Source organism: Chiloscyllium punctatum, chromosome 18 (assembly GCF_047496795.1).
Source record: "Chiloscyllium punctatum isolate Juve2018m chromosome 18, sChiPun1.3, whole genome shotgun sequence".
Taxonomy (NCBI): Eukaryota; Metazoa; Chordata; class Chondrichthyes; order Orectolobiformes; family Hemiscylliidae; genus Chiloscyllium; species Chiloscyllium punctatum.
In genome coordinates, this window is record NC_092756.1 from 65620117 (window position 1) to 65763288 (window position 143172).

The window sequence follows — 143172 nt, forward strand, 5'->3', positions numbered from 1 at the left end:
CAGCTTCCTTTCTTTCAGTATTTAAATTATGAGGACAGTAAGTTAGTTCAACAAAGTTTATTGAATTCATAGTCAGATAGAAAGACTTACCAGGAATAACAGTGAGGAGAGGATAGAAATCAGCTTGAATCAGCCAAAGCACTCTTAAGGTCCACCCAATCTTGAGGAAGATTGTGAAGACCCAAATGTAAACCACTGGTCAGTTTTGGAACATTCCAGTCTATTGTTCCCATATTCTGGTCCATTGTTGGAACACTCCAGTGCATTGTTCTCAGACTCTGATCTCTTCTCTCCCTCACTCTTGAACTGTTGATCCAGGTTAGTGCTACAAGTGAAGTTCCTACTGATACTATGTGATAATATTGTAAGACCCCCTTATTAATAGGAAGTAAACCTTTTAGTGAAATAATTTGATGCATGGAGACTGACATTAACTACAATCACTGAACGGCAAGGTTCACTTAACCCCATTCAAACCAATTTGTTTTATAACATGGTAAATTAATACATTTGCTCAGTCTGGATGGGATGTCTGAGTGTTTCTGAGGAATGGACACAACAGCAAAGTGATTGATCTTAACTATTTAATGCTCCATAGATATGGAAGTGTGGTCAGAGGACTGAAGAGTTTTCAATTACCATCTCTTTTCATAAAAGAAGAGACAAACCCTGTAATAAAGAATAGCCAATATAATATAATGAAAATATTGAGGAGACTTCTAGAGTCTACCATTTGGGGAGAATAATTTGTTCCTCAGATACATTGGATTTACAAGAATCAACTAGAATAGAGACACAAATGGAAAACACATGTATCGACAAGAAAGGTCAGTTTATTAAGGTGGTATCAGAGCAGATCAATGAAGATGGTGCTGTAGATTTTTTCAACTAAAATACAATCAAGAGTCATTGTCGTGGAAATTAAATCTACTCAACTATTAGCAGGAGCAAAGAAAGGATCTTTATTTTGAATCCTGCAGGATTGACTCACTACGCTACGCCAGATGCCTTAATGCAAAGAGCACTGAAACATTGTACAGATGCTTGCCATATAGTGTTCCTTATCACCCTCTCAAGGGCAACTCCCTGGTCTTTCAGACATAATGGTTCTTCAGCCTTCACTGAGTTCGACTATCGCAAGGTCAAGTAGAAGGTTTACAGAATTCACACAGAGTTAAGCTGACGGCAACTCTTCATCAAAGCATCGTTTACAAAGATCAGTACAGCATTGAATTAAAGAAAAGCATTCTCTTTAAATTTCACAGCAAATGGATAATTAATTTCACAGTAAATTGATAATTTCCCATTTCATTTTCCCCCTTTTTGTCATTTTATGACATCAAGCCCCCAACAGCAACAACTACAAAGAAGTACAGAGCCGTAATAGCTATACATCAAAAAAAGTTTAGGAAAAACCAGGCCTTTCCTCAGATACCACCTACCCGAAACACAGCTTTGTAGTGGTACCTTCCCTTGCTCTGGTGTGACCTGTACATAGCCCATGTGTGAGCTGCGGCAGCCCCATAACCGTATGAGACTTCTAATCACTACTTGCACTTAATTGGTTCCGGTGCTGTCCGATATCTCCTCGGGCTCAGCTACACGCTTGTAAAGGCTGGTGTGTATCCACGTGGCTCTTTCTGTGATCTTAACTGCTGTCTGTGTTGTGAGGAGCACTTGAAATGCTCCAAGCCACCTCTTCACCTTCCAGTTGTTCCTCCTGAAGTCTCTCACCACTATCCAGTCTCCAAGTTCTAAATCATGCAGCTTCCCTCCTGCTGGTTGGGGTAGTTCTGCTTTCACTTGAATCTGTATTTGAAACAAAAGAGCAGTAACACAGTAACACAACATCTCATCCTCACAGCGGCCTGTTATCTGTCTTACCTTAGGTCTTGGGCCCATTCCTGTGTTGGGCGGTCTACCAAACAAAATCTCAAACGGGCGAGGATTAACTCTTCCTCTCCTCCTCGATCTCATATACACTAACACAATCGGAAGTGCCTTTGTCCATGTCACCCCTAATTCCTCACAACATTTTGTCCATTTATTTTTTAGGTTAGCATTTTCATTTTCCACTGCCCCACTACTCACTGGGTGGTAGGCACAGGGTTGTCTCATATATTTTACCAAATAATCACTGATCTGCTGTGGGGCATTATTGGCAAATGGTGTCCCATTGTCACTATTGATCCTTTCAGGGATGCCCCATCTCGGAATTATCTCAGTTAGCAAAGCCTTGGCTACTGCACTGGCATCCTGGTTAGACATGGGGAACGCTTCCACCCATTTGGAAAACATATCAACTATTACCAGACAATACCTTTTCCCTTCGCTGGGCATTAGCTCAATGAAATTCATCTGTAAATGTACAAAACGTTTTTGGGGTTGGGGGTGTGCTGCATGACTTATCGGTATTCCCCTTCCCATATTATTAGTGACACAGATAAAACAATATTTCTGGGATTAATGAGTAAATCCCTTAGTGTACCAGTGTGCCAAAATACTGTCGTACGCCCACCCTTTGGACACATGGTCCTTACCGTGTGTCAGTTTGGCATAGAATGGAAATAATGATAGTGGTAGACAGGGTTTCCCATTGGGACCACACCATACTCCTTCCCTCACACTGCATCCTGCTTTCGTCCACTTACGATTTTCCTCTGGTGTGGCCTGTGACTGTAACTCCCGTACATCTGCTGTTGGAGTACAAACTTTTATCATAAACATGTCAATCTGCTCAGTTGGTGACTGCTGGGCTGCCGTTCTTGCTGCTGAGTCTGCCCTTGCATTGCCTTGGGAAATAAGATCATTATTTTTTGTGTGAGCTTCACACTTACACACAGCGAATGATTTAGGCAACAGGACCGCTTCCAGGAGGTCGGAAATCAGGTTGCGGTGTGTGATGGGCCTTCCGGTGGAGGTCAAGAAGCCCCTATGTTTCCATAGGGTTCCAAAATCATGTACAACCCCAAAGACATATCTGCTGTCGGTGTAAATATTCACTGTCCTTCCCTCAGCCAACTTACAGGCCTCAGTCAAGGCAATCAGCTCCACTGCTGGCCCTGACAGATGAGAAGAGAGTGATCCCACTTTGACTACCTCGTAGATAGTCACTGCATCACACCCAACACAATTCTGGCCTGTCCCCTTGCTCCTGAATGCTGACCCATCCACAAAAATCTCCATATCTGGATTCTGACATGGTCAATCCTGCAAATCTGGTCTGGGGCTGCAAATTTCATTAGTTATAGCAATACAGTTGTGTGGGTCACTGTCTCATTCTGTGGGGAGAAGGCTAGCCGGGTTAAGGGCATTACTTCTCTTTATTGTAACGTTAGGCGTCTCCAATAACACAATATTGTATCGAAGCCAACGTGCTGCTGACATGTGTGCGGTCGTTTGCTCGGAAAGCAGTCAGGATACTGCATGTGGGACCAGAAGGGTTAATTCACCACAGCTGACTATATCCCTGGATGCTACAACAGCCTTTTCAGCTGCAGCCACAGCTCACAGGCATTGAGACAATCCTGCCGCTACGGGGTCAAGTTTAGCTGAAACATATGCTCCCAGCCTCAATCTTCCCCAATGATCCTGGAACAGCACAGATGTCATGCAGCCACGCTAATCATTTACCATTTGTACAAAAGGCTTTTTTGGGTTCGGAATTCCCAGTGTCGGTGTAGTTTGGAAAGCCCCTTTTTAATTCAACAAAGGCACTCTCGGCCTCTGGGGTCCACTGTAACGGACCCTGGTTCTGCAACCCTTTGCCATGAGCTATGTCACTTAGGGGCACCTCAAGGGTTGTGTAATGTGGGATAAACGTTCTACAGTAGGAGCACATGCCCAAAAAGGATAGCAATTGTTTCTTCGTGTGAGGCTTTGGAATTTGCTGGACTGCTTGAACTCTGTCTTGACCAATAGCCTTCCCTTGTTCAGACATTAGGTGACATAAGAACGTCACATGTTGTTGCACAAATTGTAGTTTTGTGAGACTGGCTTTGTGCCCTTCCCACGCTCGATGGCAGAGCAATGCAAGGGTATCCTTCTCACATTGTTCCTTTGTTGGTGCCGCAGTCAAGCAATCATCTACATACTGCAGCAGCACTGACCCCGGGGTTTGAACAAGAGTCTCCAGACTCCTGCGTAGAGCCACATTATATATGGTGGGGGACACACAGTAACCTCGCATGAAGGTATATGATTTCCTTTTGAATGAAAAAGCGAACCAGAATTGGGTGTACCAGTACACTAAAGAAAGCATTTGCTAAATCCACAACAGGGAACCATTTCCTGTCCGGTGGAATTTGAGCCAATATAGTATAGGGGTTGGGAACATTTGGGGCACGAGGAACAACAGCGTCATTGACAGCCTGCAGGTCTTGAACAAATCTCCATTCCTCCGGTTCACCGGGAATGTTTGTCTTTTTGAACGGATAAATGGGGGTTCTCAATGGTGAGTTTTCACAGGAGATTATCACTCCAGCCTTTAGGAGGGATTCAAAGACTGGAGTAATTCCTTCTATGGCTTTGGGTTTTAACAGGTATTGTGCTCTGCAAGGATGATAGTCAGACTTCGGGGTTATCCTTATGGGCTCACAGCCCCATATGAGCCCCATATCATGTTTGCCCTTTGTCCACAACTCAGTAGGGACCATTTTTAATCTTGGGTTTGAGACTTCTATCTTAGAGAAACGCCAGGCTATCCCTCTAGGCTTCTCAGGGCTAGCGGGCATTACCTGGACTGTCCTATCTGCCTGAGTTAGCCAAGTTAGTTCCTTCTTATATGTCCACATATCTGCATTTAATCAGATACCCACATCGTCCCTGAAGACCCAACCTTTCATTCTTTGTGCCTTTAGCACCCATGCTCCTAAATCCTACCATCTGTCACTAGACGCCTTCACCAGTGACACGTGAGAGCAGAACCTTCCACATCAACAAAATAGGGTCTACCTGCCGTCACTGATACTTTAGATAAGTTCACACTGACTGCACATCTGTGATCACTCCAATAAAATTCACACAATAACAACTGATCTGTTGGAACCAATCTCCTGAACCAATCCTTCTCAGTTGGTTCGTCAGGACCATCATGGTGTATGTGTGCTGTGCAGTGCAGCATGTCTCCAGCAAGAAAATTGGTGTTAGTAGGATTAACATAGTTACTTGCTTCCAGGGCGAGTGAATTGCTCACTGAACTTCTCGCTGTCTGGATTAATAGCCACTCATAGACATACATCAGGGGTCGTAGGTCATATTTTACAGCCTGCACTGGGTAAATTGTTTCTTTGAATTATCTGCAAGCTCGTCGGGGTACTGACCAAATCCAATCCCAGTCTCCGTATAAAGGAAAGAAGCTTACCTGGACCTTGTAGGCTGCCCACCCCCACCTCAGCCTTCCCCTGTTAGTCACCCTCATGTCCCACCTCTAGGGCCGAGTGAGGCTGTCTGTGTGGGGCACCGGCTCACCCAGTCGTCCATTGCTCTGCAAACAAAGCACCCACCAGATCTCCCTCTATCAGTGCCTCCTTTGCGACCTCTTCCTCTTCTGCAACCTCCCCCCTCTGCCTCTCTCTCTTCCTGCAGCACCTCCCTCCAACAGCTGGGTGACCATTTCCATCAGAGTAAGCTGAGCTTTATGTGTTTGCTGTTCCATCTTTAGTTTCCGCTTATCCTTCTCTTGGGTAAGCAATATTTCAGCATGTATGGCATGTTGTTCTGTCAAATTCAGCTTTCCCGTGTCCCAGGTAATACATGTGTCTTTTACCTTTTTCACTATTTCTTCCTTCATTCCATTGATGAAGCTGTTCCTCAGGTGTGCCTCATACTGTGTGATTTCTGCCGTCGTTATGTCCTCATGTCATCTCAGTGCACTATGTGCGTTATGGACTTCAGTGAGGTACTGGGACACTTTCTCACATTCCCATTGTTTTCACATTGCTGTTTTGGTCATGTCCATTCACACTGGGAATGCCTCCCTACAGGCGGTTCCCAGCGCTGCAAAAAAAGCATTAAAGTCTCCCTTCTCTTCCACTTGTGGGTTGGCTGCTCTGGAATGGACGTTTGCAGCTGGCCAGGTATCCTTGTGTTTGGTGACATTGGCACCTAGTTTTCATCCCAGGAGACGTCTCGTCTCTTGTGACGTGGGACGGAACTCAGTACAGAACTTTGTCACTTTTTATTAGCTCCAACCTCGTGTGGGTCAGCCAACTGCCCACAGGCACTTTCCCGATCCGTCATGGTCCATGGCTGGTGGGCCAACACTGGGCCCCCTTCTGGACCTGTAACTTCAACCATTGGGGCTTGCAGAATGACCTGGTTAGATGATCATACACCAGTACCCTCATGGACTCATCATCCATCGGGGGGTGATCACGGGCAGGCCTTGGATGCCTTTCCACCTTGGAGTGGTCGTCCTTCTTTTGACCTTCTTGCTTCGGTCTGTTGCGGGTATGGTGGGCTCTCGGTGATCTAGCAGGCCCTGGGGCGGTGGTCGCTGACGTGGAACTTTCACCAGGCAGATCTCGTGGTGGGGGGGCGGGGGCGTCAGGTCTCGGAGGGCAGTCATCAAGGTCACAGTCTGAAACAGATTTAAGACACTGTACAGCTTCGTTAGGTTGTTTCCCACATGGGCACTGGTGGTTGTACGTGTATTTGATCTATCCTTTACTTGAGATTTCCTTTCTCTGATATCAGCCTCAGACTTCCACATACAAGAAGCACTCCAATTCACAGGTTCGATCTTTCTGTCCCTTTTCTCCTTCTCTCTCTCTCCTCCTACCTCAACCTTCATATTTCCATCTGTCTTTTACTAAAACTTCCTCCCTCCGGAAAACCACATTCCCTAATCCACAATTCTAACTGCTTTACACATTCTGGGCGGTACTTATTTAGCATGTATTATATTTTTGGTTGGCCATTCCAAATTTTGTGTGGACTCTCCCTTTGTTCGCTCTTGCCAGAACCCATTTTTAGTTCAACATCAAAAGTGTTCAGCTCTCTCTCTCTCTCTCTCTCTCTCGCTCTCGTGGGACAGTTATCTTTTCCCTTTTGACTTGCTTTTACCTCCGGAGGTTCCCCTCTCACATTGGGCGCGTCCGCCTCAAGGCCTTGGTTTTCGTTAACCAAGAAACCACGTACCTGGTACGTCTTCGGCGAGTCCAACACAGCCAGTGGTGGTTCCAAGTCTAAAACCACCCTTTACCTTGCTGTTTCCTAAACACTCTTCAGACAGCAGTCCCCTTCCCCTGGAGTTTTACTCTAATACCACGTGAGAGTTCACTGAACCCTTTTCCTGCTGTAATTATTCTCTAAGAATGACTCTCTATGTAGGATTATATAAACCACAACTATTACCCAACCTTAATTGATTTGAAACCCCGGCGCTAGGGCAATCTACAGATTCCCAGTCCTCTCACCCAAAAGGGTCAATTCAGCGCTCGAGATGAAGTGAAAGACCTTCAAGGCGCTGGCACCTGCGCTTCCTGGGAATCTTCAGAATCTCATCCAGTCACGGGGTCCCGGGACGAGCCCCCAAGTTTACTGTCAAGGAAATTAAAGTGACTTGACTCAATAATTAGCAAGAGCAAAGCAAAGGTCTTTATTAAAAATTTTACAAGATTGACCCATTACACTAAGTCAGATGCCTCAATGCAATAAGTACTCAAACATTTACACAGACACCTGTCTTATAGCGTTCCTTACCACACTCTCAAGAGCAGAGACTGGGAAACTCAAGTTGTTATCCTCTCATCCCCTGGTTCTAGACATAACAGTTATTCAGCTTTCGCTGAGTTCGACTATCGCAAGGTCGAGTTGAATGCTTACAGAAATCAAACAGAGATAAGCTAACTGCAACCCTTCATCAAAGCATCGTTTACAAAGCTCAGCACATTATCGATTTAAACAAAGCATTCTCTTTAAACTTTACAGTAAATGGATAATTAATTTCACAGTAAATGGATAGTTTTCTATTACAGTCACAGTGTGTTCAGAGAGTCAGAGGGTGTTACAATGAGTCTCAGAGAGAGTCATAGTGAGTCAGAGTGTTATAGTGTGTCTCAGGGTGTGTCTTAGAGAGGGTCTCAGTGTGTCCCATTGTGTCTCAGAGAGTGTCACAGTGTATCAGAGAGAGGCAGGGAATGTCATAGTGTGTCAGAGAGTGTCACAGTGTGTCAGAGAATATCACAGTGTGTCTCAAAGACAGTCAGAGTGTATCAAAGTGCATCAGAGAGTGGCACAGTATGTCCCAGACAATGTCAAAAAGTGTCACAGTGGGAGTCAGAGAGTGTCAGAGAGAGTCAGACAGTGTAACAGTATGTCTCAGAGAGTGTCACAGTGTGTCTCAGGGAGTGTCAGAGAGAGTCAGGGAGTGTCACAGTGTGTCACAGTCTGTTAGAGAGTGTCACAGTATGTCTCAGAGAGCGTCAGAGATTATCACAGTGTCTTAGAGAGGGATACAATATGTCTCTGAGAGTATCAGAAAGTGCCACAGTGTCTTAGAGAGTGTCACAGTGTGTCAGATATTGTCATCGTGTGTCAGATAGATTCAGAGAGTGTCACAGTGTGTCAGAGAGTGACACAGTTTGTCTCACAGAGTGTCAGAAAGTGTCACAGCATCTCAGTGGGTGTCACAGTGTGTCAGGGATTGTCACAGTGTGTCAGAGAGAAAGAGAGAGTCAGAGAGTGTCACAGTATGTCAGCGAGTGTCATAGTGTGTCCCGGAGAGAGACGGAGAGTGCTGCATGCAGAGTCAAACAGTATCACAGTGTGTCACAATCTGTCAGAGAATGTCACAGTGTTTCTCAGAGAGTTACAGAGAGAGTCGGAGAGTGGCACAGTGTGTTTCAGAGAGTGGCAAAGACAGTCAAATACGTGTCACAGTGTGTCACAGTCTGTCAGAGAGTGTCACAGTATGTTTCAGAGAGTGTCAGAGAGAGCCACAGTGTGTTTCAGAGAGTGTCACGGTGTGTCTCAGAGAGTGTCACAGTGTATCAGAGATTGTCACAGTGTCTCACAGTCAGTCAGAGAGTGTCAGAGAGTAAGAGAGTGTCACAGTGTGTCTCAGACAGTGTCAGTGAGAATCAGATAGTGTCACAGTCTGCCAGAGAGTGTCACAGTGTGTCTCGGAGATTTTCAGAGAGTGTCTCAGTGTGTCACAGTTTGTCAGAGAGAGTCAGTGCGTCTCAGAGAGTGTCAGAGAGAGTCAGAGATGTCACAGTGTGTCACACTCTGTCTCAGAGAGTGACTGAGTGTCTTAGAGAGAGAGGCAGGGAGTGTCACAGTGTGTCTCAGAGAGTGTCACAGTGTGTTTCTGAGGGTCAGAGAGTGACAGAATATGTCACAGTGCGTCTCAGAGAGTGTCACAGCATCTGAGAGAACGTCACTGTGTGTCAGAGAGTGTCGCAGTGTGTTACATTGTGTTTCTGAGGGTCAGAGAGAGAGACAGAATGTGTCACAGTGCGTCTCAGAGAGTGTCACAGCATCTGAGAGAACGTCACTGTGTGTCAGAGAGTGCCACAGTGTGTTACAGAGAGTGCCAAAGAGGATCAGACAGTGTATCTCAGTCTGTCAGAGAATGTCACAGTGTTTCTCAGAGAGTGACAGAGAGAGTCGGAGAGTGCCACAGTGTGTTTCAGAGAATGTCAGAGAGAGTCAGAGACAGTCAAATACGTGTCACAGTGTGTCACAGTCTGTCAGAGAGTCTGTCAGAGAGTGTCACAGTATGTTTCAGAGAGGGTCAGCATTTGTCTAAGAGAGGGTCTGAGAGGGTCAGAGAGTGACACAGTGTCTCTGAGAATGTCACCGTGTGTCAGAGAGTGACACAATGTGTTTCAGATGTGTTAGAGAGAGTCTGAGAGTGTCACAGTGTGTCATACTAAATCTCAGAGAGTGTCCGAGAGAGCCAGAGAGTGTCTCAGTCTGTATCAGAATGTCAGAGAGAGTCAGAGAGTGTCACAGTGTGTCTCAGAGAATGTCACAGTGTGTCAGAAAGTGTCAGTGTGTCACAATCTGTCAGAGAGAGTCACAGTGTGTGTCAGAGAGTGTGAGAGAGAGTCAGAAGATGTCACAGTGTGTCACACTCTGTCTCAGAGAGTGACCGAGTGTCTTAGAGAGAGAGGCAGGGAGTGTCACAGTGTGTTACAGAGAGTGCCAAAGAGGGTCAGACAGTGTAACAGTGTGTCCCAGAGAGTGTCACAGTGTGTCTCAGGGAGTATCAGAAGAGTCAGGGAGTGTCAGTGTGTCACAGACTGTTAGAGAGTGTCACAGTATGTCCCAGAGAGCGTCAGAGATTATCACAGTGTCTTAGAGAGGGATACAGTATGTCTCTGAGAGTGTCACAGTGTCTTAGACAGTGTCACAGTGTGGCAGAGATTGTCATAGTGTGTCAGATAGATTCAGAGAGTGTCACAGTGTGTCAGAGAGTGCCACAGTTTGTCTCACTGAGTGTCGGAAAGTGTCACTGCGTCTCAGTCTGTGTCACAGTGTGTCAGGGATTGTCACAGTGTGTCAGAGAGAGAGAGAGAGAGAGTCAGAGAGTGTCACAGTATGTCAGTGAGTGTCATAGTGTGTCTCAGAGAGAGACGGAGAGAGTCGGAGAGTGGCACAGTGTGTCACACTCTGTCTCAGAGAGTGACCGAGTGTCTCAGAGAGAGAGGCAGGGAGTGTCACAGTGTGTCTCAGAGAGTGTCACAGTGTGTCTCAGAGAGTGTGAGAGAGAGTCAGACGATGTCACAGTGTGTCACACGCTGTCTCAGAGAGTGACCGTGTGTCTCAGAGAGAGAGGCAGGGAGTGTCACAGTGTGTCTCAGAGAGTGTCACAGTGTGTCTCTGAGGGTCAAAGAGAAAGACTGAATGTGTCACAGTGCATCTCAGAGAGTGTCACAGCATCTCAGAGAACGTCACCGTGTGTCAGAGAGTGTCACAGTGTGTTACAGAGAGTGTCACAGTGTGTTTCTGATGGTCAGAGAGAGAGAGACAGAATGTGTCACAGTGCGTCTCAGAGAGTGTCACAGCATCTGAGAGAACGTCACCGTGTGTCAGAGAGTGTCACAATGTGTTACAGAGAGTGCCAAAGAGGGTCAGACAGTGTAACAGTGTGTCCCAGAGAGTGTCACAGTGTGTCTCAGGGAGTATCAGAGAGAGTCAGGGAGTGTCACAGTGTGTCACAGTCTGTTAGAGAGTGTCACAGTATGTCTCAGAGAGCGTCAGAGATTATCACAGTGTCTTAGAGAGGGATACAGTATGTCTCTGAGAGTGTCAGAAAGTGTCACAGTGTCTTAGAGTGTGTCACAGTGTGTCAGAGATTGTCATAGTGTGTCAGATAGATTCAGAGAGTGTCACAGTGTGTCAGAGAGTGCCACAGTGTGTCTCACAGAGTGTCAGAAAGTGTCACAGCGTCTCAGTGGGAGTCACAGTGTGTCAGAGAGAGAGAGTCAGAGAGTGTCACGGTGTGTCAGCGAGTGTCATAGTGTGTCAGAGATTGTCACAGTGTGTCAGGGATTGTCACAGTGTGTCAGAGAGAGAGAGTCAGAGAGTGTCACAGTGTGTCAGCGAGTGTCATAGTGTGTCTCAGAGAGAGTCAGAGAGTGCTGCATGCAGAGTCAAACAGTATCACAGTGTGTCACAGTCTGTCAGAGAATGACACAGTGTTTCTCAGAGAGTTACGGAGAGAGTCGGAGAGTGGCACAGTGTGTTTCAGAGAGTGTCAGAGAGAGTCAAAACGTGTCACAGTGTGTCACAGTCTGTCAGAGAGTGTCACAGTACGTTTCAGAGAGTGTCAGAGAGAGCCACAGTGTGTTTCAGAGAGTGTCTCAGTATGTCTCACAGAGTGTCAGAAAGTGTCACAGCGTCTCAGTGGGAGTCACAGTGTGTCAGAGAGAGAGAGTCAGAGAGTGTCACGGTGTGTCACAGTCTGTCAGAGAGTGTCACAGTGTGTCTCAGAGAGTTTCACAGTGTCTCAGAGAATGTCACAGTGTGTCAGGGATTGTCACAGTGTGTCAGAGAGAGAGTCAGAGAGTGTCATAGTGTGTCAGCGAGTGTCATAGTGTGTCTCAGAGAGAGTCAGAGAGTGCTGCATGCAGAGTCAAACAGTATCACAGTGTGTCACAGTCTGTCAGAGAATGACACAGTGTTTCTCAGAGAGTGACAGAGACAGTCGGAGAGTGGCACAGTGTGTTTCAGAGAGTGTCAGAGAGAGTCAAAACGTGTCACAGTGTGTCACAGTCTGTCAGAGAGTGTCACAGTGTGTCTCAGAGAGTTTCACAGTGTCTCAGAGAATGTCACAGTGTGTCAGGGATTGTCACAGTGTGTCAGAGAGAGAGTCAGAGAGTGTCACAGTGTGTCAGCGAGTGTCATAGTGTGTCTCAGAGAGAGTCAGAGAGTGCTGCATGCAGAGTCAAACAGTATCACAGTGTGTCACAGTCTGTCAGAGAATGACACAGTGTTTCTCAGAGAGTGACAGAGACAGTCGGAGAGTGGCACAGTGTGTTTCAGAGAGTGTCAGAGAGAGTCAAAACGTGTCACAGTGTGTCACAGTCTGTCAGAGAGTGTCACAGTGTGTCTCAGAGAGTTTCGCAGTGTCTCAGAGAATGTCACAGTGTGTCAGAAAGTGTCACAGTGTGTCAGAAAGTGTCACAGTGTGTGTCAGAGAGTATGAGAGAGAGTTTGAAGATGTCACAGTGTGTCACACTCTGTCTCAGAGAGTGACCGAGTGTCTCAGAGCGAGAGTCAGGGAGTGTCACAGTGTGTCTCAGAGAGTGTCACAGTGTGTTTCTGAGGGTCAGAAAGAGAGACAGAATATGTCACAGTGCGTCTCAGAGAGTGTCACAGCATCTCAGAGAACGTCACCGTGTGTCAGAGAGTGTCGCAGTGTGTTACAGAGAGTGCCAAAGAGGGTCAGACAGTGTAACAGTGTGTCCCAGAGAGTGTCACAGTGTGTCTCAGGGAGTGTCAGAGAGAGTCAGGGAGTGTCACAGTGTGTCACAGTATGTCTCAGAGAGCGTCAGAGATTATCACAGTGTCTTAGAGAGGGATACAGTATGTCTCTGAGAGTGTCAGAAAGTGTCACAGTGTCTTAGAGTGTGTCACAGTGTGTCAGAGATTGTCATAGTGTGTCAGATAGATTTAGAGTGTCACTGTGTGTCTGAGAGTGCCACAGTTTGTCTCACAGTTTGTCAGAGAGTGCCACAGTTTGTCTCACAGAGTGTCAGAAAGTGTCACAGCGTCTCAGTGGGAGTCACAGTGTGTCAGAGAGAGAGAGTCAGAGAGTGTCACAGTGTGTCAGAGATTGTCACAGTGTGTCAGAGAGAGAGAGTCAGAGAGTGTCACATTGTGTCAGAGAGAAAGTCAGAGAGTGTAACAGTGTGTCAGCGAGTGTAATTGTGTGTCTCATAGAGTGTCAGAGTGTACTGCATGCAGAGTCAAACAGTATCACAGTGTGTCACAGTCTGTCAGAGAATGTCACAATGTTGCTCAGAGAGTGACAGAGAGAGTCGGAGAGTGGCACAGTGTGTTTCAGAGAGTGTCAGAGAGAGTCAAAACGTGTCACAGTGTGTCACAGTCTGTCAGAGAGTGTCACAGTACGTTTCAGAGAGTGTCAGAGAGAGTCACAGACAGTCAAATACGTGTCAGTGTGTCATGTCTGTCAGAGAACATCACAGTACATTTCAGAGAGTGTCAGAGAGATTCAGAGCGTGTTAGAGAGAGTCAAAACGTGTCACAGTCTGTCACAGTCTGTCCGAGAGTGTCACAGTACGTTTCAGAGATTGTTAGAGAGAGCCACAGTCAGTTTCAGAGAGTGTCACAGTGTGTCTCAGAGAGTGTCTCAGTGTATCAGAGATTGTCCCAATGTCTCACAGTCTGTGAGAGAGTGTCAGAGAGAGTCAGAGAGCGCCACAGTGTGTCTCAGACAGTGTCAGTGAGAATCAGATAGTGTCCCAGTCTGCCAGACAGTGTCACAGTGTGTCTTGGAGATTTTCAGAGAGTGTCTCAGTGTGTCACAGTCTGTCAGAGAGAGTCAGTTTGTCTCAGAGAGTGTCAGATAGAGTTGGAAAGTGTCACCGTGTGTCTCAGACTGTGTCACAGTCTGTCAGAAATTGTCACAGTGTGTTTCAGAGAGTGTCACAGTCAGTCTCAGAGAGGGTCAGAGTGTGACACAGTGTGTCACAACCTGTCCACGAGTGTCATAGTATGTCTCAGAGTGTGTCAGAGAGTGTTACAGTGTGTCTCCGAGAGTGTCACAGTGTATTTCAGAGAATCAGAGAAAGTCAGAAAGTGTCACAGTGTGTCTCAGAGAGTTTCACAGTGTATCACTGTCTTTCAGAGAAGGTTACAGTGTATTTCAGAGTGTGTCAGAGTGAGTCAGAGAGTGTCACAGTGTGTCATACTGTGTCTCAGAGAGTGTCAGTGTTTGTCTCAAAGAATGTCACAGTCTGTCAGAGAGTGTTACATTGTGTCTCAGAGAGTGTCAGAGAAGGTCAGCATTTGTCTAAGAGAGGGTCAGAGAGGGTCAGAGAGTGACACAGTGTCTCTGAGAATCTCACCGTGTGTCAGAGAGTGTCGCAGTGTGTCACAGTGTGTTTCAGAATGTGTTAGAGAGTGTCGGAGAGTGTCACAGTGTGTCATACTAAATCTCAGAGAGTGTCCGAGAGAGCCAGAGAGTGTCTCAGTCTGTATCAGAGTGTCAGAGAGAGTCAGAAAGTGTCACAGTGTGTCTCAGAGAGTTTCACAGTGTCTCAGAGAATGTCACAGTGTGTCAGAAAGTGTCACAGTGTGTTACAGAGAGTGCCAAAGAGGGTCAGACAGTGTAACAGTGTGTCCCAGAGAGTGTCACAGTGTGTCTCAGAGAGTGTGAGAGAGAGTCAGACGATGTCACAGTGTGTCACACTCTGTCTCAGAGAGTGACCGAGTGTCTCAGAGAGAGAGGCAGGGAGTGTCACAGTGTGTCTCAGAGAGTGTCACAGTGTGTCTCTGAGGGTCAAAGAGAAAGACTGAATGTGTCACAGTGCATCTCAGAGAGTGTCACAGCATCTCAGAGAACGTCACCGTGTGTCAGAGAGTGTCACAGTGTGTTACAGAGAGTGTCACAGTGTGTTTCTGATGGTCAGAGAGAGAGAGACAGAATGTGTCACAGTGCGTCTCAGAGAGTGTCACAGCATCTGAGAGAACGTCACCGTGTGTCAGAGAGTGTCACAGTGTGTTACAGAGAGTGCCAAAGAGGGTCAGACAGTGTAACAGTGTGTCCCAGAGAGTGTCACAGTGTGTCTCAGGGAGTATCAGAGAGAGTCAGGGAGTGTCACAGTGTGTCACAGTCTGTTAGAGAGTGTCACAGTATGTCTCAGAGAGCGTCAGAGATTATCACAGTGTCTTAGAGAGGGATACAGTATGTCTCTGAGAGTGTCAGAAAGTGTCACAGTGTCTTAGAGTGTGTCACAGTGTGTCAGAGATTGTCATAGTGTGTCAGATAGATTCAGAGAGTGTCACAGTGTGTCAGAGAGTGCCACAGTGTGTCTCACAGAGTGTCAGAAAGTGTCACAGCGTCTCAGTGGGAGTCACAGTGTGTCAGAGAGAGAGAGTCAGAGAGTGTCACGGTGTGTCAGCGAGTGTCATAGTGTGTCAGAGATTGTCACAGTGTGTCAGGGATTGTCACAGTGTGTCAGAGAGAGAGAGTCAGAGAGTGTCACAGTGTGTCAGCGAGTGTCATAGTGTGTCTCAGAGAGAGTCAGAGAGTGCTGCATGCAGAGTCAAACAGTATCACAGTGTGTCACAGTCTGTCAGGGAATGACACAGTGTTTCTCAGAGAGTTACAGAGAGAGTCGGAGAGTGGCACAGTGTGTTTCAGAGAGTGTCAGAGAGAGTCAAAACGTGTCACAGTGTGTCACAGTCTGTCAGAGAGTGTCACAGTACGTTTCAGAGAGTGTCAGAGAGAGCCACAGTGTGTTTCAGAGAGTGTCTCAGTATGTCTCAGAGAGTGTCACAGTGTATCAGAGATTGTCACAGTGTCTCACAGTCAGTCAGAGAGAGCCACAGTGTGTTTCAGAGAGTGTCTCAGTGTGTCTCAGAGAGTGTCACAGTGTATCAGAGATTGTCACAGTGTCTCACAGTCAGTCAGAGAGAGCCACAGTGTGTTTCAGAGAGTGTCTCAGTGTGTCTCAGAGAGTGTCACAGTGTATCAGAGATTGTCACAGTGTCTCACAGTCTGTCAGAGAGATTTTTAGAGAGTCAGAGAGCACCACAGTGTGTCTCAGACAGTGTCAGTGAGAGTCAGATAGTGTCCCAGTCTGCCAGAGAGTGTCACAGTGTGTCTCGGAGATTTTCAGAGAGTGTCTCAGTGTGTCACAGTCTGTCAGAGAGAGTCAGTTTGTCTCAGAGAGTGTCAGATAGAGTCGGAAATTGTCACCGTGTGTCTCAGAGTGTGTCACAGTCTGTCAGAAAGTGTCACAGTGTGTTTCAGAGTGCGTCAGAGAGTGTCACAGTCGGTCTCAGAGAGGGTCAGAGAGTGTCACAGTGTGTTACAACCTGTCAAAGAGTGTCATAGTATGTCTCAGAGTGTGTCAGAGAGAGTCAGAGAGCGTTACAGTGTGTCTCCGAGAGTGTCACAGTGTATTTCAGAGAATCAGAGAGAGTCAGAGAGTGTTACAGTGTGTCTCCGAGAGTGTCACAGTGTATTTCAGAGAATCAGAGAAAGTCAGAAAGTGTCACAGTGTGTCTCAGAGAGTTTCACAGTGTGTCACAGTCTTTCAGAGAAGGTTACAGTGTATTTCAGAGTGTGTTAGAGTGAGTCAGAGAGTGTCACAGTGTGTCATACTGTGTCTCAGGGAGTGTCAGAGAGTGTCAGTATTAGTCTCAGAGAATGTCACAGTCTGTCAGAGAGTGTTACAGTGTGTCTCAGAGAGTGTCAGAGAGGGTCAGCATTTGTCTAAGAGAGGGTCTGAGAGGGTCAGAGGGTGACACAGTGTCTCTGAGAATGTCACCGTGTGTCAGAGAGTGTCGCAGTGTGTCACAGTGTGTTTCAGAGTGTGTTAGAGCGAGTCTGAGAGTGTCACAGTGTGTCATACTATATCTCAGAGAGTGTCCGAGAGAGCCAGAGAGTGTCTCAGTCTGTATCAGAATGTCAGAGAGAGTCAGAGAGTGTCACAGTGTGTCTCAGAATGTTAGAGAGTGTCAGAGAGTGACAAAGTGTGTCTCAGAGTGTCAGAGAGTGTCACAGTGTGTCTCAGACAGTGTCAGTGAGAGTCAGATAGTGTCACAGGCTGCCAGAGAGTATCACAGTGTGTCTCAAAGAATTTTCAGCGAGTGTCTCAGTGTGTCACAGTCTGTCAGAGAGAGTCAGTGTGTCTCAGAGAATCAGAGAGAGTCAGAAAGTGTCAGTGTGTCTCTAAGAGTGTCACAGTGTGTCACCGTCTGTCAGAGAGCGTCACAGTGTGTTTCAGAGAGTGTCAGAGAGTGTCACAGTGTGTTTCAGAGAGTGTCAGAGAGTGTCACAGTCAGTCTTAGAGAGGGTCAGAGTGTGACACAGTGTGTCACAGCCTGTCAAAGAGTGTCACAGTCTGCCTCAGAGAGTGTCAGAGAAAGACAGAGAGTGTCACAGTTTGTCAGTCTGTTAGATAGTGTCACAGTGTGTTACAGAGTGTGTCAGAGAGTGTCAGAGAGTGTCCCAGTCTATCTCAAAGCGGGTCAGAGTGTGTCACAGTGTGTCACAACCTGTCAAAGAGTGTCGTAGTATGTCTCACAGAGAGTCAGAGAGAGTCGGAGAGTGTTACAGTGTGTCTCAGAGAGTGACAGAGAGATTCAGAGAGTGTCATAGTGTGACTCCAAGTGTGTCAGAGAAGGTCAGAGAGTGACAGAGTGTCTCTGAGAATGTCTCCGTGGGTCAGAGAGTGTCGCAGTGTGTCACAGTTTATTTCAGAGTGTGTCAGAGAGAGTCTGAGAATGTCATAGTGTGTCATACTATATCTTAGAGAGTGTCAGAGAGAGTCAGAGAGTATCTCAGTCTGTATCAGAGTGTCAAAGAGAGTCAGAAAGTGTCACAGTATGTCTCAGAGAGTTTCACAGTGCCTCAGAGAATGTCACAGTGTGTCAGAAAGTGTCACAGTGTGTCTCAGAGTGAGTCAGAGTGTGTCACAGTGTGTCACAATCTGTCAGAGAGAGTTACAGTGTGTCTCAGAGAATGTGAGAGAGAGTCAGAAAATGTGACAGTGTGTCACACTGTGTCTCAGAGAGTGACAGAGTGTCTCAGAGAGAGGCAGGGAGTGTCACAGTGTGTCTCTGAGGGTCAGAGAGAGAGATATAGAATGTGTCACAGTGTCTCAGAGAAAGTCACCGTGTGTCAGAGAGTATCATAATGTGTCTCAGAGAGTGTCGAAGCGAGTCAAACAGTGTCATAGTGTGTCTCAGAGTGTCAGACAGAGTCAGAGAGTGTCACAGTGTGTCTCAGAGAGTGTCACATTCTGTCAGAGAAGGTTACAGTGTATTTCAAAGTGTGTCAGAGAAAGTCAGTGAGTGTCACATTGAGTCGTACTGTGTCTCAGAGACTGTCAGAGAGGGTCAGCATTTGTCCGAGAGAGGGTCGCAGTCTGTCAGAGAGTGGTACAGTGTGTCTCAGGGAGTGACAGAAAGAGTCAGAAAGTGTCACAGTATGTCTCATAGGGTGTCAGGGAGAGTCAGAGAGAGTCATAGACTGTCACACTGAGATCCAGAGAATGTCAGAGAGAGACAGAGCGTGTCACAGTTTGTCTAAGAGAATGTCGGAGAGAGTCAGAGAGTGTGACCGTTTGACACAATCTGTCAGAGAGTGTCACAGTGCGTCTCAGAGATTGTCTGAGAGTGTTACAATGTGTCTCAGACAGTGTGAGAGAGAATCAAAAGATGTCATAGTGTGTCACAGTGTGTCTGAGAGAGTGACCGAGTGTCTCAGAGAGAGGCAGAGAGTGTCACAGTGTGTCTCAGAGTCAGAGAGAGACAGAAAGTGTCACAGAGATTGTCATAGTCTGTCAGAGAGTGTCACAGTGTGTCTTAGTGAGTGTCAGAGAGAGTCAGTGAATGTCACAGAGTGTCACCGTGTGTCTCAGAGATGGTCAGAATGTGTCACAGTGTTTCACAGTCTGTCAGAGAGTATCATAGAGTCTTCAAGAGAGGGTCAGAGTGAGTCAAAGAGTGTCATACTGTGCCCCAGAGAGTGTCAGAGAAAGTGTGAAAGTGTCACAGTGTGTCTCAGAGAGTGTCAGAGAGTGTCATAGTGTGCCTGAGTGAGTGTCAGAGCGATTCAGAGTGTTACAGAGTGTCTCACAGAGTGTCAGAGTATGTCTCAGAGTGTCAGAGATAGTCAGAGAGTGTCACAGTGTGCCTAGGAGAGTGTCACCGTCTGTCACAGTCTGTCAGAGAGAGTCACAGTGTGCCTCAGAGAGAGTCAGAGAATGTCACAGAGTTTCATAGTCTGTCAGAGAATGTCATGCTGTGTCATAATGTGTCTCAGAGAGTGTCACAGAGTCTTACAGTGTGTCTCAGAGAGTGTCAGAGAGTGTCAGAAAGTGTCACAGTCTGTCAGAGTGTCGCAGTGTGTCATAGAAGATTTCACAGTCTATCACAGTCGGTCAGAGAGTGTCAAAGTGTGTCAGAGAGTGTCACAGTGTGTCTCAGAGAGTGTCACAGTGTCTCAGAGAATGTCACCATGTGTGAGAGAGTGTCACAGTCGGTCAGAGAGTGTCACAGTGTGTCTCAGAGAGTGTCAGAGAATGTCACCGTGTGTCATAGTCTGTCAGAGAGTGTCACAGTGTGCCTCAGAGAGAGTCAGAGAATGTCACAGAGTTTCATAGTCTGTCAGAGAATGTCATGCTGTGTCATAATGTGTCTAAGAGAGTGTCACAGAGTCTTACAGTGCATCTCAGAGAGTGTCAGAGAGTGTCAGAAAGTGTCACAGTCTGTCAGAGTGTCGCAGTGTGTCATAGAAAATTTCACAGTCTATCACAGTCGGTCAGAGAGTGTCAAAGTGTGTCAGAGAGTGTCACAGTGTGTCTCAGAGAGTATCACAGTGTCTCAGAGAATGTCACCTTGTGTGAGAGAGTGTCACAGTCGGTCAGAGAGTGTCACAGTTTGTCTCAGAGAGTGTCAGAGAATGTCACCATGTGTCATATTCTGTCAGAGAGAGTCATAGTGTGTCTCAGAAAGGGTCAGAGAGGGTCAGATAGGGTCACAGTGTGTCTCAGATAGACAGAGATAGTCAGAAAGTGTAACAGTGTGTCTCAGAGAATGTCACAGTGTGTCACAGTCTGTAAGAGAAGGTTACAGTATATTACAGAGTATATCAGAAAGAGTGGGAGAGTGTGACAGTGTGTCATACTCTGTCTCAGAGAGTGCCAGGCAGGGTCAGCATTTGGCTCAGAGAATGTCACAGTCTGTGAGAGAGTGTCACAGTGCATCTCAGAGAGTCAGAGAGAGTCAGAGAGTGTCACAGTGCATCTCAGATTGTCAGAGAGTGTCACAGTGTGTCTCAGAGAGTGTGAGAGAGATTCAAAAAATGTCACAGTGTGTCTCAGAGAGTGACCGAGTGTCTCAGCGAAAGAGCCAGAGAGTGTCACAGTGTGTCTCAGAGAGTGTCACAGTATGTATCAGAGTGTCAGAGAGGAAAAGTAAGTGTCACAGTGAGTCTCAGAGAGTGTCACAGTGTCTCAGAAAATGTCACCGTGTGTCAGATACTGTAACAGTGTGTCAAAGAGTATCACAGTGTGTCAGAGAGAGTAAGAGAGTGTCACAGTGTGACTCAGAGAGTGTCAGAGAGTGTCATAGTATGTTTTAGTGAGTGTCAGAGTGATTCAGAGTGTGTTACAGCGCGTCTCAGAGAGGTTCAGAAAGTGGAGCAGCGTGTCTCAGAGTGTCAGAGAGAGACAGAGAGTGTCACGGTGTCTCAGAGAATGTCACCATGTGTGAGAGAGCATCTCAGTCAGTCAGAGAGTGTCACAGTGTGTCTCAGAGAATCAGAGAATGTCACAGAGTGTCACAGTCTGTCAGAAAGTGTCACAGTCTGTCAGAGTGTCACACTGTGCCTCAGAGAGTGTTAGAGAATGTCACAGTGTGTCAAAGTCTGTCAGAGAGTGTCATAGCGTGTCTCAGAGAGTGTCAGAGATAGTCAGAATGTGTCACAATGTGTCTCAGAAAGTGTTGCAGTGTGTCTCAGAGAGTGTCACAGTGTGTCACAGTCTGTAAGAGAAGGTTACAGTGTATTTCAGAGTGTGTCAGAGAGAGTCAGAAAGTGTCACAGTGTGTCATACTGTGTCTCAGAGAGTGTCAGAGAGTGTCAGTGTTTGTCTCAGAGAATGTCACAGTCTGTGAGAGAGTGTCACAGTGCGTCTAAGAGTGTCAGAAAGAGTCACAGTGTGTCTTAGAGAGAGTAAGAGAATGTCACAGTGTGTCTCAGAGATTGTGAGAGAGATTCAAAAAATGTCATAGTGTGTCTCAGAGATTGTGAGAGATATTCAAAAAATGTCACAGTGTGTCTCAGAGTGTCAGAGATAGTCAGAGAGTGTCACAGTGTGTCTAGGAGAGTGTCACAGTGCGTCACAGTCTCTCAGAGAGTGTCAGAGTGTGCCTCAGAGAAAGAGAGATAAAGTCAGAGAATGTCATACTTTGTCTCAGAGAGTGTCAGAGAGTGTCACAGTGTGTCACAGAAAATGTCACAGTCTATCACATTTTATTCCTGATGAAGGGCTTTTGCCCGAAACGTCGATTTCGCTGCTCCTTGGATGCTGCCTGAACTGCTGTGCTCTTCCAGCACCACTAATACAGTCTTTCACAGTCAGTCAGAGAGTGTCACAGTGTCTCAGAGAATGTCACCATGAGTGAGAGAGTGTCACAGTTGGTCAGAGGGTGTCACAGTCTGTCACAGAGAGTGTCACAGTCTGTCAAAGAGTGTCACAGTGTGTCACAGTGTGTCTCAGAGAGTCAGAGAGAGTCAAAGAATGTCACAGTGTGTCACATTCTGTCAGAGAGTGCCACACAATGTTTCAGAGAGGGTAAGAGAGTGCCACAGCGTGTCACAGTCTGTCAGAGAGTGTCATACGATGTTTCAGAGAGCGTCAGAGAGTGTCAGAAAGTGTCACAGTCTGTCAGAGTGTCGCAGTGTGTCACAGAAAATGTCACAGTCTATCACAGTCGGTCAGAGAGTGTCAAAGTGTGTCAGAGAATGTCACCTTGCGTGAGAGAGTGTCACAGTCGGTCAGCGAGTGTCACAGTGTGTCTCAGAGAGTGTCAGAGAATGTCACCGTGTGTCATAGTCTGTCAGAGAGTGTCATAGTGTGTCTCAGAAAGGGTCAGAGAGGGTCAGATAGGGTCACAGTGTGTCTCAGATAGACAGAGATAGTCAGAAAGTGTAACAGTGTGTCTCAGAGAATGTCACAGTGTGTCACAGTCTGTCAGAGAAGGTTACAGTATATTACAGAGTATATCAGAAAGAGTGGGAGAGTGTGACAGTGTGTCATACTCTGTCTCAGAGAGTGCCAGGCAGGGTCAGCATTTGGCTCAGAGAATGTCACAGTCTGTGAGAGAGTGTCACAGTGCATCTCAGATTGTCAGAGAGTGCCACAGTGTGTCTCAGAGAGTGTGAGACAGATTCAAAAAATGTCACAGTGTGTCGCAGAGAGTGACCGAGTGTCTCAGCGAAAGAGCCAGAGAGTGTCACAGTGTGTCTCAGAGAGTGTCACAGTATGTATCAGAGTGTCAGAGAGGAAAAGTAAGTGTCATAGTGAGTCTCAGAGAGTGTCACAGTGTCTCAGAAAATGTCACCGTGTGTCAGATACTGTAACAGTGTGTCAAAGAGTATCACAGTGTGTCAGAGAGAGTGTCAGAGAGAGTCAGAGAGTGTCACAGTGTGACTCAGAGAGTGTCAGAGAGTGTCATAGTGTGTTTTAGTGAGTGTCAGAGCGTGTCTCAGAGAGGTTCAGAAAGTGTCACAGTGTGTCTCAGAGTGTCAGAGATAATCACAGAGTGTCACCGTGTGTCTCAGAGATGGTCAGAATGTGTCACAGTGTTTCACAGTCTGTCAGAGAGTGTCATAGAGTGTTACAGTGTGTCTCAGAGAGGGTCAGAGATTTTTACACTGTGTCTCAGAGAGTCAGAGACTGTCACAGTGTGTCACAGTCTGTCAGGGATTGTCACAGTGTGCCTCAGAGAGTGTCAGAGAAAGTCAGCATCACAGTGTGTCATAGACTGTCAGAAAATGTCACAGTTTGTCTCAGAGCATCAGAGAGAGTCATAAAACGTTGCAGTGTGTCTCAGAGAGTGTCACAGTATGTTACAGTCTGACAGAGAAGGTTGCAGTGTATTTCAGAGTGAGTCAGAGAGAGTCAGAAAGTGTCACAGTGTGTCATACTGTGTCTCAGAGAGTGTCAGAGAATGTCAGTGTTTGTCTCAGAGAGTTTCACAGTCCGTGAGAGAGTGTTACAGTGTGTCTCAGAGAGGGTCAGCATTTGTCTCAGAGAGTGTCACAGTCCATGAGAGAGTGCTACAGTGTGTCTCAGAAATTGACAGAAAAAGTCAGAGAGTGTCACATTGTGCCTCAGTGTCAGAGTGTCACAGTCTGTCTCAGAGAGTGTCAGAGAGATACAGAAGGTGTCACAGTGTGTCTCAGAGAGTGTCACAGTGTCTCAGAGAAGGTCACCATGTGTCAGATAGCATCGCAGTCAGGCAGCGAGTGTCACAGTGTGTCAGAGAGTGTCACAGACAGTGTCAAAGTCTGTCAGAGAGTGCGACAGTGTGTTTCAGAGTGTCAGAGAGAGTCAGAAAGTGTCACAGTGCGTCTAAATGAGTGTCAGAGAGTGTCACAGTGTGTTTCAGAGAGGGTCAGAGAGAGTCGAAGAGTGTTACACTGTGTCACAGAGAGGGTCAGAGAGTGTCACAGTGTGTCTCAGAGATTGTCACAGTGTGTCTCAGAGGGTCAGAGAGTGCTAGAAAGTGTCACAGTTTGTCTCAGAAAGTGTCACATTGTGTCACAGTCTGTCAGCGAAAGTTACAGTATATTTCAGAGTGTATCAGACAGTGTCAGAGAGGGTCAGCATTTGTCTCAGAGGGGGTCACAGCCTGTCAGAGGGTGTTACTGTGTGTCTCAGAGAGAGTCAAAAATGTCACAGTGTGTCTCCAAGAGTGTCACAGTATGTCAGAGTGTCACAGTGTGTCAGAGTGTCACAGTGTGTCAGAGTGTGCCATAGTGTGTCAGAGAGTTTCATAGTGTGTCACAGTGTGTCAGAGTGTGCCATAGTGTGTCAGAGAGTTTCATAGTGTGTCACAGTGTGTTTCAGAGAGTGTCAGAGAGTCCACAGTGTGTCTCGGAGAGTGTCGCAGTGTGTCAACGAGTGTCACAGTGTGTCTCAGAGTGAGTCAGAGAGTGTCACAGTGTGCCTCAGAGTGAGTCAGATAGAGTCAGAGTGTCTCACAGTGTGTCACAGTCTGTCAGAGAGTGTCCCAGAGTGTCTCCGTGTGTCAGAGAGAGTCACAGAGTGTCACAGTATGTCTACGCGAGTGTCACAGAGCGTCAGAAAGTGTCACAGTCTGTCTCAGAGCGGGTCAGAGTGTATCACAGTCTGTCAGAGAGTGTCACAGTGTTCCACAGAGAGTGTCAGAGAATGTCACAATGTGTCATAGTCTGTCAGAGAGTGTCACAGTGTGTCTCAGAGCATGTCAGAGAGAGTCAGAATGTGTCACAGTCTGTCTCAGAGAGTGTCACAGTGTGTCACCGTCTGTCAGAGAGTATCACAGAGTATTTCAGAGATTGTCAGAATGAGTCACAGTGAGTGACAGAGAGTATCTCAGTGTGTCACAGTCTGTCAGAAAGTGTCACAGTGTGCCTCAGTGAGCGTCACAGTATCGCAGAAAATGTCACCATGTGTCAGAGTGTCCCACTAGGTCAGAGAGTGTCATTGTGTGTCTCAGAAATTGTCACAGTCTGTCAGAGAGCGTCACAGGATGTCTAAGAGAGTGTCATAGTGTGTCACAGTGTGTCTAAGAACCAGTCAGAGAGTATCACCGTGTGTCTCAGAGAGAGTCAGAGAGTGTCACAGTGTGTCTCAGAGAGTGTCATAGAGAATCAGAGAGTGTCACGGTGCGTCACAATCTGTCAGAGAGAGTCACAGTGCATCTCAGAGAATGTCAGAGAGTGTCAGATAGCGTAACAGTGAGACTCAGAGAGTGCCACATGTGTTTCAGAGAATGTCCGAGAGAGTCAAAGAGTGTCGTAGTGTGTCATACTGTGTCTCAGAGCGTGTTAGAGAGTGTCACAGTCTGTCTCAGACAGTGTCACAGTGTGTCTCAGAGTGTCAGAGAGAGTCATTGAGTATCATAGTGTGTCTCAGAGAGAGTCAGATAGGTCAGAGAGTGTCACAGTGTGCCTCTGAGAGCGTCAGAGTGTGCCTCAGAGTGGCAGAGTGAGTCAGAAAGTGTCACAGTATGTCTCAGGGAGTGTCACAGTCTGTCAGAGAAGGTTACAATGCATTTCAGAGTGTGTCAGAGAGAGTCAGTGAGTGTCACACTGAGTCGTACTGTGACTCAGAGAGTGTCAGAGAGGGTCAGCGTTTGTCTCAGAGAGGGTCACAGTCTGTCAGAGAGTGTCAGACTGAGTTTCAGAGAATATCAGAGAGAGAGAGAGTGTCACAGTTTGTCTAAGAGAGTATCGGAGAGAGTCAGAGAGTGTGACAGTTTGTCACAATCTGTCAGAGAGTGTCACAGTGTGCCTCAGAGAGTGTCATAGTGTGTCTTAGAGATTGTCTGAGAGTGTCACAATGTGTCTCAGACAGTGTGAGAGAGAGTCAAAAGATGTCACACTGTGTCACAGTGTGTCTGAGAGAGTGACCGAGTGTCTTAGAGAGAGGCAGAGAGTATCACAGTGTGTCTCAGAGAGTCAGAGAGAGACCGAAAGTGTCACAGAGATTGTCATAGTCTGTCAGAGAGTGTCACAGTGTGCCTCAGAGAGTGTCATAGTGTGTCTTAGAGATTGTCTGAGAGTGTCACAATGTGTCTCAGACAGTGTGAGAGAGAGTCAAAAGATGTCACACTGTGTCACAGTGTGTCTGAGAGAGTGACCGAGTGTCTTAGAGAGAGGCAGAGAGTATCACAGTGTGTCTCAGAGAGTCAGAGAGAGACCGAAAGTGTCACAGAGATTGTCATAGTCTGTCAGAGAGTGTCACAGTGTGTCTCAGAGATGGTCAGAATATGTCATAGTGTTTCACAGTCTGTCAGAGAGTGTCATAGAGTGTTACAGTGTGTCTTGGAGACGGTCAGAGAGTTTTACAGTGTGTCTCAGAGTGTCAGAGAGAGTTAGAGACTGTCACACTGTGTCTCAGAGAATCAGAAAGTGTCACAGTGTGTCACAGTCTGTCAGGGATTGTCACGGTGTACCTCAGAGAGTGTCAGAGAAATTCAGGGAATGTCACAGTCTGTCATAGACTGTCAGAAAGTGTCACAGTTTGTCTCAGAGCGTCAGAGAGAGTCAGAAAGTGTCGAAGTGTCAGAGAGTGTCACAGTCTGTCTCAGAGAGTATCAGAGAGAGACAGAAAGTGTTCTAGAGCGTCTCAGAGAGTGTCACAGTTCTCAGAGAATGTCACAGTGTGTCAGATAGAATCACAGTCGGGCAGAGAGTGTCACAGTGTGTCAGAGAGTGTCACAGTCTGTCACAGTCTATCAGAGAGTGTCTCAGTGTGTTTCACAGAGTGTCACAAAGTGCTTCAGAGTGTGTCAGAGAGAATCGGAGAGTGTTACACTGTGTCTCAGAGAGTGACAGAGAGGGTCAGAGAGTGTCACAGTGTGTCTCAGAGAGTGTCACAGTGTGTCTCAGAGAGTGTCGCAGTGTGTCTCAGAGGGTCAGAGAGTGCTAGAAAGTGTCACAGTTTGTCTCAGAGAGTGTCACATTGTGTCACAGTCTGTCAGAGAAGGTTACAGTATATTGCAGAGTGTATCAGACAGTGTCAGAGAGGGTCAGCATTTGTCTCAGAGAGGGTCACAGTCTGTCAGAGGGTGTTACTGTGTGTCTCAGAGAGAGTCAAAAGTGTCGCAGTATGTCTCCAAGAGTAACACAGTGTCACAGAGAATGTCACCGTGTGTCTGAGAGTGTCACAGTGTGTCAGAGTGTTTCATAGTGTGTCAGAGAGTTTCATAGTGTGTCACCGTGTGTTTCAGAGTGTCAGAGCGAGTCAGAGAGTGTCACAGTCTGTCTCAGAGAGTGTCAGAGAGTCCACAGTGTGTCTCGGAGAGTGTCACAGTGTGTCAACGAGTGTCACAGTGTGTCTCAGAGTGAGTCAGATAGAGTCAGAGTCTCTCACAGTGTGTCACAGTCTGTCAGGGAGTGTCACAGTGTGTCTCAGTGTGTTAGAGAGAGAGTCACAGAGTGTCACAGAATGTCTAAGAGAGTGTCACAGGGCATCAGAGAATGTCACAGTCTGACTTAGAGCGGGTCACAGTGTGTCACAGTCTGTCAGAGAGTGTCACAGGGTGTCTCAGTGTGTCAGAGAGAGTCACAGATTGTCACAGCATGTCTAAGACAATGTCACAGAGCGTCAGAGAGTGTCACAGTTTGTCTCAGAGCGGGTCACAGTGTGTCATAGTCTGTCAGAGAGTGTCATAGTGTGTCTCAGAGAGTGTCAGAGTGAGTCAGAGAGTGTAATACTGAGTCTCAGAGAGTGTCACAGTGTGTCTCAGAGAGTGTCACAGTGTGTCAGGGAAGGTTATAGTGTATTTCCAAGTGTGTCAGAGAGAGTCTCGAGTGTCACAGTGAGTCATACTGTGTCTCGGAGAGTGTCAGACAGGGTCAGCATTTGTCTCAGAGAATGTCACAGTCTGTGAGAGAGTGCTACAGTCTGTCGCAGAGAGGGTCAGAGTGTGTCACAGAGAGTGACAGAATGAGTCAGAAAGTGTCACAGTGTGTCTCAGAGAGTGTCTCCGTGTGTCACAATCTGTAAGAGAAGGCTACAGTGTATTTCCGAGTGGGTCAGAGAGAGTCAGACATTATCACAGTGTGTCATACTGTGTCTCAGAGAGTTTCAGAGACAGTCAGCATTTGTCTCCAAGAGGGTCACCGTCTGTGAGAGAGTGTTATAGTGTGTCTCAGAGAGTGAGAGAAAGGGTCAGAGAGTGTCACAGTGTGTCTAAGAGAGTGTCAGAGAAAGTCAGAGAGTGTCACAGTTTGTCACAGTCTGTCAGAGTGTCACAGTGTGTTTCAGAGACTGTCAGAGAAAGTCAGAATGTCACAGTGTGTCACAGTCTGTCAGATAGTATCATAGTGTGCCTCAGAGATTGTCAGAGAGAGTCAGAGATTGACACAGTGTGTCACAGTCTGTCAGAAATTGTTACAGTATGTTTCAGAGAGTGTCAGAGAGAGTCAGAGAACATCACAGTGCATCGTACTATGCCTCAGAGAGGGTCAGAGAGTGTCACACCGTCTCAGAGTATGTCACAGAGTGTCGGAGAGAGTCACAGTGTGTCTCAGAGTCAGTCAGAGAGTGCCACAGTGCATCTCAGAGCGAGTCAGAGAGAATCAGAGTGTGTCACAGTCTGTCAGAGAGTGTCACAGTGTATCTCAGAGAGTGTCATTGAGAATCAGAGAGTGTCACAGTGTGTCACAGTCTGTCAGAGAGTGTCACAGTGCATCTCAGAGAGTGTCATTGAGAATTAGAGAGTGTCACAATGTGTCACAGTCTGTCAGAGAGTGTCACAGTGCATCTCAGAGAGTGTCATTGAGAATCAGAGAGTGTCACAGTGTGTCACAGTCTGTCAGGGAGTGTCACAGTGCATCTCAGAGAGTTTCGTTGAGAATCAAAGAGTGTCAAAATGTGTCACAGTCTGTCAGGGAGAGTCAGTGTGTGTCTCAGTGAATGGCAGAGAGTGTCAGATAGAGTCACAGTTTGTCTCAGAGAGTGTCACAGTGTGTCATACTGTCTCTCAGAGCGTGTCAGAGTGTGTCACAGTCTGTGTCAGAGAGTTTCAGAGAGGGTCTGAGTGTGTAACAGTGTGTCACAAAGTGTCCGAGAGTCAGAGAGTGTTACAATGTGTCTCAGAGAGAGTTAGAGAGTTTCACAGTGTGTGTCAGAAAGTGTCAGAAAGTGTCACAGTTTCTCAGAGAGTGGCAGAGAGAGTCAGAGAATCTCATAGTGTTTCTCAGAGAGTGTCAGAGAGTGTTACAGTGTGTTTCAGAGAGTGTCATAGTGTTTCTCTAAGAGTTTTACACTGTGTCTCAGAGAGGGTCCGAGTGAGTCAGAGAGTGTCATACTGTGCCCCAGAGAGTGTCAGAGAGAGTGTGAAAGTGTCACAGTGTGTCTCAGAGAGTGTCAGAGAGTGTCATAGTGTGCCTGAGTGAGTGTCAGAGCGATTCAGAGAGTGTTACAGAGTGTCTCACAGAGTGTCAGAGTATGTCTCAGAGTGTCAGAGATAGTCAGAGAGTGTCACAGTGTGCCTAGGAGAGTGTCACCGTCTGTCACAGTCTGTCAGAGAGTGTCACAGTGTGCCTCAGAGAGAGTCAGAGAATGTCACAGAGTTTCATAGTCTGTCAGAGAATGTCATGCTGTGTCATAATGTGTCTCAGAGAGTGTCACAGAGTCTTACAGTGCATCTCAGAGAGTGTCAGAGAGTGTCAGAAAGTGTCACAGTCTGTCAGAGTGTCGCAGTGTGTCATAGAAAATTTCACAGTCTATCACAGTCGGTCAGAGAGTGTCAAAGTGTGTCAGAGAGTGTCACAGTGTGTCTCAGAGAGTGTCACAGTGTGTCTCAGAGAGTGTCACAGTGTCTCAGAGAATGTCACCATGTGTGAGAGAGTGTCACAGTCGGTCAGAGAGTGTCACAGTGTGTCTCAGAGAGTGTCAGAGAATGTCACCGTGTGTCATAGTCTGTCAGAGAGTGTCATAGTGTGTCTCAGAAAGGGTCAGAGAGGGTCAGATAGGGTCACAGTGTGTCTCAGATAGACAGAGATAGTCGGAAAGTGTAACAGTGTGTCTCAGAGAATGTCACAGTGTGTCACAGTCTGTAAGAGAAGGTTACAGTATATTACAGAGTATATCAGAAAGAGTGGGAGAGTGTGACAGTGTGTCATACTCTGTCTCAGAGAGTGCCAGGCAGGGTCAGCATTTGGCTCAGAGAATGTCACAGTCTGTGAGAGAGTGTCACAGTGCATCTCAGAGAGTCAGAGAGAGTCAGAGAGTGTCACAGTGCATCTCAGATTGTCAGAGAGTGCCACAGTGTGTCTCAGAGAGTGTGAGAGAGATTCAAAAAATGTCACAGTGCGTCTCAGAGAGTGACCGAGTGTCTCAGCGAAAGAGCCAGAGAGTGTCACAGTGTGTCTCAGAGAGTGTCACAGTATGTATCAGAGTGTCAGAGAGGAAAAGTAAGTGTCACAGTGAGTCTCAGAGAGTGTCACAGTGTCTCAGAAAATGTCACCGTGTGTCAGATACTGTAACAGTGTGTCAAAGAGTATCACAGTGTGTCAGAGAGAGTGTCAGAGAGAGTCAGAGAGTGTCACAGTGTAACTCAGAGAGTGTCAGAGTGTGTCATTGTATGTTTTAGTGAGTGTCAGAGCGATTCAGAGTGTGTTACAGCGTGTCTCAGAGAGGTTCAGAAAGTGGAGCAGCGTGTCTCAGAGTGTCAGAGAGAGACAGAGTGTGAGTGTCACAGTGTCTCAGAGAATGTCACCATGTGTGAGAGAGCGTCTCAGTCAGTCAGAGAGTGTCACAGTGTGTCTCAGAGAATCAGAGAATGTCACAGAGTGTCACAGTCTGTCAGAAAGTGTCACAGTCTGTCAGAGAGTGTCACAGTGTGCCTCAGAGAGTTTTAGAGAATGTCACAGTGTGTCAAAGTCTGTCAGAGAGTGTCATAGCGTGTCTCAGAGAGTGTCAGAGATAGTCAGAATGTGTCACAATGTGTCTCAGAAAGTGTTGCAGTGTGTCTCAGAAAGTGTCACAGTGTGTCACAGTCTGTAAGAGAAGGTTACAGTGTATTTCAGAGTGTGTCAGAGAGAGTCAGAAAGTGTCACAGTGTGTCATACTGTGTCTCAGAGAGTGTCAGAGAGTTTCAGTGTTTGTCTCAGAGAATGTCACAGTCTGTGAGAGAGTGTCACAGTGCGTCTAAGAGTGTCAGAGAGAGTCACAGTGTGTCTCAGAGAGAGTAAGAGAATGTCACAGTGTGTCACAGAGAGTGTCACCGTCTGTCAAAGAATGTCACATTCAGTCAGATGGTATCACAATGTGTCTCAGAGAGTGTCACAGTGTGTCTCAGAGAGAGCGAGAGAGTGTCAGAGTCTGTCTCAGAGAGTGTCAGAGCGGGTCAGTGAGTTTCACAGTGTGTCTCAGAGAGTCAGAGAGAGACAGAAAGTGTCACAGTGTGTCTCAGTCAGTGTCAAAGGGTCTCAGAAAATGTCACCGTGTGTCAGAGAGTGTAACAGTGTGTCAGAGAGTATGACAGTGTGTCTCAGAGAGTGTCAGCAAGTGGCACAGTGTGTCTCAGGGAGTCAGAGAGATACTGAAAGTGTCGCAGTGTGTATCAGAGAGTGTCACAGTGTGTCAGAATATTTCACCGTGTGTCCCAGAAAACGTCACAGTCTGTTAGAGTCATTCAGAGAGTGACACAGTGTGTCAGAGAGTGTCACAGTATGTTTCAGAGAGTGTCAAAGAGATTCAGAGAGTGTCACAGTGTGTCTCAGAGTTTCAGACAGGGTCAGTTTGTCACATTCTGTCAGAGTGCCACAGTGTGTTTCAGAGAGTGTCAGAGAGGGTCAGAGAGTGTAACAGTATGTCAGAGAGTATCACAGTGTGTCACAGAGAGTGTCACCGTCTGTCAGAGAATGTCACATTCAGTCAGAAAGGGTCACAGTCTGTCTCAGAGAGGGTCAGAGAGTGTCACAATGTGTCTCAGAGAGTGTCAGATATAGTCAGAGAGTGTCATAGTGTGTCTCAGAGAGTGTCACAGTGTGTTTCAGAGAGTGTCACACAGTGTCACAGTCCGTCAGAAAAGGTTACATGTATATCAGAGTTTGTCAGAGAGAATCAGAGAGTGTCACAGTGAGTCGTACTTTGTCTCAGAGAGTGTCCGAGAGGGTCAGCATTTGTCTCAGTGAGGGTCACAGTCTGTGAGAGAGTGTCATAGTGTATTTCAGAGAGTGACAGAATAACTCAGAAAGAGTCACAATGTGTCTCAGAGAGGGTCTGAGAGAGTCAGAGAGTATCACAGTGTACCTAAGAGCATGTCAGAGAGGGTCAGACAGTGTCACAGTGTGTCTCAGAGAGTCCGAGAGAGTCAGAGAGTGTCACAGTGTGTCTCAGAGAGGGTCTGAGAGAGTCAGAGAGTATCACAGTGTGTCTCAGAGCATGTCAGAGAAAGTCAGAGTGTCACAGTGTGTCTCAGAGAGTCTGAGAGAGTCAGAGAGTATCACAGTGTGCCTAAGAGCATGTCAGAGAAAGTCAGAGAGTGTCACAGTGTGTCTCAGAGAGTCAGAGAGAGTCAGAGAGTGTCACAGTGTGTCAGAGAGAGTCAGAGAGTGTCACAGTGTGTCAGAGAGAGTCAGAGAGTGTCACAGTCGGTCTCAGAGAGGGTCAGAGAGTGTCACAGTGTGTCACAGTCTGTCAGAGTGTGTCACAGTGTGCCGCAGAGTGTGTCAGAGAGTTTCACAGTCTGTTAGAGAGTGTTACAGTGTGTTTCAGAGAGTGTCTCAATCTGCCTCAGAGAATGTCAGAGAGTGTCACAGTGTGTTTAAGAGAGTGTCAGAGAGAGTCACAGTGTGTCTAAGAGAGAGTCACAGCATGTCTCAGAGAGTCAGAGAGAGTTGGAACCTGTCACAGTCTGTCTCTGAGAGTGTCACAGTGTGTCAAGTCTGTCAGAGAAGGTTACAGTATATTTCGGAGTGAGTCAGAGAGAGTCAGAAGTGTTACAGTCTGTCAGAGAGTGTCACAGTGTGTCTCAGAGAGTCAGAGAGAGTCGGAACGTGTCACAGTCTGTCTCAGAGAGTGTGACAGTGTGTCACAGTCTGTCCGAGAAGGTTACAGTATATTTCGGAGTGAGTCAGAGAGGGTCAGAAGTGTTACAGTCTGTCCAAGTGTGTCACAGTGTGTCTCAGAGAGTCAGACAGTGTCACAGTGCGTCTCAGAGAGTGTCTCAGTGTGTCACAGTCTGTCAGAGAGTGTCACATTGTGCCTCAAAGAGTGTCACAGTGTGTCACAGTCTGACGGAGAGTGTCACAGTGTTTTTCAGAGAGTTATAGAGTGTCACAGTGTGTCACAGTGTGTCAGAGAGTGTCACAGTGCTTTTCAGATAGTGTCAGAGAGTGTCACAGTGTGTCACAGTGTGTCAGAGATTGTAACAGTGTGTTTCAAAGAATGTCAGAGAGTGTCACAGTGTGTGTCAGAGAGAGTCAGAAAGTGTCACAGTCTGTCTCAGAGAGTGTCACAGTGTGTCACAGTCTGTCAGAGAATGTTACTGTATATTTCAGAGTGAGTCAGAGAGAGTCAGAAAGTGTCACAGTCTGTCTTTGAGAGTGTCTCAGTGTGTCAGAGTCATTCAGAGAGTGTCATAGTGTGTCACAGAAATTGTTACAGTCTGTCAGAGTGTCACAGTGTGTCTCAGAGAGTGACAGAGAGAGTCAGAGAACGTCACAGTGTGTCTCAGAGAGTGTCAGAGAAAGTCAGAGAATGTCACAGTTTGTCACAACCTGTCAGAGAGTGTCACAGTGTGTCGTGCTGTGCCTCAGAGAGTGTCAGAGAGTGTCACGTTCTGTCTCAGAGACTGTCAGAGAGAATCAGCATGTGTCTCAGAGAGTCAGAGAGTGTCACAGTGTGTCACAGTCTGTCACAGAGTGTCACAGAGTGTCACAGTGTGTCTCAGAGAGTGTCACAGTGTCTCACAGTCTGTCACAGAGTGTCACAGAGTGTCACAGTGTGTCTCAGAGAGTGTCACAGTGTGTCACAGTGTGTCTCAGAGAGTCAGCGAGTGTCACAGTGTGTCACAGAGTGTCACAGAGTGTCCCAGAGTGTCACAGTGTGTCTCAGAGAGTGTCACAGTGTGTCACAGTGTGTCTCAGAGAGTCAGCGAGTGTCACAGTGTGTCACAGAGTGTCACAGTGTGTCTCAGAGAGTGTCACAGAGTGTCACAGTGTGTCACAGTCTGTCACAGTGTGTCTCAGAGAGTGTCACAGTGTGTCTCAGAGAGTCAGAGAGAGTCGGAACGTGTCACAGTCTGTCTCAGAGACTGTGACAGTGTGTCACAGTCTGTCCGAGAAGGTTACAGTATATTTCGGAGTGAGTCAGAGAGGGTCAGAAGTGTTACAGTCTGTCCAAGTGTGTCACAGTGTGTCTCAGAGAGTCAGACAGTGTCACAGTGCGTCTCAGAGAGTGTCTCAGTGTGTCACAGTCTGTCAGAGAGTGTCACATTGTGCCTCAAAGAGTGTCACAGTGTGTCACAGTCTGATGGAGAGTGTCACAGTGTTTTTCAGAGAGTTAGAGAGTGTCACAGTGTGTCACAGTGTGTCAGAGAGTGTCACAGTGCTTTTCAGATAGTGTCAGAGAGTGTCACAGTTTGTCACATTGTGTCAGAGATTGTAACAGTGTGTTTCAAAGAATGTCAGAGAGTGTCACAGTGTGTGTCAGAGAGAGTCAGAAAGTGTCACAGTCTGTCTCAGAGAGTGTCACAGTGTGTCACAGTCTGTCAGAGAATGTTACTGTATATTTCAGAGTGAGTCAGAGAGAGTCAGAAAGTGTCACAGTCTGTCTTTGAGAGTGTCTCAGTGTGTCAGAGTCATTCAGAGAGTGTCATAGTGTGTCACAGAAATTGTTACAGTCTGTCAGAGTGTCACAGTGTGTCTCAGAGAGTGACAGAGAGAGTCAGAGAACGTCACAGTGTGTCTCAGAGAGTGTCAGAGAAAGTCAGAGAATGTCACAGTTTGTCACAACCTGTCAGAGAGTGTCACAGTGTGTCATGCTGTGACTCAGAGAGTGTCAGAGAGTGTCACGTTCTGTCTCAGAGACTGTCAGAGAGAATCAGCATGTGTCTCAGAGAGTCAGAGAGTGTCACAGTGTGTCACAGTCTGTCACAGAGTGTCACAGAGTGACACAGAGTGTCACAGTGTGTCTCAGAGAGTGTCACAGTGTCTCACAGTCTGTCACAGAGTGTCACAGAGTGTCACAGAGTGTCACAGTGTGTCTCAGAGAGTGTCACATTGTGTCACAGTGTGTCTCAGAGAGTCAGCGAGTGTCACAGTGTGTCACAGAGTGTCACAGAGTGTCACAGTGTGTCTCAGAGAGTGTCACAGTGTGTCACAGTGTGTCTCAGAGAGTCAGCGAGTGTCACAGTGTGTCACAGAGTGTCACAGTGTGCCTGAGAGAGTGTCACAGAGTGTCACAGTGTGTCACAGTCTGTCACAGTGTCACAGTGTGTCTCAGAGAGTGTCACAGTGTGTCTCAGAGAGTCAGAGAGTGTCACAGTGTGCCTCAGAGAGTGTCAGGTAAGATCAGAGAGTGTCACAATGCACCTCAGAGAGAGTCAGATAGGATCAGAGAGTGTCACAGTGTGTCACAGTCTGTCAGAGAGTGTTAGAGCGTGTCTCAGAGAGTGCCACAGTGTGTTTTAGAGAGTGTCACAGTGCCTTTCGTAGAGAGCTGGAGAGTGTCACAGTGTGTCTCAGAGAGTGTCAGCGAGTGTCACAGTGTGTCTAAAAGTGTCAGAGAGAGTCAAAGAGTGTCACAGTGTGTCTCTGAGAATGTCAGATAGGATTAGAGAGTGTCACAGTGCATCTCAAAGTGTCAGAGAGTGTCAAAGTGTGTCACAGCCTGTCAGAGAGTGTAACATTGTGCCTCAGAGAGTGTCACAGTGTGTCACAGTCTGTCAGAGAGTGTCACAGTGTTTTTCAGAGAGAGTTAGAGAGTGTCACAGTGTGTCACAGTCTGTCAGGGAGTGTCACAGTGTTTTTCAGAGAGAGTTAGAGAGTGTCACAGTGTGTCACAGTCTGTCAGGGAGTGTGACAGTGCTTTTCAGAGAGAGTTAGATAGTGTCACAGTGTGTCAGAGAGTGTAACAGTGTGTTTCAAAGAATGTCAGAGAGTATCACAATGTGTCCCAGAGAGTGACAGAGTGTGTCACAGTCTGTCACAGTCTGTCAGAGAGTGTCACAGTGCATCTCAAATTGTCAGAGAGGGTCCCAATGTGTGTCAGAGAGTCTCAGAGAGTATCACAGAGTGTCACAGTCTCTCAGAGAGTGTCTCAATGTGTCACAGTCGTTCAGAGAGTGTCATAGTGTGTGTCACAGAAATTGTCACAGTCTGTCAGAGCGTGACACAGTGTGTCTCAGAGAGTGACAGAGAAAGTCAGAGAATGTCACAGTTTGTCGTGCTGTGCCTCAGAGAGTGTCACATTCTGTCTCAGAGAGTGTCAGACAGAATCAGCATGTGTCTCAGAGAGTCAGAGAGTGTCACAGTGTGTCACAGTCTGTCACAGAGTGTCACAGTGTGTCTCAGAGAGTGTCAGAGAGTGTCACGGTGTGTCTCAGAGAGTGTCAGAGAGAATCAGCATGTGTCTCAGAGAGTCAGAGAGTGTCACAGTGTGTCACAGTCTGTCACAGAGTGTCACAGTGTGTCTCAGAGAGTGTCAGAGAGTGTCACATTCTGTCTCAGAGAGTGTCAGAGAGAATCAGCATGTGTCTCAGAGAGTCAGAGAGTGTCACAGTGTGTCAGTCTGTCACAGAGTGTCACAGTGTGTCTCAGAGAGTGTCAGAGAGTGTCACGGTGTGTCTCAGAGAGTCAGAGAGTGTCACAGTGTGTCTCAGAGATTGTCACAGTGTGTCTCAGAGGGTCAGAGAGTGCTAGAAAGTGTCACAGTTTGTCTCAGAGAGTGTCACATTGTGTCACAGACTGTCAGGGAAAGTTACAGTATATTTCAGAGTGTATCAGACAGTGTCAGAGAGGGTCAGCATTTGTCTCAGAGGGGGTCACAGCCTGTCAGAGGGTGTTACTGTGTGTCTCAGAGAGAGTCAAAAATGTCACAGTGTGTCTCCAAGAGTGTCACAGTATGTCAGAGTGTCACAGTGTGTCAGAGTGTCACAGTGTGTCAGAGTGTGCCATAGTGTGTCAGAGTGTGCCATAGTGTGTCAGAGAGTTTCATAGTGTGTCACAGTGTGTCAGAGTGTGCCATAGTGTGTCAGAGAGTTTCATAGTGTGTCACAGTGTGTTTCAGAGAGTGTCAGAGAGTCCACAGTGTGTCTCGGAGAGTGTCGCAGTGTGTCAACGAGTGTCACAGTGTGTCTCAGAGTGAGTCAGAGAGTGTCACAGTGTGCCTCAGAGTGAGTCAGATAGAGTCAGAGTGTCTCACAGTGTGTCACAGTCTGTCAGAGAGTGTCCCAGAGTGTCTCCGTGTGTCAGAGAGAGTCACAGAGTGTCACAGTATGTCTATGCGAGTGTCACAGAGCGTCAGAAAGTGTCACAGTCTGTCTCAGAGCGGGTCAGAGTGTATCACAGTCTGTCAGAGAGTGTCACAGTGTTCCACAGAGAGTGTCAGAGAATGTCACAATGTGTCATAGTCTGTCAGAGAGTGTCACAGTGTGTCTCAGAGCATGTCAGAGAGAGTCAGAATGTGTCACAGTCTGTCTCAGAGAGTGTCACAGTGTGTCACCGTCTGTCAGAGAGTATCACAGAGTATTTCAGAGATTGTCAGAATGAGTCACAGTGAGTGACAGAGAGTATCTCAGTGTGTCACAGTCTGTCAGAAAGTGTCACAGTGTGCCTCAGTGAGCGTCACAGTATCGCAGAAAATGTCACCGTGTGTCAGAGTGTCCCACTAGGTCAGAGAGTGTCATCGTGTGTCTCAGAAATTGTCACAGTCTGTCAGAGAGCGTCACAGGATGTCTAAGAGAGTGTCATAGTGTGTCACAGTGTGTCTAAGAACCAGTCAGAGAGTATCACCGTGTGTCTCAGAGAGAGTCAGAGAGTGTCACAGTGTGTCTCAGAGAGTGTCATAGAGAATCAGAGAGTGTCACGGTGCGTCACAATCTGTCAGAGAGAGTCACAGTGCATCTCAGAGAATGTCAGAGAGTGTCAGATAGCGTAACAGTGAGACTCAGAGAGTGCCACATGTGTTTCAGAGAATGTCCGAGAGAGTCAAAGAGTGTCGTAGTGTGTCATACTGTGTCTCAGAGCGTGTTAGAGAGTGTCACAGTCTGTCTCAGACAGTGTCACAGTGTGTCTCAGAGTGTCAGAGAGAGTCATTGAGTATCATAGTGTGTCTCAGAGAGAGTCAGATAGGTCAGAGAGTGTCACAGTGTGCCTCTGAGAGCGTCAGAGTGTGCCTCAGAGTGGCAGAGTGAGTCAGAAAGTGTCACAGTATGTCTCAGGGAGTGTCACAGTCTGTCAGAGAAGGTTACAATGCATTTCAGAGTGTGTCAGAGAGAGTCAGTGAGTGTCACACTGAGTCGTACTGTGACTCAGAGAGTGTCAGAGAGGGTCAGCGTTTGTCTCAGAGAGGGTCACAGTCTGTCAGAGAGTGTCAGACTGAGTTTCAGAGAATATCAGAGAGAGAGAGAGTGTCACAGTTTGTCTAAGAGAGTATCGGAGAGAGTCAGAGAGTGTGACAGTTTGTCACAATCTGTCAGAGAGTGTCACAGTGTGCCTCAGAGAGTGTCATAGTGTGTCTTAGAGATTGTCTGAGAGTGTCACAATGTGTCTCAGACAGTGTGAGAGAGAGTCAAAAGATGTCACACTGTGTCACAGTGTGTCTGAGAGAGTGACTGAGTGTCTTAGAGAGAGGCAGAGAGTATCACAGTGTGTCTCAGAGAGTCAGAGAGAGACCGAAAGTGTCACAGAGATTGTCATAGTCTGTCAGAGAGTGTCACAGTGTGTCTCAGTGAGTGTCAGAGAGAGTCACAGAGTGTCACAGTGTGTCTCAGAGATGGTCAGAATGTGTCATAGTGTTTCACAGTCTGTCAGAGAGTGTCATAGAGTGTTACAGTGTGTCTTGGAGACGGTCAGAGAGTTTTACAGTGTGTCTCAGAGTGTCAGAGAGAGTTAGAGACTGTCACACTGTGTCTCAGAGAATCAGAAAGTGTCACAGTGTGTCACAGTCTGTCAGGGATTGTCACGGTGTACCTCAGAGAGTGTCAGAGAAATTCAGAGAATGTCACAGTCTGTCATAGACTGTCAGAAAGTGTCACAGTTTGTCTCAGAGCGTCAGAGAGAGTCAGAAAGTGTCGAAGTGTCAGAGAGTGTCACAGTCTGTCTCAGAGAGTATCAGAGAGAGACAGAAAGTGTTCTAGAGCGTCTCAGAGAGTGTCACAGTTCTCAGAGAATGTCACAGTGTGTCAGATAGAATCACAGTCGGGCAGAGAGTGTCACAGTGTGTCAGAGAGTGTCACAGTCTGTCACAGTCTATCAGAGAGTGTCTCAGTGTGTTTCACAGAGTGTCACAAAGTGCTTCAGAGTGTGTCAGAGAGAATCGGAGAGTGTTACACTGTGTCTCAGAGAGTGTCATTGAGAATCAGAGAGTGTCACAGTGTGTCACAGTCTGTCAGAGAGTGTCACAGTGCATCTCAGAGAGTGTCATTGAGAATCAGAGAGTGTCACAGTGTGTCACAGTCTGTCAGAGAGTGTCACAGTGCATCTCAGAGAGTGTCATTGAGAATCAGAGAGTGTCACAGTGTGTCACAGTCTGTCAGAGAGTGTCACAGTGCATCTCAGAGAGTGTCATTGAGAATCAGAGAGTGTCACAGTGTGTCACAGTCTGTCAGGGAGTGTCACAGTGCATCTCAGAGAGTTTCGTTGAGAATCAAAGAGTGTCAAAATGTGTCACAGTCTGTCAGGGAGAGTCAGTGTGTGTCTCAGAGAATGGCAGAGAGTGTCAGATAGAGTCACAGTTTGTCTCAGAGAGTGTCACAGTGTGTCATACTGTCTCTCAGAGCGTGTCAGAGTGTGTCACAGTCTGTGTCAGAGAGTTTCAGAGAGGGTCTGAGTGTGTAACAGTGTGTCACAAAGTGTCCGAGAGTCAGAGAGTGTTACAATGTGTCTCAGAGAGAGTTAGAGAGTTTCACAGTGTGTGTCAGAAAGTGTCAGAAAGTGTCACAGTTTCTCAGAGAGTGGCAGAGAGAGTCAGAGAATCTCATAGTGTTTCTCAGAGAGTGTCAGAGAGTGTTACAGTGTGTTTCAGAGAGTGTCATAGTGTTTCTCTAAGAGTTTTACACTGTGTCTCAGAGAGGGTCCGAGTGAGTCAGAGAGTGTCATACTGTGCCCCAGAGAGTGTCAGAGAGAGTGTGAAAGTGTCACAGTGTGTCTCAGAGAGTGTCAGAGAGTGTCATAGTGTGCCTGAGTGAGTGTCAGAGCGATTCAGAGAGTGTTACAGAGTGTCTCACAGAGTGTCAGAGTATGTCTCAGAGTGTCAGAGATAGTCAGAGAGTGTCACAGTGTGCCTAGGAGAGTGTCACCGTCTGTCACAGTCTGTCAGAGAGTGTCACAGTGTGCCTCAGAGAGAGTCAGAGAATGTCACAGAGTTTCATAGTCTGTCAGAGAATGTCATGCTGTGTCATAATGTGTCTCAGAGAGTGTCACAGAGTCTTACAGTGCATCTCAGAGAGTGTCAGAGAGTGTCAGAAAGTGTCACAGTCTGTCAGAGTGTCGCAGTGTGTCATAGAAAATTTCACAGTCTATCACAGTCGGTCAGAGAGTGTCAAAGTGTGTCAGAGAGTGTCACAGTGTGTCTCAGAGAGTGTCACAGTGTGTCTCAGAGAGTGTCACAGTGTCTCAGAGAATGTCGCCATGTGTGAGAGAGTGTCACAGTCGGTCAGAGAGTGTCACAGTGTGTCTCAGAGAGTGTCAGAGAATGTCACCGTGTGTCATAGTCTGTCAGAGAGTGTCATAGTGTGTCTCAGAAAGGGTCAGAGAGGGTCAGATAGGGTCACAGTGTGTCTCAGATAGACAGAGATAGTCAGAAAGTGTAACAGTGTGTCTCAGAGAATGTCACAGTGTGTCACAGTCTGTAAGAGAAGGTTACAGTATATTACAGAGTATATCAGAAAGAGTGGGAGAGTGTGACAGTGTGTCATACTCTGTCTCAGAGAGTGCCAGGCAGGGTCAGCATTTGGCTCAGAGAATGTCACAGTCTGTGAGAGAGTGTCACAGTGCATCTCAGAGAGTCAGAGAGAGTCAGAGAGTGTCACAGTGCATCTCAGATTGTCAGAGAGTGTCACAGTGTGTCTCAGAGAGTGTGAGAGAGATTCAAAAAATGTCACAGTGCGTCTCAGAGAGTGACCGAGTGTCTCAGCGAAAGAGCCAGAGAGTGTCACAGTGTGTCTCAGAGAGTGTCACAGTATGTATCAGAGTGTCAGAGAGGAAAAGTAAGTGTCACAGTGAGTCTCAGAGAGTGTCACAGTGTCTCAGAAAATGTCACCGTGTGTCAGATACTGTAACAGTGTGTCAAAGAGTATCACAGTGTGTCAGAGAGAGTGTCAGAGAGAGTCAGAGAGTGTCACAGTGTAACTCAGAGAGTGTCAGAGTGTGTCATTGTATGTTTTAGTGAGTGTCAGAGCGATTCAGAGTGTGTTACAGCGTGTCTCAGAGAGGTTCAGAAAGTGGAGCAGCGTGTCTCAGAGTGTCAGAGAGAGACAGAGAGTGAGTGTCACAGTGTCTCAGAGAATGTCACCATGTGTGAGAGAGCGTCTCAGTCAGGCAGAGAGTGTCACAGTGTGTCTCAGAGAATCAGAGAATGTCACAGCGTGTCACAGTCTGTCAGAAAGTGTCACAGTCTGTCAGAGAGTGTCACAGTGTGCCTCAGAGAGTTTTAGAGAATGTCACAGTGTGTCAAAGTCTGTCAGAGAGTGTCACAGTGTGTCACAGTGTGTCAGAGATTGTAACAGTGTGTTTCAAAGAATGTCAGAGAGTGTCACAGTGTGTGTCAGAGAGAGTCAGAAAGTGTCACAGTCTGTCTCAGAGAGTGTCACAGTGTGTCACAGTCTGTCAGAGAATGTTACTGTATATTTCAGAGTGAGTCAGAGAGAGTCAGAAAGTGTCACAGTCTGTCTTTGAGAGTGTCTCAGTGTGTCAGAGTCATTCAGAGAGTGTCATAGTGTGTCACAGAAATTGTTACAGTCTGTCAGAGTGTCACAGTGTGTCTCAGAGAGTGACAGAGAGAGTCAGAGAACGTCACAGTGTGTCTCAGAGAGTGTCAGAGAAAGTCAGAGAATGTCACAGTTTGTCACAACCTGTCAGAGAGTGTCACAGTGTGTCGTGCTGTGCCTCAGAGAGTGTCAGAGAGTGTCACGTTCTGTCTCAGAGACTGTCAGAGAGAATCAGCATGTGTCTCAGAGAGTCAGAGAGTGTCACAGTGTGTCACAGTCTGTCACAGAGTGTCACAGAGTGTCACAGTGTGTCTCAGAGAGTGTCACAGTGTCTCACAGTCTGTCACAGAGTGTCACAGAGTGTCACAGTGTGTCTCAGAGAGTGTCACAGTGTGTCACAGTGTGTCTCAGAGAGTCAGCGAGTGTCACAGTGTGTCACAGAGTGTCACAGAGTGTCCCAGAGTGTCACAGTGTGTCTCAGAGAGTGTCACAGTGTGTCACATTGTGTCTCAGAGAGTCAGCGAGTGTCACAGTGTGTCACAGAGTGTCACAGTGTGTCTCAGAGAGTGTCACAGAGTGTCACAGTGTGTCACAGTCTGTCACAGTGTGTCTCAGAGAGTGTCACAGTGTGTCTCAGAGAGTCAGAGAGAGTCGGAACGTGTCACAGTCTGTCTCAGAGACTGTGACAGTGTGTCACAGTCTGTCCGAGAAGGTTACAGTATATTTCGGAGTGAGTCAGAGAGGGTCAGAAGTGTTACAGTCTGTCCAAGTGTGTCACAGTGTGTCTCAGAGAGTCAGACAGTGTCACAGTGCGTCTCAGAGAGTGTCTCAGTGTGTCACAGTCTGTCAGAGAGTGTCACATTGTGCCTCAAAGAGTGTCACAGTGTGTCACAGTCTGATGGAGAGTGTCACAGTGTTTTTCAGAGAGTTAGAGAGTGTCACAGTGTGTCACAGTGTGTCAGAGAGTGTCACAGTGCTTTTCAGATAGTGTCAGAGAGTGTCACAGTTTGTCACATTGTGTCAGAGATTGTAACAGTGTGTTTCAAAGAATGTCAGAGAGTGTCACAGTGTGTGTCAGAGAGAGTCAGAAAGTGTCACAGTCTGTCTCAGAGAGTGTCACAGTGTGTCACAGTCTGTCAGAGAATGTTACTGTATATTTCAGAGTGAGTCAGAGAGAGTCAGAAAGTGTCACAGTCTGTCTTTGAGAGTGTCTCAGTGTGTCAGAGTCATTCAGAGAGTGTCATAGTGTGTCACAGAAATTGTTACAGTCTGTCAGAGTGTCACAGTGTGTCTCAGAGAGTGACAGAGAGAGTCAGAGAACGTCACAGTGTGTCTCAGAGAGTGTCAGAGAAAGTCAGAGAATGTCACAGTTTGTCACAACCTGTCAGAGAGTGTCACAGTGTGTCGTGCTGTGACTCAGAGAGTGTCAGAGAGTGTCACGTTCTGTCTCAGAGACTGTCAGAGAGAATCAGCATGTGTCTCAGAGAGTCAGAGAGTGTCACAGTGTGTCACAGTCTGTCACAGAGTGTCACAGAGTGACACAGAGTGTCACAGTGTGTCTCAGAGAGTGTCACAGTGTCTCACAGTCTGTCACAGAGTGTCACAGAGTGTCACAGAGTGTCACAGTGTGTCTCAGAGAGTGTCACATTGTGTCACAGTGTGTCTCAGAGAGTCAGCGAGTGTCACAGTGTGTCACAGAGTGTCACAGAGTGTCACAGTGTGTCTCAGAGAGTGTCACAGTGTGTCACAGTGTGTCTCAGAGAGTCAGCGAGTGTCACAGTGTGTCACAGAGTGTCACAGTGTGCCTGAGAGAGTGTCACAGAGTGTCACAGTGTGTCACAGTCTGTCACAGTGTCACAGTGTGTCTCAGAGAGTGTCACAGTGTGTCTCAGAGAGTCAGAGAGTGTCACAGTGTGCCTCAGAGAGTGTCAGGTAAGATCAGAGAGTGTCACAATGCACCTCAGAGAGAGTCAGATAGGATCAGAGAGTGTCACAGTGTGTCACAGTCTGTCAGAGAGTGTTAGAGCGTGTCTCAGAGAGTGCCACAGTGTGTTTTAGAGAGTGTCACAGTGCCTTTCGTAGAGAGCTGGAGAGTGTCACAGTGTGTCTCAGAGAGTGTCAGCGAGTGTCACAGTGTGTCTAAAAGTGTCAGAGAGAGTCAAAGAGTGTCACAGTGTGTCTCTGAGAATGTCAGATAGGATTAGAGAGTGTCACAGTGCATCTCAAAGTGTCAGAGAGTGTCAAAGTGTGTCACAGCCTGTCAGAGAGTGTAACATTGTGCCTCAGAGAGTGTCACAGTGTGTCACAGTCTGTCAGAGAGTGTCACAGTGTTTTTCAGAGAGAGTTAGAGAGTGTCACAGTGTGTCACAGTCTGTCAGGGAGTGTCACAGTGTTTTTCAGAGAGAGTTAGAGAGTGTCACAGTGTGTCACAGTCTGTCAGGGAGTGTGACAGTGCTTTTCAGAGAGAGTTAGATAGTGTCACAGTGTGTCAGAGAGTGTAACAGTGTGTTTCAAAGAATGTCAGAGAGTATCACAATGTGTCCCAGAGAGTGACAGAGTGTGTCACAGTCTGTCACAGTCTGTCAGAGAGTGTCACAGTGCATCTCAAATTGTCAGAGAGGGTCCCAATGTGTGTCAGAGAGTCTCAGAGAGTATCACAGAGTGTCACAGTCTCTCAGAGAGTGTCTCAATGTGTCACAGTCGTTCAGAGAGTGTCATAGTGTGTGTCACAGAAATTGTCACAGTCTGTCAGAGCGTGACACAGTGTGTCTCAGAGAGTGACAGAGAAAGTCAGAGAATGTCACAGTTTGTCGTGCTGTGCCTCAGAGAGTGTCACATTCTGTCTCAGAGAGTGTCAGACAGAATCAGCATGTGTCTCAGAGAGTCAGAGAGTGTCACAGTGTGTCACAGTCTGTCACAGAGTGTCACAGTGTGTCTCAGAGAGTGTCAGAGAGTGTCACGGTGTGTCTCAGAGAGTGTCAGAGAGAATCAGCATGTGTCTCAGAGAGTCAGAGAGTGTCACAGTGTGTCACAGTCTGTCACAGAGTGTCACAGTGTGTCTCAGAGAGTGTCAGAGAGTGTCACATTCTGTCTCAGAGAGTGTCAGAGAGAATCAGCATGTGTCTCAGAGAGTCAGAGAGTGTCACAGTGTGTCAGTCTGTCACAGAGTGTCACAGTGTGTCTCAGAGAGTGTCAGAGAGTGTCACGGTGTGTCTCAGAGAGTCAGAGAGTGTCACAGTGTGTCTCAGAGATTGTCACAGTGTGTCTCAGAGGGTCAGAGAGTGCTAGAAAGTGTCACAGTTTGTCTCAGAGAGTGTCACATTGTGTCACAGACTGTCAGGGAAAGTTACAGTATATTTCAGAGTGTATCAGACAGTGTCAGAGAGGGTCAGCATTTGTCTCAGAGGGGGTCACAGCCTGTCAGAGGGTGTTACTGTGTGTCTCAGAGAGAGTCAAAAATGTCACAGTGTGTCTCCAAGAGTGTCACAGTATGTCAGAGTGTCACAGTGTGTCAGAGTGTCACAGTGTGTCAGAGTGTGCCATAGTGTGTCAGAGTGTGCCATAGTGTGTCAGAGAGTTTCATAGTGTGTCACAGTGTGTCAGAGTGTGCCATAGTGTGTCAGAGAGTTTCATAGTGTGTCACAGTGTGTTTCAGAGAGTGTCAGAGAGTCCACAGTGTGTCTCGGAGAGTGTCGCAGTGTGTCAACGAGTGTCACAGTGTGTCTCAGAGTGAGTCAGAGAGTGTCACAGTGTGCCTCAGAGTGAGTCAGATAGAGTCAGAGTGTCTCACAGTGTGTCACAGTCTGTCAGAGAGTGTCCCAGAGTGTCTCCGTGTGTCAGAGAGAGTCACAGAGTGTCACAGTATGTCTATGCGAGTGTCACAGAGCGTCAGAAAGTGTCACAGTCTGTCTCAGAGCGGGTCAGAGTGTATCACAGTCTGTCAGAGAGTGTCACAGTGTTCCACAGAGAGTGTCAGAGAATGTCACAATGTGTCATAGTCTGTCAGAGAGTGTCACAGTGTGTCTCAGAGCATGTCAGAGAGAGTCAGAATGTGTCACAGTCTGTCTCAGAGAGTGTCACAGTGTGTCACCGTCTGTCAGAGAGTATCACAGAGTATTTCAGAGATTGTCAGAATGAGTCACAGTGAGTGACAGAGAGTATCTCAGTGTGTCACAGTCTGTCAGAAAGTGTCACAGTGTGCCTCAGTGAGCGTCACAGTATCGCAGAAAATGTCACCGTGTGTCAGAGTGTCCCACTAGGTCAGAGAGTGTCATCGTGTGTCTCAGAAATTGTCACAGTCTGTCAGAGAGCGTCACAGGATGTCTAAGAGAGTGTCATAGTGTGTCACAGTGTGTCTAAGAACCAGTCAGAGAGTATCACCGTGTGTCTCAGAGAGAGTCAGAGAGTGTCACAGTGTGTCTCAGAGAGTGTCATAGAGAATCAGAGAGTGTCACGGTGCGTCACAATCTGTCAGAGAGAGTCACAGTGCATCTCAGAGAATGTCAGAGAGTGTCAGATAGCGTAACAGTGAGACTCAGAGAGTGCCACATGTGTTTCAGAGAATGTCCGAGAGAGTCAAAGAGTGTCGTAGTGTGTCATACTGTGTCTCAGAGCGTGTTAGAGAGTGTCACAGTCTGTCTCAGACAGTGTCACAGTGTGTCTCAGAGTGTCAGAGAGAGTCATTGAGTATCATAGTGTGTCTCAGAGAGAGTCAGATAGGTCAGAGAGTGTCACAGTGTGCCTCTGAGAGCGTCAGAGTGTGCCTCAGAGTGGCAGAGTGAGTCAGAAAGTGTCACAGTATGTCTCAGGGAGTGTCACAGTCTGTCAGAGAAGGTTACAATGCATTTCAGAGTGTGTCAGAGAGAGTCAGTGAGTGTCACACTGAGTCGTACTGTGACTCAGAGAGTGTCAGAGAGGGTCAGCGTTTGTCTCAGAGAGGGTCACAGTCTGTCAGAGAGTGTCAGACTGAGTTTCAGAGAATATCAGAGAGAGAGAGAGTGTCACAGTTTGTCTAAGAGAGTATCGGAGAGAGTCAGAGAGTGTGACAGTTTGTCACAATCTGTCAGAGAGTGTCACAGTGTGCCTCAGAGAGTGTCATAGTGTGTCTTAGAGATTGTCTGAGAGTGTCACAATGTGTCTCAGACAGTGTGAGAGAGAGTCAAAAGATGTCACACTGTGTCACAGTGTGTCTGAGAGAGTGACTGAGTGTCTTAGAGAGAGGCAGAGAGTATCACAGTGTGTCTCAGAGAGTCAGAGAGAGACCGAAAGTGTCACAGAGATTGTCATAGTCTGTCAGAGAGTGTCACAGTGTGTCTCAGTGAGTGTCAGAGAGAGTCACAGAGTGTCACAGTGTGTCTCAGAGATGGTCAGAATGTGTCATAGTGTTTCACAGTCTGTCAGAGAGTGTCATAGAGTGTTACAGTGTGTCTTGGAGACGGTCAGAGAGTTTTACAGTGTGTCTCAGAGTGTCAGAGAGAGTTAGAGACTGTCACACTGTGTCTCAGAGAATCAGAAAGTGTCACAGTGTGTCACAGTCTGTCAGGGATTGTCACGGTGTACCTCAGAGAGTGTCAGAGAAATTCAGAGAATGTCACAGTCTGTCATAGACTGTCAGAAAGTGTCACAGTTTGTCTCAGAGCGTCAGAGAGAGTCAGAAAGTGTCGAAGTGTCAGAGAGTGTCACAGTCTGTCTCAGAGAGTATCAGAGAGAGACAGAAAGTGTTCTAGAGCGTCTCAGAGAGTGTCACAGTTCTCAGAGAATGTCACAGTGTGTCAGATAGAATCACAGTCGGGCAGAGAGTGTCACAGTGTGTCAGAGAGTGTCACAGTCTGTCACAGTCTATCAGAGAGTGTCTCAGTGTGTTTCACAGAGTGTCACAAAGTGCTTCAGAGTGTGTCAGAGAGAATCGGAGAGTGTTACACTGTGTCTCAGAGAGTGTCATTGAGAATCAGAGAGTGTCACAGTGTGTCACAGTCTGTCAGAGAGTGTCACAGTGCATCTCAGAGAGTGTCATTGAGAATCAGAGAGTGTCACAGTGTGTCACAGTCTGTCAGAGAGTGTCACAGTGCATCTCAGAGAGTGTCATTGAGAATCAGAGAGTGTCACAGTGTGTCACAGTCTGTCAGAGAGTGTCACAGTGCATCTCAGAGAGTGTCATTGAGAATCAGAGAGTGTCACAGTGTGTCACAGTCTGTCAGGGAGTGTCACAGTGCATCTCAGAGAGTTTCGTTGAGAATCAAAGAGTGTCAAAATGTGTCACAGTCTGTCAGGGAGAGTCAGTGTGTGTCTCAGAGAATGGCAGAGAGTGTCAGATAGAGTCACAGTTTGTCTCAGAGAGTGTCACAGTGTGTCATACTGTCTCTCAGAGCGTGTCAGAGTGTGTCACAGTCTGTGTCAGAGAGTTTCAGAGAGGGTCTGAGTGTGTAACAGTGTGTCACAAAGTGTCCGAGAGTCAGAGAGTGTTACAATGTGTCTCAGAGAGAGTTAGAGAGTTTCACAGTGTGTGTCAGAAAGTGTCAGAAAGTGTCACAGTTTCTCAGAGAGTGGCAGAGAGAGTCAGAGAATCTCATAGTGTTTCTCAGAGAGTGTCAGAGAGTGTTACAGTGTGTTTCAGAGAGTGTCATAGTGTTTCTCTAAGAGTTTTACACTGTGTCTCAGAGAGGGTCCGAGTGAGTCAGAGAGTGTCATACTGTGCCCCAGAGAGTGTCAGAGAGAGTGTGAAAGTGTCACAGTGTGTCTCAGAGAGTGTCAGAGAGTGTCATAGTGTGCCTGAGTGAGTGTCAGAGCGATTCAGAGAGTGTTACAGAGTGTCTCACAGAGTGTCAGAGTATGTCTCAGAGTGTCAGAGATAGTCAGAGAGTGTCACAGTGTGCCTAGGAGAGTGTCACCGTCTGTCACAGTCTGTCAGAGAGTGTCACAGTGTGCCTCAGAGAGAGTCAGAGAATGTCACAGAGTTTCATAGTCTGTCAGAGAATGTCATGCTGTGTCATAATGTGTCTCAGAGAGTGTCACAGAGTCTTACAGTGCATCTCAGAGAGTGTCAGAGAGTGTCAGAAAGTGTCACAGTCTGTCAGAGTGTCGCAGTGTGTCATAGAAAATTTCACAGTCTATCACAGTCGGTCAGAGAGTGTCAAAGTGTGTCAGAGAGTGTCACAGTGTGTCTCAGAGAGTGTCACAGTGTGTCTCAGAGAGTGTCACAGTGTCTCAGAGAATGTCGCCATGTGTGAGAGAGTGTCACAGTCGGTCAGAGAGTGTCACAGTGTGTCTCAGAGAGTGTCAGAGAATGTCACCGTGTGTCATAGTCTGTCAGAGAGTGTCATAGTGTGTCTCAGAAAGGGTCAGAGAGGGTCAGATAGGGTCACAGTGTGTCTCAGATAGACAGAGATAGTCAGAAAGTGTAACAGTGTGTCTCAGAGAATGTCACAGTGTGTCACAGTCTGTAAGAGAAGGTTACAGTATATTACAGAGTATATCAGAAAGAGTGGGAGAGTGTGACAGTGTGTCATACTCTGTCTCAGAGAGTGCCAGGCAGGGTCAGCATTTGGCTCAGAGAATGTCACAGTCTGTGAGAGAGTGTCACAGTGCATCTCAGAGAGTCAGAGAGAGTCAGAGAGTGTCACAGTGCATCTCAGATTGTCAGAGAGTGTCACAGTGTGTCTCAGAGAGTGTGAGAGAGATTCAAAAAATGTCACAGTGCGTCTCAGAGAGTGACCGAGTGTCTCAGCGAAAGAGCCAGAGAGTGTCACAGTGTGTCTCAGAGAGTGTCACAGTATGTATCAGAGTGTCAGAGAGGAAAAGTAAGTGTCACAGTGAGTCTCAGAGAGTGTCACAGTGTCTCAGAAAATGTCACCGTGTGTCAGATACTGTAACAGTGTGTCAAAGAGTATCACAGTGTGTCAGAGAGAGTGTCAGAGAGAGTCAGAGAGTGTCACAGTGTAACTCAGAGAGTGTCAGAGTGTGTCATTGTATGTTTTAGTGAGTGTCAGAGCGATTCAGAGTGTGTTACAGCGTGTCTCAGAGAGGTTCAGAAAGTGGAGCAGCGTGTCTCAGAGTGTCAGAGAGAGACAGAGAGTGAGTGTCACAGTGTCTCAGAGAATGTCACCATGTGTGAGAGAGCGTCTCAGTCAGGCAGAGAGTGTCACAGTGTGTCTCAGAGAATCAGAGAATGTCACAGCGTGTCACAGTCTGTCAGAAAGTGTCACAGTCTGTCAGAGAGTGTCACAGTGTGCCTCAGAGAGTTTTAGAGAATGTCACAGTGTGTCAAAGTCTGTCAGAGAGTGTCATAGCGTGTCTCAGAGAGTGTCAGAGATAGTCAGAATGTGTCACAATGTGTCTCAGAAAGTGTTGCAGTGTGTCTCAGAGAGTGTCACAGTGTGTCACAGTCTGTAAGAGAAGGTTACAGTGTATTTCAGAGTGTGTCAGAGAGAGTCAGAAAGTGTCACAGTGTGTCATACTGTGTCTCAGAGAGTGTCAGAGAGTTTCAGTGTTTGTCTCAGAGAATGTCACAGTCTGTGAGAGAGTGTCACAGTGCGTCTAAGAGTGTCAGAGAGAGTCACAGTGTGTCTCAGAGAGAGTAAGAGAATGTCACAGTGTGTCACAGAGAGTGTCACCGTCTGTCAGAGAATGTCACATTCAGTCAGATGGTATCACAATGTGTCTCAGTGAGTGTCACAGTGTGTCTCAGAGAGAGCGAGAGAGTGTCAGAGTCTGTCTCAGAGAGTGTCAGAGCGGGTCAGTGAGTGTCACAGTGTGTCTCAGAGAGTCAGAGAGAGACAGAAAGTGTCACAGTGTGTCTCAGAGAGTCAGAGAGAGACAGAAAGTGTCACAGTGTGTCTCAGTCAGTGTCAAAGGGTCTCAGAAAATGTCACCGTGTGTCAGAGAGTGTAACAGTGTGTCAGAGAGTATGACAGTGTGTCTCAGAGAGTGTCAGAGAGTGTCATAGTGTGTCTAAGTGAGGACCAGAGCGATTCAGACAGTGTTACAGTGTGTCTCAGCGAGGGTCAGAGAGTGTCACAGTGTGTCTCAGAGTGTCAGAGATAGTCAGAGAGTGTCACAGTGTGTCTCAGAGAGTGTCACAGGGTGTCACAGTCTGTCACTGTGTGTCACAGTGTGTTTCAGAGAGAGTCAGAGCAAGTCAGAGAATGCCAGTGTTTCATAGTCTGTCAGAGTGTGTCATAGTGTGTCTCAGTGAGTGTCATAGAGTGTTGCAGTGTGTCTCAGAGAGTGTCAGACAGTGTCACAGTCGGTCAGGTAATGTCACCGTGTGTCACAGAGAGTGTCACAGTGTGTCACAGAGAGTGTCACAGTCTGCCACGGTCTGTCAAAGAGTGTTACAGTGTGTTTCAGAGAGTCAGAAAGAGTCAAATAATGTTACAGCGTGTCTAAGAGAGTCTCAGAGAGCATCATAAAGTGTCACAGTCTGTCTCAGAGAGGGTCAGAGTGTGTCACAGTCTGTCAGAGATTGGCAAAGTGTGCCTCAGAGAGTCAGAGAAAGTCATAAATGTCACAGTATGTCATAGTCTGTCAGAGAGTGTCATAGTGTGTCTCACTGAGTATCCGAGATAGTCAGAGATTGTCACAGTGTGTTTCAGAGAGTGTCACGTGTGTTTCAGAGAGTGTCACAGTCTGTCAGAGAAGGTTACAGTGCTTTTTAGAGTGTGTCAGAGAGAGTCAGAGAGTGTCACAGTGAGTCGTACTCTGTCTCAGAGAGTGTCAGAGAGGGTCAGCATTTGTCTCAGAGAGCGTCACAGTCTGTCAGAGAGTGTCATAATGTGTCTCAGAGTGGGTCAGAATGAGTCAGAGAGTGTCACAATGTGTCTAAGAGAGTGCCAGAGAAAGTCAGAAAGTGTCATAGTTTATCACAATCTGACAGAGAGTGTCACAGTGTATCGTGCTGTGCCTCAGAGAGGGTCAGAGGGAGTCTGAGAGACTTTAACAGTCTGTCTCAGACAGGGTCAGAGGTTGTCACTGTGTGTCTCAGAGAGTGTCAGAGTTGGTCAGAGAGTGTCACAGCGTGTCTTAGAGAGTGTCAGAGAGGGTCACAGTGGGTCTCAGAGTGTCAGAGAGAGTCAGGGAGTGTCACACTGTGTCTAAGAGAGCGTCAGAGAGCGTCAGAATGTGTCACAGTGTGTCTCAGAGAATGTCACAATTTCTCAGAGAATGTCGCCGTGTGTCAGAGAGTGTCAGAGTCAGTCAGAGAGTGTCGCAGTCTGTCAGCAAGTGGCACAGTGTGTCTCAGGGAGTCAGAGAGATACTGAAAGTGTCGCAGTGTGTATCAGAGAGTGTCACAGTGTGTCAGAATATTTCACCGTGTGTCACAGAAAACGTCACAGTCTGTTAGAGTCATTCAGAGAGTGACACAGTGTGTCAGAGAGTGTCACAGTATGTTTCAGAGAGTGTCAAAGAGATTCAGAGAGTGTCACAGTGTGTCTCAGAGAGTTTCAGACAGGGTCAGTTTGTCACATTCTGTCAGAGTGCCACAGTGTGTTTCAGAGAGTGTCAGAGAGGGTCAGAGAGTGTAACAGTATGTCAGAGAGTATCACAGTGTGTCACAGAGAGTGTCACCGTCTGTCAGAGAATGTCACATTCAGTCAGAAAGGGTCACAGTCTGTCTCAGAGAGGGTCAGAGAGTGTCACAATGTGTCTCAGAGAGTGTCAGATATAGTCAGAGAGTGTCATAGTGTGTCTCAGAGAGTGTCACAGTGTGTTTCAGAGAGTGTCACACAGTGTCACACAGTGTCACAGTCCGTCAGAAAAGGTTACATGTATTTCAGAGTTTGTCAGAGAGAATCAAAGAGTGTCACAGTGAGTCGTACTTTGTCTCAGAGAGTGTCCGAGAGGGTCAGCATTTGTCTCAGAGAGGGTCACAGTCTGTGAGAGAGTGTCATAGTGTATTTCAGAGAGTGACAGAATAACTCAGAAAGAGTCACAATGTGTCTCAGAGAGGGTCTGAGAGAGTCAGAGAGTATCACAGTGTGCCTAAGACCATGTCAGAGAAAGTCAGAGAGTGTCACAGTGTGTCTCAGAGAGTCAGAGAGAGTCAGAGAGTGTCACAGTGTGTCTCAGAGAGGGTCTGAGAGAGTCAGAGAGTATCACAGTGTGTCTCAGAGAGTCAGAGAGAGTCAGAGAGTGTCACAGTGTGTCTCAGAGAGGGTCTGAGAGAGTCAGAGAGTATCACAGTGTGTCTCAGAGAGTCAGAGAGAGTCAGAGAGTGTCACAGTGTGTCTCAGAGAGTGTCAGAGAGAGTCACAGATTGTCACAGTGTGTCTCAGAGAGGGTCAGAGAGTGTCACTGTGTGTCTCAGAGAGGGTCAGAGAGTCAGAGAGAGTCAGAAAGTGTAACAGGGTGTCTCAGAAAGTGTCAGAGAGTGACAGAGTGTGTCACAGTCTGTCAGAGCGAGTCACAGTGTGCCTCAGAGTGGGTCAGAGAGTGTCACAGTCTGTTAGAGAGTGTCACAGTGTGTTTCAGAGAGAGTCAGAGTGAGTCAGAGAGTGTCACAGTGTGTTTCAGAGAGAGTCAGAGAGTGTCACAATGTGTTTCAGAGAGTGTCAGATAGGATCAGAGAGTGTCACAGTGCGTCTCAAAGTGTCAGAGAGAGTCAGAGAGTGTCACAGTGTGTCTCAGAGCGTGTCAGAGAGAGTCAGAGAGTGTCAAAGTGTGTCTAAGAGCGTGTCAGAGAGTGTCACAGTGTGTCTCAGAGAGGGTCAGAGAGAGTCAGAGAGTGTCACAGTGTGCCTAAGAGCGTGTCAGAGAAAGTCAGAGAGTGTCACAGTGTGTCGTGCTGTGCCTCAGAGAGTGTCAGAGAGAGTAAGAGAGACACACAGTCGGTCTCAGAGAGGGTCAGAGAGTGTCACAGTGTGTCTCAGAGAGTGTCACAGTGTGTCTCAGAGAGTCAGAGAGAGTCAGAAAGTGTAACGGTGTGTCTCAGAAAGTGTCAGAGAGTGACACAGTGTGTCACAGTCTGTCAGAGCGAGTCACAGTGTGTTTCAGAGAGAATTAGAGCGAGTCACAGTGTGTCTCAGAGTGTGTCAGAGAGTGTCACAGTGTGTTTCAGAGAGAGTCAGAGAGCGTCACCATGTGTTTTAGAGAGTGTCAGAGAGAGTCAGCGAGTGTCACAGTGCGTCTCAGAGAGTCTCAGTGAGAGTCATAGTCACAGTCTGTCAGAGAGTGTCACAGTGAGTCTCAGTGAGTCTCAGTGAGTGTCACAGTGTGTCTCAGAGAGTCAGAGAGAGTCACAGTCTGTCTTTGAGAGTGTCACAGTGTGTCACAGAGAGTGTCAGAGAGTGTCACAGTGTGTTTAAGAGAGTGTCAGAGAGAGTCACGGTGTGTCTAAGGGAGAGTCTCAGCGTGTCTCAGAGAGTCAGAGAGAGTCGGAACGTGTCACAGTCGGTCTCTGAGAGTATCACAGTGTGTCACAGTCTGTCAGAGAAGGTGTCAGTATATTTCGGAGTGAGTCAGAGAGAGTCAGAGAGTGTCACAGTTTGTCAAAATCTGTCAGAGAGGGTAACAGATGTCGTGCTGTGCCTCAGAGAGTGTCAGGGAGAGTCAGAGAGTGTCACAGTCGGTCTCAGAGAGGGTCAGAGAGTGTCACAGTGTGTCACAGTCTGTCAGAGTGTGTCACAGTGTGCCGCAGAGTGTGTCAGAGAGTTTCACAGTCTGTTAGAGAGTGTTACAGTGTGTTTCAGAGAGTGTCTCAATCTGCCTCAGAGAATGTCAGAGAGTGTCACAGTGTGTTTAAGAGAGTGTCAGAGAGAGTCACAGTGTGTCTAAGAGAGAGTCACAGCATGTCTCAGAGAGTCAGAGAGAGTTGGAACCTGTCACAGTCTGTCTCTGAGAGTGTCACAGTGTGTCAAGTCTGTCAGAGAAGGTTACAGTATATTTCGGAGTGAGTCAGAGAGAGTCAGAAGTGTTACAGTCTGTCAGAGAGTGTCACAGTGTGTCTCAGAGAGTCAGAGAGAGTCGGAACGTGTCACAGTCTGTCTCAGAGAGTGTGACAGTGTGTCACAGTCTGTCCGAGAAGGTTACAGTATATTTCGGAGTGAGTCAGAGAGGGTCAGAAGTGTTACAGTCTGTCCAAGTGTGTCACAGTGTGTCTCAGAGAGTCAGACAGTGTCACAGTGCGTCTCAGAGAGTGTCTCAGTGTGTCACAGTCTGACGGAGAGTGTCACAGTGTTTTTCAGAGAGTTAGAGAGTGTCACAGTGTGTCACAGTGTGTCAGAGAGTGTCACAGTGCTTTTCAGATAGTGTCAGAGAGTGTCACAGTGTGTCACAGTGTGTCAGAGATTGTAACAGTGTGTTTCAAAGAATGTCAGAGAGTGTCACAGTGTGTCTCAGAGAGTGTCACAGTCTGACGGAGAGTGTCACAGTGTTTTTCAGAGAGTTAGAGAGTGTCACAGTGTGTCACAGTGTGTCAGAGAGTGTCACAGTGCTTTTCAGATAGTGTCAGAGAGTGTCACAGTGTGTCACAGTGTGTCAGAGATTGTAACAGTGTGTTTCAAAGAATGTCAGAGAGTGTCACAGTGTGTCTCAGAGAGTGTCACAGTGTGTCACATTGTGTCAGAGATTGTAACAGTGTGTTTCAAAGAATGTCAGAGAGTGTCACAGTGTGTGTCAGAGAGAGTCAGAAAGTGTCACAGTCTGTCTCAGAGAGTGTCACAGTGTGTCACAGTCTGTCAGAGAATGTTACTGTATATTTCAGAGTGAGTCAGAGAGAGTCAGAAAGTGTCACAGTCTGTCTTTGAGAGTGTCTCAGTGTGTCAGAGTCATTCAGAGAGTGTCATAGTGTGTCACAGAAATTGTTACAGTCTGTCAGAGTGTCACAGTGTGTCTCAGAGAGTGACAGAGAGAGTCAGAGAACGTCACAGTGTGTCTCAGAGAGTGTCAGAGAAAGTCAGAGAATGTCACAGTTTGTCACAACCTGTCAGAGAGTGTCACAGTGTGTCGTGCTGTGCCTCAGAGAGTGTCAGAGAGTGTCACGTTCTGTCTCAGAGACTGTCAGAGAGAATCAGCATGTGTCTCAGAGAGTCAGAGAGTGTCACAGTGTGTCACAGTCTGTCACAGAGTGTCACAGAGTGTCACAGAGTGTCACAGTGTGTCTCAGAGAGTGTCACAGTGTCTCACAGTCTGTCACAGAGTGTCACAGAGTGTCACAGTGTGTCTCAGAGAGTGTCACAGTGTGTCACAGTGTGTCTCAGAGAGTCAGCGAGTGTCACAGAGTGTCACAGAGTGTCACAGTGTGTCTCAGAGAGTGTCACAGTGTGTCACAGTGTGTCTCAGAGAGTCAGCGAGTGTCACAGTGTGTCACAGAGTGTCACAGTGTGTCTCAGAGAGTGTCACAGAGTGTCACAGTGTGTCACAGTCTGTCACAGAGTGTCACAGTGTGTCTCAGAGAGTGTCACAGTGTGTCTCAGAGAGTCAGAGAGTGTCACAGTGTGCCTCAGAGAGTGTCAGGTAAGATCAGAGAGTGTCACAGTGTGTCACAGTCTGTCAGAGAGTGTTACAGCGTGTCTCAGAGAGTGCCACAGTGTGTTTTAGAGAGTGTCACAGTGCCTTTCGTAGAGAGCTGGAGAGTGTCACAGTGTGTCTCAGAGAGTGTCAGCGAGTGTCACAGTGTGTCTAAAAGTGTCAGAGAGAGTCAAAGAGTGTCACAGTGTGTCTCTGAGAGTGACAGAGAGAGTCAGAGAACGTCACAGTGTGTCTCAGAGAGTGTCAGAGAAAGTCAGAGAATGTCACAGTTTGTCACAACCTGTCAGAGAGTGTCACAGTGTGTCGTGCTGTGCCTCAGAGAGTGTCAGAGAGTTTCACGTTCTGTCTCAGAGACTGTCAGAGAGAATCAGCATGTGTCTCAGAGAGTCAGAGAGTGTCACAGTGTGTCACAGTCTGTCACAGAGTGTCACAGAGTGTCACAGTGTGTCTCAGAGAGTGTCACAGTGTCTCACAGTCTGTCACAGAGTGTCACAGAGTGTCACAGAGTGTCACAGTGTGTCTCAGAGAGTGTCACAGTGTGTCACAGTGTGTCTCAGAGAGTCAGCGAGTGTCACAGTGTGTCACAGAGTGTCACAGAGTGTCCCAGAGTGTCACAGTGTGTCTCAGAGAGTGTCACAGTGTGTCACAGTGTGTCTCAGAGAGTCAGCGAGTGTCACAGTGTGTCACAGAGTGTCACAGTGTGTCTCAGAGAGTGTCACAGAGTGTCACAGTGTGTCACAGTCTGTCACAGAGTGTCACAGTGTGTCTCAGAGAGTGTCACAGTGTGTCTCAGAGAGTCAGAGAGAGTCGGAACGTGTCACAGTCTGTCTCAGAGACTGTGACAGTGTGTCACAGTCTGTCCGAGAAGGTTACAGTATATTTCGGAGTGAGTCAGAGAGGGTCAGAAGTGTTACAGTCTGTCCAAGTGTGTCACAGTGTGTCTCAGAGAGTCAGACAGTGTCACAGTGCGTCTCAGAGAGTGTCTCAGTGTGTCACAGTCTGTCAGAGAGTGTCACATTGTGCCTCAAAGAGTGTCACAGTGTGTCACAGTCTGACGGAGAGTGTCACAGTGTTTTTCAGAGAGTTAGAGAGTGTCACAGTGTGTCACAGTGTGTCAGAGAGTGTCACAGTGCTTTTCAGATAGTGTCAGAGAGTGTCACAGTTTGTCACAGTGTGTCAGAGATTGTAACAGTGTGTTTCAAAGAATGTCAGAGAGTGTCACAGTGTGTCTCAGAGAGTGTCACAGTGTGTCACATTGTGTCAGAGATTGTAACAGTGTGTTTCAAAGAATGTCAGAGAGTGTCACAGTGTGTGTCAGAGAGAGTCAGAAAGTGTCACAGTCTGTCTCAGAGAGTGTCACAGTGTGTCACAGTCTGTCAGAGAATGTTACTGTATATTTCAGAGTGAGTCAGAGAGAGTCAGAAAGTGTCACAGTCTGTCTTTGAGAGTGTCTCAGTGTGTCAGAGTCATTCAGAGAGTGTCATAGTGTGTCACAGAAATTGTTACAGTCTGTCAGAGTGTCACAGTGTGTCTCAGAGAGTGACAGAGAGAGTCAGAGAACGTCACAGTGTGTCTCAGAGAGTGTCAGAGAAAGTCAGAGAATGTCACAGTTTGTCACAACCTGTCAGAGAGTGTCACAGTGTGTCGTGCTGTGACTCAGAGAGTGTCAGAGAGTGTCACGTTCTGTCTCAGAGACTGTCAGAGAGAATCAGCATGTGTCTCAGAGAGTCAGAGAGTGTCACAGTGTGTCACAGTCTGTCACAGAGTGTCACAGAGTGTCACAGAGTGTCACAGTGTGTCTCAGAGAGTGTCACAGTGTCTCACAGTCTGTCACAGAGTGTCACAGAGTGTCACAGAGTGTCACAGTGTGTCTCAGAGAGTGTCACAGTGTGTCACAGTGTGTCTCAGAGAGTCAGCGAGTGTCACAGTGTGTCACAGAGTGTCACAGAGTGTCACAGAGTGTCACAGTGTGTCTCAGAGAGTGTCACAGTGTGTCACAGTGTGTCTCAGAGAGTCAGCGAGTGTCACAGTGTGTCACAGAGTGTCACAGTGTGTCTCAGAGAGTGTCACAGAGTGTCACAGTGTGTCACAGTCTGTCACAGAGTGTCACAGTGTGTCTCAGAGAGTGTCACAGTGTGACTCAGAGAGTGTCAGGTAAGATCAGAGAGTGTCACAGTGTGTCACAGTCTGTCAGAGAGTGTTACAGCGTGTCTCAGAGAGTGCCACAGTGTGTTTTAGAGAGTGTCACAGTGCCTTTCGTAGAGAGCTGGAGAGTGTCACAGTGTGTCTCAGAGAGTGTCAGCGAGTGTCACAGTGTGTCTAAAAGTGTCAGAGAGAGTCAAAGAGTGTCACAGTGTGTCTCTGCGAATGTCAGATAGGATTAGAGAGTGTCACAGTGCATCTCAAAGTGTCAGAGAGTGTCAAAGTGTGTCACAGCCTGTCAGAGAGTGTAACATTGTGCCTCAGAGAGTGTCACAGTGTGTCACAGTCTGTCAGAGAGTGTCACAGTGTTTTTCAGAGAGAGTTAGAGAGTGTCACAGTGTGTCACAGTCTGTCAGGGAGTGTCACAGTGTTTTTCAGAGAGAGTTAGAGAGTGTCACAGTGTGTCACAGTCTGTCAGGGAGTGTCACAGTGCTTTTCAGAGAGAGTTAGAGAGTGTCACAGTGTGTCAGAGAGTGTAACATTGTGTTTCAAAGAACGTCAGAGAGTGTCACAATGTGTCCCAGAGAGTGACAGAGTGTGTCACAGTCTGTCACAGTCTGTCAGAGAGTGTCACAGTGCATCTCAAATTGTCAGAGAGGGTCCCAATGTGTGTCAGAGAGTCTCAGAGAGTATCACAGAGTGTCACAGTCTGTCCGAGAAGGTTACAGTATATTTCGGAGTGAGTCAGAGAGAGTCAGAAGTGTCACAGTCTGTCAGAGAGTGTCACAATGTGCCTCAGAGAGTGCCAGAGAGAGTCAGAGAGTGTCACAGTATGTCATACTGTGCCTCACAGAGTGTCAGAGTGAGTCGACGAGTGTCACAGTGCGTCTCAGAAAGAGTCAGAGAGTCAGAGCAGATCAGACAGTGTCACAGTGTGTCTCAAAGAGTGTTACAGTGTGTCTAAGCGAGTGTCAGAGAGAGTCAGAGAGTGTCACAGTGTGTAACAGTGTGTCAGAGAGTGTCACAGTGTGTCTCAAAGCGTGCTACAGTGTGTCTAAGAGAGTGTCAGAGAGAGTCAGAGAGTGTCACATTGTGTCACAGTCTGTCAGAAAGTGTCACAGTGTGCCTCAGAGAGAGTCACAGTGTGCCTCAGAGAGAGACAGAGAGTGTCAGAGTCGGTCAGAGAGTGTCACAGGGAGTCAGAGAGAGACGGAAAGCGTCACAGTGTGTCTCAGAGTGCGTCAGAGTGAGTCAGAGAGTGTCGTAGTGTGTCATACTGTGCCTCATAGAGTGTCACAGAGAGTCAGACTGTATCACAGTGTATCTCAGAGAGTCAGAGTGTGTCACAGTCCGTCTCAGAGAGTGACACCATGGGTCACGCTCTGTCAGAGAAGGCTACAGTATATTTTAGAGTGAGTCAGAGGGAGTCAGAAAGTGTCACAGTCTGTCTTTGAGAGTGTCACAGTGTGTTTAAGAGAGTGTCACAGTGCATCTCAAATTGTCGGAGAGAGTCAGAAAGTGTTCCTGTGTGTCTCAGAGTGTGTCACAGTGTGTTACAGCAAGTGTCACAATACCTATTGGAGAGAGTTAGAGAGTGTCACAGTGTGTCACAGAGAGTGTCTCAGTGTGTCACAGTCTGTCAGAGAGTGTCACATTGTGCCTCAGAGAGTGTCAAAGAGTGTCACAGAGTGTCTATGAGGGTGTCACAGTGTGTCACAGAGAGTGTCACAGTATGTCTCAGAGAGTCAGAGGGAGTCAGAAAGTGTCACAGTGTGCCTCAGAGTCAGAGAGTGTCACAGTGTGTTTCAGAGAGTCAGACAGAGACAGAACGTGTCACAGTCTGTCTCAGAGAGTGTCACAGTGTGTCACAGTCTGTCAGAGAAGGTTACAGTATATTTCAGAGAGAGTCAGAGAGAGTCAGAAAGTGTCACAGTCTGTCTTTGAGAGTGCCTCAGTTTGACACAGTCTGTCAGAGAGTGTCACAGTCTGTCTTTGAGAGTGTCTCAGTGTGTCACAGTCTGTCAGAGAGTATCACAGTATACCTTAGAGAGAGTCAGAGAGAGTCAGAGAATGTCACAGTTTGTTTAAGAGATTGTCAGAGAGGGTCACAGTGTGTCTAAGAGAGTGTCACAGTGTGTCTCAGAGAGTCAGAAACAGTCAGAATGTGTCACAGTATTTCTCAGAGAGTGTCACTGTGAGACACAATCTGTCAGAGAATCTTACAGTGTATTTCAGAATGTCTCAGAGAGAGACAGAAAGTGTCACAGTGTATCATACTGTGTCTCAGAGAGTGTCAGAGAGTGTCAGCATTTGGCTCAGAGAGTGTCACAGTCTGTGAGAGAATGTGTCTCAGAGAGTGTCAGAGTGAGTCAGAGAGTGTTGCAGTGCGTCTCAGAGAGTGTTAGATAACAACAGTGCGTGTCAGTGCGTCTAAGAGAGTGTCAGAGAGTGTCACAGTGTGTCACAGTCCATCAGAGAGAGTCACAGTGTGCCTCAGAGAGTGTCCGTTAGGATCAGAGATTTTCACAGTGTGTGTCAGAGACACAGGGAGAGTCAGAATGTGTCAGTCTGTGTCAGAGAGTGTCACAATGTGTCACAGTCTGTCAGTGAGTGTAACGGTGTGTTTCAGAGAGAGTCAGAGAGTGTCACAGTGTGTCACAGTGTGTCAGAGAGTGCCACAGTGTGTCTCAGAGAGTGTCACACTCTGTCACAGTGTGTCAGAGAGTGTGATAGCGTGTCTCAGAGAGTTTCAGAAAGTGTCACAGTGTGTCACCGTCTGTAAGAGCATGGCACAGTGTGCCTCATATAGTGTCACAGTGTGTCTAAGATAGTATCAGAGAGAGTCAGAGACTGTCACAGTGTGTCTCAGAGAGTGTCACAGTGTGTCAGAAAAAGTCACCCAGAGTCAGAGAGTGTCACCATCCATCAGAGAGTGTCATTGTGTGTCACAGAAAGTGTCAGAGTCTGTCACAGTCTGTCAGAGAGTGTCGCAGTGTGTCTCAGAGAGTGTCAGATAGGATCAGAGAGTGTCACAGTGTGTCTAAGAGCGTGTCAGAGAGTGTCACAGTGTGTCTCAGAGAGGGTCAGAGAGTGTCACAGTGTGCCTAAGAGCGTGTCAGAGAAAGTCAGAGAGTGTCACAGTGTGTCGTGCTGTGCCTCAGAGAGTGTCAGAGAGAGTAAGAGAGACACACAGTCGGTCTCAGAGAGGGTCAGAGAGTGTCACAGTGTGTCTCAGAGAGTGTCACAGTGTGTCTCAGAGAGTCAGAGAGAGTCAGAAAGTGTAACGGTGTGTCTCAGAAAGTGTCAGAGAGTGACACAGTGTGTCACAGTCTGTCAGAGCGAGTCACAGTGTGTTTCAGAGAGAATTAGAGCGAGTCACAGTGTGTCTCAGAGTGTGTCAGAGAGTGTCACAGTGTGTTTCAGAGAGAGTCAGAGAGCGTCACCATGTGTTTTAGAGAGTGTCAGAGAGAGTCAGCGAGTGTCACAGTGCGTCTCAGAGAGTCTCAGTGAGAGTCATAGTCACAGTCTGTCAGAGAGTGTCACAGTGAGTCTCAGTGAGTCTCAGTGAGTGTCACAGTGTGTCTCAGAGAGTCAGAGAGAGTCACAGTCTGTCTTTGAGAGTGTCACAGTGTGTCACAGAGAGTGTCAGAGAGTGTCACAGTGTGTTTAAGAGAGTGTCAGAGAGAGTCACAGTGTGTCTAAGGGAGAGTCTCAGCGTGTCTCAGAGAGTCAGAGAGAGTCGGAACGTGTCACAGTCGGTCTCTGAGAGTATCACAGTGTGTCACAGTCTGTCAGAGAAGGTGTCAGTATATTTCGGAGTGAGTCAGAGAGAGTCAGAGAGTGTCACAGTTTGTCAAAATCTGTCAGAGAGGGTAACAGATGTCGTGCTGTGCCTCAGAGAGTGTCAGGGAGAGTCAGAGAGTGTCACAGTCGGTCTCAGAGAGGGTCAGAGAGTGTCACAGTGTGTCACAGTCTGTCAGAGTGTGTCACAGTGTGCCGCAGAGTGTGTCAGAGAGTTTCACAGTCTGTTAGAGAGTGTTACAGTGTGTTTCAGAGAGTGTCTCAATCTGCCTCAGAGAATGTCAGAGAGTGTCACAGTGTGTTTAAGAGAGTGTCAGAGAGAGTCACAGTGTGTCTAAGAGAGAGTCACAGCATGTCTCAGAGAGTCAGAGAGAGTTGGAACCTGTCACAGTCTGTCTCTGAGAGTGTCACAGTGTGTCAAGTCTGTCAGAGAAGGTTACAGTATATTTCGGAGTGAGTCAGAGAGAGTCAGAAGTGTTACAGTCTGTCAGAGAGTGTCACAGTGTGTCTCAGAGAGTCAGAGAGAGTCGGAACGTGTCACAGTCTGTCTCAGAGAGTGTGACAGTGTGTCACAGTCTGTCCGAGAAGGTTACAGTATATTTCGGAGTGAGTCAGAGAGGGTCAGAAGTGTTACAGTCTGTCCAAGTGTGTCACAGTGTGTCTCAGAGAGTCAGACAGTGTCACAGTGCGTCTCAGAGAGTGTCTCAGTGTGTCACAGTCTGACGGAGAGTGTCACAGTGTTTTTCAGAGAGTTAGAGAGTGTCACAGTGTGTCACAGTGTGTCAGAGAGTGTCACAGTGCTTTTCAGATAGTGTCAGAGAGTGTCACAGTGTGTCACAGTGTGTCAGAGATTGTAACAGTGTGTTTCAAAGAATGTCAGAGAGTGTCACAGTGTGTCTCAGAGAGTGTCACAGTGTGTCACATTGTGTCAGAGATTGTAACAGTGTGTTTCAAAGAATGTCAGAGAGTGTCACAGTGTGTGTCAGAGAGAGTCAGAAAGTGTCACAGTCTGTCTCAGAGAGTGTCACAGTGTGTCACAGTCTGTCAGAGAATGTTACTGTATATTTCAGAGTGAGTCAGAGAGAGTCAGAAAGTGTCACAGTCTGTCTTTGAGAGTGTCTCAGTGTGTCAGAGTCATTCAGAGAGTGTCATAGTGTGTCACAGAAATTGTTACAGTCTGTCAGAGTGTCACAGTGTGTCTCAGAGAGTGACAGAGAGAGTCAGAGAACGTCACAGTGTGTCTCAGAGAGTGTCAGAGAAAGTCAGAGAATGTCACAGTTTGTCACAACCTGTCAGAGAGTGTCACAGTGTGTCGTGCTGTGCCTCAGAGAGTGTCAGAGAGTGTCACGTTCTGTCTCAGAGACTGTCAGAGAGAATCAGCATGTGTCTCAGAGAGTCAGAGAGTGTCACAGTGTGTCACAGTCTGTCACAGAGTGTCACAGAGTGTCACAGAGTGTCACAGTGTGTCTCAGAGAGTGTCACAGTGTCTCACAGTCTGTCACAGAGTGTCACAGAGTGTCACAGAGTGTCACAGTGTGTCTCAGAGAGTGTCACAGTGTGTCACAGTGTGTCTCAGAGAGTCAGCGAGTGTCACAGTGTGTCACAGAGTGTCAGAGAGTGTCACAGAGTGTCACAGTGTGTCTCAGAGAGTGTCACAGTGTGTCACAGTGTGTCTCAGAGAGTCAGCGAGTGTCACAGTGTGTCACAGAGTGTCACAGTGTGTCTCAGAGAGTGTCACAGAGTGTCACAGTGTGTCACAGTCTGTCACAGAGTGTCACAGTGTGTCTCAGAGAGTGTCACAGTGTGTCTCAGAGAGTCAGAGAGTGTCACAGTGTGCCTCAGAGAGTGTCAGGTAAGATCAGAGAGTGTCACAGTGTGTCACAGTCTGTCAGAGAGTGTTACAGCGTGTCTCAGAGAGTGCCACAGTGTGTTTTAGAGAGTGTCACAGTGCCTTTCGTAGAGAGCTGGAGAGTGTCACAGTGTGTCTCAGAGAGTGTCAGCGAGTGTCACAGTGTGTCTAAAAGTGTCAGAGAGAGTCAAAGAGTGTCACAGTGTGTCTCTGAGAGTGACAGAGAGAGTCAGAGAACGTCACAGTGTGTCTCAGAGAGTGTCAGAGAAAGTCAGAGAATGTCACAGTTTGTCACAACCTGTCAGAGAGTGTCACAGTGTGTCGTGCTGTGCCTCAGAGAGTGTCAGAGAGTTTCACGTTCTGTCTCAGAGACTGTCAGAGAGAATCAGCATGTGTCTCAGAGAGTCAGAGAGTGTCACAGTGTGTCACAGTCTGTCACAGAGTGTCACAGAGTGTCACAGTGTGTCTCAGAGAGTGTCACAGTGTCTCACAGTCTGTCACAGAGTGTCACAGAGTGTCACAGAGTGTCACAGTGTGTCTCAGAGAGTGTCACAGTGTGTCACAGTGTGTCTCAGAGAGTCAGCGAGTGTCACAGTGTGTCACAGAGTGTCACAGAGTGTCCCAGAGTGTCACAGTGTGTCTCAGAGAGTGTCACAGTGTGTCACAGTGTGTCTCAGAGAGTCAGCGAGTGTCACAGTGTGTCACAGAGTGTCACAGTGTGTCTCAGAGAGTGTCACAGAGTGTCACAGTGTGTCACAGTCTGTCACAGAGTGTCACAGTGTGTCTCAGAGAGTGTCACAGTGTGTCTCAGAGAGTCAGAGAGAGTCGGAACGTGTCACAGTCTGTCTCAGAGACTGTGACAGTGTGTCACAGTCTGTCCGAGAAGGTTACAGTATATTTCGGAGTGAGTCAGAGAGGGTCAGAAGTGTTACAGTCTGTCCAAGTGTGTCACAGTGTGTCTCAGAGAGTCAGACAGTGTCACAGTGCGTCTCAGAGAGTGTCTCAGTGTGTCACAGTCTGTCAGAGAGTGTCACATTGTGCCTCAAAGAGTGTCACAGTGTGTCACAGTCTGACGGAGAGTGTCACAGTGTTTTTCAGAGAGTTAGAGAGTGTCACAGTGTGTCACAGTGTGTCAGAGAGTGTCACAGTGCTTTTCAGATAGTGTCAGAGAGTGTCACAGTTTGTCACAGTGTGTCAGAGATTGTAACAGTGTGTTTCAAAGAATGTCAGAGAGTGTCACAGTGTGTCTCAGAGAGTGTCACAGTGTGTCACATTGTGTCAGAGATTGTAACAGTGTGTTTCAAAGAATGTCAGAGAGTGTCACAGTGTGTGTCAGAGAGAGTCAGAAAGTGTCACAGTCTGTCTCAGAGAGTGTCACAGTGTGTCACAGTCTGTCAGAGAATGTTACTGTATATTTCAGAGTGAGTCAGCGAGAGTCAGAAAGTGTCACAGTCTGTCTTTGAGAGTGTCTCAGTGTGTCAGAGTCATTCAGAGAGTGTCATAGTGTGTCACAGAAATTGTTACAGTCTGTCAGAGTGTCACAGTGTGTCTCAGAGAGTGACAGAGAGAGTCAGAGAACGTCACAGTGTGTCTCAGAGAGTGTCAGAGAAAGTCAGAGAATGTCACAGTTTGTCACAACCTGTCAGAGAGTGTCACAGTGTGTCGTGCTGTGACTCAGAGAGTGTCAGAGAGTGTCACGTTCTGTCTCAGAGACTGTCAGAGAGAATCAGCATGTGTATCAGAGAGTCAGAGAGTGTCACAGTGTGTCACAGTCTGTCACAGAGTGTCACAGAGTGTCACAGAGTGTCACAGTGTGTCTCAGAGAGTGTCACAGTGTCTCACAGTCTGTCACAGAGTGTCACAGAGTGTCACAGAGTGTCACAGTGTGTCTCAGAGAGTGTCACAGTGTGTCACAGTGTGTCTCAGAGAGTCAGCGAGTGTCACAGTGTGTCACAGAGTGTCACAGAGTGTCACAGAGTGTCACAGTGTATCTCAGAGAGTGTCACAGTGTGTCACAGTGTGTCTCAGAGAGTCAGCGAGTGTCACAGTGTGTCACAGAGTGTCACAGTGTGTCTCAGAGAGTGTCACAGAGTGTCACAGTGTGTCACAGTCTGTCACAGAGTGTCACAGTGTGTCTCAGAGAGTGTCACAGTGTGTCTCAGAGAGTCAGAGAGTGTCACAGTGTGACTCAGAGAGTGTCAGGTAAGATCAGAGAGTGTCACAGTGTGTCACAGTCTGTCAGAGAGTGTTACAGCGTGTCTCAGAGAGTGCCACAGTGTGTTTTAGAGAGTGTCACAGTGCCTTTCGTAGAGAGCTGGAGAGTGTCACAGTGTGTCTCAGAGAGTGTCAGCGAGTGTCACAGTGTGTCTAAAAGTGTCAGAGAGAGTCAAAGAGTGTCACAGTGTGTCTCTGCGAATGTCAGATAGGATTAGAGAGTGTCACAGTGCATCTCAAAGTGTCAGAGAGTGTCAAAGTGTGTCACAGCCTGTCAGAGAGTGTAACATTGTGCCTCAGAGAGTGTCACAGTGTGTCACAGTCTGTCAGAGAGTGTCACAGTGTTTTTCAGAGAGAGTTAGAGAGTGTCACAGTGTGTCACAGTCTGTCAGGGAGTGTCACAGTGTTTTTCAGAGAGAGTTAGAGAGTGTCACAGTGTGTCACAGTCTGTCAGGGAGTGTCACAGTGCTTTTCAGAGAGAGTTAGAGAGTGTCACAGTGTGTCAGAGAGTGTAACATTGTGTTTCAAAGAACGTCAGAGAGTGTCACAATGTGTCCCAGAGAGTGACAGAGTGTGTCACAGTCTGTCACAGTCTGTCAGAGAGTGTCACAGTGCATCTCAAATTGTCAGAGAGGGTCCCAATGTGTGTCAGAGAGTCTCAGAGAGTATCACAGAGTGTCACAGTCTGTCCGAGAAGGTTACAGTATATTTCGGAGTGAGTCAGAGAGAGTCAGAAGTGTCACAGTCTGTCAGAGAGTGTCACAATGTGCCTCAGAGAGTGCCAGAGAGAGTCAGAGAGTGTCACAGTATGTCATACTGTGCCTCACAGAGTGTCAGAGTGAGTCGACGAGTGTCACAGTGCGTCTCAGAAAGAGTCAGAGAGTCAGAGCAGATCAGACAGTGTCACAGTGTGTCTCAAAGAGTGTTACAGTGTGTCTAAGCGAGTGTCAGAGAGAGTCAGAGAGTGTCACAGTGTGTAACAGTCTGTCAGAGAGTGTCACAGTGTGTCTCAAAGCGTGCTACAGTGTGTCTAAGAGAGTGTCAGAGAGAGTCAGAGAGTGTCACATTGTGTCACAGTCTGTCAGAAAGTGTCACAGTGTGCCTCAGAGAGAGTCACAGTGTGCCTCAGAGAGAGACAGAGAGTGTCAGAGTCGGTCAGAGAGTGTCACAGGGAGTCAGAGAGAGACGGAAAGCGTCACAGTGTGTCTCAGAGTGTGTCAGAGTGAGTCAGAGAGTGTCGTAGTGTGTCATACTGTGCCTCATAGAGTGTCACAGAGAGTCAGACTGTATCACAGTGTATCTCAGAGAGTCAGAGTGTGTCACAGTCCGTCTCAGAGAGTGACACCATGGGTCACGCTCTGTCAGAGAAGGCTACAGTATATTTTAGAGTGAGTCAGAGGGAGTCAGAAAGTGTCACAGTCTGTCTTTGAGAGTGTCACAGTGTGTTTAAGAGAGTGTCACAGTGCATCTCAAATTGTCGGAGAGAGTCAGAGAGTGTTCCTGTGTGTCTCAGAGTGTGTCACAGTGTGTTACAGCAAGTGTCACAATACCTATTGGAGAGAGTTAGAGAGTGTCACAGTGTGTCACAGAGAGTGTCTCAGTGTGTCACAGTCTGTCAGAGAGTGTCACATTGTGCCTCAGAGAGTGTCAAAGAGTGTCACAGTGTGTCTCAAAGTGTCAGAGAGAGTCAAAGAGTGTCACAGTGTGTCTCTGAGAATGCCAGATAGGATCAGAGAGTGTCACAGTGTGTCTATGAGGGTGTCACAGTGTGTCACAGAGAGTGTCACAGTATGTCTCAGAGAGTCAGAGGGAGTCAGAAAGTGTCACAGTGTGCCTCAGAGTCAGAGAGTGTCACAGTGTGTTTCAGAGAGTCAGACAGAGACAGAACGTGTCACAGTCTGTCTCAGAGAGTGTCACAGTGTGTCACAGTCTGTCAGAGAAGGTTACAGTATATTTCAGAGAGAGTCAGAGAGAGTCAGAAAGTGTCACAGTCTGTCTTTGAGAGTGCCTCAGTTTGACACAGTCTGTCAGAGAGTGTCACAGTCTGTCTTTGAGAGTGTCTCAGTGTGTCACAGTCTGTCAGAGAGTATCACAGTATACCTTAGAGAGAGTCAGAGAGAGTCAGAGAATGTCACAGTTTGTTTAAGAGATTGTCAGAGAGGGTCACAGTGTGTCTAAGAGAGTGTCACAGTGTGTCTCAGAGAGTCAGAAACAGTCAGAATGTGTCACAGTATTTCTCAGAGAGTGTCACTGTGAGACACAATCTGTCAGAGAATCTTACAGTGTATTTCAGAATGTCTCAGAGAGAGACAGAAAGTGTCACAGTGTATCATACTGTGTCTCAGAGAGTGTCAGAGAGTGTCAGCATTTGGCTCAGAGAGTGTCACAGTCTGTGAGAGAATGTCACAGTGTGTCTCAGAGAGTGTCAGAGTGAGTCAGAGAGTGTTGCAGTGCGTCTCAGAGAGTGTTAGATAACAACAGTGCGTGTCAGTGCGTCTAAGAGAGTGTCAGAGAGTGTCACAGTGTGTCACAGTCCATCAGAGAGAGTCACAGTGTGCCTCAGAGAGTGTCCGTTAGGATCAGAGATTTTCACAGTGTGTGTCAGAGACACAGGGAGAGTCAGAAAATGTCAGTCTGTGTCAGAGAGTGTCACAATGTGTCACAGTCTGTCAGTGAGTGTAACGGTGTGTTTCAGAGAGAGTCAGAGAGTGTCACAGTGTGTCACAGTCTGTCAGAGAATGTCACAGTGTGTCTCAGAGATTCAGAGAGTCAGAAAGTGTCAGTCTGTCTCAGAGAGTGTCACAGTGTGTCACAGTGTGTCAGAGAGTGCCACAGTGTGTCTCAGAGAGTGTCACACTCTGTCACAGTGTGTCAGAGAGTGTGATAGCGTGTCTCAGAGAGTTTCAGAAAGTGTCACAGTGTGTCACCGTCTGTAAGAGCATGTCACAGTGTGCCTCATATAGTGTCACAGTGTGTCTAAGATAGTATCAGAGAGAGTCAGAGACTGTCACAGTGTGTCTCAGAGAGTGTCACAGTGTGTCAGAAAAAGTCACCCAGAGTCAGAGAGTGTCACCATCCATCAGAGAGTGTCATTGTGTGTCACAGAAAGTGTCAGAGTCTGTCACAGTCTGTCAGAGAGTGTCGCAGTGTGTCTCAGAGAGTGTCAGATAGGATCAGAGAGTGTCACAGTGTGTCTTAAATTGTCAGAGGGAGTCAGAGAGCGTCCCAGTGTGTCTCAGCGAGTGTCAGAGTGTATCACAGTGTGTCAGAGAGTGTCACAGTGTGTCTCAGAGAGTGTCACAGTGTGTCTAAGAGAGAGTCACAGCATGTCTCAGAGAGTCAGAGAGAGTTGGAACCTGTCACAGTCTGTCTCTGAGAGTGTCACAGTGTGTCACAGTCTGTCAGAGAAGGTTACAGTATATTTCGGAGTGAGTCAGAGAGAGTCAGAAGTGTTACAGTCTGTCAGAGAGTGTCACAGTGTGTCTCAGAGAGTCAGAGAGAGTCGGAACGTGTCACAGTCTGTCTCAGAGAGTGTGACAGTGTGTCACAGTCTGTCCGAGAAGGTTACAGTATATTTCGGAGTGAGTCAGAGAGGGTCAGAAGTGTTACAGTCTGTCCAAGTGTGTCACAGTGTGTCTCAGAGAGTCAGAGAGAGTTGGAACGTGTCACAGTCTGTCTCAGAGAGTGTGACAGTGTGTCACAGTCTGTCCGAGAAGGTTACAGTATATTTCGGAGTGAGTCAGAGAGGGTCAGAAGTGTCACAGTCTGTCAGAGAGTGTCACAATGTGCCTCAGAGAGTGCCAGAGAGAGTCAGAGAGTGTCACAGTATGTCATACTGTGCCTCACAGAGTGTCAGAGTGAGTCGACGAGTGTCACAGTGCGTCTCAGAAAGAGTCAGAGAGTCAGAGCAGATCAGACAGTGTCACAGTGTGTCTCAAAGAGTGTTACAGTGTGTCTAAGCGAGTGTCAGAGAGAGTCAGAGAGTGTCACAGTGTGTAACAGTGTGTCAGAGAGTGTCACAGTGTGTCTCAAAGCGTGCTACAGTGTGTCTAAGAGAGTGTCAGAGAGAGTCAGAGAGTGTCACATTGTGTCACAGTCTGTCAGAAAGTGTCACAGTGTGCCTCAGAGAGAGTCACAGTGTGCCTCAGAGAGAGACAGAGAGTGTCAGAGTCGGTCAGAGAGTGTCACAGGGAGTCAGAGAGAGACGGAAAGCGTCACAGTGTGTCTCAGAGTGTGTCAGAGTGAGTCAGAGAGTGTCGTAGTGTGTCATACTGTGCCTCATAGAGTGTCACAGAGAGTCAGACTGTATCACAGTGTATCTCAGAGAGTCAGAGTGTGTCACAGTCCGTCTCAGAGAGTGACACCATGGGTCACGCTCTGTCAGAGAAGGCTACAGTATATTTTAGAGTGAGTCAGAGGGAGTCAGAAAGTGTCACAGTCTGTCTTTGAGAGTGTCACAGTGTGTTTAAGAGAGTGTCACAGTGCATCTCAAATTGTCGGAGAGAGTCAGAGAGTGTTCCTGTGTGTCTCAGAGTGTGTCACAGTGTGTTACAGCAAGTGTCACAATACCTATTGGAGAGAGTTAGAGAGTGTCACAGTGTGTCACAGAGAGTGTCTCAGTGTGTCACAGTCTGTCAGAGAGTGTCACATTGTGCCTCAGAGAGTGTCAAAGAGTGTCACAGTGTGTCTCAAAGTGTCAGAGAGAGTCAAAGAGTGTCACAGTGTGTCTCTGAGAATGCCAGATAGGATCAGAGAGTGTCACAGTGTGTCTATGAGGGTGTCACAGTGTGTCACAGAGAGTGTCACAGTATGTCTCAGAGAGTCAGAGGGAGTCAGAAAGTGTCACTGTGTGCCTCAGAGTCAGAGAGTGTCACAGTGTGTTTCAGAGAGTCAGACAGAGACAGAACGTGTCACAGTCTGTCTCAGAGAGTGTCACAGTGTGTCACAGTCTGTCAGAGAAGGTTACAGTATATTTCAGAGAGAGTCAGAGAGAGTCAGAAAGTGTCACAGTCTGTCTTTGAGAGTGCCTCAGTTTGACACAGTCTGTCAGAGAGTGTCACAGTCTGTCTTTGAGAGTGTCTCAGTGTGTCACAGTCTGTCAGAGAGTATCACAGTATACCTTAGAGAGAGTCAGAGAGAGTCAGAGAATGTCACAGTTTGTTTAAGAGATTGTCAGAGAGGGTCACAGTGTGTCTAAGAGAGTGTCACAGTGTGTCTCAGAGAGTCAGAAACAGTCAGAATGTGTCACAGTATTTCTCAGAGAGTGTCACTGTGAGACACAATCTGTCAGAGAATCTTACAGTGTATTTCAGAATGTCTCAGAGAGAGACAGAAAGTGTCACAGTGTATCATACTGTGTCTCAGAGAGTGTCAGAGAGTGTCAGCATTTGGCTCAGAGAGTGTCACAGTCTGTGAGAGAATGTCACAGTGTGTCTCAGAGAGTGTCAGAGTGAGTCAGAGAGTGTTGCAGTGCGTCTCAGAGAGTGTTAGATAACAACAGTGCGTGTCAGTGCGTCTAAGAGAGTGTCAGAGAGTGTCACAGTGTGTCACAGTCCATCAGAGAGAGTCACAGTGTGCCTCAGAGAGTGTCCGTTAGGATCAGAGATTTTCACAGTGTGTGTCAGAGACACAGGGAGAGTCAGAAAGTGTCAGTCTGTGTCAGAGAGTGTCACAGTCTGTCAGTGAGTGTAACGGTGTGTTTCAGAGAGAGTCAGAGAGTGTCACAGTGTGTCACAGTCTGTCAGAGAATGTCACAGTGTGTCTCAGAGATTCAGAGAGTCAGAAAGTGTCAGTCTGTCTCAGAGAGTGTCACAGTGTGTAACAGTGTGTCAGAGAGTGTCACAGTGTGTCTCAAAGCGTGCTACAGTGTGTCTAAGAGAGTGTCAGAGAGAGTCAGAGAGTGTCACATTGTGTCACAGTCTGTCAGAAAGTGTCACAGTGTGCCTCAGAGAGAGTCACAGTGTTCCTCAGAGAGAGACAGAGAGTGTCAGAGTCGGTCAGAGAGTGTCACAGGGAGTCAGAGAGAGATGGAAAGCGTCACAGTGTGTCTCAGAGTGTGTCAGAGTGAGTCAGAGAGTGTCGTAGTGTGTCATACTGTGCCTCATAGAGTGTCACAGAGAGTCAGACTGTATCACAGTGTATCTCAGAGAGTCAGAGTGTGTCACAGTCCGTCTCAGAGAGTGACACCATGGGTCACGCTCTGTCAGAGAAGGCTACAGTATATTTTAGAGTGAGTCAGAGGGAGTCAGAAAGTGTCACAGTCTGTCTTTGAGAGTGTCACAGTGTGTTTAAGAGAGTGTCACAGTGCATCTCAAATTGTCGGAGAGAGTCAGAGAGTGTTCCTGTGTGTCTCAGAGTGTGTCACAGTGTGTTACAGCAAGTGTCACAATACCTATTGGAGAGAGTTAGAGAGTGTCACAGTGTGTCACAGAGAGTGTCTCAGTGTGTCACAGTCTGTCAGAGAGTGTCACATTGTGCCTCAGAGAGTGTCAAAGAGTGTCACAGTGTGTCTCAAAGTGTCAGAGAGAGTCAAAGAGTGTCACAGTGTGTCTCTGAGAATGCCAGATAGGATCAGAGAGTGTCACAGTGTGTCTATGAGGGTGTCACAGTGTGTCACAGAGAGTGTCACAGTATGTCTCAGAGAGTCAGAGGGAGTCAGAAAGTGTCACAGTGTGCCTCAGAGTCAGAGAGTGTCACAGTGTGTTTCAGAGAGTCAGACAGAGACAGAACGTGTCACAGTCTGTCTCAGAGAGTGTCACAGTGTGTCACAGTCTGTCAGAGAAGGTTACAGTATATTTCAGAGAGAGTCAGAGAGAGTCAGAAAGTGTCACAGTCTGTCTTTGAGAGTGCCTCAGTTTGACACAGTCTGTCAGAGAGTGTCACAGTCTGTCTTTGAGAGTGTCTCAGTGTGTCACAGTCTGTCAGAGAGTATCACAGTATACCTTAGAGAGAGTCAGAGAGAGTCAGAGAATGTCACAGTTTGTTTAAGAGATTGTCAGAGAGGGTCACAGTGTGTCTAAGAGAGTGTCACAGTGTGTCTCAGAGAGTCAGAAACAGTCAGAATGTGTCACAGTATTTCTCAGAGAGTGTCACTGTGAGACACAATCTGTCAGAGAATCTTACAGTGTATTTCAGAATGTCTCAGAGAGAGACAGAAAGTGTCACAGTGTATCATACTGTGTCTCAGAGAGTGTCAGAGAGTGTCAGCATTTGGCTCAGAGAGTGTCACAGTCTGTGAGAGAATGTCACAGTGTGTCTCAGAGAGTGTCAGAGTGAGTCAGAGAGTGTTGCAGTGCGTCTCAGAGAGTGTTAGATAACAACAGTGCGTGTCAGTGCGTCTAAGAGAGTGTCAGAGAGTGTCACAGTGTGTCACAGTCCATCAGAGAGAGTCACAGTGTGCCTCAGAGAGTGTCCGTTAGGATCAGAGATTTTCACAGTGTGTGTCAGAGACACAGGGAGAGTCAGAAAGTGTCAGTCTGTGTCAGAGAGTGTCACAGTCTGTCAGTGAGTGTAACGGTGTGTTTCAGAGAGAGTCAGAGAGTGTCACAGTGTGTCACAGTCTGTCAGAGAATGTCACAGTGTGTCTCAGAGATTCAGAGAGTCAGAAAGTGTCAGTCTGTCTCAGAGAGTGTCACAGTGTGTCACAGTGTGTCAGAGAGTGCCACAGTGTGTCTCAGAGAGTGTCACACTCTGTCACAGTGTGTCAGAGAGTGTGATAGCGTGTCTCAGAGAGTTTCAGAAAGTGTCACAGTGTGTCACCGTCTGTAAGAGCATGGCACAGTGTGCCTCATATAGTGTCACAGTGTGTCTAAGATAGTATCAGAGAGAGTCAGAGACTGTCACAGTGTGTCTCAGAGAGTGTCACAGTGTGTCAGAAAAAGTCACCCAGAGTCAGAGAGTGTCACCATCCATCAGAGAGTGTCATTGTGTGTCACAGAAAGTGTCAGAGTCTGTCACAGTCTGTCAGAGAGTGTCGCAGTGTGTCTCAGAGAGTGTCAGATAGGATCAGAGAGTGTCACAGTGTGTCTTAAATTGTCAGAGGGAGTCAGAGAGCGTCCCAGTGTGTCTCAGCGAGTGTCAAAGTGTATCACAGTGTGTCAGAGAGTGTCACAGTGTGTCTCAGAGAGTGTCACAGTGTGTTTCAGAGAGAGTCAGAGAGTGTCACAGTGTGTCTCAGAAAGTGTCAGATAGCATCAGAGACTGTCACAGTCTGTCTCAGAGAGTGTCACAGTGTTTAGATTACATTACAGATTAGATAACATTACAGTGTGGAAACAGGCCCTTCGGCCCAACAAGTCCACACCGACCCGCCGAAGCACAACCCACCCATACCCCTACCTTTACCCCTTACCCAACACTACGGGCAATTTAACATGACCAATTCACCTGACCTGCACATCTTTCGACTGTAGGAGGAAACCGGAGAACCCGGTGGAAACCCACGCAGACACGGGGAGAACGTGTAAACTCCACACAGCGGGAATTGAACCCGGGTCTCAGGCGCTGTGAGGCAGCAGTGCTAACAACTGTGCCCCCGTGCCGCCCACAGTGTGTCACAGTCTGTCAGAGAAGGCTACAGTATATTTCAGAGTGAGTCAGAGAGAGTCAGAAAGTGTCACAGTCTGTCTTTGAGAGTGTCTCAGTGTGTCACAGTCGTTCAGAGAGTGTCATAGTGTGACACAGAAATTCTCACAGTCTGTCAGCGCGTGACACAGTGTGTCTCAGAGAGTGACAGAGAGAGTCAGAGAATGTCACAGTGTGTCTAAGAGAGTGTCAGAGAAAGTCATAGAATGTCAGTTTGTCACAACCTGTCAGAGACTGTCACAGTGTGTCCTGCTGTGCCTCAGAGAGTGTCAGAGAGTGTCACATTCTGTCTCAGAGAGGGTCAGAGAGAATCAGCATGTGTCTCAGAGAGTCAGCGAGTGTCACAGTGTCTCACAGTGTGTCACAGTGTGTCACAGTGTGTCACAGACTGTGTCACAGAGTGTCACAGAGTGTCACAGTGTGTCTCAGAGAGTGTCACAGAGTGTCACAGTGTGTCTCAGAGAGTGTCAGAGAGTGTCACAGTGTGTCTCAGAGAGTGTCAGATAGAATCAGAGAGTGTCACAGTGTGTCTATGAGAGTGTCAGAGAGTGTCACAGTCTGTCAGAGAGTGTCACAGTGTGTCTCAGTGAGTGTCACAGTGTGTCTCAGAGAGTCATAGAGAGTCAGAAAGTGTCACAGTCTGTCTCAGAGAGTGTCACAACATGTCAGAGAGTGTCACAGTGTGTCTCAGAGAGTCAGACAGTGTCACAGTGTGTCTTAGAGAGTGTCACAGTGTGTCTCAGAGAGTCAAAGGGAGTCAGAAAGTGTCACAGTGTGCCTCAGAGAGAGTCAGAGAGTGTCACAGTGTGTCTTAGAGAGTGGCAGATAGAATCAGAGAGTGTCACAGTGTGTCTATGAGGGTGTCAGAGAGTGTCACAGTCTGTCAGAGAGTGTCACAGTGTGTCTCAGTGAGTGTCACAGTGTGTCTCAGAGAGTCAGAGGGAGTCAGAAAGTGTCACGGTGTGCCTCAGAGAGATTCAGAGAGTGTCACAGTGTGTCTCAGAGAGTCAAAGAGAGTTAGAATGTGTCACAGTCTGTCTTTGAGAGTGCGTCAGTTTGTCACAGTCTGTCAGCGATTGTCACAGTGTGCCTCAAAGAGTGTCAGAGAGAGTCAGAAAATGTCACAGTGTGTCATACTGTGTCTCAGAGAGTGTCAGCATTTGGTTCAGAGATGGTCACAGTGAGAGAGTGGCACAGTGTGTCTCAGAGATGTCAGAGTGAGTCAGAGAGTGTCACAGTGTGTCACAGTCTGTCACAGAGTGTCACAGTGTGTCTCAGAGATGTCAGAGTGAGTCAGAGAGTGTCACAGTATGTCATACTGTGTCTCAGAGAGTGTCAGCATTTGGTTCAGAGATGGTCACAGTGAGAGAGTGGCACAGTGTGTCTCAGAGATGTCAGAGTGAGTCAGAGAGTGTCACAGTATGTCATACTGTGCCTCAGAGAGTGGATGATAGAGCAGACTGTATCACAGTGTGTCTCAGAGAAAGTCAGAAAGTGTCACAGTGTGTGTCACAGTCGGTCTCAGAGAGTGTCAGAGCGGGTCAGAGAGTGTCACAGTGTGTCTCAGAGAGTCAGAGAGAGACAGAAAGTGACACAGTATGTCTCAGAGAGAGTCACAGTGTCTCATAAAATGTCACCGTATGTCAGAGTGTGACACAGTGTGTCTCAGAGAGTGACAGAGAGAGTCAGAGAGTGTCACAGTGTGTCTAAGAGAGTGTCAGAGAATGTCACAACCTGTCAGAGAGTGTCACATTGTGTCGTGCTATGCCTCAGAGGGTATCAGAGAGAGTCTGAGAGTGTCACAGTCGGTCTCAGAGAGTGTCACACTGTGTCAGTGAGTGTCACAGTGTGTCTCAGAGAGTCAGAACGAGTCAGAAAGTGTCACGGTGTGCCTCAGAGAGAGTCAGAGAGTGTCACAGTGTGTCACAGAGAGTTTCACAGTGTGTCTCAGTGAGTCACAAAGTATCACGGTGTGCGTCAGAGAGAGTCACAGTGTGTCTCAGAGAGAGTCAGTGAGAGTCAGGAAGTGTCACAGTCTGTCTTTGAGAGTGCCTCAGTGTGTCACAGTCTGTCAGAGAGTGTCACAGTGTGCCTCAAAGAGTGTCAGAGAGAGTCAGAAGATGTCACAGTTTGTCTTTGATAGTGCCTCAGTGTGTCACAGTTGTTCAGAGAGTATCAAAGTGTGCCTTAGAGAGTGTCAGAGAGAGTCAGAGAATATCAATATGTGTTTAAGAGAGTGTCAGAGAGGGTCACAGTGTATCTAATAGAGTGTCACAGTGTGTCTCAGAGAGTCAGAGAGAGTCAGAAAGTGCCACAGTATTTCTCAGAGAGTGTCACTGTGAGACACAATCTGTCAGAGAATCTTACAGTGTATTGCAGAGTGTCTCAGAGAGAGTCAGAAAGTGTCACAGTGTGTCTCAGAGAGTGTCACAGTGTGTCACAGTGTGTCAGAGAGTGTCATAGTGTGTCTCAGAGAATATCAGAAAGTGTCACAGTGTGTCACCGACTGTAAGAGTGTGTCACAGTGTGCCTCAGAGGTTCAGAGGGAGTCAGAAAGTGTCACAGTCTGTCTTTGAAAGTGTCACAGTGCGTCTCAGAGAGTGTCAGATAGGATCAGAGAGTGTCACTGCGCGTCTCAAATTGTCAGAGGGAGTCAGAGTGTCCCAGTGTGTCTCAGCGAGTGTCAAAGTTTGTCACGGTGTGTCACAGTCTGTCAGAGCGTGTCACAGTGTGTTTCAGAGAGTGTCAGAGAGTGTCACAGTGTGTCTCAGAGATTGTCAGATACAATCAGAAAGTGTCTCAGTGCATCTCAAAGTATCAGAGAGAGTCAGACACTGTGACAGTGTGTCAGAGCATGTCAGATAAGATCAGACAGTGTCACAGTGTGTCTCAGAGAGTGTCTCAGTGTGTCTAAGAGAGTCTCAGAGAGAGTCAGAGCGTCACAGTCTGTCAGAGAGTGTCACATTGTGTCTCAGAGAATGTCACAGTGTGTCACAGTCTGTCAGAGAATGTCACAGTGTGTCTCAGAGAATGTCACAGTGTATCACAGTCTGTCAGAGAGTGTCACATTGTGTCTCAGAGAATGTCACAGTGTATCACAGTCTGTCAGAGAGTGTAACAGTGTGTTTCAGAGAGAGTCAGAGAGTGTCACAGTGTGTCACAGTCTGTCAGAGAGTGTCACAGTGCTTTTCAGAGAGTGTCACATTGTGTCTCAGAGTGTGTCGGGTAGGATCAGAGTGTGTTTCAGTGTGTCACAGTCTGTCAGAGAGTGTCACAGTCTGTCAGAGAGTGTCATAGTGTGCCTCAGAGAGAGTCAGAGAGTGTCACAGTCTGTCAAAGAGTGTCACAGTGTGTCTCAGAGAGTCAGACAGAGACAGAAAGTGTCACAGTCTGTCTCAGAGAGTGTCATAGTGTCTCACAGTCTGTCAGTGAAGGCTGCAGTATATTTCAGAGTGAGTCAGAGAGGGTCAGAAAGTGTCACAGTCTGTCTTTGAGAGTGTCTCAGTGTGTCACAGTCTGTCAGAGAGTGTCACAGAGGGTCACAGTGAGTCTAAGAGAGTTTCAAAGTGTCTCAGAGTGTCAGAGAGAGTCAGAAAGTGTCATAGTTTTTCTCAGAGATTGTCACAGTGTGACACAATCTGTCAGAGAATCTTACAGTGTATTGCAGAGTGTCTCAGAGAGAGTCAGAAAGTGTCACAGTGTGTCATACTGTGTCTCAGAGAGTGTCAGCATTTGACTCAGAGACAGTCACAGTCTGTGAGAGAGTGTTACAGTGTGTCTCCGAGAGAGTCAGAGAGTGTCACAGTACGTCATACTGTGCCTCAGAGAGTGTCATAGAGAGTCAGACTATATTCCAGTATGTCTGCGAGAGTGTCAGATAAGATCAGAGAGTGTCACAGTCCGTCTCAGAGAGTGTCACAGTGTGTCACAATCTGTCAGAGAGTGTCACAGTGCTTCTCAGAGAGTGTCAGAGAGTATCACAGTGTATCTCAAATTGTCAGAGAGGGTCCCAGTGTGTCACAGATAGTGAAAGAGTGTGTCACAGTGTGTCACAGTCTGTCAGAGAGTGTCACACTGCGTCTCAAATTGTCAGAGACGGTCCCAGTGTGTCTCAGAGAGTCTCAGAGAGTGTCACAATCTCTCAGAGAGTGTCACAGTGTGTTTCAGAGAGAGTCAGAAAGTGTCACAGCTTGTCAGAGAGTGTCACAGTGTGCCTCAGGGAGTCCCAGAGAGAGTCAGAACGTGTCACAGTCTGTCTTTCAGAGTGTCTCAGTGTGTCACAGTCTTTCAGAGAGTGTCACAGAGGGTCACAGTGAGTCTAAGAGAGTTTCACAGTGCGTCTCAGAGTGTCAGAGAGAGTCAGAAAGTGTCACAGCTTTTCTCAGAGATTGTCACAGTGTGATACAATCTGTCAGAGAATCTTACAGTGTATTGCAGAGTGTCTCAGAGAGAGTCAGAAAGTGTCACAGTGTGTCATACTGTGTCTCAAAGAGTGTCAGCATTTGCCTCAGAGACGGTCACAGTCTGTGAGAGCGTGTTACAGTGTGTCTCCGAGAGAGTCAGAGAGTGTCACAGTGTTTCACAGTCTGTAAGAGAGTGTCACAGTGTGTCTCAGAGAGTGTCAGAGAGCGTCACAGTGTTTCTCAAATTGTCAGAGAGGGTCCCAGTGTGTCACAGACAGTGTCAGAGTGTGTCACAGTGTGTCACAATCTCTCAGAGAATGTCACAGCGTGTTTCAGAGACAATCTGTCTCAGAGAGTGTCACAGTGTGTCATTGTCTGTCAGACAAGGCTACAGTACATTTCAGAGTCAGCCAGAGTGTCAGAAAGTGTCAGAGTATGTCTTTGAGAGTGTCTCAGCGTGTCACAGTCTTTCAGAGAGTGTCACAGAAGGTCACAGAGAGTCTAAGAGAGTGTCACGGTGTGTCTCAGAGTGTTAGAGAGAGTCAGAAAGTGTCACAGTTTTTCTCCGAGAGTGTCACTGTGAGACACAATCTGTCAGAGAATCTTACTGTGTATCAGAGAGAGTCAGAGAGTGTCACAGTGTGTCATACTGTGTCTCAGAGAGTGTCAGAGAGTGTCAGCATTTGGCTCAGAGAGGGCCACAGTCTGTGAGAGAGGATCACAGTGTGTCTCAGAGAGTGTCAGAGCGAGTCAGAGAGTGTCACAGTATGTCATACTATACCTCAGAGAGTGCCAGAGAGAGTCAGACTGTATCACAGTGTGTTGCAGAGAGTGTCAGAGATTGTCACAGTGTGCCTCAGAGAGTGTCACAGTGCATCTAAGAGAGGATGACAGTGTGTTTCAGAGAGTCAGAGGGAGTCAGAAAGTGTCACAGTTTGTCTCAGAGAGTGTCACATTGTGACAGTCTGTCAGAGAATGTTACATTGTATTTCAGAGTGTGTCAGAGAGAGAGACAGTAAGTGTCACAGTGTGTCATACTGTGTCTGAGAGAGTGTCATAGAAAGTCAGACTGTTTCACAGTGTGTCTCAGAGACTGTCAGAGTGAATAAGAGAGTGTCAGAGTCAGTGAGTGTCTCAGTGTGTCTCAGAGAGTGTCACAGTGTGTTTCAGAGAATGTCAGAGAGTGTCACAGTGTGTCTCACAGAGAGTCACAGTCTCTCAGAGAGTGTTTCAGTGTATCATAGTCTGTCAGAGAGTGTCACAGTGCGCCTTAGAGAGTCAGAGAGTGTCACAGTGCGACTCAAATAGTCACAGAGAGTCAGAGAGTGTCCCAGTGTCTCAGCGACTGTCAGAGAGTGTCACAGTGTGTCACAGTCCCTCAGAGAGTGTCACAATGTGTCTCAGAGAGTGACGCAGTGTGTTTGAGAGAGTATCAGAGAGTGTCATAGTGTATCTCAGAGAGTCAGAGAGTGTCACCATCAGTTTTCAAAGCTGCTGACAATCAGTGAATCTAACAATGGAGCAGTGAATCTATCAGTGAATCTCTGGATTGTTTTGCTCTGCTCTGTATATGTCCAATTTACTGAATGTTGTCTTGCTCATATCTTGGACTTGTTGGGCCAAATGGCCTGTTTCCATACTGTAGGGAATCTAATCTAATCACTCCAGGACAAAGGACGGAATCTGTGTGGAGCCAGAAGAGGTGGATGAGGGTCCTAAATGAATACTTTGCGTCGATACTCACCAAAAAGAAGGAATTGATGGAGGATTATCTCAGGGAAGGGAGTGCTGAATTTCTTAGCCAAGTTTCTGTTAAAAAGGAAGAGCTGTTGAATATTATGGGAGATGAGAACAAATTGCTGGAGCATTAACAAACATCTTTGTGTCCTCTTTGACCACAGAGAGGTCCCAGAGTTTAGCCAGTATATCCAGAGTATATCTCAGAATAGCCAATGTTGTTGCATTGTTTAAGAAGAGTAGCAGGCATAATCCGGGAAATTACAGGACTGTGAGCCACATGGTGGTAGGGAAATTATTGAAAAAGATTCTCAGGGACAAGATCAATACACATTTAGAAGCAAATTGACAAATTAGTGATCGACAGCATAGTTTTGTGTTGGAGAAGTCATACCTCACTAACTTGATTGAATTCTTTGAGGTGGTGAAGAAGACGATTGAGAGAAAAGTGGTTAATGTTATCTACATGGACTTTGACAAGGTCCCACATGGCAGACTAGTCCAAAAGGTGAAGTCACATGGCGGTGAGCTGGCAAGATGGATACAGAACTGGCTTACTCATTGGAAACAGAGGGTAGCGGAGAAAGGATGCTTTTCGGAATGGAGGGTTGTGACGAGTGTTCCACCAGCGATTGGTGCTGGGAACTCTACTGTTCATGGTCTACATAAATGATTTGGAGGAAAACATAGCTGGTCTAATTAGTAACTTTTGTGGATGATATAAAGATTGATGGCGGTACAGATGGTGAGGATTGTCAGAGAATACAGAAGATATGATCATTTGGAGGCACATGCAGAAAAATAGCAGATGGAGTTTAATCCAAGAGATGTGAGATAATGCATTTTAGAAGGTCAAGTACAGATGGAAATTATACAGTGAGTGGCAGAACCATTAGGAGTAATGATAAGCAGAGACTTCTGGGTGTGCAGGTCCACAGATCACTGAAGGTGGCAGCTCAGGTGGATAAGGGAGTAAAAAAAGCTTATGGCATGCTTGCCTTCATTGGAAGGGGCATTGAGTGTAAGGATAAGCAAGTTATGTTGTAGCTTTATAGAACTTCAGTTGGGCCACACTTGGAATAGTTCTGGTAATGCCACTGTGGATACTGAAAAGATTTACCAGGATGCCTGGTATGGGGGATATTAGCTACGAAGAAATGTTCGATAAACTGGGTTGTTTTCACTGGAACACAGGCGTTTGAGGAACAACCTGATAGACGTTTATAAGATTGTGAACGGCATAGACAGAGTGGGAAGTGTGAGGCTTTTTCCCAGGGTGGAGGGGTCAATTATTAGGGGGCAAAGATTCAAGCTGCGGGGATTGGGGGACATTGAAAAGATATGTGCGAAGCACATTTTTCACAAAAAGGGTGGTGAGAGTCTGGAACATGCTGCCAGAGGAGGTGGTGGAAGCAGACACAAGAGCAGCAGTCAAGAAAGATTTGGACAAATACGTGAATAGGAAAGGAATAGAGTGATATGGATCCTGAAAGTATGGTAGGCCAAAATGTGTCAGAGCAGAAGTGGAGAGCTGAAGAGCCTGATCCTGTGCTGTATTGTTCTTTGTTCTTCTTTATCCGAATGAATAGCCGGGGCCCAAGCGCTGATCCTTTTGGTACCTCACTAGGCACTGCCTGCCACATGGAAAACAACTCAATTATTCTCTCTTCCTATTTTCTGTCTGTCAACCAATATATTAACTATAGAATCCCTACAGTGTGGAAAATAGCCATTCAGCCCAACAAGTCCACACTGACCCTCTAAAGAGCATCCCACCTGTACACTGATATTTCCCATGGCTAATGCACCTAACCTACAAACCACTATGGGCAATTTAGCATGGCCAATCCACCAATGTGCACATCTTTGGACTGTTGGAGGACACTCACGCAGACACTGGGAGATTGTACCAAGTCCACACAGACAGTTGCCTGAGGGTGGAATTGAACTCAGGTCCTTAGCATTGTGAAGTGGCAGTATCAACCACTAAGCCACCATGCTGCCCTTTATTTGCCTTATCTCGTGAACTAACTTTGCTCAATAATCTCAATAATCTCTTATGTGGCACCTTTCAAAGCTTTGGAAAACCCAAGAATGCCACAGGCCCCGGTTCTTATCTATTCTACCAGTTATAGCCTCAAAGAAAACTCCAGTAGATTTTGTTAAGCATGGTTTGCCTTCATAAACCTGTGCTAACTTTGTCCAATCCTGTCAATACATTCCAAAATATTGTTGTACAGAAATATCCCATGCCCCAAAAGACATAGGAAAAGATAAGGCAGTCAACCCACTGAATCTGCTCCTCCATTTGGTGAGATCATATTGATCTCATTCCACTTTGCCACTTTCAAAATCCTTGATTTCCTGAGTGACTATAAATCTGCATCTCAGCCTTGAATATAATCACTGAGCCAACCTCAACAATTCTCCAAGGGAAACAATTCCACAGACTCACCATCCTCAAAGATTAAAAAAAATCTCTTCCCACATTTTTTTTTAAACGTGGGTGATGTCTGAGATAGAGCTTTTGCCCTATGGTCCCAGGAAAACCAAAAGAGGCATAGTCATGACAGGTAAATAAAAGGAAAATTTTACATTGCTTTACAAGTATATTAAGGGTAAAAAGATAATTAGGGAAGTAGGGCACATTAAGTACCACAGTGTAATTAGTGCGAGGAGTCAGAGGATGTCGGTAGCATTCTAAATTAATACTTAGTGTCAATGTTCACTAGTGAAAGGGACGATATGATTATACAAATTGGAGAGAAGGACTGTGATGCACTTAAAGAAATTAACAAAGACAGAGAGAAGGTTCCGAGTGGTCTGGCAGGAGTAAAACTCGATAAATATCCAGGCTCGGATGAAATGCAGGCCAGCTTGTTCATTGAGGCAAGGGAGGATGTAACAGTGGCATTGACAATAACTTTCAATTTCTCTCTGGCCACAGGAGAGGTGCTGAAAGACTGGAGGAAAGCTAGTGTGGCACCATTGTTGAAGAAGGACGTAAGAGATAAACCAGTAAAAGACAGACCGGTCAGTCTAATTTCAGTAATGGGGAAAAATTGGAAGTATTCTGAGGGACAGAACCAATCTGCATTTGGCAAGACAGGGATTGATCAAGAGCTGTCAGCATGCTTTTGTTATGAGAGATTAAGTCTGAACAAATTTCCTGAAGCTTTCAAAGATGTGAATAGCTGTGTATGAGGGCCATGCATTCAATGTAGTCCACTTGGACTTTAGCAATGCTTTTGATAAGATCCCACATTGGGGATTGATAGCGGAAGTAAGAGCCCATGGAATCCAGGGAAGTCTGGCTAATTGGATCCAGAATTTGCTGAGTTGCAGGAAGCAAGAGGGTGATGGGTTGGGGGTGCTTTTGTGAGAGGAAGCCTATATCCAGTAGGATACCAAGGGGTTAGTGTTGATACACTTGTACACGTAAATGCCATTGTAAATGAATGGAGGAGGGTTGATTTTGTAAGTTTGCGGATGATACAAAAGTTGGTGCAGTGATGAAGAGTGAAGAAGGTAGCATGAGATTGCAGGAAGATCAGGATGGTCAGATGAGAGAATGTCCACCAGTCTCTTCAGATATCGGAATAGGTGGATAAAGATGGTGTTTGGTGTGATTTGAGGTATATAAAATTTTGAAAGGCATAGACAATGAAGGCAGGAAGGAACTTTCTCATTGGCAGAGAGATCAATGACTTGAAGGGGAGCAGCTGGCATTTAAATTAAGGGACAGAATTTGATGGAAGGTGAAAAAACATTTTGTTTGCCGAAGGGATGATAGGAATCTGGAACTCTGGCAGTATGTGTTGCAGAGACAGAAACTCGTATGACATTTCAGTATTTAAATGTGCAGTTGTAATGTCAAAGCAGACAAGTGCTTGAAAATGGAACCAGAACAGATTTTGACTGATGTGGGTGCAATATGTTGATGGGCCTTTTTCTCTGCTGTCGATCCCTGACTCTGATACTGGACTGATTTTAATGAAGAATTTAATTAAAGACAATAGTGATGGAAGAAATATTGCAGCTACAACAGGTTGGGAATTGCTGGGTATCAAAGTGGTTGACAGTGAAAACGTGCATGGCAAATGTTTGTAACATGAGTAACCTTGCACCCGAATTGAGGATTTGAAGAGTGAGATTACAGACAGTGTGCTGCACTGGGGAAGGGAAAAGGTACCTGGTGACTTTGTTCCAGGCAACAACCAAATCACTGAAATTAGACCATTTCTCACTGAAATGTGATCAAGGACAGTAACACAATATGAGTGGAGATGAGGCTGGCATGGGAATCCATAAGGGTAAAAACAATGACTGCAGATGCTGGAAACCAGATTCTGGATTAGTGGTGCTGGAAGAGCACAGCAGTTCAGGCAGCATCCGAGGAGCAGTATAATCAATGTTTCGGGCAAAAGCCCTTCATAAGGAATGACTTTTGCCCGATTCATCGATTTTACTGCTCCTCGGATGCTGCCTGAACTGCTATGCTCCTCCAGCACCACTAATCCAGAAAATGGGAATCCATAAAATGGCTTCTTGTGGAGGATTTGACTCTGCAACTGTCTAACAATATTGAGCTTTTCACAACATCAACTCATAGAGTTATAGAGATGTACAGCACAGAAACAGATCCTTTGGTCCAACTCATCCATGCCAACCAGTTATTCTAACCTAATCTAGTTCCATTTGCCAGCACTTGGCCCATATCCCTCTAAACCCTTACTCATGTACATATCCAGGAGGAGAAAGTGAGGACTGCAGATGCTGGAGATCAGAGCTGAAAAATGTGTTGCTGGAAAAGCACAGCAGGTCAGGCAGCATCCAAGGAGCAGGAGAATCAACGTTTCGGGCATAAGCCTTTCTTCGATCCTCCTGCTCCTTGGATGCTGCCTGACCTGCTCCGCTTTTCCAGCAACACATTTTTCAGCTCATGTACCTATCCAGATGCATTTTAAACCTTGTAATTGTAACAGCTTCCACCACTTCTTATGGCAGCTCATTCCATTCACGCACCACCCTCTGCATGAAAACATAGTTCCCGAGGTCCCTTTTATGTCTTTTCCCCCTCACACTAAAACTATGCCCTCTAGTTCTGAATTTACCACCCCAGAAAAAGACCTTTCATATTTATCCTATCCAAACCCCTCATGATTTTATAAGCCTTTATAAGCCTTACCCCTCAGCCTCCGATAGTCCAGGGAAAACAGCCTCAGTCTGTTCAGCCTCGCCCTATAGCTCAAATCCTCCAACCCTGCCAGCATCCTTCTAAATCTTTTCTGAAACCTATTAAGTTTCACAACACCCTTCCGATAAGAAGGAGACCAGAATTGCACGGAATATTCCAAAAGTGTCCCATACAGCTGCACCATGACCTCCCAACTCCTCAACTCAATACTATGACCAATAAAGGTTTGCATTAAAAATGCCTTGTTCACCATCCTATCTACCTGCGACTCTACTTTCAAGGAACGATGAACCCGCACTCCAAGGTTTCTTTGTTCAGCAGCACTCTCTAGGTCATTTCCACTAAGTGTATACATCCTGCTCTGATTTGTTTTTACAAAATGCAACACCTTGCATTTACTCCACCTGCCACTCCTCAGTCCATTGGTCCATTTGATCAAGATCATATTTTATGCTGCGATAATCTGCTTTACTGTCCCCTACACCTCCAATTTTGGTGTTATCTGCAAACCTATTAACTATACCTCCTTTGTTCACACCCAAATAATTTATGTAAATGACGAAAAGTAGTTGGCCCGGCACCGATCCTTGTGGCACACCATTGGTCACAGGCCTCCAGTCTGAAAAACAACCCTCCACCACCACCCTCTGTCTTCTACCTTTGAGCCAGTTCTGTATCCAAATGGCTAGTTCTCCTTGTTAACCAGTCTCCCATGGGGAACCTTGTCCATATAGTTCACATCCACCACTCTGCCCTCATCAGTCCTCATTGTTACTTCTTTAAAAAACTCCATTAAGTTTGTGAGACATGATTTCACATGCACAAAGCCATGCTGACCATCCCGAATAAATCCTTGCCTTTCCAAATACATGTACATTCTGTCCCTCAGGATTCTCTCCAACAACTTGCCCACCACCGATGTCAGGCTCACTGGTCGATAGTTACCTGGCCTGTCCTTACCACCCTTCTTAAACAATGGCACCATGTTAACCAACCTCCAGTCTTCCAGCACCTCACCTGTGACCATTGATGACATAAATATGTCACCAAGGAGCCCAGTAAATCTAAGGTACACTTAATCATGTTCACGGGATTTATCCATTTTTATCCATTTCATGACATTCAGCACTTCCTCCTCTGTCATATGGACATTTTTCAAGATTTCACCATCTATTTCCCTACATTCTATATCTTCCACGTCCTTCTCCACAGTAAACACTGATGCAATATACTTGTTTAGTATCTCCCCCATCTCTTGCGCTCTGCACATAGGCTGTGTTATTTATCTTTGAGGAGTCCTATTCTCTCCCTAGTCACCCTTTTGTCTTTAATCTATTTATGAAAACTCTTTGGATTTTCCTGAACTCTATTTGCCAAAGCTAACTCCTATCTCCTTTTTGCATCCTGATTTCCCTCTGAAGTGTATTCCTACTGCCTTTATACTCTTCTAAGGATTTGCTCGATCTCTCCTGTCTATACCTGACATATGCTTCCTTCTTTTCCTTAACCAAAACTTCAATTTTGCTAGTCATCAGCATTCTCGATACCTCCCAGCCTTTCCTTTCACCCTAACAGGAATATACTGTCTCTGGATTCTTGATATCTCATTTGTGAAGACTGCCCATTTTCCAGCCATCCTTTTACCTGCAAACATCTGCCCCCAATCAGCTTTTGAAAGTTCTTGCCTAATACTGTCAAAATTAGCTTTCCTTCAATTTAGAACTGCAACTTTAAAACCAGTCCATCCTTTTCCATCACTATTTTAAAACTAATAGAATTATGGTCACTGGCCCCAAAGTGCTCCCCCACTGACACCTCAATCACCTGCCCTGCATTATTTCCCAAGAGTAGGTCAAGTTTTACACCTTCTCTAGTAGGTACATCCACATATTGAATCAGAAAATGGTCTTGTAAAAGTGGGAAAGTTTTTGAAGATATGAGAGGCAAGTTCATTACACCGAGAGTGGCAAGTGCCTGGAATATCCTGCCAGAGGAAGTTGTGGATGTGAATACAAGAGTAATGTTTCAGGGACAGCTTGATAGATGCATGAATAGGCAGGCTATAGAAGGTTACGGATTGTGTCGAGGTAAAGAGTTTTGCTTTGGAAAGTACCATGTGTCGAAGTGCCTATTTCTGGGCTGTCCTGTTCTTTGTTCTCTTTGTTCTTCTTAAGGGGCTAAAATATATTAAATTCCCAGGAGATACATTATTCTATGCATTCGAATTCTAAAGAAATAGCTGCAGAGATAGTAGGTACACTGTTTATGATCTTCCAAGCTTCCCTAATTCTGGAATGTTCCCATAGTGTAGAAGTTATCGAATGTAACACTGCTCAGGAAAGGAGGGACAGAGAAGATAGGGCAGCATACACCATTTAACCTTACATCATTCATCAGAAAGTTGAAATGTGTTATTCAGGAAATCTAAAAAAATGCACCTTGTAAATCATTGTATGATTGGACAGAGTTGATACGATTTCACATAAGGGAAATCCTGTTTGATAAGTAGGGTAGACAAATGGACCCAATGGATGTAGTACATTTCAGTTTCCAAGATGCATTTGATAAGATACAATGCAAATGTTAGTGTACTTCATGACGTCTTTTGAGTTGGGAGTGATATATTAGTATAGATATATTTCGTATTATAGTCCCTATTTTTGGATTCTTTCATATCTAAATGGTTTAACATTTTCATTATTTAAAAGGACCTCTATCAAAGTAGCTCATTTTTAAAATAAAAATTGTCCGACCTGTTCAATCTTTCCCAACAGCTGTAATCTGAGATTTGAAAATGCTGTTGTTTATAATATGGAGATCTGAACTGTGCACTGCCCAGGGACGAATGCAATATTTCCCCATCTGGATCCCTTTTGGCTCAGTAAGACCTAACTCATCCATTATTCAGTCTCTCCTGTTTGCAACTTGATCACTGGCCATCTTCTTGTCCCTGTCCCACCCAATCCTGTTACATCACAATAATTTGCCCAGTTCTGCTGATAGGACATTGACTTGATATGTTATTTCCCTGTTTTATTTTCTGTACAGATGCTGCAAGATATGATAAATATTTTCAGAATTTTTGTTTTAGTTCTACATAAATTCTCTACCTTTTGAATTCTGAATAATTCTGCTTCCATGACCTATGTATAAATTTGCTAACCTCTTTCACTTAATCTCTTTGCTCTTCTACCCCATTCAGTTTATTTCTTCCCATGCCATGAAAGTGTTTCACATCACATATATCTATTGAAGTTTCTTTTAATTGTTTAATTGGCATTTTTTTTCATTTTCTTTTCCAATTATGTTGCAGTTATCAAACTTTGATAGGTAGGCCACCCCCCTCCCCTTCTCAAGACTCTGACCCTCTGAAGAATCACTGGACTCGAAATGTTAGCTCTGCTTTCTCTCCAGCAATTCGTCTTTTGTTTAACTACCAACCTTTTTAACTTTAAACTTTGATTACCTGGATGTGAACTGGATAGTCAATGCAAATGTAAGTGGGCACCAGTGGAAACTGTGAATTGATTGTGACAAACACTGGAACTAGGCCGAGGACAGGACTGCCATTGCAAGACAGAAATCTCAAATGAGACAATGACAGAGAATTTCTTTCCTGTTTTAGGTTGTGGATCTGTTCTTAATGAATGTGGTGAAGTTGAAGTTGATGCCATGATCATGGATGGGAAAAGCCTTAACACAGGAGCGGTTGCTGCTGTTAGAAACATAAGCAATCCAACCAAGCATGCTCGACTGGTTATGGAACAGGGAGAGTTTATCCCGACAGTATAGTTATGATATAGCATTCCAACCAAGAACACAGGCAGTGCTTATTACCTCATTACTGGAGAAAATAATTATCCCAGACAATCTGTGATAATTTGTGCATTTTGTCTGTTGTATAAACATGGCGCTGTCGACTCTGGTGAGAAATCAGACTGAGATCTCATGTTTCCAACCTTAAACTTAATCAGTCTTAAATTGCTATGGGCTTGGCTTTATTTAATTACATTGCAACAGTAACAAAACTTCAACAGTATTTCATCGACTGTGAGAATGCTGAGATAGCCTGAAGTCATGATGAGAATTTTTGCTTCCTTAGCTAATTTTCAATTCCTTGGCCTGGTTTCAGAGTAGCAGATATTCTGAGGATGTGATAAGATCCTAAATATGGCAACTTCTCTCTTATGTTCCCTTCCTTTTCTCACTTGCATTTATTCCAAATAAATTGAAGTCAGGAACTTCACTGGGAGGTTGATTTCAGAACCATATACAGAGGAACCGATTATCCGAAGGACATGGGCAGAGTATTTCATTTGGTTAATTGAATGCAGGTTGACAGCTTAGCCAAGCATCGGGACCTGCGATCTTGCCAAATAATCCGAAATTTGGATAATCGAATGCCGGATAATAGAGGTTCCTCTGTAGTTCAGTCTGGTAACATTTGTCTGGGCCTCTCACTCTGAAAGCAGTTCTGTAAGTCTTTGTTGCAGAGCTGACATTAATGGAGTGGGGGATAGAAACAATTCAGTAATAAATTTTAAATTGATGCACCATTCAATGAAGCTCAGTCCTTTTCTGCAGGAGAGGGATTCTCCTCACATGACCTTCCCCTCCCACTACTCCCTGCCAACCGCATGCACCATGACAGGTGGAGATAGAACCCAGAGAGAGGGTGGCTAACAATCAACCTGGGAGAATGAATAGCTAATAATGGGGGCCATTAATAGTTAAGAATGCGTTGTGTTTAATAGCAGACCATTTGATAACAAGGCCTGGTGTGTGGGGGATTGAGCTAAGAACAATGGAAAGGGTGCTTCAAGCCTGAATGTTGTGAACTCAATATTAAGTTCAGAAGATTGTAGAGTTCTCGAGTGGAAAATGAGGTACTGAGCTGCGCTGGAGCACTGCAGCAGGCCTGAGATAGATGTTGGCCAGGGAACATGATGATGTGTTGAAGTTAGAAGCAATGAGAAGCTCAGGGACTTTTTCTGTGGACAGGACATATGATGTAGATGTTCCATGAGGCACTCACCCAGTCCCTGCTTCATTTCCCCAGTGTAGAGGAGAGCACATTGTGAGCAGCAAATGCAGTCGTCTAGATTGTGTGAAGGGCAGGTAAAGCTCTGCTTCACCTGGAAGGTATGTTTGGGCCCTTGGACACTGATGAGGGATGATGCATTGGCAGAGGAAGGTGACGTGGGGTTGTCGGGCAGGATGACATTGGAGGAATGGACCAGGCTGTCCTGGAGGGAGCAGTGGAAGACTGACGGGAAGGGAGGGGGCTATGTGTCAAGTGGCGACTTTCTACTGAAGGTCACGGAAATGGCAGTGAATGATCCTTTGTGGATGCTCGAGGGAAGGTAGCTGAGGATAAGGAGAATCTACTGCTGTTATGGGAGGGAAGAGAGAGGATAAGAGTTAATGTTCAGGAGAGAGTCAGACCCAGCTGAGGGCCCTGTCAACTACCGTGCAAGGGTCTCCTCAAATGAGGAAGGAGGTGGGCATTTCAGAGGCCCCCTTACTGAAGTTGGCATCATCAGAACAGATGTGATGGAGATGGAGGAACTCTAAGAATGGAATAGAGTCTTTACAGGAAGCATGGTTTGAGGGTGTTAACACATCGACTTGACCTCCTGATGCTGCCTGGCTTGCTGTGTTCTTCCAGCCTCCTGCCTGTGTATTTCCAACATCAACATTTTTTTTGTCTCTCTCCCCTGGATGAGTGACAGGAACACAGTGGGGCCAATCTGCTATACGAGGAAGAAGTGGATACTGCAGATGCTGGAGATTAGAGTCAAGATTAGAGTGATGCTGGAAAAGTACAGCAGGTCAGGCAGCATCCGAAGAGCAGGAAAATCAACATTTCAAACAAAAGTCCTACATCAGGAATCATTCCAGCACCACTCTACTCCTGACTCTCAATCTGTTCTACCCAGAGGCAGGGACAGAGACAGAGTCACAGTGGGGTCAATCTGTCCTGCGCAGGGTCAACGACATAGACACAGTGGCATCACTTTTGTCTCCCCTGGGACAGAGACGCAGTGGGGTCAGACTGCTCATCCCAGGGTCACTAACAGAGACACAGTGGGGTCAGTCTGCTCTGCCCTAGGTCAGTGACAGAGGCACAGTTTGGTCAGTCTGCTCTCCCTGGGTCAGTTACAGACACAGTGAGGTCAGTCTGCTCTCCCCTGGGTCAGTAACAGAGACACAGTGGGGTCAGTCTGGTCTCCCCTGGGACAGTAACAGAGACACAGTGGGGTCAGACTGCTCATCTCAGGGTCACTAACAGAGACACAGTGGGGTCAGTTTGCTCTGCCCTGGGTCAGTGACAGAGGCACAGTTTGGTCAGTCTGCTCTCCCTGGGTCAGTTACAGACACAGTGGGGTCAGTCTGCTCTCCCCTGGGTCAGTTACAGACACAGTGGGGTCAGTCTGCTCTCCCCTGGGTCAGTTACAGACACAGTGGGGTCAGTCTGCTCTCCCTGGGTCAGTTACAGACACAGTGGTGTCAGTCTGCTCATCCCAGGCTCACTAACAGAGACAGAGTGGGGTCAGTCTACTCTTGCCGGAATTCTGGTTACTCCCCACTTTAACAGAATCTACCTGTTTTGACTTTTTTGACATGAAATTCCTTCCATGGCTAAATGTATTTTATTACAACCATAACTCTTTTGATGAGTATCTTGCTGTCGATGAACTGCAGGTATAGTATAACAGACAGTGATATTTGTATATTCATGCACACAGTTGCTTTCCAAACAGTTCACACAGGTTTGTTTCCAATCTGTTGGAATTTGCAACATTTACAAATCTGTCGAAGTTGAGACTCTGTTCCTGCCGAATTGGTCTGCTCTGGGTATGTTTTACCCAGCAAAATACAAGCATCAAGTCAACCTTGCCTTTCACTTCAAATGGAACTGAGTTTTCATTTTTCTCCTTGTTGCTGGTCATTGTAATTGTCTGAGGTATCCAGTGTGGAGATGGGACAGAATTACTGCAGTTACTGAGATTCTCTGAATCTTTTCACTTCACAGTTTCCCATTCCATATCCCAATGTGGGTCACATCTATTCACAATCCCATTAGGCAATATCAGTCACCATTCAAATCCAAACATAGCTGGCAAATCTCATGATTATTTTCTTCTTCTATTGGCTCTGCGGGTTGAAAAAGCTTGAGACTGAAACAATTGAGTCAAATATTAGAAACATAATTCATGTATTCAGATCTATGTGTTTTTTCTTAATTAACAGAATATGTGTCAATTGTAAACACTAAAATCATCTTGAAAGTTGTATTTTCATTGTGAACAATAACAGGTTTAGAAGGAAAGATGATAACCTCAGCAAATGAGCATGAAATAAGCTTGGCTTATTTCAGCAAAGCAAGATTGTGGGATATAGGTACAGTAGTGTTGCTTATGCAATCATAATTACTTATGCAAGGTAAATGAACTTACACTAGTGTATAATTGTTTCAGTCAAGAGTTGAGTCAACAAGAATGATAACTATGTGAAGGAAATACATAATTGTTTTTGTATTAGCTAAAATGTGCATACAAGAATGAAATGTGCCTGCAAACAATGGGAGATGTTCCAGACAAATAGATAAGGTGCTGTGAGGGGAGGGGGTTAAGCTAGATATACCTGTACAAACAGTAGTTATAAGCATCTATTTCCCGCTTCTGCAAAAACGAAAACAAACCACAATCAAGAAGTCATGAGGTCATAAGACCATAACAAGTAAGCAAAACAGATGGTAGTGAAAGAGGATATACTTAACAATGAACCACAGCGGGATGTGGTCAAACGGCCTTGTGAGGCTAGAAATAAGCATTTTGTCACAGACAAGGCTGGATAAGGCAAGAGATGAACAAAAGTAATTGGCGCGGGTCTTAGAGAGGTGGGAGATGTAAACAGGGGAGGAGCAATGGGGAGATGGAATAGGAACGAATTACATAAATGTTGTGTACTAGTTGAATTCAGTGTATGTGTGTCCCTGTCTTGTGGACAGTTGACACAACACCTCTCTTGCAAAAGCGAAATAACTGACACTACTGATTCAGATCTTGTCTCGGACTGAAATTATTGAAGTGAGTGAGCTTCGTTTCTCACAAAGATGCAATTGGACTCAAACTCATGACAGCTTTATAAGCAGCACCGAAATCCAATACCTTACCCATGAGGCCATGCAGCTACCAGAGCAGCAGCAGTCATTGCATCCTTGGTGATGTGTCCACGTTTCCATTGAGAGACATTCATCCTGGCACCAGGACACTGAAATATTTAACAAGCTCATCATCTGCATCAGTGGGATTAGTTATTAGAACAATTTCCAAGTGCAGAACAAAGTCAATTCAATGAGATTGTGGGTTATCAATGTGTCTTTTGAAAGTCTTGTTTGGAATTCCCAAACCCTTTGACATTTTTGTGGAGTGACACAAAACATTCCTGAACAGCTCATTCTGAATGAGCACTCAGAGAAGAAGCAACAACTTTAAAACGAGTGGGGAGAGAGCAGCATTTTAACTCGGGGAACGGGACCAGAAGTTTTGAAAGAGTGCAGAGCGTAGCAAAATCCTTCCTTCTTCCCACTGCACCCAGGCTTGCAACACACACAGGCACAGAGCTGTGGTTTCTAACCTGTAGTGGACAGAACACGCTTTATTACAAGCTTTTGCATAAATGAATACAAGAATTGGTGAACCTAAATTTAATGAGTAAAATCTGAAATTTTACATGAATGAGCTGGAAATTCATGCAAATGAACAAAAACTCTACTATATACTTGAACATTATTTATGAAACAATTTAACAAAAGAATATTGTCCAAATGAATAATAAAATCTTTAGTACAATCGAACACAATTGTCTTCCATGATTTAAGATAAGATTATTTTAAAAATGCAATTAATTTGTTCCAATGAGCAAAACAACATCACATAGTTCTTTCACTTTTTCAACAACAGTTCACTTCGAAATGATTGACATAGATTGTTTTAAATTATTTTTAACTTTCATGCCAACTTTCATGTCAATGTCTGATTAGCCTTTCTTGTTCTTAGTTGGTCTTGACCTTAATAACATGCTTTCTGAAAAAAAATTCTCATACAGATATTAGTCATATCTTGAATTATTAAAATTTACAATCTTCTTTCAATGTAAACATTACGCATTCTTTACAACATGAAATTCTAATTTTGTGCGTTTCTTAACTTACCTGTATACATAGACGAATTGGGCTCATTTATCTATTCTTAACATACAGATTGACCACAGATTCAGCTGACACAGAATTATTAATCTTTCAGGTTCAGGGGAAATTCAGTCGGCAATAGAGCAATGATGGTCTGTCTACCCACAATGCCCTGCATACATGAAAGCCCTATAACACTGAAACAGGAGCAGGCTGGATCCTGGGAGAAATGGAGATGCAATGTCTGCACTGTGACATCACCATAACATGGTCGCCACCAATGAGGGTGCACTGACAATAAGGGGAAGGGAAGGCAGGTAGGCAAAGGGCACTGAGGACAGTCAGAGTGCCTCTTTGCTTCAGATTGTTGAAGATCATTGATGCGGGGAGGGCAGTAGATGTTGATAAAGTGTAGCGTTGGAAAACGTGCAGCAGGTCAGGCTGCATCCGAGGAGCAACAGCGTTAATGTTTCGGGCATAACCCTTCATCAGGACTTCATCAAGAGCTATGTCTGAAACATCGACTTTCTTGCTCCTCATATGCTGCTTGACTTGCTGCTCCTTTTTCAGTGCCACACTTTATCAACTCGGACTCTCCTGCATTTACAGTTCTCACTATCTCCCAGTAAATATCATCGACATAAACTTTACTAAAGTATTTGACAGGGCCTGTTATGGAAGGCTAGTCCAAAAGATTCACTCACTTGGGATCTATGGTGAATTGTTAATTTGGATACAAATTTGGCTTGGTCATGGAAAATAGAGGATAATTGTGGAGGAATGTTCTTCTGACTGGAGGCCTGTGCTGTTCTGCAAAGAACAGTGCTGGGACCTCGATTGTTTGATATATATATGAAATAACTTGGAAGAAAATGTAAGTGTTTTGTTTTAAGATTAGATTATTTACAGTGTGGAAACAGATCTTTTGGCCCAACAAGTCCACACCGACCCTCCGAAGACCAACCCACCCAGACCCATTTCCTGACACATAGAATATAGAACATAGAACATAGAAGAATACAGCGCAGTACAGGCCCTTTAGCCCTCGATGTTGCGCCGATCAAAGCCCACCTAACCTACACTAGCCCACTATCCTCCATATGCCTACCCAATGCCTGTTTAAATGCCCATAAAGAGGGAGAGTCCACCACTGCTACTGGCAGGGCATTCCATGAACTCACGACTTGCTGAGTAAAGAATCTACCCCTAACATCTGTCCTATACCTACCACCCCTTAATTTAAAGCTATGCCCCCTCATAATAGCTGACTCAATACGTGGAAAAAGGTTCTCATGGTCAACCCTATCTAAATCCTTAATCATCTTGTACACCTCTAACAAGTCACCCCAAACCTTCTTTTCTCCAATGAAAACAGCCCCAAGTGCCTCAGCCTTTCCTCATACGATCTTCCCACCATACCAGGCAACATCCTGGTAAATCTCCTCTGCACCTGTTCCAGTGCCTCCACATCCTTCCTATAGTATGGTGACCAAAACTACACACAATATTCCAGATGCGGCCACACCAGAGTCTTATACAACTGCAACATGACCTCAGGACTCCGGAACTCAATTCCTCTACCAATAAAAGCCAGTACACCATATGCCTTCTTCACAGCACTATTTACCTGGGTGGCAACTTTCAGAGATCTGTGTACATGGACACCAAGATCCCTCTGCTCATCCATACTACCAAGTATCCGACCATTAGCCCAGTACCCCATCTTCTTGTTACTCTTACCAAAGTCCATCACTTCACACTTAGCTACATTTAACTCCATTTGCCACCTTTCTGCCCAGTTCTGCAGCTTATCTATGTCCTGCTGTAACCTGACACATCCTTGCTCACTGTCAACAACTCCACCGACTTTCGTATCATCCGCAAACTTTCTCACCCAACCTTCTAGCCCCTCCTCCAGGTCATTTATAAAAATGACAAACAGCAATGGACCCAAAACAGATCCTCGTGATACACCGCTAGTAACTGCACTCCAAGATTAACCTTTACCATAAACTACTACCCTCTGTCTTCTTCCAGCCAGCCAATTCCTAATCCAAACCTCCAACTCACCCTCAATGCCATACCTCCGTTTTTTTTACAGTAGCCTACCATGGGGAACCTTATCAAATGCCTTACTAAAATCCATATATACCACATCTACCGCTTTACCCTCATCCACCTCCTTAGTCACATTCTCAAAGAATTCAATAAGGTTTGTGAGGCACGACCTGCCCTTGACAAAACCATGCTGACTATCCTTGAACACATTATTCCTATCCAGATGTTCATAAATCCTCTCCCTTACAATTCTCTCTAAGACTTTGCCCACAACAGAAGTGAGACTCACTGGCCTATAGTTACTAGGATTATCCCTACTCCCCTTCTTGAATAAGGGAACCACATTTGTTATCCTCACACCGAACACTACGGACAATTTAGCATGGCCAATTTGACCTAACCTGCACATTTTTGGACTGTGTGAAGAAACCAGAGCACCCAGAGGAAACCCACGCAGACACGAGGAGTATGTGCAAACTCCACACAGACAGTTGCCTGAGGTGGGAATTGAACCTGGGTCTCTGGCAGTATGCCACCTTGCTGCCCACTCTGATTAATAAGTTTGCAGATGACACAATTGAAGAAGTTATGGATAGTGAGCAGGATTGTCAAAGTAAACAGCAGGATATAGTTCACTTGGAAAGTTAGGTGGAGAAATGGCAGATGGAGTTTAATCCGGACAAATGTGAAGTGATGCATTTTAGGAGGTCAAATGCAAGAGGAAAGTATACAGTAAATTGCAGGAGCCTTCGGAGCATTGACAGACAGGGGTGCAAGTCTGTAGCTGATTATAAGTGGCAACACAAGTCAATAAGGTGGGGAAAAAGACAGACGACGTTCCTGCCTGGGCATTGAATATAAAAATTGGCAAGTCGTGTTTCAGCGATATAAACCTGTCATTCGGCCACAGTTGTAGTACTGTGTGTAGTTCTGGTCACCAAACTACAGGCAGGATGCGGTGGTTTTGGAGTGGGTGCAAAAGAGGTAATCTGGGATTCTGTCTGGATTGGAGTGTATGAGTTGTGAGGAGAGTGTGGACAAACTTGAATAGTTCTCACTGTAACTTTTTCCCAGGATGGAAATGTTAAATATCAGGGGGGCACAGGATTGAGGTGAGAGGGAAAAAGTTTAAAGGAGATGTACGAGGCTAGTTTTTTTTGTGCGGGGGTGGTAGGTGCTTGGAACATGGTAATGGGGAGGTACTGGAAGCAGATACGACAGCAACATTAAAGAGACATTGAATCAGACACATGAGCAAGCAGTGGGTCGAGTAACACAGACCATGTGCCGGTAGATAGGATTAGTATATCTGTAGAATGGCATCTTATTCAGTGCAGACATTGTGGGCCAAAGGATCTGTTCCTGTGCTGTACCCTTCTACATTCTATATTCAGTCCCTGGCTGACTTTTCAAATGACAAACAGGCAGCGCCATTGGAATGAAAAAGAACACAGAATCTGGGCATGTTACTCACTTGTCAGAATCGGTAACTGCACCTTATTAGCCCTGATACAACATTAACACTTTTCACGCAAATGAATGTTTATTCCAGCAAAATAAAATGGTCTCAAAAATCAAATTTCCACTGAGTGTTTTTCAGAATGCTCAAAAAGGTAAAATGCATCATATGGAACATACAACGGCAGGCAAACCAGACCAGTCACATTATAATTATGAATACAACAGCGAGTCTCTTATTCTCAGTTGGATGTAATGAATTACAAACAGAGACATTTAATACACAAGGAGATTGGTATTGATTGCAGTCATTATAGAAAAATGTGGCAACAATTTTACACAGGCAGCTTAAATAATTAAAGATTCCGTAAATGACAGATAACTCATCTAACTATAGTGAGGGCCCAGAAAAGAGAGACATTACTCAATGAATGATAAGAATGGACAGTTAACATGACACCTGACCTTTGTGGACACATTTGAGTGATGACTTTTGCAGTTCAATTCAATAATTCCAGAGATGATTGTTTTAAAAAAAAATCTCCATGTTTTACACAGTTCACTTGGATGGTTTGTCTCTGAGCCAATGCCCTGAAATTCGATCAGCTCGTTTTCATGTCAGGAACATTAGAAATATCAGCTGTATGGGCACGGGAAGGCCCACAATTGTTCAGAGTCCCTCTGCCATTTAAAAAAGATGGTTCTTAATCTGATAATGATCTGTTTTCTGACAGCTCGCCACAACCTTGAAGATGGAAACCAAAGAATCTGTAATAATCCCTTTGATTACAGTTTTAAAAAAATAATCCAGCCTCAGGTGCACAGCAACATCCTATCACTAATTACCTTCAACAATCTGACACTTCACCCCAGCACAGCAAGATCCCACTCTGTCTGAACTTCCGTAATCTGACACTCCCCTCCCCACCCCACGACCCCGACTTAAACCCAGTGAACGAGGGAACAGGAAGGTGCCTCAAATGGCCTCAGCACAATCCAAGTATTTCTGTTTGAGGGGAGGGGGGGAGCAGATATTTGCTCCAGAGACTGGGATTCACCCCCCTACACACACACACACACACACACACACACACACACACTCCCAAAACTTCATTCCCAGAGTCTCTGTGTCTCCCTCCACCCCACACCCCATCCCCACTCCCAGGGTCTGTGTGTCTCCCTCCCCCCACCCCCCAACACCCCCATCCCCATTCCCAGAGTCTGTGTGTCTCCCACCCCCCAACAGCCTCAAGACCACTCCCACAATCTGCGTGTCTCCCTCCCCCCTCCGACATCCCCATTCTCACTCCCAGAGTCAGTGTGTCTCCCTCCCCCCACAGCACCATCCCACTCCCAGAGTCTGTGTGTCCACCTCTCCCCCACAGCCCCCATTCCCATTCCCAGATTCTGCATGTCTCCCTCCTCCTCACAGCCCCCATTCTAACTCCCAGACTCTGTGTGTCTCCATCCCCACCCCCACAGCCTCCATTCCCACCCCAGAGTCTGTGTGTCTTCCTCCCCCCATGCTCCCCATCCCCACTCCCAGAGTCTGTGTGTCTCTCCGCCCACCACAGCCCCCATTCCCACTCCCAGAGTCTGTGTGTCTCCCCCCCCACCCCCAGACCCTCCATCCCCACTCCCAGTCTCTATGTCTCTGATCAGCTTTCTCCTGCTCTTGAGAATCTCTCTCTTTGTCTCTCTGTCTCCATTTGTTCGATGTTTGGACTGAAATGCTCCCTCCTACCTGCTGTGTGCCCTGTGTTCCAATCTCCCTGCCATCTCTGGGGTCCATTCACGATGTCAGTATCATACTTTGGGGGGGATGGGGGTGGGCGTGAGCAGGTGACAAGAAGTGGGTGGGATGTGGTCTGCTGACATCAGTGGTAGGCAAGTTGTTGGAGGGAATCCTGAGGGACAGGATGTACATGTATTTGGAAAGGCAAGGACTGATTAGGGACTGTCAAAATGGCTTCGTGCATGGGAAATCATGTCTCACAATCTTGATTGAGCTTTTTGAGGAAGTAACAAAGAGGATTGATGAGGGCAGAGCAGTAGATGCGATCTATATGGACTTCAGCAAGGCATTCGACAAGGTTTCCCATGGGAGACTGATTAGCAAGGTTAGATCTCACGGAATACAGGGAGAACTAGCCATTTGGATACAGAACTGGCTCAAAGGTAGAAGACAGAGGGTGGTGGTGGAGGGTTGTTTTTCAGACTGGAGGTCTGAGACTAGTGGAGTGCCACAAGGATCGGTGCTGGGTCCCCTACTTTTTGTCATTTACATAAATGATTTGGGTGCAAGGATAAGAGGTACAGTTAGTAAGTTTGTAGATGACACCAAAATTGGAGGTGCAGGGGATAGTGAAGAGGGTTACCAAAGATTGCAACAGAATCTTGACCAGATGGGCCAATGGGCTGAGAAGTGGCAGATGGAGTTTAATTCAGATAAATGCTAGGTGCTGCATTTTGGGAAAGCAAATCTTAGCCAGACTTATACACTTAATGGGAAGGTCCTTGGGAGTGTTGCTGAACAAAGAGACTTTGGAGTGCATGTTCATAGCTCCTTGAAAGTGGAGTCGCAGGTAGATGGGATAGTGAAGAAGGCATTTGGCATGTTTTCCTTTAATGGTTAGAGTATTGCATACAGGAGTTGGGAGGTCATGTGGCTGTGCAGGACATTGTTTAGGCCACTGTTAGAATATTCTGGTCTCCTTTCTATCGGAAAGATGTTGTGAAACTTGCAAGGGTTCAGAAAAGATTTATAAGGATGTTGCCAGGGTTGGAGGATTTGAGCTATAGGGAGACATTGAACAGGCTCGGCCTGTTTTCCCTGGAGCATCGGAGGTTGAGATGTGACCTTATAGAGGTTTATAAAATTATGAGGGGTATGGATAGGATAAATAGGCAAAGTCTTTTCCCTGGGGTCGGGGAATCCAGAACGAGAGGGCATAGGTTTAGGGTGAGAGGGGAAAAATATAAAAGAGACCTACAGGGCAACATTTTCACAGAGGGTGGTACGTGTACGGAATGAGCTGCCAGGGGAAGTGGTGGAGACTGGTACAATTGCAACATTTAAGAAGCATTTGGATGGGTATATGAATAGGAAGGGTTTGGAGGGATAAGGGCCGGGTGCTGGCAGGTGGGACTACAGTGGGTTGGGATATCTGGTCGTCATGGATGGTTTAACAGAAGGGTCTGTTTTCATGCTGTACGTCTCTATGACTCTATGCTCTTGGTGAGGTGGGGGAGGATGCACCACACCCACTTTCAGGCCTTCAGCAAATCCAGCCCAGGGCTCCATAGACAGGCTGGCTCGTGTGTGACGGAGACTCGGGGGTGTGCACAGCAGGATCCCACAGGCAGCCACGAGGGCTTCCCTCAACATCTTGTTGGATCCCAACCCACCTCACCCCCACAAAGAGAGGGACTGACATTTGAATGAAGGACATTCTGCACAACAGGTAGATACCAGGCTGAGGAATGGTGATGGTGAAAGGGAAGGGGAGAGAGAGAGAGAGTAATAAAGAAAGAGCCAGACTATGGACAGAGAGAAAGGGAGGAAGACCCAGGACGAAGAAGGTACGGAGAGAAGGAGATGGACAGAGCAAAGGTAAGAGAAAGAAAATTTCTAACCCGAGCCTCTGGAAACGACATTTTAACACCGATCCCCTTGTTGCAATGTAGACCACATTGCAGGTAATTAACACACAGCAAGATCCCACAAGCAGCAGTGTGTCTGCCTGATGTTGGTGAAGAGTTCAGTTTTGACTCCAGAACGACAAAGAGAGACCAATCCGGCTGTTGGCCAAATTCAAAATACTTCCCCCTTTCTCTCTTCTCTATGCAGTCTCTCTCTGTCTCCTCCCTATTCCCCTTCCCACCACCTTCCCACCTGGCCTACCCCATTCTCTGATCTTTCTCTTTCTCGCTCTCAGATTTAATGTTGTACATTGGAACCTTTGTCTCACTTTTTTAAAAGACTGTAGTGTTGATATTTGACAGTATTCTGTTTTATTAACCGGGGCGCTGTTTCCCAGCAGTTTCTGTGCCAACAAAGCTGCAGGCCATTGATGGGCAGTGTGATCCCACAGGCTGTCCCTTCCCTCTCCAGACTCTGCTGAAATCCCACTTTATATGCAGCCAAGAGGCTGTCGGTGTCTTTGGGAATCCTTTTTAAAATTATCATCCCCTCCATCTCAGGATGTACTTTTGAGGCCGGCACTTTCTAGAAGGAGCTGGACAGTCATGAGATATGGAAGACCCCTGTTATCTCTCTCCCCACCCCTTCTAGATCCTATTTCTCTTTCCCAGCCCAGCTACAAAGATATATCTTACCTCTCTCTTACTCTCTCCCTCCCTCCCACACATAAACTCTCTCTTTGTCTTTATGTTTTTTTATTCCCTTATCTCAAAAAGTCCCCTTGTGCTGCAAAATATTTGTATTTTCCCCATTTCAAATCATGATGGATCTCATTGTGTGTGGGATGTTGCTATTTGGTTGAAAATCAACAAAACGTAGCTGGAGAGGTCTCAGGAAAAGAGACAGACGGACTAAGACAGAGATCCCCTCCCAGATACTCAGGGAATTGAATTAAAATGGACAACATGCATCTTATTTGTCCAACTATCAAAGTTTATCATCCTGACCTACACATGTCACACACTACTCTGTTGTGTGAATGAGTCTTTGGAGACAATTCCTCAATTAGGTTTTGAATTTCCTCCTTGGTGAGTCCTATCTGTCAGATACTGACCCTTGAACAACACCCCAAACAATGCAACAAGGACAGAACCCCCTCCCCGCTCTCGCCCCAGACCAAAACTTCCACATCACCAACCTCTGGATACATTGCATCATCCTCTGCCACCTACAAACAGACCCCACCACAGGGATATGTTTCACTTCCCATCCCTCTCTGTGTTCCGGAGAAACCATTACCTCTGTGACTCCATCATCTGATCCCCCACCAGCCCATCCTCCCCGCAACTCCCGGCACCTTCCCCTGCCAACACATGAAGCACAAAATTTGCGCCCAAATCTCCCACCTCACCTCCATCCAATGCCCCAAAGGACCCTTCCACATCTGACAGAAATTTACCTGTACCTCCACCAATGTCATCTCCAGTATCCATTGCACCCGATGTGGTCTCCTCTACATCGGGGAGACAGGCCACCAGCTGGCAGATTATTTCAGAGAAAATCTCTGGGACACCCACAACAATCAACCCCACTGCCCCGTGGCTGAACGGATTAACTGCCCCTCCCACTCCACCCTCATCTCTGACCTATCACAATCCCAGGAACCTCCCCCCAACCCCAACCCCTTCCCATTTATCTCTCAGCAACCCCCCTGCCCCCGCGTCTCACAAGTCTCATTCCTGATCAAGGGCTCATGCCCGAAACGTTGATTCTCCTGCTCCTCGGATGCTACCTGACCAGCTGTGCTTTTTCAGCAAACATACTCTCAACTTCTTCAACACAAAGACAAACAACAATGTACAGTAGTTCAATCTGTGACTTGGCACTTTTTAATAAACATTTTCATTATTTACAAATTGAGGTTATATAGCCAGTGGAATGTTGCCTTTTCTCACTGGGAGAAAGTGAGGTCTACAGATGCTGGAGATCAGAGCTGAAAAATGTGTTGTTGGAAAAGCACAGCAGGTCAGGCAGCATCCAAGGAGCAGGAGAATCGACATTTTGGGCATAAGCCCTTCTTCAGGGCTTTCTCACTGGCCCCTGAGTTAAGAGAAACATTGAAATATGTCCCTGTAACCCTCCTGTGAGATAAGGTTGGACAAACCAACACGACCCTCAGTATGTTACCATAGCGATAGGCTTCTCCATCACTGAAACTTTGCACTGAAATGAGAAAATCCTGAATGGATTGATTAATGATTGAATTTGATTGATTGATTAATTTGGGTAAAGGGATATTTCAGCACATTCTTCAGCTACTGTCTGAACTTAGTCTGGGTCACAGCGTAAATGACGGTGTTTGTGCAGCAACTGAGGAGCTGCAGCATGAAGCCCAATTCCTGCACAAACCAGTCTAGATACATAGAGGTATATCCTAAATCTTCCATCCGGTACCATATAGAATACAGTGCTAACATTGACCATAACAGGATGAAATTGGCCGAGATCATAAACAGTAAAATGATGGATTTTTTTCGCTTTCTCATTTCTGTGTCAGACTGACTGTCCCCATTGGTGTGAGCCTGGAGTCTCCTGCGGGCTCTGCTGGTCACTAAAATGTGTCTTACAGTGAAAACATTGAGCAGCAGAATCAGGAGAAATGGGAGAGCCGGGTTTAGAATGTAGTGAAGGAACTCGGATGTGATCCAGAAACGAGACGATCGAATACCATATGTTTCCTGACAAAACCAGGGGTTGTTCATCAGCCAATACCGACCCGTGAGCATAAAATACCAGGAAATGTTCTTTAAACAGCTCAGCACAGTCACTGCTCCCAGAACCACAGCCGCCGTTTTCTCACTGCAATATTGACTTTTCAGCTTCTGGCAACAAATGGCCACAAATCGATCGAAGGTGAAAGCGACGGTGAACCAGACAGAACAGTCAGTGGCGGCATAAAGCAGGACAGCGTGGATATTACACACGGGGATGGACTCCAGGAAATAAAACTGTTCCCGATAAACAATGGGAATGTGCCTCAATATCAGGTCAAGGATAATGACCAGTAGATCCATCACTGCCATGGCCCCTAGGTAATGACTGACACATGGAGACAATCCACAATCTTTATAAAGCAGGACGTAGATCGTTACTACGTTAACTGTGAGGAAGGAAAACAAACACATTATCCATCAACCTGGGAGCAAAGGTACCAGTTTGATTGAAGACTAAGTGAGATTTTCATGTGTCATTGCATTCAGAGATTTATTCAATAATTGAAGCTGAAATAACAAACAGGAAGTTCTGAATTTCTTACAAAAATATGACAAAAACCTCAAGAAATCCACTCTCCACAAACACACAGACACACATCCATCTGAACAGCTGGTTTCCAGATCATTCCCACACCCTCGATCACTCGAGAGCAGACACAGGTCACATCTTTACAGTTCCTAACACCGAGGGGGTAAACATTGCTGTCCTAAAGGGTTCTCTCCCAGTCACTTGATGACAAATGGAGGTTGGAAATTTCTGTCTTTTAGTTTAAATTGTGGTCGTCCTCTGTCATGACAACATGGGTGGCACGGTGGTCGTCCTCTGTCATGACAACATGGGTGGCATGGTGGCACAGTGGTTGGCACTGCTACCTCACAGCGCCAGAGACCTGGGTTCAATTCCCGCCTCAGGCGACTGACTGTGTGGAGTTTGGACATTCTCCCCGTGTCTGCGTGGGTTTCCTCCGGGTGCTCCGGTTTCCTCCCACAGTCCAAAAATGTGCAGGTTAGGTGAATTGGCCATGCTAAATTTCCTGTAGTGTTAGGTATAGGGGAATGGGTGGACTTGTTGGGCTGAAGGGCCTGTTTCCACACTGTCAGTAATCTAATCTCAAAAAATATGTAAATGCAGGGAAAACGTGTTTACCCCTTCCCTGGCGACTATTTTTGGAGAAAACATTTCATTTTCAGATGAATTTTTTTTTGCTTTTGTTTTATAGTATTTTTAGTGCTGATTATGGAAATAACTTTTGTTTTTATCTATCTACAATATTTTACTTGAAATTTTATTTTGAAGATACCATTTTCAGCAAAAAAAAATTGGTCTTTCAAGTCGTTCATCTTTCGATCAGTTCATTTCTTGATCTGGCATTTTCACTATACCCCCAAGCATTCTCAAGGCGAAAACACACAAATTTCTGCCTTTGTTACAGGGCGCCACATACAATCTCTTTCTCCAGTTTGTTCAGCAAAGCGATTAGTTTCATCCACAACTCGATCAATAGTTCTGTTGTCACAGAAAAGACGAAAACAATCCAAAGGAGTCTTATCAGCTGTGTCTTGATCAATTGATATTCCAGAATTTCCAGTGAATGGGAAGCGTGGTGGTGGAGGAAGCATGCATTCTTCCGACACCACATGTCGACACCAAATTCGTCCATCCTCCTCCTCCTCCTCCTCACTTGAGAGAGAATAGCCATTATCAGACGAGCTTGCACTCTCATCTGATGTATCCAAGCTTCTAACAGAAGGTTCATACTCATTGTCATCTTCTGAGCTCGACATCTGGGCGTAATTTGTGAAAAAACACAAAAAACCGAATGACAGTGTGTGCCCAAAAGCGGTGCGTCGACGCTTCTTGCAATGCCTGAGGCAGACGAGACACAGCTACCAGACGTATAAGTCACTGAGTATACTCGTTTCTAGCTGAGAAGGACCCAGAAATGCCGAGAATTGACGTATAAACTCGCCTGTGGCTGTTTTGGAAATTACATGTTTTGGACGGGTTTACTCGTCACACTCTGAAAAAGACAAATTGGGTGAAGACAAGTTCACTCGTCTTTGCCGGGTAAGGGGTTAACTGCCTGAGGGGACTTCAAAATAGTGTTTCCTTCGCCCTGGAATGGGATTTCTTCCCTCGGGATCTTACTTTTTGTTCAATTAACTGAAGTCCGGACATTCACAAATAATGTCAGTTGTAGACTGTACCGGAGAATATTGGTTATAGAATGTTCCGGGGAATGTCAGTTATAGAATGTGATTGAGTCATAAAGATCCACATCACAAAGGCCCTTCTGTTCATGACGTTTGGTGAGACCCACTCAGCCTCACAGTGGGATTCTCTCCCCAAACTCGACTCCACTGGCACTTTGTGGTGGGCGCACCCACAGACACTGTTCGGGACAGATACATCTGTGACAGGTAGTTTGGTGAGAATGGTCTCTTCTTGTTGGCTCCCTCATCAAAAACACTAAGATTCAGGCAACACTTTGATCATTTGACATAAGATCCTCGTGCTGTGAGGCAGCAATGGAATGGAACATTCAGCCTTTCAAAGCTGCGACATAGGAATATGGGGAGGACTGGTTACTGGATGCAGAGATAAATTATAAATTAACCTTTGTCAGTTTAACATAAATTAGTGACTGCAGTGACACAGTGACTAGGTTCTCAACTATCTGCAAAATATATCAATGGTTTTAATAAATGGAACATGTGACTAACACTAAAACTGGCAGGAAACAAGTTACCATGAAGAGGTACAGAGTCTGTGAATGGATAATCAATGGAGTACAATTTGACAAATAGAATACAATGAAGGTAACTGTAAACATGTCATGAATGGAAGGCAGTATACACCACTGAAATGGAGAGAGATGACAGGACTTAGTGATATATTGTGTTCTGGAGGGTTCACTCTGACCCGTTCAGAGATTGGAAGTGTTGCTCCATCTCCCTGATGGTCTGCTCCCTGACATTCCCAGTGGCCCCATTCCTCTCATTAAACACGGGATATTGTGATGCAGTTCGTTGGCAGTGGGGAGTGGTGAGGGGGAGGGTGTTTTGAGCCGTGCACCAACGGGCCGACCTTTATTTGAGAGACCATGCTTTCTTTCGATGTGGAGACTGGAAGACAATGGGAATGGCTGACTGCTTCTGAATGAAGAAGCTGTGGCTGCTGCCAGGACAATGGGGATACACCAACATGATGTACTGCTCATGGGCACACTCCACACTCGGCAGATTTAGGGAACATCCTCCGAGACACCCGCACCAATCAACCACACCGCCCCGTGAAACAACATTTCAACTCCCCCTCCCACTCTGCTGAGGACATGAAGGTCCTGGGACTCCTTCACCGCCGCTCCCTCACCACCAGACGCCTGGAGGAAGAATGCCTCATCTTCTGCCTCAGAACACTTCAACCCCAGGGCATCAATGTGGACTTCAACAGTTTCCTCATTTCCCCTTGCCCCACCTCACCCTAGTTCTAAACTTCCAGCTCAGCACTGTCCCCATGACTTGTCCGGACTTGTCCTACCTGCCTATCTCCTTTTCCACCTATCCACTCCACCCTCTCCTCCCTGACCTATCACCTTCATCCCCTCCCCCACTCACCCATTGTATTCTATGCTAATTTCTCCCCACCCCCACCCTCCTCTAGCTTATCTCTCCACGCTTCAGGCTCACTGCCTTTATTCCTGATGAAGGGCTTTTGCCCGAAATGCCGATTTCGAAGCTCCTTGGATGCTGCCTGAACTGCTGTGCTCTTCCAATCTAGAATCTGGTTTCCAGCATCTACAGTCATTGTTTTTACCCACTGCTATCCATGTGCATGCCCAGCAGTCGCTTAAATGTCCCCAATGACTCTGCTTCCACCACCACAGCTGGCAGTACATTCCATGCATTCACAACTCTCTGCATAAAGAACCTACCTCTGATGTCCCCTTTATACCTTCCTCCTAATATCTTCAAATATGACTCCTCGTACCAGTCAACCCTGCACTGGGGAAAAGTCTCTGGCTATTGACTATATCTATTCCTCTCATTATTTTGTACACCTCGATCAGGTCTCCTCTCTTTCTCCTTCTCTCCAGAGAGAAAAGTCCGAGCTTATTCAACCTTTCTTCATAAGGCAAGCCCTCCAGTCCAGGCAGCATCCTGGTAAACCTTCTTTGCACCCTCTCCAAAGCCTCTGTATCTTTCCTTTAGTAGGACGACCAGAACTAGACACAATATTCCAAGTGTGGTCTCACCAGGGACTTGTCGAGCTGCAGCAAAACCTCGCGACTCTGAAACTCGAACCCCCAGTTACTGAAAGCCAAAACACAATATGCTTTCTGAACAACCCCATCCACTTGGGTGGCAACTTGGGAACGTGCACACCCAGATCCTTCTGTTCTTCCATACTGCCAAGAATCCTGTCTTTAATCCGATATTCAGCATTTGAGTTCAACCTTCCAAAATGCATCACTTCGTATTTATCCAGGTTGAACTCATCTGCCATTTCTCAGCCCAGCTCTGCATCCTGTCTATGTCGCGCTGCAGCCTGCAGCAGTTCTTTATACTATCAACGATACCTCCAACCATTGTGTCATCTGCAAAGTTACTAAGCCACCCCTCAACCTCCTCATCCAAGTCATTTATGAAAACTCATTAAGATTTGTGAGGCCCTGGAGACTGATCAATCTTAATGTTTTCTAAACTTTCTCGCAAATCAACTTCATCAATCTAGTCAATACTGTCTTCCAGAGACATATACAGGGGCGCACACACACATACACATAGACACACACACACACACACACACACACACACATAGACGCACACACACAGATGCACACACAGAGACAAACACAGACAAACATAGAGGCAGGCACACAACCATAAACAGATACAGAGAAGTATACAAAGTCACAAACACAGATGCACACACACACACACACACACAGAGTCACAATGACAGCAGTGTCTTGAGGACAGAGATTGAGAAGTTGTTGATTTCTAAGGGGGATCAGGTGTTATGGGGAAAAGGCAGATGAATGATGCTGAGAAACAGCAGAGCAGACCTGGTGGGGCCAAATGGCCAAATTCTGGTCCATTTTTTTGTGCTCATATACAGGAAAGGGGTGTACAGCCACAATGGCATCAATCATGGTGCAGCATGCTCGAGGGGCCGAATGGCCAACTGATGTTCCTAACCCATGTGCTATTGTCTCATTCACCCCTCACTGCTATTACTGAGGTACAGGAAGATCACATCCAGCCTCTCAGGTTCATTAGGATTAGACAGGAGGAAACTATTCTGTCCCTCTAAGGATTTACACAGGAATAGAATGAAGTCAGTCAGCATTTTGTGTAATTACACAGCACAGGGCGAGACCATTCAACCTTCACAATGTTGACACAGGAACAGGGGAGCCTGGTTAGCTAACAGGAAATAGAGAGCAGAGATAACTATTTATTTGCAGGTTGTAAAACTGTAACCAGGAGAGTGCCTCTGGGATCAGTGTGAGGTCATCAATGAGTACAGTCTGTGTAATGCATTGGAAGAGGGGACTGAATAGATTGGAGCTCACTTAGCTTATCCACCAAGAGAGTCATTGAATAAGTTGTCAAACAGAGGGAGAGAGTCTGCAATGGGATACAGAGAGGGGAGGTTTTGTGAGTAAACTTTCATCAGAAACGGTATAATGTGGGTTCTGGGAAGTTTGTGCTTTGAGAGAATAATAAATGAACAGTAACATAGAGAGAGATTGCAGACCTTGGTTCTGAGGGAGTTGAGTATCCAGGTACATGGTTCACATTGAGTTAGTCTGCATCTGCAACAAGTGCTAAGGAAGGTCAATGGAATGATGCAATTTGTTTTGCGAGGTGTATCAGGTATAATCATAATAACATTTTTTACTGAATCTATACAGAGTATTACTGAGACCACCCCTCATGCACTATGTGTAGTTTTCATCTCCTGAATTGGAAAATGAAAGATACAACTGTTTTTGAAGGTTTCCGATGCTTCACTTTCCTTGGTCCTAACATAAAGGATTATGAAAGATTAACAAATTTGGCTTGAGAATGAGAGTTGCTCTTATAGAGCATAATGTCGTGAGGAGAATGTATCAGAAGAATTCCTGATAGATGTTTCCTCTTACATTGGAGATTAAACCTAGGGAATCAGTTCTAAGAATAAGATGTATGACAATGTCTAACTGTTCCTTGACCAGTCAAAATGAGGAATAAAGGGAAATGGTCTTGGAAACTGAGGCTGAGTATGAAAGAGCCCTCTTATCCCTCTTCACAGAGCTTCCCCACTCTGCAACTTGTGCTTCATTTGTTGGTCATGTTGTAGATTCAGACTTACTGTGACACAGGCTCTGTAACTCATGGCTCTCAAAATCCTCTGGTTTTTCAGACTGGAACATTCAATAACAGAGCTTCCCAGAAAATAGCAATCATTTACTTTCTGAAAAATTGTATGAGAACATAAGACATAGTAGGAGGTCATTCAGCCCCTCAAACCACAAAGATGATAGATGACCTGATCTGGGCCTCAATGTTATGTCCTTTTCAGAAGTAATGCATATATGCTTAGGTTTCCTTGGATTGGTGACGTCATTCCTGTGTTGGTGATGTCTTCTCCTGTTCTTTTTCTCAGAGGGTGGTAGATGGAGTCCAAATCGATGTGTTTGTTGAAAGAATTCCGTTTGCAATGCCATGCTTCTAGGAATTCTTGTGCATGTGTCTGTTTGGCTTCCCTAAGGATGGATGTGTTGTCCCAGTCATAGTGGTGTCGTACCTCATCTGTATGTAAAGGTACTAGCGGGAGTGGGTTGTGAGTTTTTGTGGCTAGTTGATGTATCCTGGTGGCTAATTTTCTATCTGTTTGTCCAATGTAGTATTTTTTACAGTTCTTGCAAGGAATTTTTTTAATGACATTAGTTTTGCTTGTTGTGATGTTTTCATAACAGTCCACATCACAGAAGAGGAGGTGCTGGTGGTCTTTAAATGCATAAAGGTAGGTTAATCCCAGAGACCTGATCTAGTATACTTCAGGACATTGTGGGAAGCTAAGAAAGAAATTGTGGGGGCCCGAGCGAACATATCTGTGTCATATTACTGGTGGATAAGTTGTTGGAAGGAACTCTGAGAGAAAGGATTTAGATGCATTTTGAAAGGCACGGACTGATTAGGGAGAGTCAGCATGGCTTTATGCATGTGTGAAATTATCGTTCCCAAACCTGATTGAGTTTTTGAGGAGATGACCAAGAGACAGATGAAGGTGCTCTGGTAATCCTTGTCTTTATGGACTTTAGCAATGCCTTTGACAAGGTTCTGCATGGTAGACTGGTTAGTAAGAGTACATCACATGGGATCAGAAAGAGCTAATCAATTTGATATAACATTGGCCTGACGGTGGGAGACAGAGGGCGGTTGGTGAAGGTTGTTGTTCCAACTCGAGTCCTGTGACCTGCAGTGTGCCACAAGGACCAGTTCTGGGTCCACTGTTGTTGGCTATTCAGATAAATGATTTAGATGGGAATATAGGATGCACGGACAGGCAGGTGACACCAAACTTACTGGTAGAATTGACAGTGAAGACAGTTATCTAAGATTATATTGAGATCTTAACCAATGGAGAAATTACTTGAGCAGATTCTGAGAGATAAAATATACATGCATTTGGAAAGACAGGGTTTGATTAGGAGTAGTCAGCACGGCTTTGTGCATGGGAGACCATGCCTCACAAATTTGTTAGAGTATGATTCTATGACTCTAAGTGACCAGGAAGGTTGACAAGGGCAGGGCAGTAGACATAGTCTACAAGGAGGTCAGTGAGACCTTTGATAAGGTTCCACATGGTAGGCTGCTCTGGAAGGTTGGTATCCAGGAGGTGCTGGCAATTTGGATACACAGTTGGCTTGATGGGAGGAAGCAGAAGATAATCATGGAAGGATGCTTGTCGGACTGGAGGCCTGTGACTAATGGTGTGCCTCAGGAGTCGGTGATTGACCCATTGCTGTTTCTTATCGATATCAATGATTTGGATGAGAATGTACAAGGCATGAATAGTAAGTTTGCAGACGACACTAAAACAGGTGGTATCCTGGACAGTGAGGGAGGTTATCAGAAATTGCAGCAGGACCTTGATCAGCTGGGGAAGTGGGCCGAGAAATGGCAAATGGAGTTTAATGGAGATACGTGTGAGGTCTTGCATTTTGGTAAATCAAATCAAGGTAGGGGTTTCATGGTGAATGGTCGGCCTAAGGGAGCATAATGGAACACAGGGACCTTGGAGTTCAGGTGCACAGTTCTCTGAAGGTGGTGTCACAAGTAGATATCGCTGTGAAGAAGGCTTTTGGCACACTGGCCTTCATCAGTCAGGACATTAAGTACCAGAGTTGGGAAGTTATGTTGCTGTTATCCAGGATGTTGGTGAGGCCACACTTGACATATTGCGTTCAGTTTTGGTCACCTTGCTACAGGAAGGATGTTATTAAACTGGAAAAATTGCAGAAGAAATTTACAAGGATGTTGCCAGGACTCAATGGTCTGAGTTATAGTTAGAGTTAAACAAGCAAGGACTTCTTTCTTTAGAGGGTAGGAGACTAAGGGGGGATCTTATCAAAGGGGTTAAGCTCATGAGAGGCGTGGATAGGGTGAATGTACTCAGCCTTTTTCCCAGGATTGGGGAATTGAGGGTGAGAGGGCATCAGATTAAGGTTAGAGGGGAAAGAATAAAAGGGAACCTGAGGGGCAACATGTTTACACAGAGGGTGGTACACAGATGGAATGAGCTGCCATTGAGGCAGTTACATTGACAACATTTAAAATGCATTTGGACAAATACATGGATAGGAAAGGATTAGAAGGATATGGACCAAGTGCAGGGAAATGGGGTTAGAGTGGATGGACATCTTGGTCAGCATGGGCCAGTTTGGGCCGAAGGGCTAGTCTCAGCACTCCAGGACTCGATGAATCTATGACTCTATAAATGGGTCAGTGGGCCGAGGAACCATGGACTTTAACGGAGATAAGCGTGACGTGCTGCATTTTGTGAGATACTCCACTACAGGATTCATACCATTAATGTTAAGGAACTGGGGAGTGTTGGCAAACAGAGAGACCCAGGAGTGCAGGTACACAGTTCCTTGAAAGTGGAGTCACAGATAGACAGGGCAGTGAAGAAGGTGCTTGGCAAGCTAACCTTCATTGGTCAGAGCAGGCATTGAGATGTTGTGTTACACTGTAAAAGACAATGGTAATGTGGCATTTGAAATATTGTGTAAAATTCCAGTTGACCTGCTTTGGGAACACAGAACAGAGGAAAGTCCAGCACAGAACAGACCCTCATACGAAAACTTATAAGTCTGCGTGGGTTTCCTCCGGGTGCTCCTGTTTCCTCCCACAGTCCAAAGATGTGCAGGTCAGGTGAATTGGCCATTGTAAGTTGCCCATAGTGTTAGGTGCCTTATTCAGAGGGAAATGGGTTCGGGTGGGTTACTTTTCAGAGGGTCTGTGTGGACTTGTTGGGCCGAAGAGCCTGTTTCCACACTGTAGGGAATCTAATCTAATCCGATCTCACTCCACTTTCATGATCAATTATTTGTTGCCCTCAATTCATTCCCATGTCAAAAATCATCTTTAAATACATTCAATTATCTAGATCTGTGAACTTTCTTGAATACAGAATTCCTGATATTGATGTGGTGCTGTAGACCACAGCAGCAGCAGAAGCAGAATTGTATTCAACAACAATCTGTAACATTTCCCCAGGATAATCCTTCAGAATATCATTACCACCAAACTGGTCTGTGGTTCAGTGATAAGTGTGGGTTGTACATGCCAGGGTCAGAACCATGTGACCCTAAACCTGATGATACCCGTTAAAGCTACTGCACTTGACTGCTTACATTCCAAACGGCCGAACTCACATCTGATCGAGAGGGCAAAATGATCCCATGACCAACAGATCAGTTCTAAGCTCCGCAGCCCTGCCACATCTTGTCATAAACTGTGATGGAATATTAAACAACTCACTGGAGGAGAGGGCTCCACAAATATCCCCTTCCTAACTTAAGGAACATCCCTGCACATCAGTGTAAAAGACAAGGATGTAGGATCAGCACCTTTCTCAGCCAGAAGTTTTGAATGAATGATCTACCGTACCCTCCTCATGGTGTTCACAGGATCACAAATATCATTCGTCAACCAATTCGATTCACGACACGGGACATTAAGAAACTGCTGAACACAGTAGATACGACAAAGGCAATAGGTCATGACACCATTCCTATAATAGGACTTAAGATGTGTGTTATGGAGTAGACCAGACCACCTCAAAATATTTGAAGAAGGTAGCCTAGATCCTAACTTTTTCTTATTTTATAGGTAGATGTGAAGTGGATATCCCAAGTGTGATGCAGTGGTCAAACCACTTGGCTTTAAGCCAAACAGAATTGATTTAAACACGAATAAAAGAAATCAGAATTTCGAACAGCTGAGCTATTTGAAAACTCAACTGACTTATAGTGCAGCTTATAGTGCATTCCTGAAGAAGGGCTCATGCTACAGCACCGACACCTACATCACTTACATTGATATCCACCTTGAATGGTGTTGTGTAAGTCGATGTGTCTAACAGTAGAGCAGTAGTAAACACAGCTTTCAGGCTGTCAAATACCTTCTGGATCCATTGAAACCTTTTGTCGTTCTTCAATAATTTAGTGAGTGGAGCAGTCACACTGCTAAAAGTTGGTTCAAATTTCCCAGGAATTGTAGTGCTGCTGTCTTCGTCGATGGTGTGGGAAACTCCCCAACAACCTTTGTTTTCACCTTCCAAGGGCCATCTGTCCATGTCCAATAACATGGCCTAGGAAGGTGTCTTGGGCTTTGGCAAATTCACTCTTAGGTAAGTTTATCACCAAGCCTGTTTCCTGTAGTCAATCAAATAGTTCCCATCAATGCTGCAAATGTTCCTTGCAGTGTGAGTAAAAATCACCAGTTCATCGATGTACACCACATAACTGGGTAATCCAGAAATGACTTTATTGGTTCGTCTTTGAAATGTGGTGGGCACATTTTTCATACCAAGTGGCATAATTTTAAATTGGTACAGTCCCTTTGATGTTATGAAAAACAAAGTTGCTCTTTTGGATAAAGGTACCTGCCAGTATCCTCAAAGTCACATCAGAGAGCAGCGGGAGCTGTGTGGAAGTGAAGGCAGAGCACAAAGCCAGTTGGGAAGGTAAGTGATTGTTATTAGAATGGTTGTGTTCTAGACCCCAGGTCCTACAAAGTACACAGACTTGCCCCAAAAAGAGGGTCCAAGGAAGTTCCTGTGGATTGAAGAGTGAGGCTTTAGCGCAGCAGTGTTTGACAAGGAGGTTGAGTGAAGTGATTATGTTACAGTTGAAGAGGGTGAAGACATGACTGCCAAGCTGGTTCAGTGCGCTATGTGCTTGATGTGGGAGGTCAACGACTCTGGTGTGTCTGGCTCGTATATGTGTGGAAAGTGTGTGCACATTCAGCTACTGACCGAGCATATTGCAGCACTGATGAAAGAACTCGAGGATCTTAGGCTCATCCGAGAGAACGAGATCTTTCTCGACAAGACCTTCAGCGAGGTTATTACACCGACGATACCAGAAAAGGGCAGAAGAGAGCAGACGATGAGGAAGGCAGAGAGGAGACAGGTGCAAGAGACCCCCGGGGAAGTACCTGTCAGGAACAAGTTGAATCTTTTGGAAACAGTAGAGACAGATGACACTGCCAGTCTGCGAGGCGGCCAGGTCTGTCAATTAAAAGCTGCCACGGAGGCAGAGCGGAACAGTCGGACATCGCACAGAGCCGTGGGAATAGGGGACTCCATAGTGAGAGGGACTGACTGGGGTTTTTGTGCCAGCAGACGGGACTTAAGGATGGTGTGTTGCCTTGCTGGTGCCAGGGTTAAAGATATCACAGAGAGAGTGCAGGAAATCCTCAAGAACGAAGGTGAAGAGCCAGAGGTGGTGGTACATGACGGCACAAATGATGTCGGGAAGAAGAGGAGAAACATACTACTGCGGGACTTTGGAGAACTAGGAAGTAGGCTGAAAAGCAGGACGTCCAAGGTGGTTATCTCCGGTTTGCTTCCAGTTCCTCGGGCTGGTGAGGCCAGAAACAGGGAGATAATGGACTTGAACGTGTGGCTGGGGGAACTGGTGCAGGAAGCAAGGATTTAAATTCTTGGATCATTGGGGTATGTTTTGTGGTAAGCATAAATTCTACAAGAGAGACGGTTTGCACCTTAATAGGTTAGGGACCAGCATTCTGGCAGGCAGGTTTGCTACTGCAACACAGCTACGTTTAAACTAAGTAGTGGGGGGGAGGGGACAAACTGGATGTTTAAGAAGGAAATTGAAGGGAAAGTTAGAACAAGGGAAGTCAAGAAAGACAACTGTATCAATGAGACAGAAAACTCAGAAAGGGATCATGCTGTAAGGTTGAGGGAAATAGAAGTTGATGGGAAGGGTGATGGCAGTAACAAATTAAAAATACTATACATGAATGCACAAAGCATTAGAAATAAGATGGATGAGCTTGAGGCTCTTTTGGAAATTGGCAGATACGATATTATGGGGATAACTGAGACGTGGCTTCAAGTGGACAGGGCCTGGGAAATGATTATTCAAGGCTACACGTGCTATCGTAAGGACAGACTGACAGGCAGAGGGGGTGGTGTGGCCATGTTGGTATTCAGTCCCTTGCATCGGGGGGACCTAGAATCAGGGGATGTAGAGTCAGTGTGGATAGAGCTGAGAAATACTAAGAGTAAAAAGACCCTCTTGAGAGTCATCTACAGGCCCCCAAACAGTAGTATGGATGTCGGATGTAAGTTGAATCAGGAGCTGAAATTGGCCTGTCGCAGAGATGTTACTACAGTTGTTATGGGGGAATTTCAACATGCATGTAGACTGGAAGAATCAGGATGGTATTGGACCTCAAGAAAGAGACTTTGTGGAGTGCCTCAGAGATGGATTCTCAGAACAGCTGGTGCTGGAGCCCTCCAGGGAGAAGGCAATTCTGGATCTGGTATTGTGCAACGAACCAGAATTGGTCAGGGACCTCGAAGTGAAGGAGCCATTGGGAAGTCGTGACCATAATACAATAAGCTTCAATCTGCAATTTGAGAGGGAGAGGGTACAATTGGAAGTGACAATATTTCTGTTGAATAAAGGGACCTATGGAGCTATGAGGGAGGAGCTGTCTAAAGTTTAATGGTAAAATACCTTAGCAGGGATGACAGTGGAGGAACAATGGTGGATATTTCTGTGTATAATGCAGAAGTTGCAGGATCTGTTCATTCCAAAAAGGAAGAAAGATCCTAGGAGGAGGCATGGGTGGCCGTGGCTGATGAGGGAAGTTAAGAAACGTAAAGGTAAAAGAGAAAAAGTATAATATAGCAAAGATAAATGGAAAAATGGAGGCCTGGGAAGCTTTTAAAGAACAACAGAGGATTACTAAGAAGGAAATACGCAGAGAAAAAATGAGGTACGAAGGTAAACTGGCCAATAATATAAAGGAGGATAGTAAAAGCTTTTTTAGGTATGTGAAAGGTAAAAAAAATTGAGCCCTTGAAGACAGAAACAGGGGAATATATGACGGGGAACAAAGAAATGGCAGAAGAGTTGAATTGTTATTTCAGATCTGTGTTCACTGGGGAAGACACAAGCAATCTCCCAGAGGTAACAGTGGCTGCAGGACCTAAACTTAAGGGAATTTATATTTGTCAGGAATTGGTGTTGGAGAGACTGTTAGGTCTGAAGGTTGATAAATCCCCGGGGCCTGATGGTTTACATCCCAGGGTACTGAAGGAGGTGGCTCGAGAAATCATGGATGTGTTGGTGATTATTTTCCAGAATTCGATAGATTCAGGATCAGTTCCTGCGGATTGGAGTATGGCTAATGTTGTACCACTCTTTAGGAAATGTGGGAGAAAGAAAGGAGGAAATTATAGACCAGTTAGTCTGACCTCAGTGGTGGGAAAGATGCTGGAGTCTATTATAAAGGATGAAATTACGACACATCTGGATAGTAGTAACAGGATAGGTCAGAGTCAGCATGGATTTATGAATTTGGAGATGCCGGTGTTGGACTGGGGTGTACAAAGTTAAAAATCACACAACACCAGGTTATAGTCCAACAGGATGAATTGGAAGCACACTAGCTTTCGGAGCGACGCTCCTTCATCAGGTGACACAATCACCTGATGAAGGAGCGTCGCTCCGAAAGCTAGTGTGCTTCCAATTAAACCTGTTGGACTATAGATTAGATTAGATTAGATTACTTACAGTGTGGAAACAGGCCCTTCGGCCCAACAAGTCCACACCGCCCTGCCGAAGCGCAACCCACCCATACTCCTACATTTACCCCTTACCTAACACTATGGGCAGTTTAGTGTGGCCAATTCACCTGACCTGCACATCTTTGGACTGTGGGAGGAAACCGGAGCAACCGGAGGAAACCCACGCAGACACGGGGAGAATGAGCAAACTCCACACAGTCAGTCGCCTGAGGCAGGAATTAAACCCAGGTCTCTGGCGCTGTGAGGCAGCAGTGCTAACCATTGTGTGACCGTGCCGCCCAAACTCAAGGGTATACAACCTCAAGGGTATATAACCTGGTGTTGTGTGATTTTTAACTTTGGATTTATGAAGGGGTAATCATGCTTGACTAATTTTCTGGAATTCTTTGAGGATGTAACTCTGAAGATGGATGAGGGAGATCCAGTAAATGTAGTGTACCTGGATTTTCAGAAAGCTTTTGATAAAGTCCCACATAGGAGGTTAGTGGATTGAAAGTTGGTTGGCTGATAGGAAACAAAGAGTAGTGATAAACGGCTCCATTTCGGAATGGCAGGCAGTGCCCATTGGGGTACGACAGGGTTCAGTACTGGGACTGCAGCTTTTTAAAATATATGTTAATGATATAGAAGATGGTACTAGCAATAACATTAGCAAAATTGCTGATGATACTAAGCTGGGTGTCAGGGTGAAATGTGATGAGGATGTTCGGAGATTACAGGGTGACCTGGACAAGTTAGCTGAGTGGTCAGATGCATGGCAGATGCAGTTTAATGTGGATAAATGTATGGTTATCCACTTTGGTGGCAAGAACAGGAAGGCGGATTACTACCTAAATGGAATCAATTTAGGTAAAGGGGCAGTACAGAGAGATCTGGGTATTCTTGTACACCAGTCAATGAAGGTAAGCATGCAGGTACAGCAGGGAGTGAAGAAGGCTAATAGTATGCTGGCCTTCATAACAAGAGGGATTGAGTATAGAAGCAAAGAGGTTCATCTGCAGCTGTACAGGGCCCTGGTGAGACCACACCTGGAGTACTGTGTGCAGTTCAGGTCCCCAAATTTGAGGAAAGACATTCTGGCTATTGAGGGAGTGCAGCATAGGTTCACGAGGTCAATTACTGGAATGGCAGGATTGCCTTATACTGAAAGACTGCAGCGACTGGTCTTGTATACCCTTGAGTTTAGAAGACTGAGAGGGGATCTTTTTGAGAAGATAAGGATTATTAAAGGATTGGACAATCTGGTGGCAGGAAACATGTTTCCGCTGATGGGTGAGTGCCGAACCAGAGGACACAGCTTAAAAATACGGGGTAGACCATTTAGGACAGAGATGGGGAGAAACTTCTTCACCCAGAGAGTGGTGGCTGTGTGGAATGCTCTGCTCCAGAGGGCAGTGGAGGCCCAGTCTCTGGATTCATTTAAGAAAGAGTTGGATAGAGCTCTCAAGGATAGTGGAATCAAGGGTTATGAAGATAAGGCAGGAACAGGATACTGATTAAGGCTGCTCAGCCATGATCATACTGAATGGTGGTGCAGGTTCAAAGGGCAGAATGGCCTACTCCTTCACCTATTGTCTATTGTCTATTGAGTCAGTACAACTTAGAAATATAAGTTGCATGTCTCATCTGCTCAATACAGACTTCCAAATCTGGAATCAGATATGAATCAGACTTTGTAACTGCATTGACTTTGTGATAGTCTACATTAAACTTTCGGTACCATCTGGTTTTGGCACCATTACTTTGGGTGATCTCCAATCACTGAAACTCATGTCAATGATGTCATCTTGGAGCATGTGTTCAATCTCTTTTTGAACCTGAGCCAACTTTAGAGGGTTAATTCTATCAGGATGTTGTTTAATCAGAACAGCATTTCCTGTATACACATCATGCAAAATTAGGTTAGTACTTCCCAACATATTCCCCCATATTTCCCATGTAATAGCAATAGCTCTTTCAGGTCATTGCAGTTTTCCTCTGGAAGGTAATTCAATAATTTATCTCAATTTTTGACAACTTCCTCATTGCCCAGTTTAATTTGAGGAATGTCCAATTCAGAATCCTCTGACTCTGTGCTGTAGCCACGAACACATTCATCTTTTGCTCTTATTTCCACATCAAAATACCTTTTGAGCATATTCACATGATGCACTCTGTGAGATTTCATTCAGTCTGGAGACCTTATCAAATAGTTCACCTCATTCCATCTCCTTTTGACTTGATAAGATCCATTAAATCTTGCTTTCAAAGGTTCACCTAGCACTGGAAGTAACACTAACACTTTATCTCTATTAGCAAAATGTGAGTTTTCGATGATTTAGCTGCTTCCTGTTTCATCGTATACTGTAATATTTTTAAATGCTGTTGAGCCAAATCCCCTGCTCTATATCACCGTTCCCTAAAATTTGACATATAGTCCAAATATGTGTTCTCTGAATTCTGGCTTGCCAATTTCTCCTCTATCAATTTTAGTTGTCCTTTTACTGAAAACTAATTCGAATTGACTGAATTTCGTGGATTCATTTGGTGCATCTCTGATGGCAAACAGGTCAAACAGAAATCCTTTATCCCAATCATCTAGATCGCCTTGACTATAAGGTCTTATGTTGGTCTGATGCCACGTTCCTATTGGTCCCTGCGATTCTGGATAGTGCGCAGTGGATTTGAATTGCTTTATTCCTAAACTGTCCATAACTTCCTTGAATAACTTAAATATGAAATTTGACCCTTGATCTGCTTTGCTGTTTGAATTCATGTATCGTTGGACATTGGAGTGATTCTGGGAAAATTAACAAACTGTGAAATTTACAACTGATCTTGGAGGAACCTATTTGGGAGAGGTCACAGCACAGAAACAGACAAGTGTGGCCTTACAGTAAGTCTGCAGAAGTGAGGTGAGAAGAATGGGTTCTTTCTTGATTATATGTTTTATTGAGAATGTCTCTTGATTCAACTTAAAATATAAGTCATATGTATTAATTTAACCTGAAACAGTGTTTTGGAGAGGAATAAGACAGTGCTATTTTTGGATCTGTAAATTGAAATAAGCAAAAATGGCCTTTTATTAAAGTGATATGCTCTTTTTGTCAGATGTGGGAGTTTAGGGCGAGTTTACGGGTTACTGAGGATCATATCTGCAATAAATGCCTTTGGTTGCGAATCCTATCAGATCAAATGGATCGGTTGGAGAGACAGTTAGAAACAATGAGGAATTTACAATAACAAGGGGATGTAATGGATGGTAGTTAGAGGAAGGGGGGAAAGTCACAGATGCAGTCACATATGTGGGTTGAGTCTGGGGGAGGTAAGAGAGGGAGGCCGTCAGTGCAGGAGTCTTCTGTGGCTATTCCCATTTCAAACAAGTATGCTGTTTTGGACTCTCAAGGAAATGTAGCATGAACAGCCACTGTCTGGTATTGAGACTGGCTCAAATGCAATGAGGTTCCAATAGATCGTATGTGTTAGGTGACTCTCTAGTCTGAGGTACAGGCAGGTGTTTCTGTGGCCAGCAACGAAACATCAGAATGGTGTGTTGATTTCCTGGTGCCAGGATCAAGGAGGTCTCAGACAGGGTGCAGAATGGTCTCAAAGGGGAGAGGGGTCAGCAGGAGGTCATTGTACATATTGGAAACAAGGACATAGGAAGGGAAAAGGTTGAGATTGTGAAGGGAGATTACAGAGAGTTCGGCAGAAATTTAAAAAGGAGGTCCTCAAGAGTAGTAATATCTGGATTATTCCCAGTGCTACGGGTTAGTGAGGTCAGGAATAGGAGGATAGAGCAGATGAATGCGTGGCTGAAGGATTTACATTTTTCGATCATTGGAAGCTCTTTGGGGGTAGAAGTGACCTGTACAAGAAAGGCGGATTGCACCTGAATTGGAAGGAGACTAATATACTGACAGGAAGATTTGGTAGAACTGCTCAGGAGGATTTAAACTGGTAAGGTGGGGGGAGGGGGATGTGATGTGGGACCCAGGGAAATAGTGAGGTAAGTGAAGTCAAGTCAAACAGTCAGGGCAGGCAGGGACAAAGCAGAGAACAAGGTAGGACTGATAAACTGCATTTATTTCAACGCAAGTGGCCTAACAGGGAAGGCAGATGAACTCAGGGTATGGTTAGGAACATGGGACTGGGAGATCATAGGAGAAAGTGAGGACTGCAGATGCTGGAGATCAGAGCTGAAAAATGTGTTGCTGGAAAAGTGCAGCAGGTCAGGCAGCATCTACGGAGCAGGAGAATCAATGTTTCAGGCATAAATCCTTCTTCAGGAATGGCTGAAGGAGGGCTTATGCCCAAAACGGCGTTTCTCCTGCTCCTTGGATGCTGCCTGACCTGTTGCGCTTTTCCAGCAACACATTTTTCAACTGGGATATCATAGCAATTACAGAAGCATGGCTCAGGGATGGACAAGACTGGCAGCTTAATGTTCCAGGATACAAATGCTAGAGTAAGGATAGAAAGGGAGGCAAGAGAGAAGGGGGAATGAAGTTTTTGATAAGGGATAGCATTACAGCTGTACTGAGGGAGGATATTCCTGGAAATACAGATAGGGAGGTTATTTGGGTGGAACTGAGAAATAAAAAAGGGATGATCACCTTACTGGGATTGTATTATAGACCCCCTAATAGTCAGAGTGAAATTGAGAAACAAATTTGTAAGGAGATCTCATGTTGCCAGGGTTGGAGGATTTGAGCTATAGGGGGAGGCTGAACAGGCTGGGGCCGTTTTCTCTGTAGCATCAGAGGCTGAGGGGTGACCTTTTAGAGGTTTATAAAATCATGAGGGCATGGATAGGATAAATAGACAAAGTCTTTTCCCTGGTGTCAGGGAGTCCAGAGCTAGAGGGCATAGTTTTCAGGTGAGAGGGGAAAGATATAAAAGAGACCTAAGGGGCAACTTATTCATGCAGAGTGTGGAAAATGTATGGAATGAGCTGCCAGAGGATGTGGTGGAGTCCAGTACAATTGCAACATTTAAAAGGCACCTGGATGGGTATATGAATAGGAAGGGTTAGGAGGGATATGGGCCAGGTATTGGCAGGTAGGATTAGATTGGATTGGGATATCTGGTCACCATGGATGAGTTGGACCGAAAGGTCTGTTTCCGTGCTGTACATCTTCATGACTCTATGACTATATGATTGTGTCCCTGTGGGTAGTCTATAACTACTGCACAAATTGAGTAACTCTTCTACAATGCCTTTAGCTGTGATATTTTGTGATGGAATGGCCTCTGGAAATCTAGTGGACAGATTATGAGAAGGTGACTCATGCTTTTTGTTGAGGTAGGGATCCTACACAATCAATTAAGATTCTTGTAAACGATTCCTCAAATGCAGGAATGGGGATGAAGGATGCGCTTTATTACTGCCTGCGGTGTTCCCTTCCCTGACATGTATGACATGTCTGGCAACATTCAACCACATCCTTGTGCAGTCCAGGCCAGAAAGAATGTTCTTGTACTTTTGCTTGAGTTTTTCTTACCCCAAAATGAACTTCTAATGATAATTCATGTGTTACCTGCAACAGTTCCTTTCTGTAACCCACTGATAATACAACTTGATGAACTTCTGCCTATTTCTCATCGAGCTAAAAACAATGACTGCAGATGCTGGAAACCAGATTCTGGATTAGTGGTGCTGGAAGAGCATAGCAGTTCAGGCTGCATCCAAGGAGCTTCGAAATCGACATTTCGGGCAAAAGCCCTTCATCAGGAATACAGGCAGAGTGCCTGAAGGGTGGAGAGATAAATGAGATGGGGGTGGGGGTGGGGAGAAATTAGCATAGAGTACAATAGGTGAGTGGGGGAGGGGATGAAGGTGATAGGACAGGGAGGAGGGTGGAGTGGATAGGTGGAAAAGAAGAGAGGCAGGTAGGACAAGTCATGGGGACAGTGCTGAGCTGGAAGTTAAGAACTGGGGTGAGGTGGGGGAAGAGAAAATGAGGAAACTGTTGAAGTCCACATTTATGCCCTGGGGTTGAAGTGTTCTGAGGCAGAAGATGAGGCGTTCTTCCTCCAAGCGTCGGGTGGTGAGGGAGCAGCGGTGAAGGAAGCCCAAGGCCTGCATGTCCTCAGCAGAGTGGGAGGGGGAGTTGAAATGTTGGGCCATAGGGCAGTGTGGTTGATTGGTGCGGGTGTCCCGGAGGTGTTCCCTAAAGCTCTCTGCTAGGAGGCGTCCAGTCTCCCCCATGTAGAGACCGCATCGGGAGCAACGGATACAATAAATGATATTGGTAAATGTGCAGGTAAAACTTTTTGATGGATGTGGAAGGCTCCTTTAGGGCCTTGGATGGAGGTGAGGGAGGAGATGTGGGCACAGGTTTTGCAATTCCTGCAGTGGCAGGGGATGGTGCCAGGATGGGAGGGTGGGTTGCGCAGGGGTGGCGGGGGGGAGGGGGAGCATGGACCTGACCAGGTAGTCACGGAGGGAACTGTCTTTGCAGAAGGCAGAAAGAGGTGGGGAGGGAAATATATCCAAAACTCAATCCCTCTACCAGGAAACGCCAACACACCATATGCCTTCTTAACAACTCTATCAACCTGGTTGGCAATTTTCAGAAATCTACACACATCGACACCAAGATCTCTCTGCTCATCTGCACTACCAAGAATCTTGCCATTAGCCTAGTACTACTGTTACTGGGCTGTTTCTCTTTCCAAAGTGAATCACCTCACACTTTTCTGCATTAAGCTCCATTTGCTACCTCTCAGTGAAACTCTGCAGCTTATCTATATCCCTCTGTAACCTACAACATTCTTCTGCATTGTCCACAACTCCGACCTTAGTATCATCTACAAGTTAACTAACCCATCCTTCTGTGCCCTCATCAGGACATTTATAAAACTGACAAACAGCCCTGACCCCAAAACAGAACCTTGTGGCACACCACTGGGAACTGTCCTCCAGGATGAACATTTCCCAGCAACCACCACCCTCTGTCTTCTTTCAGCTAGCCAATTTCTGATCCAAACTGCTAAATCACCCTCAATTCCATGCCTCTGGACTTTCTGAAATACCTGACCGTGGGGAACCTTATCAAAATCTTTACTGAAATCCATATACACCACCTCATCCAACTGGTTGGTCACCTTGTCAAAGAACTCAATAAAGTTTGTGAGGCATGACCTCCCCATCACAAAACCATGTTAATTAATCCTAATCAAATTTTTCCTTTCTTGATGATTTTTAATCCTATCTCTTATAATCCTTCCCAACACTTTACCTACAACCGAAGTAAGACTCACTGATCCATAATTATCAGGGTTGCCTCTACTCCCCTTTTGAACTGGGGGACAATGTTTGCTATCCTCCACACTTCTGGCACTATTCCTGTAGAATGATGACATAAAGACCAAAGCAAAAGCCTTTGCAATGTCCTCCCTGACTTCCCGGTGAATCCTAGGACAAATTCCATTTGGCCCAGGGGACTTATTTATTTTCACACGTTCTAGAATTGCTAACACCCCCTCCTTCTGAACCTCAATCCTATCTAGTCTGGTGGCCTATATCTCAGTATTCTCCCCGACAACATTGTCTTTTCCCAGTATGAATACTGACAAAAAAATTCAATCAGCGCCCCCTCTCCAATCTTCAGACTCCACGCACAATTTCCCACTACTGTCTTACTTCAGTCATTCTTTTATTCCTGATATACCTATAGAAAACTTTAGGGTTTTCCTTGATCCTATCTGCCAAAGGCTTCTCATATCCCCTCCTGGCTCTTCTTTGCTCTCTCTTAATGTCTTTTTTGGCTAACTTGGAACACTCAAGCACCCTAACTGAGCCTTCACATCTTATCTTTGCATAAGCTTCCTTCTTCCTCTTGACAAGAGATTCAACTTCTTTAGTAAACCATGGCTCCCTTGCTCAACAACTTCCTCCCTGTCGGACAGGTGCATACTTATCAAGAACACGCAGTAGCTGTTCCTTGAATAAGCTCCACATTTCAATTGTGCACATCCCCTGAAGTTTCCTTCCCCATCCTATGCATCCTAAATCTTGCCTAATCACATCATATTTGACTTTCCTCTTGCCCTGCGTTATATACCTATCCCTTTCCATCACTAAAGTAAACATAACTGAATCGTGGTCACTATCACCAAAGTGCTCACCTACCTCCAAATCTAACACCTGGCCAAAGCTATTGTGGCATCGCCTCTTGTTGGCCTGTCCACAGACTGCATCTGGAGATCCTCCTGCACACATTGGACAAAAACTGACCCATCTAAGGTACTCGTGCTAGAACATTTCCAGTCAATATTTGGAAAATTAAAGTCTCCCATAATTCTTATCCAGAATCATCTTTGCAATTTTTTTCCTCTACATCTCTGGAACTTTTCAGAGGCCTTGCGAAAACTCCTAACAGGGTGACCTCTCCTTTCCTGTTTCCTTTCCTCATCAAACGTCCTTTCTGCCACCATAATACTGTCCTTGACTAACAATGTCACACTTCCCTGCTCTTACTGAAACATCTAAACCCTGGAACCTGCTACAACCATTCCTGTCCCTGCTCTATCCATGTCTTTGAAATAGCCATAACATCAAAGTCCCAGGTACCAACCCATGTTGCAAGTTCACCCACCTTATTCCAGATGCTCCTGTCATTGAAGTAGATGCACGTCAAACCACCTTCCTGCTCTGCCCGCACACTCCTGTGACCGTGAAACCTTATTCACAAACTCAATACTCTCAAACTCCTGTACACTGGAGCTATAATTCTGGTGCCCATTCCCCTGCTGAATTTGTTTAAACGCTCCCTACATGCATTAGCAAACCTCCTCCCCTGGATATAGGTGCCCCTCTGGTTCAGGTGTAGACCATCCCATTTGTAGAGGTCCCACCTACCCCAGAATGAGCCCCAATTATCCAGGTATCTGAATCCCTCCCTGCTACACCATCCTGTAGCCAGGCGTTCAGCTCCACGCTCTCCCAGTTCAGCTCCACACTCTCCCAGTTCGTTGCTTCACTCGTACATGGCGCGGGTGGCAAACAAAATGGAGCAACTCTGTTTGTTCTAGCTCTAAGCTTCCACCCTCGCTCCCTGAATTTCTGCCTTCTTTTCCCATCCATTATCTTACCTATGTCATTAGTGCTTATGTGGACCAAGACTTGGGGCTGCTCCCCCTTCCCCTCAAGGATCCTGAAAACACAATCCAAGACATTATGGATCGTGGCACCTGAGTCCACACACCCTAACTATGGAGTTCCCTTGTTATTGAGGCAAGGAATAGAGGGCGAGTGGAACTGAACATGTGGCTGCAGAGCTTGTGTAGGAGGGAGGGCTTCAGATCTATGGATCAATGGGATATCTTCTGGGGAAGGTGGCACCTGTACAAGAAGGATGGGTTGCACCTGAGCTGGAGGGACACCAACATCCTGAGTGGGAGGCTTGCTACAGCTCTTCAGGAGGGTTTAAACTAGTTTGGCTGGGGTGTGGGAACCTGAGACTTGGATCCGATAATGGAGTAGGTAGTGAACAGCCAGATACAGCATGCAGAGAGCCTGTGAGGAGGGATAGGCACTTGATAGGGTAAAGGTGCAGTCAGTGTGATGGGTTGAAGTGTGTCTATTTTAGAGTAAGAAGAATCAGGAATAAGGGTGACGAACTCAGACCATGAATCAGTACTTGGAACTATGATGTTGTGGCCATTATGGAGACTTGGATATCACAGGGCCAGGAATGATTATTGGATGTTCCAGTGTTTAGATGTTTCAAAAGGAATGGGGGGAGGTAAAAGAGATGGAGGAGTGGTATTGCTAATCAGGTGTAGTATCACAACTACAGAAAGGGAGGTCATCGAGGAGGGTTTGTTTACAGAGTCATTATGGGTGGAAGGCAGAAACAGGAAAGGAGCAGTCACTTTATTGGGAGTTTTCTGCAGGCCCCCCAGTAGCAATGGGGACATGGAGGAGCAGATTGGGAGGCAGATTTTAGAAAGTGCAGAAGTTACAGGTTTGACGTTGTGGGTGACTTTAACTTCCTGAATATTGATTGGAACCTCCTTAGTTCAAAGAGTTTTTGTTGGGTATCTCCAGTAAGGGTGCTCGTGATAGTGATCACAACTCCCTGATCTTTACTATATTCATGGTGAGGGACAGCAACAGACAGTATGGGAAAGTATTTAATTGGGGAGGGGGAGTTACAATGCTTCAATACAATGCAGGAACTGAGGCGCCAAAATTGGGAACAGATGTTCTCAGGGAACTGCACAACAGAAATGTGGAGGTTTGATAGGAAGCACCTGATGATAATACAGGACAGGTTTGTCCCACGAAGACAGGGAAGGATTTGGAGGTTGAAAGAACCTTGAATGACAAGAGATGTGGAACATCCAGTCAAGAGGAAGAAGGAAGCTTACTTAAGGTTGAGGAGGCAAGAATCAAACAGGGCTCTCGAGGGTTATAGGTAGCCAGGAAGGAACTGAAGGATGGACTTAGGAGAGCTCGAGGGGGGAATGAAAAAGCTTCAGCTGGGAGGTTTAAAGCAAACCCTAAACCCTAAAGCACTGATGTGAGGAACAAGGGAATGGCCAGAGAGAGGGCAGGGCTGTTCAGGAATAGTAGAGGGAACTTGCACCTGGATGTGGAGGAGGAGGGGAGGTCCTTAATGAATACTTTGTTTCAGTATTCACTACTGAGAGTGACCTTGCCATGCCTGAGGGCAATGTAAAACAGACTGATATGCTCGAACACGTTGATGTTAGGGAGAAGGATGTGCTGAAAACTTTGAAAACCATAAGGACAGATTAATCCCGTACGCCATACGGGGTATACCCTAGTTTACTACAGGAAGCGAGGGCAGAGATTGCTGTGTCTTTGGCGATAATCATTGCATGCTCACTGTCCACTGGCATAGTGCCAGATGATTGGAGGGTGGCAAATGTTATTCCCTTGTTCAAGAAAAGAGTAGGGATAATCCTGGGAATTATGGACTAGTCAGTCTTATGGTTGAGGGAGCAAGGGCTTTACTCAGTGGAGTGAAGAAGGATGAGAGGTGACTTGATAGTGGTGTACAAGATGTTGCGGGGCTTTGATAGAGTGGATAGTCAGATAGCCAGAGACTTTTTCACAGTGCGGAAATGACTATCACGAGGGAGCATACTTTTAAAGTAATTGGAGGAAGGTTTAGAGGAGATGTCAGAAGTCAGTTCTTTATACAGAGAGTGGTGGGTGTGTGGAAAGAACTGCCAGCATTGGTAGTAGAGTCAGATACATTAGGGACATTTAAACAACTTTTGGATTGGCACATGGAAGTTAGTACAATGAAGGGTATGTTGTTTAGTCTGATCTTAGAGTAGCATAAAATGCTGGCACAACATTGAGGGGCGAAGAGTCTGTTCTGTGCTATCCTGTTCTATGTTCTATGTTCGATTTGTTCTATATTCTATAGTATCTCTTAACACTGTTTCCTGTTTATCTGCTGCTCCTGGCCTATGCGTGTAAATTTCACCTTCGCGAGTAAATGGTTTAAGAATATCTGGCACTCTCTCCTTAACCAACCTCCAATCAGGTTGTACATTCTGGTGCAGCTTTTTAGCCTCTACTGTGCTTTCTTTAACCACTTCAACAAAATTCCCTGTTTTATCCTATTTTCCAACATCTGTCTTCCCAGTGCTTTTTCTCACCCACCAACACTGTGATTGCTTTATTGCAGTGGCCTGCTTTATTGCAGTGAAAACATTGGGGCTTTTTAGCTTCTCTTTCCCCTTCATGGGTTTCATTTTCACCCTGTGGTAAGCTATCTTTATTAGCTTCACCGAGATTTGTATTTCCCTTATCACGTGAGGATATGTCTTTTCCCCAACATCTCTCCCTCATGGATTGAAATTGATGTTGGAAGCCAAACTATGATGAATGAACCAACTCCTAATCACCAACAGCAAATCATGCTGTTTTAACTCTCCGCTCTTTCACATGAATTCTCACTACCGTCGGAAGTGAATTTTTGAACTCCTCCAAAAACATTGTCTCTCTAAGAGCATCATATGTTTGATTTATTTTTAATGCCCTTAACCACGTTTAAAAATTACTTTGTTTGATCCTTTCAAATTCAATGTATGCTTGATCAGGGTCATATTCCCCATATTCCCCAGATACGTCCACTGGTAGTGATACAAAACCTCACTGGCTCTACCTAACAACTGTGTTTCGATCAACAAAACCCACATATTCACTGACCACTTCATTTGTTTAGCCACCTTCTCAAAAGAGATGAAAAAGGCTTCTAAATACTTCTCGTCAAATTTAGGCAATGTTTGGGTATATCCCCACCAGGCCTTGATGGGTTTTTTAATCCTCACTACCTTCCTCATGGAATCTGCCTTCTTCCTTTACCTCCATCCTTTTAAGATTACTTTCCTGTCTAAGTGTCAATTTATGAATTTCAAGCTCTCTCTCTTTCTCCCTTTCCTCTCTCTCTCTCTCTCTTTCTTTTTGCTCTGCTAAAGTAATTTACTCTTTTCCTCTTTCCTCAGCTTTTAACCTTAATTCAAAGAGTTTTATTTCTTTTTTGCTTTCTTTTTCTTTTGCATCTAACTCAAGCTGCTTCATTCTCAAATGAATTTTAGCCATTTCCAAAGATTCTGATGGTGTTTCCAGCAAATTTAAATGCCAAGTTTTTGTTGTTATTCTCCCTCCTTTTCTTGCGATTAAGACAAATCCAACTCCAGCTTGCCTGCCAATTCCAATAGCTTTGCCTTGCTCACCTTTTGCAAAGCCCCTAAAGTAACTTCATCTAACCCTAACTACGTAAGAAACAAACGAGAGGAAAAAGTAGAAATTGGGCCATTCCCAATTGATGCAGGAAGGCTAGTGATGGGAGATAAGGAAATAGCTGAATACTTTGTGTCAGTCTTCACATTGGAAGACATGAGTAATATCCCAACAATTAAGGAAAGTCAAGGGGCAGATTTGAGGATGGTAGCCTTTACAAAAAGAGAAAGTGAAAGAAAAGCTGAAAGGTCTAAAAATTGTTAAATCTCCAGGCCCGGATGGGCTTCATCCTGGAGTTCTGAGGGAGGTAGCTGAAGAAATAGTCGAGGCGTTGGTTGTAATCTTTCAAAAATTACTGGAGTCAGGGAAAGTCCCAGATGATTGGAAAATTGCTGTTGTAACCTCCTTGTTCAAGAAAGGTTCAAGACAAAAGATGGATAATTAAAGGCTGATTAGCCCCACCTCAGTTGCAAGTAAAATTCTAGAATCCATCATTTCGGATGAGATTTCTAAATTCTTGGAAGTGCAGGGTTGGATTAGAACAGGTCAGCATGGATTTAGTAAGGGGAGATCATGCTTGACAAACCTATTAGAATTCTTTGAAGGCATAACAAGTAGGTTAGATCAGGAGACCCAACGGATGTTATCTATCTAGACTCTAAAAGGCCTTTGATAAGGTGCCTCAAGGAAGGCTGCTGAGTAAGGTGAGGGCCCATGGTGTTCAAGGTGAGCTACTGGCATGAATTAAGGATTGGATCTCTGATAGAAGGCAGAAAGTTGGGATAAAAGGTTCTTTTTCGGAATAGCAGCTAGTGACAAGTGGTGGTCCACAGGTTTCAGTGGTGGGGCTGCAGCTGTTCACTTTATATCTTAATGATCTGTATGAAGGGACTGGGGCCATCCTGGTAAAGTTCGCCGATGATACAAAGTTAGGGAGACAGGCAGGTAGTTCTGAGGAGGTGGGGAGGCTACAGAAAGATTTAGACAGTTTAGGAGCGTGTTCCAGGAAATGGCTGATGAAATTCAATGTGAGTAAATGCGAGGTCTTGCATTTCGGTACAAAAGAACACAGGCAAGGACTATATTCTAAACGGTGAGAAAATTCATAAAACCAGAGTACAAAGGGATCTGGGAGTGCTAGTCCAGGATTCTCTAAGTTTTGACTTGCAGGTTGAGTTCATTGTTAAAAAAGCAAATGCAATGTTGTCATTTATCTCAATAAGGTTGGAATATGAAAGCAGCAATCTGTTACTGAGACTTTATAAAGCTTTAGTTAGGCCCCATTTAGAATACTGTGGCCAATATTGGGCCCCACACCTCAGGAAGGGCATACTGGCACTGGAGCGTGTCCAGTGGAGATTCACACGGATGATTCCTGGAATGGTAGGCCTAAAATATGATGAATGGCTGAGGATGCTGGGATAGTATTCATTTGAGTTTAGAAGGTTGACGGGAGACCTAATAGAAACTTACAAGATAATGCATGGCTCAGAAAGGGTGGACACAGGGAAGTTGTTTCTGTTAGGCGGGGATATGAGGGCCCGTGGACAGACCCTTAGAATTAGAGGGTTCAATTTAGAACCGAAATGAGGAGACATTTCTTCAGCCAGAGAGTGGTGGGCCTGTGGAATTCATTAGGTAAAAACAAGGACTGCAGATGCTGGAAACCAGATTCTAGATTAGAGTGGTGCTGGAAAAGCACAGCAGTTCAGGCAGCATCCAAGGAGCAGGAAAATCGACGTTGCGGGCAAAAGCCATTCATCAGGAAGTGTGTGCCAGTCTGGGGAATTCATTGCCATGGAGTGCAGTGGAGGGCAGGATGTTATATGTCTTCAAGGCAGAGATTGATAAATTCTTGGTCTCGCAAGGAATTCAGGGCTTACGGGGAGAGTGGTTAAGTGGAGTGGAAATGCCCATCCACCATGATTGAATGGCAGAGTGGACTCGATGGGCCAAATGGCCTTACTTCCACTCCTATGTCAAATGGTTTTATGGTCTTATGGAATGGAGATGAAAAACAGATCAGCCATGATTTAATGGTGGAACACATTCAATGGGCTGAATGATCTAATTTTTGTTCTCATATCTTGTGGTCTTATGGCCGAAGTATATTGTTCTGAAAGACTTATCAATGCTCAATCCAGCGATGTGTACACATCCTATCTCGTAATTGATATGAATGATTCTTGTCATTAGTTACTCAAATCCCTTCATCACTTGATATTTCTGGGAGATTTCCTGGATCTCCCCGCATGAAGACAGACTCAAAGTAACTGTTTACTTTCCCTGTAATTTCTCAGCTCTCTACAATAAATTATCATGCCTGCACATTCACTGCTGCACACTAACATTGTTTCTATTTTCCTTCAAATATTGATTGAAGCTTTTTGGCAATCTTTATGTGTCTTGCTAGTGTGTATTCATGTTTGCTTTTTGATTTTCTTATTAGTTTCTTGGTCCTCCTTTGCTGGGTCCTAAATGTTTCTGATTCTATGACTGACCACAGTAGCTGGCATTTTTCTGAATTGCTTCCTTTGATCAAATGCAATCTTTAACTATTTTTTAGCTTCCCCTTTGCTGGTTGCTCCTTGGGATGTATATATGCAGTACACTTTACAATGTTTCTCCAAATAACAGATATTGCCAATCTGCCATAAAATCTTTTTCATGTACTTTTCCACTTCAATGTAGCCAATTTTCCCCTCACACCAACATATAACTCTCATCAATATTTGCTTCTGCATGCTGTTTTTCAGCTCCATCTTCCCAGATTCAGTGGAACCTGACCAACATGTGCTCTGAGGAGATTAATGGTAGATTCAGGCAAGATGTGTGGTGAGACATACCTGACTGTCGAGATCATCTCATCACACCTTATCTTCTTACCTGTTCTTCTCATGTATCACTGTGACATTTTCACCAGATCTTCCGTTATGCTGGTAGAGTGGAGAAGGATATTGATATTTTAACAATGCTGTGCATTCCTCCAGACAGCTGAGACTGCTCTGACCTGAATGGGAACCTTGGAGCAGGCTACCAAAGTGTTGCTGCCACTGAACAGGATCTTAGTGAGATCACATCTGGAGTAGTGTTAACAATTTCCATCTCCTCACTAAAGAAAGGATATTGTTGCGATGGAATCAGCTTAGAGGTGGTTTCCTCAACTGATTCCTGAAATGAAGGTGTTAACTTATAGGGAAAGGGTGATCAGGTTGATCCAAGAACTATTGGAGGTCACACGAATGAAAGACGATTTTAATTTTACATAGAAAACTAAAAGGAGTCAGCAACAGAAGCCAATGGCACAGATAATGGAGGAATCAATTCTGCTCCTTAAGCTTGTACCACAGGAACAACAGAAATATATTTAAGTCTTTGACCCTGTTACACCAGAACAGGACAAGCCCCATTCAGCCCCCGAGCCTGATACACAGTGACAGGAGGAGGCCAATTAGCTCTTCGAGCCTGTAACACAGGATCCAGAGTAGGCCATGGAGCACCAGTATCCTGTTACACAGCAACACGATCAGTCTGTTCAGCCTCCTCAAGTCTCTTATACATTAAAAGGAAGAGACAACAAAATCAGAATTGTCCACTGGAATATGAGCAGGCCATTCAGCCTATCAAGCCTGTTACATGGGAAGTGGGGAAGCATATAAACTGATTTCAGACTTAATATTGGAAAGGAGAGGTAATTCAGCCACATGTCAGATGTATGGGAAGGGAAAACCAATCAATCCCTCGATCCCATTTCAAGAATGCAGGAGGAGACTGTTCAGTATCTCAGGCCTATTATCGAGGAATATAAGGAGAGCTTTCATCACCTCAAACTGTTACATAACAACAAAAATATATTCTCAAGCTTCTTACACATCACATAAACCTCTTAGTCAGGCACAGGAGCGAGACATTCAGATCCTAGAGCCTGCAACATAGAAACATAAGGAGAACATTCAGCCCATCAAGTTTGTAAACCAGGAACAGAATGAGCCATTCAGCCAGACAAGCCTTTTACACAGCAATCGGAGCAGATCTTTTAACCTCGAGCATCTGATACACAGGAATTGGAAAGGGATGTAGAGGTTATAGAAAGTGAGGAGATAAACACTAGAGAATTAAAAGGATTGTTTAACTACCAGGATTGAAGGGAAATTGCAAGATTGAAAAGGAATTAATTTTGCAAATCAAACCTAAATCCATCTGGATCAGCAATGTTTTTTGAAGGGTAAATCATGTTTGAGTAATTTGATCGAGTTCTTTAAATTTGCAGCAAGCAAGCTGGACATTGGGAATCCTGTAGATGTAGCATATCTAGACGTCCAGAAGGAATTGGATAAGATGCTGCATGAAAGACTGATATGCACAATTAGATCACATGACGTTGTGGGTAATTTATTAATTTGGATAGAGGATTGACTCACCGACAGAACGCAAAGAGACGGGTTAAATGGGTCTTCTGTTTGGCAAGGAGAGCGTGAGGACTGCTGAAAATGTGTTGCTGGAAAAGTGCAGCAGGTCAGGCAACATCCAAGGAGGCAGGAGAATCAATATTTTGGGCATGAGCTCTTCTTCAGGAATTCCTGAAGTAGGGGGTCATGCCCGAAACATTGATTCTCCTTCTGTTTGGCAAGATACCCTTTGTGTGGTGCCACAGGTTCAGTCCTCAGGTCCCAACGATTTCCAATATATTTTAATGACTTGGAAAAGGGGCTGGAAAGTGCAGTAACCCAATGTTTTAGATGGCACTGAAATAGTGGGAATGTAACTTGCAAGGAAGAAATAAGACATTTCTTATTTCTTATTTCATAAGAGATCCTATAAAGTGGCTAAGAACAGTGGGAAATCAGAAGATTGGGAAGGATACAAAAGCAAACAGAGGATATCAAAGAGTGTAATAAGAAATGAGAGGATCAAATATGAAGGTAGGCTAGCCAGTAATATTAGAAATAATAGTGAAAGTTTCTTTCAGTACATAAGAAACAAACGACAGGCAAAAGTAGACATTGGGCCACTTCAAACTGATGCAGGAAGCCTAGTGATGGGAGATAAGGAAATAGCAGGAGAACTTAACAAGTACTTTGCGTCAGTTTTCACAGTGGAAGACATGAGTAATATCCCAAAAATTAAAGGGTGTCATGGGAATGAGTTGAGTATGGTTGCCATTACGAAAGAGATAGTGCGAGAAAAGTTAAAAAGTCTTAAAATTGATAAATCTCCTGGCCCCGATGGGATACACCCTAGAGTTCTGAGAGAGGTGGCTGAGGAAATAGCAGAGGCATTGGTTGAGATCTTTCAAGAGTCACTGGAGTCAGGAAAGGTCCCGGATGATTGGAAGATGGCTGTTGTAACCCCCTTGTTCAAGAAAGGATCAAGGCAAAAGATGGAAAATTATAGGCCAATCAGCTTAACCTCGGTTGTTGGTAAAATTCTAGAATTCACCATTAAGGATGAGGTTTCTAAATTCTTGGAAGAGCAGAGTCTGATTAGAACAAGTCAACATGGATTTAGTAAAGGGAGGTCATGCCTGACAAACCTGTTGGAATTTTTTGAAGAGGTAACAAGTAGGTTAGACCAGGGAAACCCAGTGGATGTGGTCTATCTAGACTTTCAAAAGGCCTTTGATAAGGTGCCACACGGGAGGCTGCTGAGCAAGGTGAGGGCCCATGGTGTTCGAGGTGAGCTGCTGGGATGGATTGAGGATTGGCTGTCTAACAGAAGGCAGAGAGTTAGGATAAAAGGTTCTTTTTCAGAATGGCAGCCGGTGACGAGCGGTGTCCCACAGGGTTCGGTGCTGGGGCCACAGCTGTTCGCATTATATATTAATGATTTGGATGAGGGAACCGGGGGCATTCTAGCGAAGTTTGCCGATGATACGAAGTTAGGTGGACAGGCAGGTAGTACTGAGGAAGTGGGGAGGCTACAGAAGGATCTAGACAGGTTGGGAGAGTGGTCCAGGAAATGGCTGATGGAATTTAACGTGAGCAAGTGCGAGGTCTTGCACTTTGGCAAAAAGAATAAAAGCATGGACTACTTTCTAAATGGTGAGAAAATTAATAAAGCCAAAGCACAAAGGGATCTGGGAGTGATAGTCGAGGATTCTCTAAAGGTAAACATGCAGGTTGAGTCCGTGATTAAGAAAGCGAATGCAATGTTGTCTCTTATCTCAAGAGGGTTGGAAAAGAAAAGCAGAGATGTACTACTAAGACTTTATAAAGCTCTGGTTAGGCCCCATTTGAAGTACTGTGTCCAGTTTTGGTCCCCACACCTCAGGAAGGACATACTGGCACTGGAACGTGTCCAGCGGAGATTCACACGGATGATCCCTGGAATGACAGGTCTAGCATATGAGGAACGGCTGAGGATACTGGTATTGTATGCGTTGGAGTTCAGAAGATTAAGGGGAGACTTAATAGAGACATACAAAATAATACATGGCTAAGAAAAGGTGGATGCTAGGAAATTGTTTCCGTTAGGCGAGGAGACTAGGACCCGTGGACACAGCCTTAGAATTAGAGGGGGTCATTTCAGAACAGAAATGCGGAGACATTTCTTCAGCCAGAGAGTGGTGGGCCTGTGGAATTCATTGCCACGGAGTGCAGTGGAAGCCGGGACGCTAAAAGTCTTCAAGGCCGAGATTGATAGATTCTTGTTGTCTCAAGGAATTAAAGGCTACGGGGAGAATGCTGGTAAGTGGAGCTGAAATGCGCATCAGCCATGATTGAATGGCGGAGTGGACTCGATGGGCCGAATGGCCTTACTTCCACTCCTATGTCCTTATGGTCTTATGGTATTTACAAATGGATGTAATACATTAGATAAAGGGGCCAAATGTTTGCAGAATAATTTTAATGTCAATAAGTTTGATGATATTTATTTTGGCCAAAGGAATAGAAAGGCAACTTGTCATCGGAATGTAGATAAACGTTCGAGTACTATTGCGCAGAAGGATCTGGGTGTCCTCGACCATGAATTGCAGAAAACTAGCTCACAGGTTCAGCAGTTAATAGGCAAAGCAAATGGAATTTCTACATTTATTCCAAAAGGAAAATAACATAAAAGTAAGGAAGTGGCTGCAATTATGCAAGGAACTAGTGAGACTGCAGTTCCAGCATTGTGTACAGTTTTGGGGAGGAACAATGTAGTTGCAGTGGAGGCAGTTCAGAAGAGATTTACAAGAATGATTTCAGAGTTAAGGGGCTTGTTTTATAAAGAGAGATAGAGCTGTTCACTTCAGTGCTCTCTGGAGTTTAGGAAAATGAGGGACAATCAAAATGAATTACATAAGATGCAAAAGGGGATTGATAATGTAGACAAGGAGAGAATGTTTGTCATGTGGAACAATCTAGAACAAGAGGCCATCGTTTTTGGATAAAGTGTAGCAGATTTAACATGGAGTGATGAGAAGTTATTTCTGTAAAAAGGTTGATGCATCTGTAGAATTGACTACTCTAGAGTTCAAGGATGCTGGAACATTAAGTAAATGTAGAGTGCTGGAGAACTGGCAGGAATACAGAGTTGAGACTGAGGTTAGTCATGAGCTACATCAGTATACATGACTTGGGGGAGGATTGGTGATTAAGCATTTAGACATTCGGGATAATTTGATTTTTTTTCAGTTTGACAGAACATTAACCATTGCTTTCACACTGTGATCAGTGCTGGGTCACCAAGTGTTTGCAATCTTTATCAATGATTTGCATGAGTGGAAAAAAATGTAAAGTAACAAAGTGTGGCAATGACACTACATAAGGCAGGACATTATCAAAAAAAAAGGAGAGTCTGGAAATGGATGGAGACAAGTTAAGTCAATGGCCAACAACTTTGCAAATGGAATACAATGTGGATAAATGTTGCATTTATCACACCCCTTCAACTTTTCACAAATAATTAAAGGCAGAATATTACACAAATGGAGAAAAATTAGTAATGCAGTGTGCACAGGAGGATCCATTATGATCTGTTTTGACATCGGGGGTGTTGCTCCATCTCTCTCATAGTCTTCTCCCTGATGTTCCACAGTGGCCCCATTGCTGTCAGTACACACGCGATATTTTGATGTGGTTGTCTGGTGGCAAGGAGTGGTTGGGGCATGGGGGTGGGGGGTGGGGGTGGGTGAGGCTGTAGTTGAGCCGTGTATCAAGGGCGCAGCTTTTATCCAAGAAGCCATGCTTTCTTTCCACATGGAGACACGATGATGATGGGAGTGGCTGATTTTTCGGAATGAAGAGACTGTGGTTACGGCCAGGACAGTGGGTATACACCAACATGACATACTGTGCATGGTCACAGTGCGACATTAAAAGAGTGAGAGTTTCTTTCTTTCCTCTACCTCTCACATTTACAGGAGGATCCCGCGGAGACATGTGCACTATTAGGAATCCTGTGTTCCTGGGAAAACAAGGATATACCTGGCAGCTCCCTGTTGAGGGAGAAAAACATTGTATTCACCTCATTCACCGTGTACACCCTCTGTCACTGAGTGGTTACATTAATGTTACATACTGGGAGATGGTAGATATGCAACCCATCCTGCCTGGAAAGTTCCAGATCATAGAAGCTGAATGAAACTGTGACCCTAACAGCCACTGACAGCAGCGTCTTCCTCCTGGTGTGAAGCTGTAAGTCGTGTTGAAGGAGGTGACACCGCTCTGTGACCAGCTCCTTGTTCAACCAGCGTCCCCTCACACTCTGCTCCTGGGTTAAGGTAGCTTGGGATGGATACGGCAGATCCCTTTCCCTACAATCACTCACTCTGTGGTTACAAAGCTTCCCCTCTCTGCAGCCTCTGCTCCATTTGTTGTTCATGTTGTAGACCCAGATGCTATAATTATAGTGCCAATGTTCCATTCAGAGTTGGGTCATCGAATCCTCCGATCTCTCTGAATCTCTGAGGCAGCTCACAGCACAACCTCCAGCAAACCATCCCCAGCACCTCCGCTAATGTTTTAATAACAGGAGTCCGTCAGAAATCCCTCAGCTACAAGTTAGATGTCTAGCCCTTTAAAATAATATTCGAGAGGCTACCTCATGTTACTGACCACACGATCAGCTGAGAGAGATGAACACAGGCATCCAGTGACAGGCACAAAATGAGCTTCAAAGACATGAGTCAAAGCTGCTGAAACCCCCTGTTCAACATGGAGCACCAGATGGGACACACTGGGAAGTGAACAACAGGCCGACACACACCACCTCATTGTGTCTGAGGTTCACATTGCCAGCACCTGAGACATTGGGGAGCCGAAAACCAAGGCTAGGGAAAGATACAGACAGACAGAAAGATTCACACTAAAGATCGAAAAAGAGAAGTAATTAACTGAGATTATGTTGTTAAAACATGAGGACAAAATACTGGGAAGCTGAACTGACTGGAAGAGTGAGATTTTGGAGGGTCCAAATCACAAGAATGAGAACATTAAATGAAGACATTACCAGATCAGCTGAGATGGTTTGTTACATCAAATTCTCACAGTAGCAGCCCAGATTCCATAGACTGGGACAAGATGACAGCCCAGCATGGGGAGCTGTGAAGGCTACGGTTGTGTCCTGTTTAGGAAACTGGACTAAGTGCCCAGCATGGGGAGCATTGCAAAACTATGCCATTATATTGGGACTATACTTGCTCTAGATAACTGCCTAGCACGGTGAAATTTGCAACCCATGGTGTCAGCGACAGTCAATGGTGCTCCCAACAGCTGATGTCTCAATAGCTCCATTGCACCAGAACAAGGCAAGGGGGTTTTGTATGTGCACATGTGTGTGTGTCCAGGCTAAGATGCGTGCAAAGATGTGAAAATCATTGCTTGAGAGGGAACACACAAGGAGGAAATCTGTTTCACTATGAAGAATCAGCAGGGTTTTGGGTAATCGACAGAGAGAGAGAGAGAGAGAGACTGCAGAATGTTTCATGGACAGACATGACAATGTGCTTGAGAATATTAAAATAAAGATATTGCCAGACCAAATAACATAATCGATCAATGTGTACAGGAATGACAGATGGATGAGAGTTTGGTTTGAGTTTGGATATGAGCCATGGAGTTTTTTTAGCTCAAAGTTCAAAGAGCAGACGGGATGAGCCAGTGAAGTGTAATCTGGAGGTGTTAGTCAGTAAAATTAGGAATGGTCAAGGTATGGTGTCAGGAATCAGCTCATGGTCAAAGAGATCACCACAGTTGTGCCCATCTGTTTTAGCGTGAGATATTGGGCAGGGATGGGATGGGGTCAGAGGAAATTGGTCAGAGTATTGAGTACAGGAGTTGGGAGGTCATGTTGTGGCTGTACAGAACATTGCTTAGGCCACTGTTGGAATATTGCATGCGATTCTGGTCTCCTTCCTATCAGAATGATGTTGTGAAACTTGAAAGGGTTCAGAGAAGATTTACAAGGACATTGCCAGGGTTGGAGGATCTGAGCTACAGGGAGAGGCTGAGCAGGCTGGGGCTGTTTTCCCTGCAGCGTCGGAGGCTGAGGGGTGACCTCATAGAGATTTACAAAATTATGAGGGGCATGGATAGGATAAATAGGCAAAGTCTTTTCCCTGGCAGCAGGGCATCCAGAACTAG